Source organism: Bufo gargarizans, chromosome 6 (assembly GCF_014858855.1).
Source record: "Bufo gargarizans isolate SCDJY-AF-19 chromosome 6, ASM1485885v1, whole genome shotgun sequence".
Lineage (NCBI taxonomy): Eukaryota > Metazoa > Chordata > Amphibia > Anura > Bufonidae > Bufo > Bufo gargarizans.
In genome coordinates this window covers 374348804-374474722 of record NC_058085.1, presented here as the reverse complement: position 1 = coordinate 374474722, position 125919 = coordinate 374348804, and the positions used below count along the sequence as shown (strand labels likewise).

The 125919-nt window shown below is 46.6% G+C and overlaps 2 protein-coding genes across 4 annotated transcripts; one reads left to right on the top strand and one right to left on the bottom strand.

Annotated features, from left to right (window-relative positions):
• Positions 1–48816: 48816 nt before the first annotated feature.
• Positions 48817–61779, bottom strand: BBIP1 (BBSome interacting protein 1). 2 transcript variants are annotated; one of them, XM_044297854.1, is made up of 3 exons: positions 61637–61779; positions 51826–51913; positions 48817–50138 (listed from the first exon to the last, which is right to left on the bottom strand). In XM_044297854.1, exons 2-3 carry the CDS (start codon positions 51869–51871, stop codon positions 49972–49974), a joined length of 213 nt encoding a protein of 70 aa, XP_044153789.1. In that variant the 5' UTR covers positions 51872–51913; positions 61637–61779; the 3' UTR covers positions 48817–49971. The 2 variants fall into 2 exon arrangements, with proteins under 2 accessions (XP_044153789.1, XP_044153790.1); XM_044297855.1 differs by having other exon boundaries at positions 51826–51910; positions 61637–61689.
• A 296-nt stretch (positions 61780–62075) lies between these two features.
• Positions 62076–107443, top strand: SHOC2 (SHOC2 leucine rich repeat scaffold protein). Of its 2 annotated transcripts, XM_044297849.1 has the most exons (10): positions 62076–62152; positions 70733–70735; positions 80141–81063; positions 92416–92553; positions 96647–96777; positions 99866–100054; positions 101788–101910; positions 105575–105712; positions 105895–106012; positions 106524–107443. In XM_044297849.1, the coding sequence occupies exons 3-10, from the start codon at positions 80358–80360 to the stop codon at positions 106730–106732; spliced, it is 1752 nt and encodes a 583-aa protein (XP_044153784.1). In that variant the 5' UTR covers positions 62076–62152; positions 70733–70735; positions 80141–80357; the 3' UTR covers positions 106733–107443. The 2 variants fall into 2 exon arrangements, with proteins under 2 accessions (XP_044153784.1, XP_044153785.1); XM_044297850.1 differs by lacking the exon at positions 70733–70735 and having other exon boundaries at positions 62086–62152.
• Positions 107444–125919: the final 18476 nt, after the last annotated feature.

The following is a 125919-nucleotide window of genomic DNA, read 5'->3' as shown; positions in this document are numbered from 1 at the left end:
GAAAATCACTGCTCATGTGCACAGCCCCATAGAAATGAATGGGTCTGGATTTAGTGCAGGTGCAATGCGTTCACGTCGCCCGTGTGAAAGGGGCCGAAGAGTTACAGAAAGGCAGAGAAGTGGAAGTCCTTTGGCCACATCCCACACTGATGACCGCTTCATTGTGAACTTAAAGTGGCCCTGGAAAAAAAATCTTACAGTGGCCCCATGTTGTAGGTAGGTTCAAACTGACAGAAGACGGGTTAAAACAAGTAGGCGGGGACAACTGAAGTAGGCAGGGCCTGCAGTACTGTAGTGGAGTGCAGAATTACTGCCCCAGCAGAACCAAATACCACAAGACCGCACAAAATACTTCCACTCTCACCACAGTGTTCAACTGTATCACCATCATGTCATGAGACAGTAATACAGTTGAGTTCAGGAGGGCACCTGGGGCCGTTGGGCATCAGATCATTATGTACCTGGCCTGCGGCCATCAAGAGGGCTTGAGTGTCCACCTGGGCATAGTCCCACCGGGAAATTTCCCTGTACAGTCGTGGCCAAAAGTTTTAAGAATTACATAAATATTGAGAATTGGAAAAGTTGCTGCTTAAGTTTTTATAATAGCAATTTGCATATACTCCAGAATGTTATGAAGAGTGATCATATAAATTGCATAGTCCTTCTTGTCATGAAAATTAACTTAATGTATGCGGACGATATTTTACTTTTTTTGCACAACACTGGGGATCAATTTAATAGAGTGATAGAAATAATTGATAAGTTTTTTTTTTTTTTCGGGTCTAAATATTAATTGGGGGAAATCACATATGCTATTATTAGGAGATGAACAATTACAGGGAGATCCACGGGTACACGTCCTCAAAAAACACGAAAACTTTAAATATCTCGGTATACAAATCTCTGGAAATACAGAAGAATATGAAAAATTAAATGTCCTCCCCTTAATAAAAGAACTGAGATCCAAAATACATATATGGAAAAGATTACCAATGTCAATACAAGGTTGGGTAAATTTATTAAAATTGGTCTTTCTCCCAAAGATACTCTATGTTTTGCAAAATGCTCCAGTGAGAATATCACAGAATATTTTTAAGCTATTTGATAGCTTAATGGGGGATTTCATTTGGAAGGGAGCTATTCCTCGGATAAAGAAGGAAGTCCTTCAGCTTCCAGTTCGGGAGGGAGGACTAGCAGTCCCTAATTTGTTTTTTTATTACTTAATAACACAATATGGGAACATAAAGGGTAGTTTAGATAGCTTGGTGGGTAGGCAAGAGATAAATAGATGGGGATGGAAAGAGGAGTGGGGTCACTTAGAGGTGTTGGAGTCAGGTTTTTTGGGGAAAAAAAAATACTGGTAACAGGACACTAAACTTAGCAGAATATGTATGGGGGGAAATTAAGAAGATATTGGAGATTAAAGGGTTTTTGCAATATACACCGATTTGGAAAAATCTTAATTTAAAGGAACTGGAAACGATTAGGGCGTATATAGACTGGGAAAAAAAAGGAATGAAATACTTAGATCAGATTTTCGAGGAAGATAAGCTGAAGGACTTCAATAAAATGGTAATGGAATTTGGGATCCCCCATAGAGATAGGTATAAATACTTTCAGCTCAGAAATGCGTTACGGACAGTGGAGCAAGATGACAGGTATAGAAGGGTAAAATCAGATATGCTGGACAAATTTATTAGAGGAGGGGAAGGAGGAGGAAGAACCGCAAGGAGATATGGGATCTTGATGGAGGGAAAGAGAAAAAGGATTACAATGCTTGCTGTGAAAAAATGGGAGAAAGATCTAGAATCTTTTACGGAAGAGAAATGGAGAGATGCCCTTAGAAACTATGCGACGATTTTGGATAGGGGTTCACACAAGATCTCACAATTCTTTATAGTGCATAGATTACATCGTTCTCCTTGGATGTTGAAAAGAATGGGTGTGAGGGAGTCAGATAAGTGTCCAAAATGTTGGGAGGAGAAAGCAGATTTGATACACTGTTTCTGGAGATGCCCCAAACTCTTTAGATATTTGACAGAAATAGTAGAAACCGTGTTTTTGCTTCTGAATGTTCAGTTGCCCAATGATCCAATAATTTGTATTTTAGGGGCAACTGAACACTTGAAGTTAAATAAAAAAATACGACTGGTTTTGAATAAAGTACTATTCCAGGCCAGACTTCTTATACTTAGGAAATGGATAAAGGCAGATTCACCGACAGTGGGACAGTGGAGAAAAGTAATAGACAACTTAATTAAAGAAGAACGTGTGATGGAGAATCATACTAAAAAATGACAAAATCTTGACCAGGTATGGAAAAATTGGTTACTCTAGGGCTGGATGGGTTTTTTTTTTCTTTTTCACGTCCCCCCTTCCACATGGGTGGTGGGAGGGTATAAGATAAAGATAAATTGTAATTATTAATTCTTAATGGTGACTTTTATCTATGGTTAGATTAATGTGCTTTCTGTTGGATGTTTTTTTATGAAACTGAAATAAAGACTAATTAAAAAAAAATATATATTATTCCCCCAAAAAACTTTCCACTGCATTTCATTGCTGTCATTAAAGGACCTGCTTAGATAATTTCAGTAATCGTCTTGTTAACTCAGGTGAGAATGTTGACGAGCACAAGGCTGGAGATCATTATGTCAGGCTAATTGGGTTAAAATGGCAGACTTGACCTGTTAAAAGGAGGGTGATGCTTGAAATCATTGTTCTTCCATTGTTAACCATGGTGACCTGCAAAGAAACGCGTGCAGCCATCATTGCATGGCATAAAAATGGCTTCACAGGCAAGGATATTGTGGCTACTAAGATTGCACCTCAATCAACAATTTATAGGATCATCAAGAACTTCAAGGAAAGAGGTTCAATTCTTGTTACGAAGGCTTCAGGGCGTCCAAGAAAGTCCAGCAAGCGCCAGGATCGTCTCCTAAAGAGGATTCAGCTGCGGGATCAGAGTGCCACCAGTGCAGAGCTTGCTCAGGAATGGCAGCAGGCAGGTGTGAGCGCATCTGCACGCACAGTGAGGCGAAGACTTTTGGAATATGGCCTGGTGTCAAGAAGGGCAAAAAAGAAGCCACTTCTCTCCCAAAAATCAGGGACAGATTGATCTTCTGCAGAAAATATGGTGAATGGACGGCTGAGGACTGGGGCAAAGTCCTATTCTCCGATGAAGCCTCTTTCCGATTGTTTGGGGCATCAGGAAAAAGGCTTGTCCGGAGAAGAAAAGGTGAGCGCTACCATCAGTCCTGTGTCATGCCAACAGTAAAGCATCCTGAGACCATTCATTTTGCCCAAAAACACAGCCATGAATAAAGAATGGCACCAAAACACCCTCCAACAGCAACTTCTTCCAACAATCCAACAACAGTTTGGTGAAGAACAAGGCATTTTCCAGCACGATGGAGCACCGTGCTATAAGGCAAAAGTGATAACTAAGTGGCTCGGGGACCAAAACGTTGACATTTTGGGTCCATGGCCTGGAAACTCCCCAGATCTTAAGCCCATTGAGAACTCAAGAGGCGGGTGGACAAACAAAAACCCACTAATTCTGACAAACTCCAAGAAGTGATTATGAAAGAATGGGTTGCTATCCTTTTTAGGACAACTTAATTTGCCTAAACTGACTGAATCGCAAATATCTGCCCTTTCAAACCTCTTTACCACCCAAGAGGTGCTGTTAGCTATTAATTCTCTCAAAGCCAATCAGTCCCCCGGCCCAGACAGGCTCTATAACAAGTATTATAAACCTCACAAACTTGCTCTTGCCCCTTTATATTTCTAGGTTGTTTAACCATATAGCTTCTACAGGTTCCTTTCTTCCATTAAAAGCTAATGTTATTGCCCAGCCAAAACCGGGTAAGACCCCAGATGAACCTGCAAACTTCCATCCTATTTCATTATTAAATACAGATGTGAAACTTTATGCAAAAATTGTTGCTGATGTACTACCTCATTTACGGTAATTCATCCCGACCAAGCAGGATTTATTAAGGGGTGGCAAACGGGCCGAGAAGGTTTATAAATATCATTGCAGCTGCTGGACAACAGCAAATGCCTTCACTGCTCCTAGCACTGGATGCGGAGAAGGCATTCGGCCGGGTCCACTGGGTTTACATGAGGATGGTGTTGGAGACCTTTGGTTTCACCCCACACTACACATTCTAGCCCTACTGCCCAAGTCTACAACTCTGGTGCCCTTTGTGCTCCATTCAGGATTACCAATGGTACCAGACAAGGTTGCCCCCATCCCCTCTTATTTTCGTCCTCATTAAGAGGACTTTCCCCTGATGTTAGGGGTTTACATAATGGTTCTACAGAGCACCGTATAGGCCTTTTTGCTGATGATGTTATCTTATGCCTTTATTCTCCAGTAGATTCCCTACAGGCTATTACAAAGATTATTGATGATTTTGGTGCTATCAGTTACTATATAATTAATGCTTCTAAGTCCATGATCCTAAACATGGGGAGTGGAGGCGTGTGGAGGCGAGAATAGCTCCAGCAAAGGGTTAGCAGCGCTTGCGAAATTGATATTTATACTACCCTCGGCGCTTCTACACTTAGACTTAATTTTTCCCTACCCCCACACTGCGCAGGCGCAGAGATCATATGGATTTTCAGGAGTTATCCGCGCTTGCGCAATGGGTCGTAATATTTCCCTACTTCGACTCTCCTGCGCATGCGCAGTGTCCCGGTGTGCTGCGGAACTCCCCAGTGAGATTTTCCCAAAACTTGTCCTTTTGCGCATGCGCAGATCGTCAAAATTAAGGAACGCCTCCCCGCGTCATTTCTGGTGCGACAGGAAGTTAGGAGGTAGGGAAATCTCACGAAGTAGGGTAATGTAACGTTACACCGGCTCCAGTCATTTCTGGTGAGCCTGCCAGACATTCCATCACAGAGACAGCTATGCCTTTTTTCTGTCTGAGTTGCAGACTTCTTTACAAAAGTACTTCCATCAAGCCCTTCTCAGTTTCAGATAGAGAGAGCCTCCCAAGGAACAAGAACCTCTCATATTGAAAACAAGATGGCGGAGGTCACCTCAGCGTACAGCACTCTTGTTGATGCGAACAACTCTATGGAGGAAGAAGTGGAGACCCTGAAATTGAAGGTGGCTAACATAGAAGATCACGCTGCAATAATTTGAGTCAATCATGCCTGAAGTCCTTCAAGGATTTCTGATTGATTTTCTTGCTTGCCTGTTACCAGATGCTACTCAGGTGGATCTCACTATTAACCGTGTACACCGTCTCCCAAAGACATTCTTTTATTTGCGGACCTCTCTGGCACATAGAATTCTAGTTCCTGCTCAGTCCGACATATCTCCCTCTTCTTTTTTTCTACCTTGCCTTTTTCCTTCATTTAGTTTTCTTTTTCCTACTTTATCTCTCTGCCTCTTTGCTACCCTCCTTTTTCTTTTTTATGCCTGTCCTACCGTTTTAGTTTTCAACTTCCTTTTATCTATGAAGACATCTCCATCACATGGACTTAAAGGGATTCTGTCACCTCCCCTAAGCCAAAAAACGATTTTAAAGCAGCCATGAAGCACAGCTTACCTGGATTAGGCTGTGCTCTTTTATCTTGAAATCCGTCCAGTAGTTACTGCAAAAAACGACTTTGATTGATATGTAAATGTGTCCTGAAGGTGCCCAGAGGGGCGTTTTTTTCTTCTTAGAGAGCCCAGTACCGCCCCTCTTTCAGTGCCCAGCCCGCCTTCCTTGTACTGTCTAACCGCCGCCTCCAGCCTGCCACAGCCTCTCCTGCCTCTCCTCCCCCCCCCTCACGCCGAACGAAGTCTCGCACAGGCGCAGTACCCACTGAGGGCTGCGCCTGTGCGATCATCAGGAGACTGAGGGCGGCAGCTTCATCTTCGTCACTGGGCATGCGCCGAGCCCAGTGACGTCCGATGTTCGCTCTTTCCCTCAGTCAGCCTGGTAGGAAGCGCAGAGGATTGCCGATCGGCTAAATACAATACAGCTTTACTTAATATAATAATACCTAATTTGCCCCAACAAATACTTATTTCTTTCCTGAAGGGAGGGTGGGGAAAGAAATCGCTGGCCGTCTTCACTGTGGCAGGCAGACTGGAGAAAGCGCAGGGTGCAGCAGCCGATCGGCAATCCTCTGCGCTTCCTACCAGGCTGACTGAGGGAAAGAGCGAACATCGGACGTCACTGGGCTCGGCGCATGCCCAGTGACGAAGATGAAGCTGCCGCCCTCAGTCTCCTGATGATCGCACAGGCGCAGCCCTCAGTGGGTACTGCGCCTGTGCGAGACTTCGTTCGGCGTGAGGGGGGGGGAGGAGAGGCAGGAGAGGCTGTGGCAGGCTGGAGGCGGCGGTTAGACAGTACAAGGAAGGCGGGCTGGGCACTGAAAGAGGGGCGGTACTGGGCTCTCTAAGAAGAAAAAAACGCCCCTCTGGGCACCTTCAGGACACATTTACATATCAATCAAAGTCGTTTTTTGCAGTAACTACTGGACGGATTTCAAGATAAAAGAGCACAGCCTAATCCAGGTAAGCTGTGCTTCATGGCTGCTTTAAAATCGTTTTTTGGCTTAGGGGAGGTGACAGAATCCCTTTAACTCTGTTACACATAATAAAAAAAAATCTGGCTTTTATATATTTTCATGTTGTGTTCTACTTTTCTGGGCTAATGTTGGTACTATATGGTTGCCATATGGCATTCTGGGAGATCAACTGGTGTGGACCCCACACCTTTATTTGAAAGACCTATTTTATTTAATAGCGGCATAAAGCATATTATCTTTCCTTGCTAATGGTTATTAACATAGCGTCTCTTAATGTTAAGGGTTTAAATTCCCCATTTAAAAGGTCTCCTCTCTGGAAAGAAGCCCGTAATTTACAGGCGAATATTTTTTGTTTATAAGAGACGCATTTGTTTCACCAAGATATTCATCAGCTGACCAAGGGATATCCTCATATTTTTTCAGCAGTAGCTATTAACAAAAAGGTTGGGTGTCCATTCTATTGAAATTTGCATTTACGTTACAGGGCCAGATATCAGATACAGATGGCCGTTATGTCATTCTAGTGTGTACGTAAAATAATGTGCAAATAACTTTGGTGTCGGTATATGCCCCCAATTCTCAACAGTATTCTTTTCTTAAGAAATTGATTGATCAAGTCAAAGTAGGTTATTTTAAAGGGTTATGCTGGTTCATATCCCCGTTTTCACCCAGGCAGCCTCCCTGATATGAGTATCAGATCATTTAAAAGGCTTTTTCTGGAGATTTGGTGAATGGGTAAATCTAGGCAGAGGCTTTCGGCACTAGTGGGCGGGCTTTAGCGATGCCCTAGCCTGTAAAATGGCTAGGTCAGCACTAAAGCCCGCCCTTCAGTGCCAGTGACATCACCGGCAACGCTGCTGGGGGGAAGCCTCTGCCTAGCAGAGTAGAAATGTAAACAAAAAAGACCTTGTCCTGCGCGATATAGCGCAGGGCAATGGAGAGCGTCGGAGCACTCATTCTCTAACATTTAATTTATGGCGCCTGAATAACTTAATTCTCCACCATCCTAAATATGCATCTTCTATTATTTTCTTTTTAATGATACGTCGGATGCCGTTTTATGGTGTGCACATATAGCTACTCTTAAGGGACACTTTCTCAAACAATCCTCTTTTGAGAAAAAAACTAGATTGCAAAATCTCAAGACATTCAATCTCAGTTTGTCACTTTACACCATCTAAATAAGACCAATTACTTGCCCTCCAGAGCAGCAGAGATATTTAATCTCCATCAACAGTTCCATGACTTGAACGTTTATCAGTACGCTCTAGCACACTAAAACGTAATTATTATTGGCATGGAGGTAAACCCCATAAGCTACTTGCCAAACAACTCAGAGTAGCCTTGCACCCTCTATGTGTATGACAAATCTCGAGTTAAAATATTTGATCCCATAGGCATATCCAACACGCTGGCATCCTGCAACGCATCCCTTTATAATTTAGCCACCGATGACACAATACCTCAACGGTGTCCCTCTACAATAGCATCCTTTTTAGGACAACCTAATTTTCCTAAACTGACTGAATCGCAAATATCTGCCATTTCAAACCTCTTTACCACCCAAGAGGTGCTGTTAGCTATTAATTCTCTCAAGGCCAATCAGTCCCCCGGCCCAGACAGGCTCCATAACAAGTATTATAAACCTCACAAACTTGCTCTTGCCCCTTTATATTTCTAGGTTGTTTAACCATATAGCATCTACAGGTTCCTTTCTTCCATTAAAAGCTAGTGTTATTGCCCAGCCAAAACCGGGTAAGACCCCAGATGAACCTGCAAACTTCCATCCTATTTCATTATTAAATACCAATGTGAAACTTTATGCAAAGATTGTTGCTGATGTACTACCTCATTTAATTCATCCCGACCAAGCAGGATTTATTAAGGGGCGGCAAACGGGCCGAGAAGGTTTATAAATATCATTGCAGCTGCTGGACAACAGCAAATCCCTTCACTGCTCCTAGCACTGGATGCGGAGAAGGCATTCGGCCGGGTCCACTGGGGTTACATGAGGAAGGTGTTGGAGACCTTTGGTTTCACACCACACCACACATTCTAGCCCTACGGCCCAAGTCTACAACTCTGGTGCCCTTTGTGCTCCATTCAGGATTACCAATGGTACCAGACAAGGTTGCCCCCATCCCCTCCTATTTTCACCCTCATTAAGAGGACTTTCCCCTGATGTTAGGGGTTTACATAATGGTTCTACAGAGCACCGTATAGGCCTTTTTGCTGATGATGTTATCCTATGCCTTTATTCTCCAGTAGATTCCCTACAGGCTATTACAAAGATTATTGATGATTTTGGTGCTATCAGTTACTATATAATTAATGCTTCTAAGTCCATGATCCTAAACATGGGGATTGGCCCTGAGGTCCAATCGCGCCTTCAGTCTATCCCTTTAAATGGTCAGATGGCTCGATTCCCTTTTTAATTACCGGACTCATTTCCAGTCAATAACCTAATAGCATTCAATTACCCTGTCCTTAAAACCTTCACTGCCGATATTGCCCGCTACTCTAACTTCCTATCTCTTGGTTCGATAGTATTTCAGCTGTGAAGATGATGTTACTACCAATAATATTTTAGAAATTTTTTGAAATCATCCCATCCTTGTTACTAAACATCTTTTACATCGCCTACAACACATCCTTGTGCAGTTTTTTATGGAAGCATCAAAGAGCCATAGTTTCTATGCATACCTTATTGTTACCTGTTGCTTAGGGAGGGCTGGGGTGTCCGTGTATAACCTATTATTATGCAGCCATTATGGATCAGTTGTAAGCATGGTGGTCGAATGACCTCACTAAACAATGGGTACACGTTGAATCTTGTCTGTCTAATTCTACCAATTTGTCTGAGCTCTTGTGGGTCACCAGAATGTCTGGACATCCTTTATCCTCTTACTCTCCCAATATTAATGCAGGCATTAGAGTTTGGACTTAATTGATTACGAAATGGCATATTATTCCCTTTCGTCTTTCCTCTATTCTACTTTCAGCCTTAAGCATCCTCTTACCTAATGCCAACTTCGCCCATTGTGGTGCTCTTGGTATTGGAGTACAAGGTGATCTTATGCTAACCTCCGTCCTCTATTCTTTCGACCACATAGTGGCCGACAATTATATTCCTGGTTGTGATTTTTCATTCTCAAAAATGAACAAACTATCGATTAAACTATTGTCTCTGCATTGTGAATACACTTGTTAAAGCGCTCTCCCTTAGGGCTCATGCACACGAACGTTTTTTGTGTTCCGTATACGGACCGTATTTTGATTCCGTATACGGAACCATTCATTTCAATGGGTCCACAAAAGATGCGGACAGCACTCTGTGTGCTGTCCGCATCCGTTGCTCCGTTCCGTGACCCCGCAAAAATTATGAGACATGTCCTATTCTTGTCCGTTTTGCGGATAAAAATAGGCATCTCTATAATGGGCTTCCTGTTCCGTTCCGCAAATTGCGGAAGGCACACGGGCGGCATCCGTTTTTTGCAGATCCACAATTTGCGGACCGCAAAAATCGTCAGGGTCGTGTGCATGAGCCCTTACACAGAAAATAACACTGCAAGGAATGGAACACTTGCTCGTAGTAGGATAAGTGCAAGTGCACATCCCACGAGCGGTACCACGGGTAGATAATATGACACATAATAAAAAGTTGAATAATGTATGAAGTGGAAATAAACTGTTTAATAACAGAAATGTGGCACCTAGACAAGAAAGTCAGTAAAAAGAATGGGAACATAGAAAGCAGATTAATAAAAATAGAAGCGGTCTTACATTTAGAACTGGCAATGGATGCGCCGAAGTTATGGAGATGCCAGCGTCTAGGGTTGAGCGAACCCGAACTGTAAAGTTCGGGTTCGTACCAAACTTTAGGATTTTTGGACCCCGGACCTGTAAAAGCTCGGGTTCGGTGTTCAGCGATTTCTTAGCGCTTTTTGAAAGGCTGAGCAGCCAATCAACAAGCGTTTAACTGTGTGCCCTTTGAAGCCATCACAGCCATGCCTACTAATGGCATGGCTGTGATTGGTCAGTGCAGCATGTGACCCACCCTCTATATAAGCTGGAGACACGTAGCACTGCACGTCACTCTGCTGTTACTAGTGTAGGGAGAGGATGCTGCTGCTGTGAGGGAGAGAATAGGACAGAATCTTTAATCAGAACTCCTATTGAACTCAGCGATCTACATAGATATAGTTGAGTGGGTGCAGTGCACAATCTTTTACCCTGCCCTGAGCCCAGTGACAGAAAAATAACTTTTATCCGTCTGTTAGTTAGGTGGGCGGCGGTCATTTTATGCAAGCTCAGTGCACCAGCACAGCATATGTGCTTTTGTGACAGTCATATCCAAGCCTGAAATACTGCAATAATAATCAGGTTTAAAAAAACACCCTTTTTTGGCAATATCCCACATCTGGTGCCTTTGCAGCATCTGTCAGTGTGCAATTTAAGCTAGAAATACAGCTATAATTTTCTGGGTTTTTAAAAACACGCTTTTTGGGCAAAATACACTATTTTACAGCACTTGCTGCATCTGCACGTGTGAAATTCAAGCGTTATATACAGCTGTCATATTCTGTTAGTTAAAAAAAACACCCTTTTGGGCAAAATACTTAATATTGCAGCCTTTGCTGCATATGTCATTGTGAGGTACACCCTTTAGATACTGTGGTTCTATTCTGCTAATAATAAAACACCCATTTTGGGCAAAAATCTTTAATTGCGGCCTAGTCTGCATCTGTACATGTGAGATACACCCTTTAGATACTGTGGTTCTAATCTGCTATTAGAAAACACCCATTTTGGGCAAAAAACATAATTTTGCAGCCTTTGCTGCATATGTCATTGTGAGATACACCCTTTAGATACTGTGGTTCTATTCTGCTATTAATAAAACACCCATTTTAGGCAAAAATCTTTAATTGCGGCCTAGTCTGCATCTGTACGTGTGAGATACACCGTTTACATACTGTCGTTATATTCTACTATTAATTAAACACCCATTTAGGGCAAGATCCGAAATATGAGAAGAGCATCAAATAAGGGACGTGGCCTCGGTCGTGGTGCTGCTGGTGGAGCTCCTGTTGCAGGGAGAGGACATGGTCAATCTGTGCCAGATACATGCACAAGTGAAACCCCATCCTCAGGTGCGAGTAGGCGACAGAACCTGCAGCGGTATTTGGTCGGGCCTAATGCGGCTCTGCGAATGGTGAGGCCTGAACAAGTACAGGCGATAGTAGATTGGGTTGCTGACAGTGGATCCAGTTCCTTCACATTGTCTCCCACCCAGTATCCTGCTGAAAGACCACAGTTGGCACCTGCAGCCGATGTCCATCAGTCTTTCACCTCACCCCCTTGCAAATCAGCCAAGCAGTCTGAGCCCCAAGTCATGCAGCAGTCTCTTCTGCTTTTTGATGACTCTGTTAGCAGGGTTTCCCAGGGCCATCCACCTAGCCCTGCCCCAGAAGTGGAAGAGATTGAGTGCACCGATGCCCAACCACTTATGTCTCAAGATGAGTACATGGGAGGACCATTGCAGCACGTCTCGGATGATGACGAAACACAGGTGCCAACTGCTGGGGCTTTCAAAAGTGTGCAGACCGACAAGGAGGGCAGGGGTGAAGACTGGGTAGAGGACGATGAGGTCCTCGACCCCACATGGAATCAAGGTCATGCGAGTGACCTGTGTAGTTTGGAGGAAGAGGCGGTGGTCGCACAGAGACACCAGCACAGCAGAATAGGGAGCAGGGTACAAAAGCGGAGCGGCCGTCCCCTAGACAGTACGCCTGCTACTGCCCACCGCAGCAAGGGACCGAGCACACCAAAGCCAGCTCTAAGGAGTTCCCTGGCGTGGCAGTTCTTCAGACAATGTGCTGATGACAAGACACGAGTGGTTTGCACGCTGTGCAATCAGAGCCTGAAGCGAGGCATAAACGTTCTCAACCTAAACACAACCTGCATGACCAGGCATCTAAGTGCAAAGCACGAGCTGCAGTGGAGTACACACCTCAAAAACCAAGAAAGGTCTCTGGCTCCTCCTGCTTCCTCTTCTGCTGCAGTCGCGGCCTCTTCATCCACCTCTGGAGTGACAGTGCCACCTGCCACCCCGCAAACAGAGGATCCGCCACCAACACCTGGGTCACCAAGCATCTCCACAATGTCCCATGGAAGCGTTCAGCTCTCCATCTCCCAAACACTGGAGCGGAAGAGAAAGTACCCCCCTACCCACCCGCAATCCCTAGCCCTGAATGCCGGCATTTCTATTACTGGCCTTTGAAATACTGTCATTCCGTCTGGTGGAGACGGATAGTTTTAAAAGCCTTATGGCGGTGGCTGTTCCACAGTACGTCGTGCCCAACTGCCACTATTTTTCCGGGCGTGCCATCCCTTCCCTGCACAACCAAGTGGGGGACAAAATTAAGGATTTTCCTAAGTCATGACGTAAAGTCATGATTTTATTAAAGACACGGAGGCGAGTATTTGCTTAACTCTTTCTTTACTGAAAAATAGCAGCAAAGACAATTGAAGAAAAAAAAAAACATAAGAATATCCATGGTGACAGCTCCACCCCTTCTACCCCTATATAAGGGACATCACTGGCTGGACACTTCCTCTTTATTTGCAGTCTTCAACGGCGAAAACTGGACTCTGGAACGGACAATAACAACCGGAACAGCAGCCGTAGAACAATCAAACGGAACCTCTGGAAGGTGAACATCAGACGATGGATGACCAAAGTGCATCAACCTGGAGGGAAGAGAAAAACAAACATCATGGCAGCAACTCACCCAACTGCATTGTTCCCGAACAAGCACAGCAGCTCAAGTACTTTACATTCCGTAACAGACAGATAAATAATAACGAACAGTACAAAGACTCTAAAACCCAGCAGGGAGGGTGAAACTGCAATGGGCGGGAAATACTCGCCTCCGTGTCTTTAATAAAATCATGACTTTACGTCATGACTTAGGAAAATCCTAATTTTATTACAAGACACGGAGGCTCATATTTGCAAGTTTAAAGCTGGGCAATAACTGAAGCAAAAACGTGAGGATCTGGCCTGAAATAGAATTCCCGAAAGGTAGAGACTCGGGACCAATCCGCCAACTGCATGACATCCTCCAAACGGGCACCAGCCACCGACAAAGAGGTAGCCGCCTGCTCCCCGAACCGAATGCGCGGTGAAGATGGAAGTATCAATACCAGAGAGGGAAAGGATCCACTTAACCCAACGGGAAAGCGTAACACTGGTAACCGGGGAAAAAGGGCGACGAAAAGAGATGAACAACTGCGGGGAATCCCGAGAGCGAAAAGCTACGGTGCGAGACTCGTACTCCCGTAAACACGCCACGGGGCACAGCTGCAGAGAAGAAGGAAAAGACGGGTAAGTAACCGACTTGATACCCGTCTTAGTGCGACGGGATATATTGAACAGCACCCCTTGAGGCGTAAAATAACGCGCGTCAATATCTAAAGCCCGTACGTCCGAGACACGCTTACAAGATACTAAACAAAGAAGGGTCACCAACTTGGCGGACAACTGCCGAAGAGACAGCAACGAATTGAGGGGCCAACCCTCCAGAAACCGGAGAACCGTCGCAACGTCCCAAGTGGTAGAGAAACGCGGCCTAGGAGGACGCGACAACCGAGACCCACGCAACAGACGACAGATCAACGGGTGTTGACCAGCGGGGCAACCATCAAATCCAGAATGTCTAGCAGAAATCGCCGAGCGGTAGACGTTCAGGGTACGGTAAGCTTTACCCGCCTCAAAGAGAGAAGTGAGAAACTGAAGAACCGCGACTACAGGGGCTTGAACGGGATCCAAGTCCCGTGGATTGCACCAACGAACCCAGACGTCCCAAGCCGCCTGGTAGGCTCGTCTAGTGCCTGGAGCCCAAGCCGACTCCAACAGCTGTCTGGTTGCTGTGGAAAACTCAGAGGAATCCCAGGGCCCCCTGAAACCCGGCAAGCTAGAAGCTGCAGAGAGCCGTCTAGCAGAAGAGTATGAAGGCGACCAAAAGGGTCGAGCAAAAGCTGTGGAAACGACGGCAGGAGTCGAGGCTCCTCCGCGAGAAGATGCAGCAACTGAGGAAACCACGATTGTGTTTGCCAGAAGGGAACCACAAGGACCAACTGAGCCATCTGGCGACGGACCTGGGCGAGTACCCGAGGGATGAGAGCGAACGGAGGAAAGGCATAATGGAGGGGACCCCCCCAGTTCTGGAGGAAAGCATCCACGGCCTCTGCCTGAGGATCCGGACGCCAACTGAAGTACCTTTGGCAGTTGCGTGTTCAGGCGAGACGCGAACAGATCGATGCAACATGGGCCCCAAAGAGACACAATATCTCGGAAGACCCCCGGATCCAACCTCCAGTCGCTGGAGTCTGAAATGCAACGAGAACTCCAGTCGGCCAATGTGTTGTGGAGTCCTGGAATGTACTCCGCTACCACCGAAATTCCCCTGGAAAGACAAAACTCCCAAAAATCCTTGGCCAGATAGGCCAAAACCCTGGACCGCGTTCCCCCCAGGCAATTCACGTAACGGACCGCAGAGACATTGTCCATACGAAGGCGAATACACGCCCGTACGGACCCCTGAGCAAAGCTGCGGATCGCGAAAGAGCCCGCTAAGAGTTCGAGAGCATTGATGTGAAGATGAGCCTCCTCCGGAGACCATGCTCCACCCGTGGATACTCCCTGACAGTGTGCTCCCCACCCCCTCAGACTGGCATCTGACTCGATGACCAGATCCGGAAGAGGACCGAATATCGCTCGACCATTCCATACCGACAAGTTGTGTATCCACCACATCAACTCGTCCCTGGTCTCTGTGTCCAGGACAAGAGTGTCTGAATACGAGGCCCCTGCTCGAAGGTGAGCAATCTTCAGCCTCTGTAGAGCCCGATAATGAAGAGGGGCAGGGAATATCGCCTGAATGGAGGAAGTGAGGAGACCGATCAGGCGAGCAAGGTGACGGAGAGATAACTGAGGAAGCAAGAGAGCATGCCGAATTTCCTTGCGTATTGATTTGACCTTGGCTAAGGGCAGACTGAGGGACTGATCCAAAGAGTTCACGGAGAAACCGAGAAACTCTACCGAGGTGTCCGGGACCAGACATGATTTTTCTAGGTTGAGAACAAAACCCAGCCCCTGAAGCAGGGACTTGGCCATCTCTAAATGATACAACAGAAGGGAAGGATTCTGGGCCATGATCAGGATGTCGTCCAAATAAATAATTAGACGCACCCCTCTCGCCCTGAGCCAAGCCACTACCGGCTTCATGATCTTCGTAAAGCACCACGGGGCGGATGACAGGCCAAACGGGAGGCACGTAAACCGCCAAGTCTGGCCGTTCCATAAGAACTGAAGGAGATCTCGAGATGGAGGAGCTACTGGGACCGTTAAATATGCATCCTTCAGATCCAGTTTGACGAACCAGTCTCCCGGCAGAAGCATATCCCGGAGCAGATGGATGCCCTCCATCTTGAAATGCCTGTAGCGAACGAAGACATTTAGATGTTTGAGATTTATGACATGGCCGAAACTGGCCACCTTTCTTTTGTACCAGGAAGATACTGCTCAAAACCCCTGTGAAGGGATGGGGAGACAATTCTATGGCCCCTTTGAATAGAAGGGATAACAGTTCTGAATTTAGGAGCGACCAGTCCGAGGTCGGACCCCCCCAAACAGCGGGAAGGCCCTGCGGGGTGGATACTAGCTCGATGGTAAACCCCGGACCGTAGACAGGACCCACTGGTCTGAGGTGATCCCTGACCACACATGGAAAAAGTGACGGAGTCTTCCCCCAACCTGCTGGGAACTCAGGGGCGGCACACAAGGAGGACTTACCATATGGGCGCCTTGAGCCCGGAGTGCCACGGAAACCTCTGGAACGGGAAGGACCTCCGCGGGACGGAAAGAAGGTGGGTTGGTACCTGGAGTCCTGCAGCGACTGTCGATAAGTAAAGGAGCCACGGCCCGTGCCTTTGGGCTGAAAGTTGGAGCGGCCGGACAATCGGCCCCTAGGATTGCCGGCCCTGGAGGAAAAACGCGCCTGAAAGACGCGGCGCATAGAGCTCTGCGCTTTATCAAGGGCCGTAAAGGCGCCAACATACTTCCCCAACTCTTTTATGAAGGGGTCCCCAAACAATAGGCCTTGCGCCTCTTTCCCGGATTCCGTCAGGGATAAATTTGCCAATTTAGGCTCAATTTTCATTAAAATGGCCTTTCTTCTTTCAATGGCTATAGAAGTATTAACATTGCCTGCTAGGCAAATCGCTCTTTGGGCCCAACCGCTAAGATCCTCAGGATCTACCTGGGTGCCCGCTGCCTTAGCAGATTCGGCTAGGTCAAAAATTTTGGCCAGCGGACCTGTCATATCCAGTAATTTATCCTGACAGGCTTTTAATGCAGAGTCCAAGCCTTTACGCGGGTTGAACCCCGTTTTAGCTAGAAATTGCACCACTTTTGGGTCCACACTAGGTGTCTCACAAATCCTGTGGGGGATCAGGGGTCGTGGGCACTCTGCCCGAAGCTTACTGCGAGCTTCTTTGGAGAGGGGAGTACGAATCCTTGCTTCCAAATATTGCGCCACATGAGTGGCGGGAAGCCATTCTGAGGACCTAGGATGGTGTAACTGGTCCGGATTAAATAGGGGGTCACCCATGGGATCCAGAATAGTGTCCTTGCCGGACTCTAGAGGGACTATATCGGTCCCCGCTGATTTAGACGGGTCCTCCTCAATAGCAAGATCCACTGCCACATCATTTAAATTATCTTCCCCAGAATAAAGGGGGTAATCATCATACGCCTCCTCAACGGACTCTGCGTCCGAATCAGAAACCTGCTCCGGTAAGGACCGGGCGGTCTTCCATGCACGTGCCCTTTCTGCCGGGCGTGAATTAGCTCTTTTGCGCGATTTGACTGCGCATTCATTGGATGGGCCAGAACCCACATTCACATTTGTTCTGGAGGCAGGAGGGGGCATAACTGGGTTAGTTTGAGCCCTTAGGGCCTGGGATATAGTGTGTGATAAGGACTCTGAAACTGTCCCCATAGCAGCAACTATTGCATCTGAAATAGACTGCTGGAGATTAGCAGCCTGCAACTCCTGAACAGGGGCATCATTAACCCTATGAGGGGGGGAAGGTGAGACCTGACTGGATCTTCTCACCGGTACCGAACTGGCAGGGGACACAGGGACCAAAGACATTTTTGAGATATGTACCTGAGGAGTAGGTCACCCCAACAGATAGAAGAAAAAACGCTGGCAAGAGAGCAGGAACCCGACGAGCGATGCGGACAGCACTGTGGAGCAATGAGCCGACGAGGAGCGCAGGAGCAAGAGCCTTCCCCTTCCAGAGAGAGACCAATCGGAAGAGAGGGAGGAGAAAGATGGCGTCCGAGAATCTCGCCAAGAAACGCGAGATCTCGGCGTCTGAGGGGAGAAAACAAAGATGGCGCCTGAGAATCCCGTCCGACGAGATGTGAGACGCCGAAGCCCGGGAAAACAGCGCGGGAAGGCACAGGTAAGGAGAAGGAGCAACAGTAGTCAAAATGGCCGAAATAACTAAGGGGCTATCGAAAACGGCACCGAACAGCCGGAGACCGACCCGGTGTCACAGGGGTGAAACGGGAGGGACCGCAAGCGGCACCATTAACCCCTGCAAGCCGGGACAAATCAACAGGGTACACAATAAGGAAGTGACCCTGAAAGATAACACTAAGAACCCCTGTTCCAGAAGGAACTGGGGTAAAGGATATAAACCAAACACAATCTCCAAAAGGTACCCCTCAGAAACTAAAAAGGAGAAATTAATAAGACAATTAAAATGAAAGAAAATTAGACCACTTATATGAGCTGGAGCAGCAAAGAAAGAGGAAGTGTCCAGCCAGTGATGTCCCTTATATAGGGGTAGAAGGGGTGGAGCTGTCACCATGGATATTCTTATGGTTTTTTTCTTCAATTGTCTTTGCTGCTATTTTTCAGTAAAGAAAGAGTTAAGCAAATAGGAGCCTCCGTGTCTTGTAATAAAATCAGGTGTGCACTGCGCAACGGATACGTGGACCAGTAAGCACGGTCAGGGACGTTATATCTCCATAACAGCACACTGGGTAAATGCAGTGGATAGCAGTTTGCCGCATGTCCTTCCACCACCGAGGATTGCAGGGCGCTTCAGTTTGCCTCCTGTTGCTTCCTCCTCCTACTCTGCTTCCTCATCCTCTTCAATCTCCTCATCCGGTCAGCGTAACACCTTCACCACCAACTTCAGCACATCCAGGGGTAAACGACAGCAGGCAGTTTTAAAACGTATCTGTTTGGGGGACAAACCCCACACCGCGCAGGAGCTGTGGACGGGCCTTGAACAACAGACCAACGAGTGGTTGCTGCCGGTGAGCCTCAAGCCCGGCCTGGTGGTGTGTGATATTGGGCGAAATCTCGTGGCAGCTCTGGGACTAGCTGGTTTGACGCACATCCCTTGCCTGGCGCTTGTGCTGAATTTGGTGGTGCAGAGGTTCCCTAAAAATTACCCCGATATGTCATAGCTGCTGCATAAAGTGCCGGCCGTCTGTGCGCGCTTTCGGCGTTCTTACCCTGCTGCTGCTCGCCTGTCAGCGCTGCAGCGTAACTTCGGCCTTCCCGCTCACCGCCTCATATGCAACGTGCCCACAAGGTGGAACTCCACCTTGCACATGCAGGTCAGACTGTGCGAGCAGCAGCAGGCCATAGTGGAGTTTCAGCTGCAGCACACATAAGCGATTACATGCTGCAGTGTCTCCGCAACGACCGCCGAGTTGCCCACATTCTAACTTGTGCTGATTACTGGGTGGCCACGCTACTGGATCCCCGTTACAAGGACAACGTACCGTCCTTAATTCCCTCACTGGAGCGTGATCGTAAGATGCGCAAGTACAAGCGCACGCTGGTAGACGCGCTGCTGGTGGCATTCCCATCTGACAGCGGGGGCACAGTGGAAGCACCAGGAGAAGGAAGAGGTCGCCAACGCAGCTGGGGCACCACCAGCACCTCAGAAGGCAGGGTTAGCATGGCCGAAATGTGGAAAAGCTTTGTCAGCACGCCACAACAACCAGCACCACCAGCTGATATGGAACGTCTTAGCAGGAGGCAGCATTTCACCAACATGGTGGAGCAGTATGTGTGCACACGCCTACACGTACTGAATGACGGGTCTGCCCCCTTCAACTTCTGGGTCTCCAAATTGGGCACATGGCCTGAGCTTGCCCTTTACGCCTTGGAGGTGCTGGCCTGCCCTGCAGCCGATGTATTATCTGAACGTTTTTTTAGCACGGCAGGAGGCGTCATCACAGATAAGTGCAGCCGCCTGTCCACAGCCAATGTGGACAAGCTCACGTTTATTAAAATGAACCAGGCATGGATCCCACAGGACCTGTCCATACCTTGTGCAGAATAGACATTTATACCGACACTAAGCAGCCATTGTTATACTGCAGCGCAATTGCTCATTCTTGTACTTTGGATATTTCACACTCTTTTGGAGTGTACCCTAATAAAAAAAAAATATTAAACCAAAGAACTGTGTTGGCTACCTCGTCCTCCTCCACCGCCGCTTCCACCTACACCGCTACGTCCACCGCCTCCTCAAACTCCTACTCCATATGGACCTCGTCCTCATAAATCAATTTTTTTTTTTTTTGTACATATTTTATTTTATTTTATGTCATTTCACTAATTTGTCTGTTACATTTTCGGGTGAAATTCATAAATTTTTAAGTGTGATATACCACTGCTCTACCTAGTAGACAGGTAAATAAAATTCACTAATTTGTCTGTTACATTTTCGAGTGAAATTCACCAATTTTTCAGTGTGTTATACCATTGCTATACCTAGTAGACAGGTAAAAAAAAATCACTAATTTGTCTTACATTTTAGGGTGAAATTCACAAATTTTTGGGTGTGATATACCACTGCTATACCTAGTAGCCAGGTAAAACAATTTCACTAATTTGTCTGTTACATTCTTGGGTGACATTTGACCATTTTTGCCTTGATTAAACCCCTGCTCTGCATAGGTGATAGGGACCTAAATTTCCAAAAATCGTCTATTACAAGGTGACATTTTACCAATTTTGCCGTATACAAAACCCCTGCTGTGCATAGGTGACAGGGAATAAAATTTCAAAAATTCTTCTTTAATTGATGCGCGCCCCCTCCTTTCATTCAATGCTTAAACTTTAATAACTTGTCCCACATTTGCGCTTCAATATATTGTCGCACTTTTCCGCTCGATCATATTTAATAAAAAAAAATTAACCTCCCTTGGATGTGGTCTCTCTTTTTCACGTTCCCTCTCCAGCGTGGAACCCTGATTCGCCGATAACCGTGATCAACATGGTAGGCTCCACAACCTCCTACTCCATATAGACCTCTTCCTCCTAGATCAAGATTATTATTTTTTATTTTTACGTATTTTATGTTATTTTAAGTCATTTCCCTATCCACATTTGTTTGCAGAGCACTTGCCATGCTCTTAGGCCCCTTTCACACGGGCGAGTATTCCGCGCGGATGCGATGCGTGAGTTGAACGCATTGCACCCGCACTGAATCCCGACCCATTCATTTCTATGGGGCTGTTCACATGAGCGGTGATTTTCACGCATCACTTATGCGTTGCGTAAAAATCGCAGTATGCTCTATTTTGTGCGTTTTTCACGTAACGCAGGCCCCATAGAAATGAATGGGGTTGCGTGAAAATCGCAAGCATCCGCAAGCAAGTGCGGAAGCGGTGCGATTTTCACGCACGGTTGCTAGGAGACGATTGGGATGGAGACCCGATCATTATTATTTTCCCTTATAACATGGTTATAAGGGAAAATAATAGCATTCTGAATACAGAATGCATAGTAAAATAGCGCTGGAGGGGTTAAAAAAATAATAATAATAATTTAACTCACCTTAATTCAATTGATCGCGAAGCCGGCATCTCTTCTGTCTGTCTTCTGTGCTGTGTGCAGGAACAGGACCTGTGGTGACGTCACTCCGGTCATCACATGATCCATCACATGATCTTTTACCATGGTGATGGATCATGTGATGACCGGAGTGACGTCACCACAGGTCCTGTTCCTCCACACAGCTAAGATGAAGACAGAAGGAGATGCCGGCTTCGCGATCAAGTGGACTAAGGTGAGTTAAATTTTTGTAATTTTTTTTTAACCCCTCTAGCGCTATTTTACTATGCATTCTGTATTCAGAATGCTATTATTTTCCCTTATAGCCATGTTATAAAGGAAAATAATACAATCTACATAACACCGATCCCAAGCCCGAACTTCTGTGAAGAAGTTCAGGTTTGGGTAGCAAACATGCGCGATTTTTCTCACGCGAGTGCAAAACGCATTACTATGTTTTGCACTCGCGCGGAAAAATCGCTAGTGTTCCCGCAACGCACCCGCACATTTTCCCGCAACGCCCGTGTGAAAGAGGCCTAAACCACATTTTGATGCCATTTGCAGCCCTCTAGCCCTTTCCATGACATTTTTACAGCCATTTTAGTGCTCAAAAGTTCGGGTCCCTATTGACTTCAATGGGGTTCAGGTTCGGAGTCAAGTTCGGGTCTCGAATTCGAACTTTTTTGTGAAGTCCGACCTAAGGGCTCATTCAGACGGCCGTATGCTATCCGCAAAAATGCAGATCCGTTTTTTTGCGGATTAGATGCTGACCTATTCACTTCTATGGGGCCCTTTTCTATTCCAAGGTTCCGCAAAATAAATGAAACATGTCCTATACTTGTCCGTGAAAATCAGGACATGGCCCTATTGAAGTCTATGGGTCAGCAAAAATACTGAATGCTATCCGTTTTTTTGCGGATCAGTTTTTTTGCGGATCCGCAAAAAAACGGATAGCATTCAGTATTTTTGCGGACAGCATACGGCCGTCTGAATGAGCCCTAACCCGTCGAACCCGAACATCCAGGTGTCCGCTCAACTCTACCAGCGTCTCTTCATAACTTCGGCGGATCCACCGCCAGTTTAGGGTTTTATTAAGACTGGCTTCTAAAATGCTGGTCTTAGGGCTCTTTCACACGAGCAGATGCCGTGCGGGTAATCCGCTGCGTGAAAGAGTGCCAAGCCGCGTCTGGACACGGAGCATTAAAGGATAACTGTCCTAACTTTTTTTTTGCTAAAGTGTAGGGCAAGTGATAGGTAACAATTTTAACTCCTAAGACTCCTGTGCCCAGCATTTGTCTCCCAGGGAAGCACGGGAGGCAGAAGCACAGCGTCTGCACAGCCCGTCTCCCCTTTTGTAATAGGAGATGGATGGCCCTTAGCAACGCTCATTTTAAGATTTTGCATTGCCACTTCACAAGACCCAGAACTTTTTTTTTCTTTTTCTATGGAGTTGTGTGAGGGCTTGATTTTTGAGGGACAACTTGTATTTTTCATTGGTATCATTTTGGAGTAAATGGCGCTTTTTGATCGCTTCTTATTACGTTTTTTTCGTTGGAAACTAAGAAGAAATTAGAAATTCAGTCTTTTTTTATTTTTATTTTTTTACGGCGTTCACCATAGGGGATAATTTATGTAATATTTATGTAGTCCGGGTCGTTACGGACGCGGCAATACCAAACATATGGGGGATATTTTCTTTTTGCAATTTTTTTCATTGAAAAGCGTATTTTCAATGGAAAAAAAAGCATATTGTTTTATTTTATGGCATTTTTTTATTTAATAAATGTGTATTTTTTTTCTATTTTTTTTACTACTTAAAAGTCCCACAAGGGGACTATAATATACAGTATTTTGATTGCTTTTAAAATGTAATGCATTATCTTTATAAAGCATTACATTTCAATAGCAATGCTATTCAAACATTGACCAGCAGGCTGCGCCAGAGAGGCACAGCCTGCTGGAGATAACGGAAGACAGGCTCGTGGCCCTGAACGGAAGCAAGGTAAGCTTCCGAACACATCAGCACCCCGCAATCGCATTTTCGGGGTGCTGATGGGAGACAGAGGGAGTCCGCTCCCTCTGTCACCACTTTACATGCAGCGGGCGCCACTGCGCCCGGCATGTAAAGGGTTAAACAGCCCGGATCGGCATTCCTGCCGGTCCGGGCTGTTAGAGCAGGGCCCTGGCTCTCATGTGAGAGCCGGGTCCGCGCTCCCCGCTGCACGGGGGGGCCGTGCAGCGCTTAGACCTGGCCGTAAAAACGCGGCGGCCCAGCCTAAAGCCCCTTAGTGACCGCCGTAAAAACACGTATGGGTGGTCACTCGTTAAGCATGTTAATGCTCCGTGTCTCTGCTGTCCAGACGCAGCTTGGCACTCTTTCACGCAGCTGATTACCCGCACGGCATCCGCTCGTCTGAAAGAGCCCTTAATAAATATGCCCCTATGTTCCATTTACCAGGGTCAATGTATACTTTTATTTAGATTTTTCTTGGTTACTTTATGTTTTCTCCCACTACCTAGATTTAATTATGCAGGCATCTCAGTCTGGGTGTTCCTCACTTACGCTCTTTCCACCGATTACTTCATTGGTTGTGTTTTATTTTAAATACCTCACCTCATTAGGGCTTGATGAAGTGCAATATGCGTGAAACGAGTCACCGAGAATGCCATTTTAACTAGTTTATTAGTTATGTTTTATGCAACTTCGGCTCTGGATCACACCAGATTTCTTTTTTGGAGTTTATTTGCCACCCCAGATCCGGGGGATTATCTGTGCAGCCTGACAACTACCATCCAGGAGAGGCTGAATACAAGCAGGATTTGGGTGGGCGGTGCAAATGTGTTTTTGCTTTTTCCTAAAAATAAATTTGTAGTTTGTGACTAAAAATAACTTTATTTTGAGTACAAGCTGCTGTCTTCAAAGATGGTCACTAAGTGTTCCCAAAAGCCAGTTTAGACATTTAAGGACAAGCTGCACACAATCTGAACAGTTCAAAAAGGAGGCACCATTTGGAAAAATGGTACCAGGACATTTATTTTTTACAGGAATCACTTAATAAAGTAAGAGGCAAGGATATAGACTCCCTTTTCTAATAGATCTGCCCCTCGATCCTTTGGAGATGATGCATTGAAATTAGTGTTATTGTTTGATACAAGTTTTCTATATTATTTCCAAGCATTGGCATTAGAGATGAGCCAACCAGTTCGTAACGAACTTCCCCAAATTTTGTCCGTCAGATGAACCTGAAGCTTCTCAGGTTCGGTTCGGACGAATCCAGTAAAACAGTGTTCATCGCCTTTTTACTTCACATGTCAGCGGGACAAAGCACTTAGGAAGAAGAAGAAAGATGCTTCCATGATGAGAGCAAGTGGAGGGGAGGGTTTGCTCTGGTTGGCTTGATGAGCCAGTCGGTGCTGCAGCAGGCAGGGAGGTGTCCTAGCAGAACATCATTCTGTGCTGGGCTATGAATGAGGGTGGATGGGTGTTACAGTGTCAATATACGTGTTTCTTACAATACAGAAGGTAGCGGTTTAAATCTGAGTGATAACTAGAATTTCTAGGCATGTCGGTGTGCAACGTATGCCCCAGGGAGCCCCAGTATATTCGTGTTGATGTCTGAAAGTGGTATAATATGGACTAGCGTCATGTCCTTGTGTCACTGTGGTCCTGCTTCATGCCGTTGCTCTCTTAAGCTCCGCTGCAGAGATTGAGTTGGAAAATAAAGAGAAGTCCAGACTCAGGAAACAATTTAAGGGGTTGGCCACTTTCTGTCCGCACAGAAGACCTGTCCATAAGATGGTGAGTCTGATGAAGAGTCATGTGACCAGGCAAAATAAATTCGAGTGACATCACTCAGCATTCTCCACTCAAATACACCATATCTGCTTTCTACACATGCAATGTAGAGATTTTAGACTCAGCGATATCTGGTCACATGGCCCTACATCAGTGATCATCTTATGGACAGGACCTCTGTGTGGACAGCACAAAAGACTTGACCAACAATGGAGAATACCTTATGAAATATAGAAAATGGTGCATTTCAGCAAAAGCTATGTTAATAAGTTCCATATAGTCATCGTACAAACACATTGGTCAAAAGTAGCCAGAAATTGGCCATCCCCTTTAACCCCTTCCCGAACAGCGTCGTAATAGTACGGCGCAGTGGGACGTGACTTGCCGCCAAGCTCCGTACTATTACGGTGGGCTGATCGGGTGGGTGCAGGAGCTGCGCCCGCCTGATCAGCGGCAGGGGTCCAGCAGTCACTGATAGCCAGACCCCTGCTGTATAAGCCAGTATCGGTGAAAACACTGATGCCGGCGCATTAACCCTTGATGTGCCGCGGTCAGCACTGACCGCGGCACGTGCGATGTGTGGAGGGAGGGCGAGAGTTTCCATCGGGTCCCTTCGCTGCTGACGGGGATCCGATGGCAGGGAAGGCAGCCCGATGTCTTCCTGTAAGCCTGTGAGATCCAGCCCCCTGTTTTACACTGGTAATACACTTACAGCCAATGCATCACAATACAGAATTATTGTGATGCATTGTAAAGGGGATCAGACCCCCAAAAGTTGAAGTCCCAGAGTAGGACAAAAAAAAAAGTGTTAAAAAAAAAAGTGTAAAAAAAAAAGAGTTTTAAGTCTCACGTAAAAAACAAAGCGTCCTTTTCCCAAAAAGAAAAGTAGACATTAGGTAACTCCGCGTCCGTATTGACCGGCTCTATAAAAATATCACATGACCTAACCCCTCAGGTGAACACCATTAAAAAAATAAAATAAAAACTGTGCTAAAAATAACTTTTTTTGGTCACCTTACATCACTAAAAGTGCAACACCAAACGATCAAAAAGCCAAGCCATATGCCCCCCAAAATAGTACCAATCTATCCGTCACCTCATCTCGCAAAAAATGAGCCCCTACTTAATACAATCGCCCAAAAAATAAAAAAAACTATGACTCTCAGATTGTGGAGACACTAAAACATGATTTTTTTGGGTGTTTCAAAATTGCTTTTATTGTGTTAAATGTAAAATAAATAAAAAAGTATACATATTAGGTATCGTCGCTTCCGTAACAACCTGCTCTATAACAATATCACACGACCTAACCACTCAGATGAACACCGTAGAAAATATAAAATAAAAACGGTGTCAAAAAAGCAATTTTTCACAAAAAAGTTATACGCACCCCATAATATTACCAATCAAACCGTCATCTCATCCCGCAAAAATGAGACTCTACTTAAGATAATCGCCCAAAAAATAAAAAAAAATATGGCTCTCAGAATATGGAGACACTAAAACATGATTTTTTTTTGTTTCAAAATGCTGTTATTGTGTAAAACTTAAATAAATAAAAAAAGTATACATATTAGGTATCGCCACTTCCATAAGAACCTGCTGTATAAAAATATCACATGACCTAACCCCATAAGTAAAAATTGTGTCAAAAAAGCTATTTTTTGTCACCTTACATTACAAAAAGTGTAATACCAAGCGATTCAAAAAATCGTATGCACCCTAAAATAGTACCAACCAAACCGTCATCTCATACAAAAAAAAAAGAGCCCCTACATAAGACAGTTGCCCAAAATGTAAAGAAACTATGGCTTTCAGAATATGGTGACACTAAAAAATATATTTAAAAAAAAAATGCTTTATTATGTAAAACTGAAACAAACAACCAAAAAAAAATAGTCATTGGTATTGTCTCAACCGTTACAACCTGCTCTATAAAAATACCACGTGATCTAACCTGTTAGATTAACATTGTAGATAACAAAAAATAAAAACAGTGCCAAAACAGCAATTTTTTGTTACCTTGCCTCACAAAAAGTGTAATATAGAGCAACAAAAAAACCATATGTACCCTAAAATAGTACCAATAAAACTGCCACCTTATCCCGTAGTTGCCAAAATGGGGTAAATTTTTTGGAGTTTCTACTCTAGGGGTGCATCAGGGGGTCTTCAAATGTGATATGGCAGCTTAAAATTATCCCAGTGAAATCTGCCTTCCAAAAACCATATGGCATTCCTTTCCTTATGCGCCCTGCCATGTGCCCGTACAGCAGTTTACGACCACATGTGGGGTGTTTCTGTAAACTACAGAATCAGGGCAATAAATATTGAGTTTTGTTTGGCTGTTAACCCTTGCTTTGTTAGCGGAAAAAATGGATTAAAATGGAAAATCGGCCAAAAAAGTGCAATTCTGAAATTTCATCTCAATTTTCCATTAACTGTTGTGGAACACCTAAAGGGTTAACAAAGTTTGTAAAATCAGTTTGTAAAATCAGTTTTGAATACCCTGAGGGGTGTAGTTTCTAAAATGGGGTCATTTTTGGGTGGTTTCTATTATGTAAGCCTAACAAAGTGACTTCAGACCTGAACTGGTCCTTATAAAGTGGGTATTGCTTCTAAACTTATAAGCCTTGTAACATCCCCCCCCAAAAAAAATGCCATTTACAAAATGATCCAAACATGAAGTAGACATATGGGGAATGTAAAGTAATAACTATTTTTGGAGGTATTACTATCTATTATAAAAGTAGAGAAATAGAAATTTGAAAATTTTGACATTTTTCCCAATTTTTTGTAAATTTGGTATGTGATTTTTTTTTACTTAATTTTACCACTGTCATGAAGTACAATATGTGACGAAAAAACTATCTCAGAATGGCCTGGATAAGTAAAAGTGTTTTAAAGTTATTACCACATAAAGTGACACTGGTCAGCTTTGCAAAAAATGGCCTGGGCAGGAAGGTGAAAACTGGCCCGAGGTTAAAATGGGTTAACTTGACTTTACTTGAATAAACTTGATAATACAAGAACATTGCTTTACTTGACTGGATTTAACTTCTCTTGGTCCCAGTAAGGTGCAAAGTGGTGGCAGTTGGCCAAAATGCTTCTCTTAGTTAATATCTGGCTTCAGTCTGATTAGTGTCCCAAAAGAGTGGGGTGTCCTTAGGCTTTTATCCCTCACATAAAGTAATGTCTCTTTCTCTCGGCAACAGGAGCAGGTTGCTCTATGAGCTACTTCCCTGGGCACCAGCTCCACTCACTGCGCCATGCTGGCTGTTGCTCTGTCCAGCTCCAACTAAATACAGCTTCCTGAAAAACCCTCCCTTGGTGGGAAGTGGGGCAGCCAACGTCTCCCCAAATGAAGAAAAAGAATGGAGTGGTTAGCCCCATTCTATCTAAGGCTCTGCCAGAACCATGCCACCTGCTGGACACCAGGCACATTGCATATAACAGAATAAATTAACAATTGCATAACAAAATAGTGACTGGATGAGAGGACCTGGAAATAAATATGCAGATCGAATACATCGCTAGACATCAGAAACAATAGTCAGGTGACAAAATGGTAGTGCGCCATTCCTGGGTACTACAGGTGTATCTCCAGATAGTTGTGTGTGTGGGGGAAGGAAATAATCTCATGGTAGGTTGACAACTTGTGTTTTACATTACAGAAAGTTTTTTTTTCTTAAACTCTATATGGAAGGGTTCCTAACGAAAGACCCAGAGACAGAATGTGGGTAGTAGCAGCACCAGCTATCTGGACAGAAGTAGTAGTAGTAGGCTGCAGTTGTCCATGGCATTGGAAAGGGCAACATTATTGTTGAGGTGAGAGAGGATGAGATTGGCCCATTATTATGACCAGTTCTTACTTTCGATGTAGGCAGCATGTAGCTCATGAAGGAGGTCACGTGTGTTGAGCTGACTCGGTGGGTATATAACGCGTGTGATAGGCTGTCTGCACACATATCCCTCAGTGGTATATAAGGTGTGTGATAGGCTGTCTTCACACATATCCCTCAGTGGGTATATAATGTGTGATAGTCTGTCTGCACATATATCCCTCAGTGGTATATAAGGTGTGTGATAGGCTGTCTGCACACATATCCCTCGGTGGGTATATAAGGTGTGATAGGCTGTCTGTACACATATCCCTCGGTGGGTATATAATGTGTGATAGTCTGTCTGCACATATATCCCTCAGTGGTATATAAGGTGTGTGATAGGCTGTCTGCACACATATCCCTCGGTGGGTATATAAGGTGTGATAGGCTGTCTGCACACATATCCCTCAGTGGTATATAAGGTGTGTGATAGGCTGTCTGCACACATATCCCTCGGTGGGTATATAAGGTGTGTGATAGGCTGTCTGCACAGATATCCCTCAGTGGTATATAAGGTGTGTGATAGGCTGTCTGCACACATATGCCTCGGTGGGTATATAAGGTGTGTGATAGGCTGTCTGCACACATATCCCTCGGTGGGTATATAAGGTGTGATAGGCTGTCTGCACACATATCATATCCCTCGGTGGGTATATAAGGTCTGATAGGCTGTCTGCACACATATCCCTCAGTGGTATATAAGGTGTGTGATAGGCTGTCTGCACACATATGCCTCGGTGGGTATATAAGGTGTGTGATAGGCTGTCTGCACATATATCCCTCAGTGGTATATAAGGTGTGTGATAGGCTGTCTGCACAGATATCCCTCAGTGGTATATAAGGTGTTTGATAGGCTGTCTGCACACATATGCCTCGGTGGGTATATAAGGTGTGTGATAGGCTGTCTGCACACATATCCCTTGGTGGTTATATAAGGTGTGATAGGCTGTCTGCACACATATCCCTCAGTGGTATATAAGGTGTGTGATAGGCTGTCTGCACACATATGCCTCGGTGGGTATATAAGGTGTGTGATAGGCTGTCTGCACACATATCCCTCGGTGGGTATATAAGGTGTGTGATAGGCTGTCTGCACACATATCCCTCAGTGGTATATAAGGTGTGTGATAGGCTGTCTGCACACATATCCCTAGGTGGTTATATAAGGTGTGTGATAGGCTGTCTGCACACATATCCCTCAGTGGTATATAAGGTGTGTGATAGGCTGTCTGCACAGATATCCCTCGTGGGTATATAAGGTGTGTGATAGGCTGTCTGCACAGATATCCCTCGGTGGGTATATAAGGTGTGTGATAGGCTGTCTGCACACATATCCCTCGGTGGGTATATAAGGTGTGTGATAGGCTGTCTGCACACATATCCCTCAGTGGTATATAAGGTGTGTGATAGGCTGTCTGCACAGATATCCCTCGGTGGGTATATAAGGTGTGTGATAGGCTGTCTGCACAGATATCCCTCGGTGGGTATATAAGGTGTATGATAGGCTGTCTGCACACATATCCCTCGGTGGGTATATAAGGTGTGTGATAGGCTGTCTGCACACATATCCCTCGGTGGTATATAAGGTGTGTGATAGGCTGTCTGCACACATATCCCTAGGTGGTTATATAAGGTGTGTGATAGGCTGTCTGCACACATATCCCTCGGTGGGTATATAAGGTGTGTGATAGGCTGTCTGCAAAGATATCCCTCGGTGGGTATATAAGGTGTGTGATAGGCTGTCTGCACACATATTCCTTGGTGGGTAAATAAGCTGTGTGATAAGCTGTCTTCACACATATCCCTCGGTTGATATATATGGGGTGTGATAGGCTGTCTGCACACATATCCCTCGGTGGTTATATAAGATGTGTGATAGGCTGTCTGCACAGATATCCCTCGTGGGTATATAAGCTGTGTGATAAGCTGTCTGCACACATATCCCTCGGTTGATATATATGGGGTGTGATAGGCTGTCTGCACACATATCTCTCGGTGGTTATATAAGGTGTGTGATAGGCTGTCTGCACACATATCCCTTGGTGGTTATATAAGCTGTGTGATAAGCTGTCTGCACACATATCCCTCGGTGGGTATATAAGGGGTGTTATCCCTCATTATTGATAAAATGTGCGATTTATCAGAGTTGGTGGTGGTAATCCCATGATATGAACACTGTAATGTGATGGAAAAAGGAATCAAGGAGGCAATATGGACAATCACAATACATTAGTAAATGCCTTGTATTACGTTCTATAGTAGTCTTATACCAACATAGATACTGTATTGAATCGGCATAGGAAATCAAATGTGCTCCTCTTAAATCTGTAAATCTAATTTCAGCAATTGGAGTTTATCATGTAGACAACGTTAAAGAGGATTCCCTTATAACAAGTTATCTCCTATTCACTGTGGAAAGGGCATAACTTGTTATAACCCCTTTAACTTTGTCTCTATGATAAGGCCCCTTTCACACGAGCGAGTATTCCGCGCGGGTGCAATGCGTGATGTGAACGCATTCCGCCCGCACGGAATCCGGACCCATTCATTTCAATGGGGCTGTGTACATAAGCAATGTTTTTCACACATCACTTTTGCGTTGCGTGAAAATCACAGCATGTTCTATATTCTGTGATTTCCACGCAAGGCTGGCCCCATAGAAGTGAATGGGGCTGCGTGAAAATCGCATTGCATCCGCAAGCTAGTGCGGATGCGATTTTCACAGATGGTTGCTAAGAGATGTTGTTTGTAAACATTCTGTTTTTATCACGCGCGTGCAAAACGCAATAAATTGCATTGCACCGACGCGATAAAAACTGAACGCGATCGCAAACAAAACTGAATGGACTTGTTTGCGAAATCACGCACTTTTCACTGAACGCATCCAGACCTAATCCGGACATGCTCGTCTGAAAGGGGCCTAAATGCCATTTGCTGATGTGAGACAACACCTTTAAGCGGCTAAATGATACCTCTTTGCATATGTAGGATAAGAGGAGCACATCTGATTTCCTATGCCGGTTTAATACAGTATCTATGTCACTATAAGGATCCTATAGAGCGATAAAGGGGTTGTGCCAAACGTACAAAGGGAAAATTACTCACCTGCTTGCAGCGCCATCGCCCATTACTTCTTCTCCCAGTCTGCGATGCTGTGCTGGGCTCCAGCGATGTCAACATCCAGTATGACATCATTGCAGCCAATCACAGGCTGTGGCGGTGTTTGGCAACCCTTATGACCATGTGACCATTTGTCATGACACTAGGGGAGCTGGACACTGCTGCAGCCTGTGATTGGCTGCAGCGATGTCAAACTGGATGTTGACCTCGCTGAAGCTCAGCAGAGCATCACAGGCCTGCAGGAGAAGGAGTGGGGAGGCTAGGCTCGGAAGCAGGTAAGTCATCTACCATTCTTGCACAACCCCTTTAACCCCTTAGGGACGCATGACGTACCGGTACGGCATGTTTCCCGATTCCTTAAGGACCCATGACGTACCGGTACGTCATGAGTTTAAAATGAGATTGCGGCGCTGCGGGGGTTAATCCGAACAGGATGCCGGCTGAAATCATTCAGCCGGCATCCTGTCACAACGCCGGGGGGGTGGGGGGGTCATGTGACCCCCCCATATCAGCGATCGCAGCAAACCGCAGGTCAATTCAGACCTGCGGTTTGCTGCGCTTTCTGCCGATTCTGATCCGTGCGGTCCCTGACCGCGGGGATCAAACTTTAAAATGCCCCAAATAAAGTTTATTTCACCCCCCCTGCACCCCTGAATGATTTTATGGCGGCGGGAGGTGCAGGGGGGGCGGGTTGCGGGCGGTGCGGGAGGCGGGATCGCGATCCCTCGCCCGCCTCCTCTTGAATATTCATTGGCGTCCAGTGGTATACTAGAGTGTCAGCACATTGCGGACACTCTCGTATAAACGGCTGACATCTGTGCCGCGATGTCAGCCATTTAACCCTTTCCATACCACGGTCCGTACGGACCGCTGTATGGAAAAAGTTAACAGTAAGAGGGGGCTCCCTCTCCCATCGGGGGGCTGCTATGCCTTTGCAGCCCCCCGACAGGATGGGGTGACAGAGGGAGGGAGCCCCCCTCCTTACCCTTCCCCGCCTGCGAAGTTGTGGCCACAACTGAGCAGACGGGGAAGGTTCCCATGGCAACAGGACGCCTTCTCAGGCATCCTGCTGTCCATGGAGCTGAAAAGATCTGTGCTAAAGGCATAGATCTGTTCAGACAAAGTGTAAGTAAAATACAGTACAATACCCTATATAGTGTACTGTACTGTATTATACAGACATCAGACCCACTGGATCTTCAAGAACCAAGTGGGTCTGGGTAAAAAAAAATGTAAAAAAAGTGAAAAAAGTTAAGATAAAAAAAACACATTTATCACTGAATAAAAAATAAAATAAAAATACACTACACATGTTTGGTATCGCCGCGTCCGTAACGACCTCGTCTATAAACGTTTTTCCCTGCAAGGTGAACGCCATAAAAAAAAAAACTAAAAAACTGAAATTGAGATTTTGCCCACCTTACTTCCCAAAAATGTAATAAAAGTGATCAAAAAAGTCGCATGTACGCCAAAATAGTACCAATCAAACCATCATCTCATCCCGCAAAAATCATACCCTACCCAAGATAATGGCCCAAAAACTGAAAAAACTATGGCTCTTAGACTATGGAAACAGTAAAACATAATTTTTTTTGTTTCAAAAATGAAATCATTGTGTAAAACTGACATAAATAAAAAAAAAGTATACATATTAGGTATCTCCGCGTCCGTATCGACCGGCTCTATAAAAATATCACATGACCTAACCCCTCAGGTGAACACCGTAAAAAAATAAAAATAAAAACGGTGTAAAAAAAGCCATTTTTTGTCATCTTACGCCACAAAAAGTGTCATAGCAAGCGATCAAAAAGTCATATGCACCCCAAAATAGTGCAAATCAAACTGTCATCTCATCCCACAAAAAATGAGACCCTACCTAAGATAATCGCCCAAAAACTGAAAAAACTATGGCTTTAAGACTATGGAGACACTAAAACATGATTTTTTTTGTTTGAAAAATGAAATCATTGTGTAAAACTTACACATTGTGTAAAACATTGTAAACATATTAGGTATCAAATAACTATAGGACCAGACTAGGGCAAGGTTAATTATACACTTTATTTACAGATGCCTAAGCAGGCAAAGAAACCTATCTTGGCCCAAGTCAAATTAATATATCACTTTTATTCGATATACATTAAAACCTGAATACGCGCATAGAACGCAATGGTACTGACCATTGAAACAGAAAAGTATATAGGATATTAAAAACACAGCCACCAACCCACTGCTGTTGACATTGGCTTAATGACATAGGAGAAAAAAAGAGAAAAAAGGGGGGGGGGGGAAGAAACGAGGGAAAAGGGGGGGGGGGGGGGGGGAAACACTATCCCTGCCCCTAAATGTGAGAAGGAAAATTGATTACCCTACCACGTCTGCACTTAATGGCTACAGTGACAACTAATTGCCTTGCTTTCACATCTACTGCATGTGTACTGGTGTACGATTGGTATCATCAGAACACCCAGGAAAATATAAGTGCTACCTATCTCCTGCCTATTAATCCAGACGTGGATAACACTTTAGATTCTCCTATGATTGCCAGCTACTGTCAGTGATAAAGCTGTAATCCATCCGGACTACTCATGAAACAAACACACAGTAGGAAGGTGACCGCACATTAAAACCTAACACTGCCCCCCGACATGTTTCGCCAGTACTCTGGCTTCCTCAGGGGTAATGGGCAGCAATGAATGACATCAAAAACCGGAAACTAAAATAGTCAAAATTCTGATTGACAGGTCTTAACTGCCTATCCATCATAGGGGGGGGGGGGTTTGTAGAATACACAGCCAATCCACATCAGACACAGAGGATACTCGCCGTGTCATAGTGAGGCCGCGTCATTGTTAGTGCACTGGCCCTGCAGCGCAAACACCTATGATGGATAGGCAGTTAAGACCTGTCAATCAGAATTTTGACTATTTTAGTTTCCGGTTTTTGATGTCATTCATTGCTGCCCATTACCCCTGAGGAAGCCAGAGTACTGGCGAAACATGTCGGGGGGCAGTGTTAGGTTTTAATGTGCGGTCACCTTCCTACTGTGTGTTTGTTTCATGAGTAGTCCGGATGGATTACAGCTTTATCACTGACAGTAGCTGGCAATCATAGGAGAATCTAAAGTGTTATCCACGTCTGGATTAATAGGCAGGAGATAGGTAGCACTTATATTTTCCTGGGTGTTCTGATGATACCAATCGTACACCAGTACACATGCAGTAGATGTGAAAGCAAGGCAATTAGTTGTCACTGTAGCCATTAAGTGCAGACATGGTAGGGTAATCAATTTTCCTTCTCACATTTAGGGGCAGGGATAGTGTCCCCCCCCCCCCTTTTCCCTTGTTTCTTCCCCCCCCCCTTTTTTCTCTTTTTTTCTCCTATGTCATTAAGCCAATGTCAACAGCAGTGGGTTGGTGGCTGTGTTTTTAATATCCTATATACTTTTCTGTTTCAATGGTCAGTACCATTGCGTTCTATGCGCGTATTCAGGTTTTAATGTATATCGAATAAAAGTGATATATTAATTTGACTTGGGCCAAGATAGGTTTCTTTGCCTGCTTAGGCATCTGTAAATAAAGCATATTAGGTATCGCCGCGTCCGTGACAACCTGCTCTATAAAAATACCACATAATCTAACCTGTCAGATGAATGTTGTAAATAACAAAACAAAAAAACGGTGCCAAAAAAAACAATTTCTTCTTACCTTGCCTCACAAAAAGTGTAATATAGAGCAACCAAAAATCATATGTACCCTAAACTAGTACCAACAAAACTTCCACCCTATCCCATAGTTTCTAAAATGGGGTCACTTTTTTGGAGTTTCTACTCTAGGGGTGCATCAGGGGGGCTTCAAATGGGACATGGTGTCAAAAAAAACTGTTCAAAATCTGCCTTCCAAAAACCGTATGGCATTCCTTTCCTTCTTTGCCCTGCCGTGTGCCCATACAGCAGTTTACGACCACATATGGGGTGTTTCTGTAAACTACAGAATCAAGGCCATAAATAATGAGTTTTGTTTGGCTGTTAACCCTTGCTTTGTAACTGGAAAAAAATATTAAAATGGAAAATCTGCCAAAAAAGTGAAACTTTTAAATTGTATCTCTATTTTCCATTAAATCTTGTGCAACACCTAAAGGGTTAACAAAGTTTGTAAAATCAGTTTTGAATACCTTGAGGGGTGTAGTTTCTTAGATGAGGTCACTTTTATGGAGTTTCTACTCTAGGGGTGCATCAAGGGGGCTTCAAATGGGACATGGTGTAAATAAACCAGTCCAGCAAAATCTGCCTTCCAAAAACCAAACTGCACACCTTTCACTCTACGCCCTACTGTGTGGCCGTACAGTAGTTTACGGCCACATATGGGGTGTTTCTGTAAACGGCAGTCAGGGCAATAAAGATACAGTCTTGTTTGGCTGTTAACCCTTGCTTTGTTAGTGGAAAAAATGGGTTAAAATGGAAAATTAGGCAAAAAAATTAAATTCTCAAATTTCATCCCCATTTGCCAATAACTCTTGTGCAACACCTAAAGGGTTAACGAAGTTTGTAAAATCAGTTTTGAATACCTTGAGGGGTGTAGTTTATAGAATGGGGTCATTCTTGGGTGGTTTCTATTATGTAAGCCTCGCAAAGTGACTTCAGACCTGTAGTGGTCCCTAAAAATTGGGTTTTTGTAAATTTCGGAAAAATTTCAAGATTTGCTTCTAAACTTCTAAGCCTTGTAACATCCCCCCCAAAAAAATATCATTCCCAAAATAATTCAAACATGAAGTAAACATATGGGGAGTGTAAAGTCATCACAATTTTGGAGGGTATTACTATGCATTACAGAAGTAGAGAAACTGAAACTTTGAAATTTGCTATTTTTTCCAAATTTTTGGTAAATTAGGTATTTTTTTATGCAAAAAAATAATTTTTTTGACTTCATTTTACCAGTGTCATGAAGTACAATATGTGACGAAAAAACTATCTCAGAATGGCCTGGATAAGTCAAAGTGTTTTAAAGTTATCAGCACTTAAAGTGACACTGGTCAGATTTGCAAAAAATGGCCAAGTCCTTAAGGTGAAATAGGGCTGAGTCCTTAAGGGGTTAAAGGGAACTTGTCACCTCAAAAATGTATATAAAACCGCCAGCATTACCTTAGTAGCCCCCAGTCTGTTAATAATCATATGTTTGATCCAGTAGTCTGATGCTCCATAGATTCAAAAAACTATGTTTTAAGCACCATCAGCACTATCTTGCTGGTTAGTTTAAAGTCCGGAATTAGACCCCATTATCGCCAAATACCTAAATAAAACGGATAGAAATCCCAAAAGAGGCCTGGACAGGTCATTCAAATTATGTCAAGACAAACTCCTAGACCTATTAGGACCTCTAACAAAAATACTAGACCTTTCCGAACAAGCTGCCGCTACAGGCCAACCAGTAGATACTGCAGTACTCCGCGGCTGGGCCCAAAGAGCCATATGCTTCTTCGGCAATATTAATTCTGCCATCAGCACAGAGAGAAGACGAAATGTCTTAATGAAGCTGGACCCACAGCTTTCTCACCTGGCTAACTCAGAACCAGATTCCTCAGCAGAGGGTCTTCTCTTCGGAGACACCCTCATTAAAGAAATTGGAAAATTTGTCGGAGTATTTACCTCTCTAGACAAAGCAAAACTATCCCTTAGAAAAGTAGGGCAACCAAAATTTTTTGGCAGGGCTGGGAAAGGCAGGGGTTGCATTCCCAGCCAAACCTCATACTTCAGACAGTCTCAACAGGCCCCCTACCACACAGAAAACAGACGTACCACCTCCACATCTTCTGTCATACCTACACCATTCTTCCCTACCAGAGGACGCCCATGGAGAGCCCGAGGCCATCGAGGCTTCCCTAGATCAAGACCATCATCAGGTAAGCTTTTCTACCCTAAACTATTCCCACATACCCTAAGGGGGATGTCACCACCAGACATCTGAGAAGCTCTGACAGACATCCTTCAGAACCTCCTCCTTGAGGTTCCTTTTGTTTTGCTTTCATTTTCTCATCTCGTTAGCCTCTCTCAGCTGTCATGTAGTTGCACTGATTGCATCCCTTTAAATCCCTTCCCATACTGCATCATTTTGCGGTTTATATTACTTCCTGGAGTGTGTGCATGCTGATCCTACTACTGAGTCTTCTACAGATAAGTTTTGTTCGTTTTGTGTTTTCCTGTTTGCTGGATCCCAGGTGACCCTGACTCCCTCCGTATCAAGTGTAGGGAGCCGGTGGTCGTGTCCCCTCACTATTATAGGGTGTTCAGGTGTTATGCAGTCGAGGTACGAGGATATGCGATCATCTACCATTGGGATTTTCGCATAGGCTGAGCAGTTAGGGAGAGAGCCAGGTCTGATGCAGGGCTCTCCCTTTTGTTCCTTAGTTTTGGATCCAGTCAGTCGGATCTTCATTTTGTGTCTTCTAGTTTTCTGTACACCTTCCGTGACAGGGGAAGACTGAAACATTTTTTCCAGACTTGGGCTTCGCTAACATTAGACTCATGGATCCTGAATACTATCTCAGGTTATCAAATAGATTTCCTATCCCTTCCATCCCAAAACCACATACCTTAACCAATACTCTTCTCTACCACTGACAAAAACCTCATAGAATCAGAGATAAAAGATCTCTTCTACAAAGAAGCCATCATCCAAGTTCCCCTCCTATCACCGGGTTTCATCAGCAACATCTTTCTAGTAAAAAAGAAAGATGGGGGTCACAGACCGGTCATAAATTTAAGAACCCTCAACAACTTTGTAACTTACCATCACTTCAAGATGGAGGGAATCCATCTTCTCAGGGACCTGTTACTCCCTCAGGATTGGCTCATAAAGATAGACCTAAAAGACGCCTATCTTACTGTTCCTATACACCCTCACCATCAATCTTACCTACAATTCTTCTGGAACGACCAAAAATAGCAATTTACTTCGGCCTATCATCGGCTCCTTGGTGCTTCACCAAGCTAATGAAACCAGTGATCCCATCATTAAGATCCCGGGGTGTACGTCTAATCATTTATTTGGACGACATCCTAATTATGGCACATTCCCTTCCTCTAATTCGACTTCATGCACAGTGGACATTATCCCTTCTCACCAATCTGGGGTTCCTAATCAATTCCAAGAAATCCATTCTTTCCCCAGCCAAGGAAATTGAATTTCTAGGCTTCAATATAAATACTGTTTCAGCTCTCCTGAGTCTCCCTACCAGGAAACTCTCCCTGATTCGGAAGGAAATCCGATCAGTATTAAACAAACATTTGGTATCCCTACTCACTATTGCACGGATAGTTGGGCTGTTATGGTCCTCCATACAAGCCATCTTTTCCGCCCCTCTTACACTACAGGGCCCTTCAACGACTCAAGGCACAACATCTACGGGAAGGCCTACAATATTCCAACAAAATTCCCCTATCTCCAGAAGCCAAAGAAGAACTTCTATGGTGGCTCCAACACATCCAGATCTGGAATGGGAAAATGATATTCAATTCCTTACCAGATCTGGTCCTAGAATCAGACGCCAGTCAATCAGGCTGGGGCACTCGTTGCGGCCCTTATTCCACAGGAGGGAAATGGACAGAAACAGAATCTCTCCTACACATCAACTGCTTGGAGCTCCTGGCAGCTTCTTTCGCTCTGAAGATCTTTGCGAAAGACAAGTCACACTGCTGCATCCTACTTCGTATGGACAATATTGCCGCAGTACAGTACATCAATCGTTTAGGGGGCACCACTTCCAAAATGTTGAGCGACATTGCTAAGGATTTTGGGCATTTCTGCTTGGACAAAGACATTACCCTGAAAGCAGAATACATTTCGGGTTTGATCAATTCGGTTGCCGATTGTAACTCCGGATACCTATCGGATTCCAGCGACTGGCAACTGAATCCTCTCCTTTTCCAACAAATCAACAACTTATGGGGTCCCCTCCACATGGATCTATTTGCGTCACGACTAAACACCCAACTACCCATCTTTTTCAGCTGGCGCCCAGATCCGGATGCTCTGGCCATGGATGCCCTTCGCCAAATCTGGCCACAGAGACGCCTTTACGCTTTTCCCCCCTTCGCTTTAATCCCCAGAGTTCTGCTTCAGACGATATCCCAGAGATCCACATTAGTAATCATCACTCCTTGGTGGCCGTCTCAAGCATGGTTCCCCACTCTACTCAGCCTGGCCATAGATATTCCAAGAATTCTCCCACTTTCCCAGGATCTCCTCCAAGATCCTTCAGGACATCCTCATATCTTGTCGGGACACCTATCATTAGTAGCCTGGTTGATCTCAGGCCATCAAGATTCGATCACGGCCTTTTACAATCTACTCTCGATATCCTCTCTGACGCATGGGCACCAGGTACCAGAAAGGCTTATAGATCAGCCTAGAAAATTTGGCTTCATTGGTGCTCTCAACGGAACTTGGATCCCGTTCATGCATCTATTACCCACAACTTAAATTTTTTATCTGCATCCTTCGAATCAGGAAAAGCCTATAGAACCATAAACCTTTACCGCTCTGCCATATCATCGGAACATACCCCCGTTAACTCCATCCCTGTTGGTAAACACCCGATGATCTGCAGACTTATGAAGGGCATACGTTTTAGGAAACCCCCTGAGCCTAGATATCATTCTACTTGGGATGTTACCCTCTTTTTAAACCTCTTCTCATCTTGGGAAGACAACGAACACTTATCCCTAAAACTACTTTCCTTTAAACTCACGGTTCTTTTATGTCTCAGACGTCAAAGCGTTGGACATCTCTAACAGATCTTTTACCCCTAACGGAGTAACCTTCCATATTGTTAGACGAACCAAAACCAATCTACACATGGTCTTCTACCCATCTTTCCCCTCCCATAATAAATTATGTGTTGTCCGTTGTCTAAAGACATATGAACTTATGACCCAAACTCTACGCACCCCTCAAGCGTGCCAACTTCTTATCTCTTTTCATAAACCACATCTTCCGGTATCCTCTCCTACGCTATCCAGATGGGTTAAGCTCACCATGCAGATGGCTGGGATTAACACATCAATCTTTGGTGCCCATTTAGTACGAGGCGCAGTATCCACTAAAGTATTCCAAAAAGGAGGCTCCCTCTCTGATATTCTGAAGGTTCGCAGACTGGTCTTCAGAATCCACTTTTAAAACGTTTTATTTCAAACCTGACTCTCATGTCTCTATATCTATGTTATGAATCTTTATTATTAACACATCTTTACGTATTACTTACTTTAAACTTGCACAATGAGAGCCTCCTGTTGCAATAAAATTAAAGATTTTCCTAGCTATTATAACGGAAAATATAGATTTTATTGAAGACAGGAGGCGAACATTGTCCCTCCCTATTAACCCAACCCTAACTGCATATATTTTATCTCCATAGCATACTAGAACATCCTGGATAATTCACAGTTTCATACATCCTCAAAAGTTCCTGTTACTCCAGTTTCCTATCGTCTAAACCTACGACTATTCCATGATTGCATTATTCGGATTACGTCTGTAACGGATCACCTGCACCCCGACCGGGTACCTCCGTCGATAGATGCTCCTAGTGCTTTCCGAGGACTCCAAGCACTCCACTTGACACCGTACGCACTGCAGACCCCACGAACCGCCGAAGCTTGGTTCAGGTCTCACCGTCTCCTACCCACCCTGGACCTACGACAAGGCTCCAGTGGGTGAACCTCTCATAAATCCTGAGAGCAGGGACAGCTCTTACAAGAGCTAGTAATTATGCCAGGGGAGTATAGCAAATCTTCAGCGTATAGCAATCCCCCAGTTTTGATCAGTTATTCAAACACCAGTCTCAACATGATGAAGGATAAAACAGGAACTCTTTATTGAGGGCTACTCGCCCGTATTTATGCAGGTCCCCATCTGGTGGCCACGCCCTTAGGGGACCAGAAGGGAGACTGTGACACAGGACAGATATGCAGCAATTCAGGATACACAGACACAACACATCCCCACAATGCATCATGGTTTCCTCCTCTCTGCCCTGGCGACACCCGAGGAGCAATCCAATTATGTCTCAGGACAAAGGGAAATCGCCAATACACATGTGGAGACAACAGGCCAGGAATCACCACCCAAACACACAATGTCACACCCCCACATCAAACACAGACATTTAACATATCCCCAGATAGCTCAAGTCTGAGTGCATATCATTAGGTGAATGGCACTCGGGATACACGAATACAATACTATTAGCTATCTGGGTACCCTCACATAACATACAATTTAACCGAACGCATAATAGCATAAAATACAATTCCAAAGACAGATTTAAGCTGTGCGGCCGGTCTGTCTTCTCTTTTAAAGTTAGTATGGGCCATAATCCTGAGGCAAGAGGCTGGCAAACAGCCCCCTCCAAAACACCATGGCGAGGTTGGTTTCGCCACACATCTCCCCCTCCCAGGGAAGACTAACCAGATACTCGACGTCACGGTCAGTACCTGAGTTAGTCTGGCAGTCCAACCACAACCCAATACTGGACCTGTTGGGGCCTGGCTCTGTTCTGTATGTCCCCAGCTGTTGAGTGGGCATCTGCGACTCCTTGCTTCCTTGTTGCTCTCTAGCTTGGAGCTGTAGGTACTTGGTGGGCAGAGGCCGACTGCGCTCTGCCCTGATGCCAGCTCTTCCGCTGGGGTAGCCTGTAGGAAGTCCGGCTCTGGAGAAGAGGATAGGGGAGGGCAGAGGCCGACTGCGCTCTGCCCAGATGCCAGCACCTCCGCTGGGGTAGCCTGTGGAAAGTCAGCCTCTGGAGAAGAGGATAGAGGAGGGCAGAGGCCGACTGCGCTCTGCCCTGATGCCAGCTCTTCTGCTGGGGTGAGGGGGGTACAAGCCAGTCCTGTAACAAGGGGGTCGGTGGAGCAGAGGCTAGCGGCTCTCTGCCCTGATGCCAGCTCTTCCGCTGGGAAGGGATCAGTGGGTAGCGCAGGCTCGTCCCCTGCCCCCAGAACTCTGTTGGGAAGTAGCTTGGAAGGGGAGGGCTCGCTTACCTCCTCCTCCTGGTATGCTGGGGATCCCTGGGGATCTGGACCGACTGTCCAGCATCCCTGTAGGACTGGCACCGAGCCCGCGGTCTCATCTGCGCCCATGCAGAGGGGCTTGTGTTCCCCTTTTCCCGGTATCTCCGGCTGCTGGTGGAAGGTGAGGCTGGTTGCCTCTCCTCCCCAGGACTCTGGTTGCTGTAGGGCAGAGGGACCCTGCATCTCCTCCCCCTGGAACTCAAGTTGCCGCTGGGGAGAGAGACCGGTTGTCTCCTCTCCCTGTGATATGCACTGCCGCTGGAGATCTGGGCAGGCGGCCCAGCATCCTTGTAGGGCCGGTAGAGAGACCTCGGTCCCATCTCCACCTGCCATCTGTGGGTCCTCCCAGGACCAGTCTGTGAGGTCCCTCAACATTTGCGAGTAAGGACCACCTGCGTCCACACCTGGCAACTCCGGCTGCTGCTGAGGGTCTGGGCCAGCTGCCCAGCATCCCGGTGGAGAGCCCTCGGTCCCGTCTCCACCTGCCTGTTGTGGTTCCTCACAGGACCAGTCTATGAGGACCCCTACCTCTGTAGCTGGTACTGAAGCAGGGGATACTTCAGTCGGGTCTTCCCAGCTGTAGGGTTGTAGGTCTGGGACTGCCACCCAGCTCTCTGGCAGTGTATATTGGGACCGAATTGAGCTGAAGAAGTATTGGTAGTCCTGCTCCAGCTCCCACTCCTTTGTCACTAGAGATGCCAGGTCTTGTCTCACCTCTCTCACTGTAGCCCAATCATGCATAGCCTCTCTGTGGTCATAGATATCCCAGAACCGGGACCCTCCAGCATCTCCGAACTCCGGTTCTGCGAAGGCCTCAAACAACAGGCCAGGGCCATCATAATCCTCATCCTCGGGTCTGTCGTGCTCAGCCATCCCAGGGGAGTGCCGAATCACATACCACCAGAGTGCCTGGTAGGCGTCATCTAGCCAAAGCTCCTTCCATACCAGGCTCTCCAGTTCTGTCACCCACTCATTCAGGGGCTTCTCTCCCAGAAGGGGCATTCGCAGGGCCACTCGCATCCGCAACTGCTGCTCCTCACTGAGGAGACACTCGCCCCGCCGACACTGTACATCTTCCAGGGCCTCATGCCAGACTCCTTTCCGGACTGCATCCCTCCAGTCCGGGTCATCATCCTCCTCGTAGTAGAACGCTGTTCGAAGACTAGCCGATTCCATCCTGCTGTAGCCAGGGGCGCTGTACGGGTACTAGCTTTGCCCTCAATATACTCCACGAACGGTGTCTCCGAGCTGCTTCTCCTCACACTAGGACGCCATCCCACTGCTTGCCACCAATGTAACGGATCACCTGCACCCCGACCGGGTACCTCCGTCGATAGATGCTCCTAGTGCTTTCCGAGGACTCCAAGCACTCCACTTGACACCGTACGCACTGCAGACCCCACGAACCGCCGAAGCTTGGTTGAGGTCTCACCGTCTCCTACCCACCCTGGACCTACGACAAGGCTCCAGGCTCCAGTGGGTGAACCTCTCCTAAATCCCGAGAGCAGGGACAGCTCTTACAAGAGCTAGTAGTTATGCCAGGGGAGTATAGCAAATCTTCAGCGTATAGCAATCCCCCAGTTTTGATCAGTTATCCAAACACCAGTCTCAACATGATGAAGGATAAAACAGGAACTCTTTATTGAGGGCTACTCGCCCGTATTTATGCAGGTCCCCATCTAGTGGCCACGCCCCCTTAGGGGACCAGAAGGGAGACTGTGACACAGGACAGATATGCAGCAATTCAGGATACACAGACACAACACATCCCCACAATGCATCATGGTTTCCTCCTCTCTGCCCTGGCGACACCCGAGGAGCAATCCAATTATGTCTCAGGACAAAGGGAAATCGCCAATACACATGTGGAGACAACAGGCCAGGAATCACCACCCAAACACACAATGTCACACCCCCACAGCAAACACAGACATTTAACATATCCCCAGATAGCTCAAGTCTGAGTGCATATCATTAGGTGAATGGCACTCAGAATACACGAATACAATACTATTAGCTATCTGGGTGCCCTCACATAACATACAATTTAACCGAACGCATAATAACATAAAATACAATTCCAAAGACAGATTTAAGCTGTGCGGCCGGTCTGTCTTCTCCTTTAAAGTTAGTATGGGCCATAATCCTGAGGCAAGAGGCTGGCAAACAGCCCCCTCCAAAACCCAGTGGCGAGGTTGGTTTCGCCACAACGTCAAACCGGATCCACTCCTTCTCTGGTCGTCATCAAGAAAGAGGAGGGGTCTATGCTCTCTTCACCTTATATAAACTGGGATGCTTATTGATTGGCTACCTGTGATTCCTCATTTACATACCGATTACCTGTTTTGAAAAAACTTTCATTCACCTGTTGTAATAGTTCTAAAGAAAGTAGTAACAGAAAGTTAAGGGTATTTTGCAGACTGTACGCTCGTGGCAAGGTTACTGTCCAATTTATGGTGAGTGTTTCCTATATTTGTTGCACTAGTTATAACATAACCCGTGTATGCCCGATATATTTCCAGGAAAACTTATGCCAGGGTTAGGCTACAACTGGAAACCATTCATGGAGCTCAATTTACATGATGTGACTGCTAAGTGCAGGAGTCTCCCCGCTTCTCCCTGCGCGAGATCTCCAAAAGAGGTGACTTAAAAAAAAATATTAATCTAAATTGTGTAGCTGTGCTCTTGAAGTGTAGATGCATTTTTGTCCTTTTTTAGGTCCAAATTCTGTGCTGGTAAATGACAAAGTTTTGTATATTTATAAGAGGGCAAAATTCCTAATACCTCTCCTAGTCAGCACTATTGGGAGCTTACTACACAAAGATTTATGAAACCCTATGGCCAGAGGTGGGCAGGGATTATATAGGGTGGATTCAGGAGCTGAGCCCACTCCATACACACCTGACAAGCTGCCTGCAGTGTCCAGGACCAGAGATAACTTCGATCCCAGCCGATTAACCACCTTACATGCTGCTGTCATTAGTGACTGCGGCATCTAAGCAGTTGGACAGAGATCTTTCCCTTGAATGATTGTCATGTCCCCCAGGCCTGCTATTGTAGCACTTCCCCTGCCAGATGCAAGGCTTAACCATGTAACAACCGCTCTCTGTCTTTTGACGGCAGACAGCGCAGATCCACAATCTGCAGCGATGTCTTTGGGCGTTGCTGCAGATGAGGGGGTTCCAGGTCTAAGAACTGGCTGTTACTAACAGCCTGTGTTCCACTGCTGGCTCCTGCTTAACAGCGGGGTTCGAACGAAACTCCAATCCCAGCTGTTATTCCTTTGATTATGCAGTGATCCATACTGCGGCATGATCAAAGAGGACTCCCCCTATGTACGGGACATTGGGTTTACCAGAACTGTCACTTTTTGGTCACGTTGCCTCACACAAAAGAAAAAAAAAGAAAAAATGATAGAAAAGTTGTACAGTATGCACCACCAATGATTTTAAAACTGGGTGGGGGGGAGGGCGCACTGTGCCACCAATGATAATTAACGTCTAATACAGATACAGGAGGCGGGTGCGGCGGCAGAATCACATAGCCTGCACCCGACCGCTATGACAGGGTGTTGGGATCCGCGGCAGTTAACTCCTCAGGTGCCGCACCCAGCTCCCTGTCACAGAGGTCAGGTGCAGGCTATGTGATTCTGCCACTGCACCCGCATCCTGTATCTGTATTAGACGTTAATTTTAATTGGTGGCGTAGTGCGCCCGCCCCTCTCTCATTGGCTGCGGCGGCACAGGGGGAGGGAGAGTGACTCCTTCTCCCCTGTGCTGCTGAGGGAACATGGCGCGCACTGACAGCAGCGCGCTCCATGTTCTCAGCCTAGTATCGATAAAAGGCAAATCCTGGTACCGAACCAATACCGCGACAAAAGTATCCATTGGGTATTGATGTTTCGATACCCGAAACAACCCTACAGCAAACGCTGCAAAAATCAGACCCAAAAACAACGGCGGACTTGCTTTTATTTCCTATTTCACCCCACAAATGATTTTATTAACAGTTTAACAATACATTATACGGAACATTAAAAGGGGTATTCCGGTTACCATAAATATAACTTATGTTTTAGACTAATTAATCACCAATAATTACCTAATATAATGTACATTTCTCATATTTACCATTCAGTAATTATAAAAGTAGTTTTCTTCGTCTGCTACCCACTGTGTTTCCTGCTACCATGGCATCGACCTGTAGTTTTGAGCCTTTGTTAGGTTGAGCATGCTCAGTGTGTTGCTATCAATTCTCTAGTGAAACAAAGGGAGTGTCAATGTGTTGGTGATTACTGAGTAGAGGGGGCGTGACCAGACGCCCAGGCAGCCAATCAGCAAACATCAACACTTAGGCCCCTTTCACACGGGCGAGATTTCCGCGCGGGTGCATTGCGTGAGGTGAACGCATTGCACCCGCACTGAATCCGGACCCATTCATTTCTATGGGGCTATGCACATGAGCGGTGATTTTCACGCATCACTTGTGCGTTGCGTGAAAACCACAGCATGCTCTATATTGTGCGTTTTTCACGTAACGCAGGTCCCATAGAAGTGAATGGGGCTGCGTGAAAATCGCAAGCATCCGCAAGCAAGTGCGGAAGCGGTGCGATTTTCACGCACGGTTGCTAGGAGACGATCGGGATGGGGACCCGATCATTATTGTTTTCCCTTATAACATGGTTATAAGGGAAAATAATAGCATTCTTAATACAGAATACATAGTAAAATAGGGCTGGAGGGGTTAAAAAAATAATTGAACTCACCTTAATCCAGTTGATCGCGCAGCCCGGCATCTCCTTCTGTCTTCTTCTTTGCTGTTCACAGGAATAGGACCTGTGATGACATCACTGCGCTCATCACATGATCCATCACCATGGTAAAAGATCATGTGATGGACCATGTGATGAGCGCAGTGACGTCATCACAGGTCCTTTTCCTGTGAACAGCAAAGATGAAGACAGAAGAGAAGCCGGGCTTCGCGATCAAGTGGATTAAGGTGAGTTAAATTATTATTTTTAACCCCTCCAGCCCTATTGTACTATGCATTCTGTATTAAGAATGCTATTATTTTCCCTTATAACCATGTTATAAGGGAAAATAATACAGTCTACAGAACACCGATCCCAAGCCTGAACTTCTGTGAAAAAGTTCGGGTTTGGGTACCAAACATGCCGATTTTTCTCACGCGCGTGCAAAACGCATTACAATGTTTTGCACTTGCGCAGAAAAATCACGCATTTTCCCGCAACGCACTAGCATCTTATCCGGGCCTTACAGCAGGAAAGCTAGGGATTGTGGGAATTGTATTTTTGAGAGGGAAGATCAGGCGCGGTGATACTCTCAGTGTGCTGCAGGCTCACACAGGAGCTGGACAAATGGATTGCAAGGTAAATTGAAGCTCTGGTTATATGTATAGATATGGGTTCTTGTTGGGTCACAGCTTGCAGCCTTAATGCAGTTTTTCAAAAATTAAGTCACTTTACCGGAATACCCCTTTAAATGGTGTTAGTACAAAATACAAATCCTCCAGAAAAATAATGATGGTTCTTGGAAAGTGAGGATGAGAAAATGCTACAGTGGCTGCCACAAGTAGCTTTAATTCTAGGATATGCCCCCATTGTGTGATAGGTGCGAGCCCCAGTGGTGGGACCCACATCTATATCAAGAACAGAGCCCTGAAAGTGGTGGAGGGCGCGCAGCGCTGGCTTGGCTATTTCCGTCTGGCTCATAGAAGTGAATTGGAGCAATGGCTGGTTATGCGCGGTGCACTCCTATTCACTTCTGTGGGGAAAGCGCTTGGTGTTGTCCGGACCAGAGTCTTCCAGCCACCACTTTGCGGGGCTCCGTTTAGGAGATAGGTGCGGGTCCCTAATAGGGGCTTATCCTACCAATATGCCCTCATGGTCCGAGATGAGACAACCCCTTTAAGGGGACAAACACAATATTAATAAATCTGTCGTCAGTAGGTTCCCCCTAGTGGAGGCGCCAGTCAGCTACCGGTTTATGTGAAGGGAAGCAGAAGATTTGGAGCTCTGTATCAGACTTGTCATTAAATCTTCCAGCTGCCAGAACGATATTGGGGCAGATTTACTAAACCTGTAGATGGCTTAAACGGCAGGATAGACATGTACCAAATGTATTGCAGTGGCTCAGGCTGAATGATAAATGTAGTTCAGATCTCACATGTCACATCTTGGGGCACACTCCCTTGGCAAGTGGAATTTCCTAAAACAGAAATGCAATTTACGACCTCGGTGCACTCACTGAAATGAAAGCCATTGACTAGGAAAGCTTGTTCCATGCGGACAACCAAAGCATGCTGGTTCATGACTATGGCCCAGATCAGCGCTCTTCAACCCGTGGATCTCCAGCTGTTTGAAAACTACAACTCCTAGCATACAATTTTACAACAGCTGGCGTGGAGATTACTGGCATAGACACTAGAGGAAACACTAGTGATTATACATCTACCTGCTTTCTGTTACATATGAAATGGACATGTGTCTTTAATATAAATGTAAAACCTAAAAAATCGTACAGAACAATGCAAAGTTCTAAAACTTCAGCTGTAAAATGTGCAGGGGCGGGGGACGTGTAGGAGACTGCAGTGGTCTTGGTGCTGCATTAGTCAGGGTTGGGGTTCAGCCGGGTTGCTCCGAGCCATTTCCTGCTGTCTGATTGTCTCCTGGGCATCTCGCTGCATCTTCTCCAGCTTTGTGAGGGTGACTGATTTCAGGGGTAACAGCTTCGGTTTGCACATCACCATGGTTGGGACATCTTCAACACACAGCTGCCCTACAAAAGAAGATCAGAAATGTACAAAACATTTTTTATATGGCAGCAGACTATGGGGTTTGCCGTGGTTTTAAAGAGGACCTCTCCCCGCTCCTGACATGCCTGTTTAATAGCTTCATGCATTCCCCATGTAATAACAATTCTGGAGCATCTATTCTTATGTCTCTATGTTGTGTCGTTCCTCTATTATTTCAACTAGAAGTTATGAATGAATTGCTAGCTGTCTGCAGTAAGGGTACAGAGGGGAGGTGTCCCTGCACAGTCTGACAATGGCAGCACTGATTGGATAGAGTGTGTCTGTGCAGGTACACCCCCCCCAACTGGTTACCTCCCCTCTGTACCCTTACTGCAGACTGCTAGCAATTCATTCATAACTTCTAGTAAAAATAATAGAGGAACGGCACAACATAGAGACATAAGAATAGATGCTCCAGAATTGTTATTACATGGGGAATGCATGAAGCTCAAACCACAGCAAGAAAAAACAATAATAGCGATATTCGTTCTGTATGTATGCAACACGTCTCAGCCTAATACAGTGATAGGCAAACTGCGGCTCTCCAGCTGTTGCAGAACTACAACTCCCAGCATGCAAAGACTGCCTACAGCTTTCAGCCTACATCAGGGCATGGTGGGAGTCGTAGTTTTGCAACAGCTGTAGAGCCGCAGTTTGCCTATCACTGCCCTAATAGAGCGTTAAAAATGAAAACAATAAAGTTTTAATAGAACCAAACGGAAAAAGGTTATAGAACTGTAGTAGGTATAAAAACCAGGCAAACAGGAGGTCTAGGATGTGGAGAGGGATTGGATTGATTAACATCCACATTCAAGACCACCTGACTAAGAGCCTATTGTTTGCTAACATGGAATGTAGTGACACACCTGTGTATTAGGCCTGCACAATATATCGCCAAAGCAATTGTATCGCGATAATCGCCGATTGCGATATAGCGATTTGGCCGACCCAAAAATGCTGCGATTATTTTTCGCTTTATAAGACACGTGCGTCTTATAAAGCGATGGTTGACTTTTTACGTGGCCGACACTGATGTATCGCCGGCCGCTATGCTGCACAGCGCGGCCAGCGATACATCAGTTACAGTAAAACTGCAGACACCAGGTGGCTATGCACCCGCTCTGCTCCGAAGCAGGAGCCATCTTTAAAGACTCAACCAGCGTTGTACATGTACTGTGTTGGTGGGGAAGGGGTTCGATCAGTGCTGCCAGTTTTAGAATATACAGGGACACACCTCACTGGTAAAACCTAGATGGACTATATGGTAGACTATTGGCAATTCATTCATACACTTCTAGTAGGAATAATAAAGGAATTGTTATTAAAACACAAGTGTCAGAGCTCCTCTTTGATTCTGCATTTAGTAAACAAATGAAAAATACCAAAAAAAAAAATCAGTGCAAAGGTTTTTAAGGCAAATGCCAAAGTTACTTCATTTTTTATTTTACATACACAGGAGCAGAGAAATTGGCTGCAAAAGTATCCATACCCCTTAAGTAATATATAGCATGCTTTGACCCTTTTAGGCCTGTACCAGTTTTTGCCAACATCTAAATGAATGAATCCTAACAAGTGGAAGTGTTAATCCCGTCCCTTTAATGTTTCCCTGCTGTGATCCATTTTATGATGGGAGAGTCGCTGTACAGATCCTAGTAAAACGTGCCCACTCACCTTGTTTAGGGAGCACCTCCCGGAACATAGACTTCACCTCTGGCATTGTGGATGAACGCAGGTCTCCTCAGCTGATGTCCAAGACCTTCTGTGAGGTAAGTGACAGAGAGAGGTGAAAACAATGCGACTGGTTTGGATCAGTTCATATCCTCAGATTCTTTACAGACTCTTACTAAGTTTAAGGCCACGTCCACAGTCGTGTCATGGTTGTGAGGCGGTCGTGCTATGTTCGAGTACCGCACGGCTTCTAATAAAACTATTGAAGACCGCACTGTTCACTGGGTCTGTACTGTTAATGGCACCTTCGATACCAAGTGGCCACTAACAGTACAGACCCAGTCTTCATCAGTTTTCAATAGAGCCTGCTGCAAGCACTTTGAGTCCCCTTATGGGACTAGTAAATGATTAAAAAATAGGTTAAATTAAAGGCTATTCACACCTATGGGGGTAATTTTTTTTTATTATTGCATTGTACTCATTTTGAGCTAAAATCATTTTTTCAATTGGTCTTTATTAAAAATGTTGAACCCCTGTCTTTGTGCAGCTTTCATTTTCTCTAGTAGCAGGATCTGAATTTTCACTCTGTTTTGTTAGGCAGGGAGCTGACAGCTCCTGAGTTTATGTACCCCAAATATCCAGTCATGGCCACTTTTTTTTAGTCTCCCTAAGGTCCACAAGGGCCTTAAGCCACTCAAAGGGAGACCAATCGTGGCCGGTATAGAGAGTATTGGACAAAACATAGGGGTGTATATTGACCAGATATTGATGCCATTTGTCGTTGCACTCCCGTCCTTTACTCGTGACACCTGTTGTGCTTTTTCATAAGTTTAAACAGTTATACTTACTTATTTTAGTTATAATGGGTATTCATTGCCTTTAAGAGCAATGTTGGTTTATATTCACTGTTTTGTATGAAGTTGCATGTAGGCCAAAGTAAGTCCATGAGAAGATTACTGTGCCGTTCAAAAGCTAGTGTTATTGTAACAATATATTATGCATTTAGACAGTGAGAAGATACACCGCACCTGCGGATTCTGAGGCTTCATTGTTTTTCCTATCTGAACATGAATTCCACAGTGTGAGAATGGTCTAGATGTTCCTCAAAGTATATATTCATGTATCAAAGTTTGTCCCTCAGCCCTGAGACAAGGCCCCAGATGTCAAAGGTGTGAAGTAGTGAAAATATTAGGCATGTATGAGTTAACCCTTAATGGTATGATGCTTATTGCTTATACAACAGTGCCACCTAGATATAAGCGGTTAATACTATCAGTAGCAAAATTGCATTCTGGGTAGTATTATGACGCCATGCTCCTTATCCATGCACACACCCCTCCAACAATGATTGGAAAGTTCCAAACTCGGAGGGCGTGTCCATCTGATAAGTTTTGGGTTAAGAAACCAGTTACCAGAAAGAAAAAACAAAGAGGGAGAAAAAGAAAAAAAAAAGAGAAACAAACATTTGGATTATAGATCTCTGGAAAATCATTTGGATTATCGGGAAAAACTCTTGAGAGCTGGCTGCCCCAAGACTCTGCACATCACTTGACCCTTGGGTAATGTATATTTTGTTTTATGTAGTATTGATCTAAATTAATTGGCTTGATACTTAGCCAGATACCCGCTCACTTGCGGACGTGTAACGTTAGTTGCTACATCAGTATTTTCTCTGATTTCAGTTACGATGCAAATAACTGAAAAAAGGGGATAATATTGGAGAAACTCTTTGTTGGGAATCTTTGAATTCCCTAGTTTGATATCAAGCCAATAATTTATACGTTTTGATGCAATACTACCATTATCTGAAGATTGGTCATCATTTTTGGGCGGAGCAAGGGCTCGTATCTGTCATCTTCTTGATTGAGTTTTCCGCATAATCCATTGATTGTATATCTCTCACAGATTTAAAGCTGTATTGCATAATATTCTTGTGTTGGTTGAGTAGTGTTTTGGTGGTATCATATAGTGGTGAATTCTGGGTACTGCATATCATTGTATATTACTGAAATTTATGTTGATTAATTTTTGATTGTATTTTAACTATTGTATAATAAACCATTTATATTTTTGCATAGACGCTTGTACCCTGTTTTACTGATTGCACAAAATAATCAGGTTCTCGATTGAACTCTTTATATTTAAATAAAGCCTTTGCTTTATATACCCGACACACCATGGATCTTCTAAAGCGGGTAGAAGGGATCTGTATTGATGATGACTCTCTCCTAGTCAGTGTGGATGTTGAGGCTCTTTATTCTTCCATACCACACGAGGCTGGATTGAAGGTAGTGGGATATTATCTGAGCATGCGGGGCAACAGTTCACGGCACACAATGAATTTGTCCTACAGCTGCTCAGATTCTTGCTCACACATAATTTTTTTTACGTTTGACGGTCGCCTCTACCACCAGCTCAGGGGTTGTTCCTGTGCGCCGTCCTATGCTAACCTGCTCCTGGGCTGGTGGGAGGCTACCACCATCTTTGGCGAGGGTGAGTCGATGTCCGGGCCCATAACACTATGGGCCCGGTACATCGACGATATTCTCATAATTTGGAATGCCAATGCACTGGAATTTAAACAGTTTGTTGACTCTCTCAATGACAATGATATTGGCCTCCATTTTACCTATGAGGTTAATAATAAATCCCTTCCCTTTTTGGATGTATGTATTTCCAAGAATATTGGTGGGGATCTTTCCACAACCATCTTTCGGAAAATAACAGCTACTAATTCAGTGTTACATTGGCAGAGTAGTCACCCATTACCATTGAAGAGAGGAATTCCTTATGGGCAGTATCTGCGCTTACGAAGGAATTGCTCAGATGAACAAGAGTTTAAACATCAGGCAGCAGATCTCCGACAGAGATTTCGGGCTAGGGGCTATCCAGACAAAGTCCTGAGAGGGGCCTTTCAGAAAGCGGCCAACACCCCCAGACATACACTCCTGATCCCCCCCAAAAAGCAAGAGGGAGACAGGAAGATACGGTTTATCACCACTTTTGATGGCTCCGCCAAGGAATCTAGAGAGATCCTGGCACGGCATTGGCCAATCCTCTTGATGGACCCAGATGTCCGTGTGTACCCACAGGTGACGTTCAGGAGAGGCCAAAGTCTTAAGGATCTATTAGTGCATAGTCACTTTGCCCCACCAGTCACATCAAACACCTGGTTGAGTCGTCGCCCTGTAGGCAGTTTTAGATGCAGTGGCTGCGTGGCCTGTGATAATATCCACACTGGCAAAACCTTTTATAGCACTAATCTTAACGCAGCTTCAGCATCAAAGACTTTATTTCATGCAGGACTGTGGGTGTCATATACAAAATAACATGTATTTGCCAAAAAGAATATATAGGAAAAACAAAACGGGAGCTACGCAGGCGTGTAGGAGAGCATCTTTTGGACATAGAAAAGCGGCGCGATACTGCTGTGGCTCGTCATGTGTGTGAATTTCATCAAGGGGATTCTAGGGTCATTAAGGTCATGGGCACTGAAGCTGTCAGCCCCCCTAAACGTGGGGGAGATTGGGATAAGATCCTATTACAGCGCGAGACGCGGTGGATATTCCTCCTACGGACAGTCACCCCGACAGGTCTCAACGAACAGCTGAATTACAGTTGTTTCCTGTAAACGAGTGGCTGTCCCTAGCGGTGACCCCAAGCCATTTTACTGACCATATTTAGTCCCGTAATGCCCTTTCCTTTTAGTCGGGATTATATGTCCCCAGCCCCTTATCTCTGTCGCTGACTTCTGACAATTTCACTATTGAACTATTTTGCATTCACCACCGATGATATTTTTCTCTGATAAAGGCCACTATTGTACCTATTTGTTAGTGGCACAATCTGTCTCTGTTTTTATGCCACTGCTGATAAGTCGACTTTATCCCCCATAGGATAAATGGCTACGAATATCTTTAATCGGGTCCGATTGTGGTCCAGAATATTCGGGTGGACATTCGATAGTCCGATTGTTTTTACCACCATCGAATATAAAGATATAATCTGTATTACAATTGTTTCGGATGATCTTCGCCGCTTTGGACGGCTTACGCGATCTCGCGAGACCTAGCAAGAGATCGCGCATGCGCAGGAGTGCCATGCCTATCTGGGCACTCTTCCTGCGCCTCACACCTCGTTCCCATACTGTAGTGGGCGCATGCACCGCGCTGACGTGCGGGCGGGTGCGCTCATTGGCCATGAACATCGCAGGTGGCAAAAGCGAGAACTAGGTAACTATTTAAATGAGGAGGGAGCGCAAGTTTAATTGGCGTCCCACGTGCACGCATACGCATCTATACTCTGCACCATTCCTTTACCTCTTATCTATGAGGTAGCCCATTGAGGATCCGACTATCTTGGCATACCACTAGACCAGCTGATTTATCAAGTCATTTTTGGGTTTGTGAGATCGATCATTCATCTATGGATGGATCCACTACTTCTTTCCATCTCCCCTGATGAACTGATTCATGTCCGGACAGTGAAACATGCGTGTAGGGATCTTCATGCATTTCTAGGGACATATAGAATTTTAGATTGAGGGACAGGTTCCGGAAGGGGTCGTCCTTGTAAGGACGAGTGCCCTGTGGTCAGGCTGCTACCATACCGTTTAGTATCAGGGCTGACTGGCTAGATAGGTATAGTGACCAGACTAGGGACCCTGCACACATGTGTATTATTGCCAGCCTTCTTTCCGGATATCTACAGTGGATGAGCAATTATCAACACAACGTGTGGTGAAGCATCTGGCGACCGTCCCTGGGTACCGGTAGGACCTGCTGGTTACCAAGTGCCGCCGCGCACTCATATTTATGTATATTTTTCATTTGGGATAATTATTGCAAATGGAAAGCTTGAGAAAATACTTAGAGAAGGCTCACCTCCTAGGCAAAAAATGGAGTGGGTGCACCTGCAGGAAGATTACACCCAATCTTCAAAGGAATTTAGTGAATAGAAAGTATAGTAGGGCACAGGAAAGCTTGTTGACCTACTTATCCCAATGTTTGTCTTTGCACACTATATTTAGGATCTTACCATTTTTATCTGCATTTTCTAAATAAATGTTATGTTTTAGGATTATCTTTCCTGATATATACAGTACAGACCAAAAGTTTGGACACACCTTCTCATTCAAAGAGTTTTCTTTATTTCCATGACTGAAGGCATCAAAACTATGAATTAACACATGTGGAATTATATACATAACAAAAAAGTGTGAAACAACTGAAAATATGTAATATTCTAGGTTCTTCAAAGTAGCCACCTTTTGCTTTGATTGCTGCTTTGCACACTCTTGGCATTCTCTTGATGAGCTTCAAGAGGTAGTCACCTGAAATGGTCTTCCAACAGTCTTGAAGGAGTTCCCAGAGATGCTTAGCACTTGTTGGCCCTTTTGCCTTCACTCTGCGGTCCAGCTCACCCCAAACCATCTCGATTGGGTTCAGGTCCGGTGACTGTGGAGGCCAGGTCATCTGGCGCAGCACCCCATCACTCTCCATGGTCAAATAGCCCTTACACAGCCTGGAGGTGTGTTTGGGGTCATTGTCCTGTTGAAAAATAAATGATGGTCCAACTAAACGCAAACCGGATGGAAGAGCATGCCGCTGCAAGATGCTGTGGTAGCCATGCTGGTTCAGTATGCCTTCAATTTTGAATAAATCCCCAACAGTGTCACCAGCAAAGCCCCCCCGCACCATCACACCTCCTCCATGCTTCACGGTGGGAACCAGGCATGTAGAGTCCATCCGTTCACCTTTTCTGCGTCGCACAAAGACACGGTGGTTGGAACCAAAGATCTCAAATTTGGACTCATCAGACCAAAGCACAGATTTCCACTGGTCTAATGTCCATTCCTTGTGTTCTTTAGCCCAAACAAGTCTCTTCTGCTTGTTGCCTGTCCTTAGCAGTGGTTTCCTAGCAGATTTTCTACCATGAAGGCCTGATTCACACAGTCTCCTCCTAAAAGTTGTTCTAGAGATGTGTCTGCTGCTAGAACTCTGGGTGGCATTGACCTGGTCTCTAATCTGAGCTGCTGGTAACCTGCGATTTCTGAAGCTGGTGACTCGGATGAACTTATCCTCCGCAGCAGAGGTGACTCTTGGTCTTCCTTTCCTGGGGCGGTCCGCATGTGAGCCAGTTTCTTTGTAGCGCTTGATGGTTTTTGTGACTGCACTTGGGGACACTTTCAAAGTTTTCCCAATTTTTCGGCCTGACTGACCTTCATTTCTTAAAGTAATGATGGCCACTCGTTTTTCTTTACTTAGCTGCTTTTTTCTTGCCATGATACAAATTCTAACAGTCTATTCAGTAGGACTATCAGCTGTGTATCCACCTGACTTCTCCACAACGCAACTGATGGTCCCAACCCCATTTATAAGGCAAGAAATCCCACTTATTAAACCTGACAGGGCACACCTGTGAAGTGAAGACCATTTCAGGTGACTACCTCTTGAAGCTCATCAAGAGAATGCCAAGAGTGTGCAAAGCAGTAATCAAAGCAAAAGGTGGCTACTTTGAAGAACCTAGAATATGACAGATTTTCAGTTGTTTCACACTTTTTTGTTATGTATATAATTCCACATGTGTTAATTCATAGTTTTGATGCCTTCAGTGCGAATCTACAATTTTCATAGTCATGAAAATAAAGAAAACTCTTTGAATGAGAAGGTGTGTCCAAACTTTTGCTCTGTACTGTATATGGTGCATGTGGTGCAGTATATGGTGTATGCGGTGCAGTATATGGTGTATGCGGTGCAGTATATGGTGCAGTGTGTGATGTATGTGGTGCAGTGTGTGATGTATGTGGTGCAGTGTGTGATGTATGTGGTGCAGTGTGTGATGTATGTGGTGCAGTGTATGTAATGTAGTGTGTGATGGTCACACACTGCTGTCACCTTGATGTCCAGGGCTGTTGTTTTTCACCATTGAGGAGTCTTGTTCAGCTCCTCCGCCGTCATGTTTGCTGAGATCCTCGTGCAGCGCGCCTGCTCTCCTGACTATAGAGGCCCCTGAGAGCCAGCCCCTCCTCCTTCCAGCTCCCGCCAGCTTCCCCTGCTGCAGGGCACTGTATCGCTCTGGCACCCACCTAAACAAACCAGTAGCAAAGCTCCTTGCTGCCTGGAGCTTTGCTATTGGTTATTGCTGGCACACCGCTGCGCTGCCTGCGCCGTTCACAGCGCCGACGTATATAAGGGAAAAGTCTAAGGCGTATTGGTACGCCTCAGACTTTTTCCAGGGAGTAAAATAGCCTGAACAAGCGTCATAGACGCTTGTACAGGCCTTATTGCAACCTCTGCCTCAAACACTGCATATTTCTGCCCCAAGTGCCTGTTTTTCATTTCAGCGCCTTCCTTCCCCTGTTCTCAGCATTACTGCCTCCTACCTTTAGCACATATGTGATCCAAGACTTAGCCTTTAAATATTTGCACTTGGTAAGATACATTTAAAGGGAACCTGTCACCGGGATTTTGGGTATAGAGCTGAGGACATGGGCTGCTAGATGGCTGCTAGCACATCCGCAATATCCAGTCCCCATAGCTCTGTGTGCTTTTATTGTGTATAAAAACTGATTTGATACATATGCAAATTAACCTGAGATGAGTCAGAACTTGAAAATATGACTCTTCTCTGGTCACACAAGTAAGATATGACACTTTTATGTTAATTTGCGTATGCATCAAATGTTTTTTTTTTACACAATAAAAGCACACAGAGCTATGGGGACTGGGTATTGTGGATGTGCTAGTGGCCATCTAGCAACCCATGTCCTCAGCTCTATACACAAAATCCCGGTGACAGGTTCCCTTTAAAAGGAGTGGGTAATGGGGGTAAACAATGCATCAGGATACATGTAGATACCAAAGTTACAAGCTATGGGGGCGAACAGCAAGTGTATAGAACTGTGACACACTGATACTTGGGGTACAGGATAATGACGCTGACACTCGGGGTACAGGATAATGACACTGACACTTGGGGTACAGGATAATGACACTGACACTCGGGGTACAGGGTGATGACACTGACACTCGGGATACACGATAATGACACTGACACTTGGGGTACAGGATGATGACACTGACACTCGGGGTACAGGATGATGACACTGACACTCGGAGTACAGGATAATGACACTGACACTCGGAGTACAGGATAATGACACTGACACTCGGGGTACGGGATAATGACACTGACACTCGGGGTACAGGATAATGACGCTGACACTCGGGGTACAGGATAATGACGCTGACACTCGGGGTACAGGATAATGACGCTGACACTCGGGGTACAGGATAATGACGCTGACACTCGGGGTACAGGATAATGACGCTGACACTCGGGGTACAGGATAATGACGCTGACACACGGGGTACAGGATAATGACGCTGACACTTGGGGTACAGGATAATGACGCTGACACTCGGGGTACAGGATAATGACGCTGACACTCGGGGTACAGGATGATGACACTGATACTCGGGGTACAGGATAATAACACTGACACTCGGGGTACAGGATTATGACGCTGACACTCGGGGTACAGGATGATGACACTGACACTCGGGGTACAGGATAATAACACTGACACTCGGGGTACAGGATAATAACGCTGACACTCGGGGTACAGGATAATGACGCTGACACTCGGGGTACAGGATAATGACGCTGACACTCGGGGTACAGGAGAATGACGCTGACACTCGGGGTACAGGAGAATGACGCTGACACTCGGGGTACAGGAGAATGACGCTGACACTCGGGGTACAGGAGAATGACGCTGACACCTGGGGTACAGGATAATGACGCTGACACTCGGGGTACAGGATGATGACACTGACACTCGGGGTACAGGATAATGACACTGACACTCGGGGTACAGGATAATGTCACTGACACTCGGGGTACAGGATAATGACACTGACACTCGGGGTACAGAATAATGACACTGACACTCGGGGTACAGGATGATGACACTGATACTCGGGGTACAGGATAATGACACTGACACTCGGGGTACAGGATAATGACGCTGACACTCGGGGTACAGGATAATGACACTGACACTCGGGGTACAGGATGATGACACTGATACTCGGGGTACAGGATAATGACACTGACACTCGGGGTACAGAATAATGACGCTGACACTCGGGGTACAGGATAATGACGCTGACACTCGGGGTACAGGATAATGACACTGACACTCGGGGTACAGGATAATGACACTGACACTCGGGGTACAGGATAATGACGCTGACACTCGGGGTACAGGATGATGACACTGATACTCGGGGTACAGGATAATGACACTGACACTCGGGGTACAGGATGATGACACTGACACTTGGGGTACAGGATAATGACACTGACACTCGGGGTACAGAATAATGACGCTGACACTCGGGGTACAGGATAATGACACTGACACTCGGGGTACAGGATGATGACACTGATACTCGGGGTACAGGATAATGACACTGACACTCGGGGTACAGAATAATGACGCTGACACTCGGGGTACAGGATAATGACGCTGACACTCGGGGTACAGGATAATGACACTGACACTCGGGGTACAGGATAATGACACTGACACTCGGGGTACAGGATAATGACGCTGACACTCGGGGTACAGGATAATGACACTGATACTCGGGGTACAGGATGATGACACTGATACTCGGGGTACAGGATAATGACACTGACACTCGGGGTACAGGATGATGACACTGACACTTGGGGTACAGGATAATGACGCTGACACTCGGGGTGTCTGTTACCCCCTCCCCCATCTTCTCTGCAGAGTGTTTACCTCGGTAGTGCAGCAGTTGATGATCCAGATCTTACAACCTTCAGTTACTTGGTAACCGGTGACGTCATGACGTACGTACCCTGTGCGCAGTGCACGCTGGGATATGTAGTAATACCTCCTTGGAGGCGCAGTACGGGTTGCTAGCTCTTGTATAGTGACATATTTGCTTTCATCTTGCAGTAAACTGTCTTTACCTAAGGAAACCGTCGCCGTTTTGCTACGACAAATGTCATTTCAAGCAGTATAAGATTGTATCGATTGTCAATAAAGCTTGTTGAAAACAAATGTAGCAATATCGCGAGAAATAACGCGGCTCTTTTGAGAAGGCGGGCTGACAGTTGGCATGTGACGTGTGGTGGGTGTGGCCATGGAGGGGCAGCCGTTCACGTGAGTCTGAGGGCGGAGAGCGCGGTGACGTCATGCGTCGCAGAGCGGAGGAGGAGGTGGAGAGGAGGAGGAGGATGGCGGCGGATAGCAGAGCAGGGAGACGGGCGGAGGAATAACAACATCATGATGGTGCGTGTAATCCCCGGGCTTTGTTTGTGTCACCGTGTCCGGGTTTGTGCAGGGGGTGTCCTGTGCCGCGGGCGTGGCCTGTCTGCAGCGGTGTCCAGGAGACATGAGGCCCCGAAGATTGGGCCCGACCCGTGAACCCCTCGTACCCACAGTGAGAGCAGCGCCCCCTTCTCCTTATGTGACAAAAGCTCCCCATGTGACATCAGTGACCACACCTTCTGCCCTGTGTGAGATTGGTGCCCCCCCCCCCTCCGCTGCCCTGTGTGAGATTGGTGCCCCCCCCTCCGCTGCCCTGTGTGAGATTGGTGCCCCCCCCTCCGCTGCCCTGTGTGAGATTGGTGCCCTCCCTCCGCTGCCCTGTGTGAGATCGGTGCCCTCCCTCCGCTGCCCTGTGTGAGATCGGTGCCCCCCCCTCCGCTGCCCTGTGTGAGATCGGTGCCCCCCCCTCCGCTGCCCTGTGTGAGATCGGTGCCCTCCCTCCGCTGCCCTGTGTGAGATCGGTGCCCTCCCTCCGCTGCCCTGTGTGAGATCGGTGCCCTCCCTCCGCTGCCCTGTGTGAGATCGGTGCCCTCCCTCCGCTGCCCTGTGTGAGATCGGTGCCCTCCCTCCGCTGCCCTGTGTGAGATCGGTGCCCTCCCTCCGCTGCCCTGTGTGAGATCGGTGCCCCCCCCCTCCGCTGCCCTGTGTGAGATTGGTGCCCCCCCCTCCGCTGCCCTGTGTGAGATTGGTGCCCCCCCCCCCCCCTTCCGCTGCCCTGTGTGAGATTGGTGCCCCCCCCTCCGCTGCCCTGTGTGAGATTGGTGCCCCCCCCCTCCGCTGCCCTGTGTGAGATTGGTGCCCCCCCCCTCCGCTGCCCTGTGTGAGATTGGTGCCCCCCCCCTCCGCTGCCCTGTGTGAGATTGGTGCCCCCCCCCTCCGCTGCCCTGTGTGAGATTGGTGCCCCCCCCCTCCGCCCTGTGTGAGATTGGTGCCCCCCCCCTCCGCTGCCCTGTGTGAGATTGGTGCCCCCCCCTCCGCTGCCATGTGTGAGATTGGTGCCCCCCCCCTCCGCTGCCATGTGTGAGATTGGTGCCCCCCCCCTCCGCCCTGTGTGAGATTGGTGCCCCCCCCCTCCGCTGCCCTGTGTGAGATTGGTGCCCCCCCCCTCCGCTGCCCTGTGTGAGATTGGTGCCCCCCCCCCTCCGCCCTGTGTGAGATTGGTGCCCCCCCCCTCCGCTGCCCTGTGTGAGATTGGTGCCCCCCCCCTCCGCTGCCATGTGTGAGATTGGTGCCCCCCCCCTCCGCTGCCATGTGTGAGATTGGTGCCCCCCCCCCTCCGCTGCCCTGTGTGAGATTGGTGCCCCCCCCTCCGCTGCCCTGTGTGAGATTGGTGCCCCCCCCTCCGCTGCCCTGTGTGAGATTGGTGCCCCCCCCCCTCCGCTGCCCTGTGTGAGATTGGTGCCCCCCCCCCCTCCGCTGCCCTGTGTGAGATTGGTGCCCCCCCCCCTCCGCTGCCCTGTGTGAGATTGGTGCCCCCCCCCCTCCGCTGCCCTGTGTGAGATTGGTGCCCCCCCCTCCGCTGCCCTGTGTGAGATTGGTGCGTCCCCCCCCCCCTCCGCCGTGTCTGAGATTGGTGCCCCCCCCCCCGTGTTCTGCCTCATCTCAAGCTTTTGATAACTTGTGGGATAATCCACCTTTGTGGCATAAATGGGGGGGATCTGGATACTTGAACATCCCTGACTAATATACAAACCCCGAGGAGACGGAGACGACCCTTGTGGCTGCTATTACTGTGGCCATCTTGGTTGTCACCCAGCTTTCCCAGACACTAACCTAAATAAGTGGCTTAAATGAAGGATGACTCAGAGTCCAGAGGGGGTTAATCCAGGAGACCTCAAACTGAAATCTACTACTACTCCCAGCAGGGGTAGCATGATGTGTGGTAGGTGGCGCCCATGACTCTTTTGGGTGAGGGGGTTGGTCACAGCGCCCTCCATTATCATCTATGGGGGGTCGTGTGTTAGCTGTGGATGTACCTTATGGCTGTCACTGGGAACCCCCTTCAAGGAGTTGTCAGTCAGGTTGTAGCAAAGCCGTCATTTGATTGGTTGTTACAGCGATCCCGCCATATTGTGGGGCGCCGTGTCCCGTATATAGTCCTCCAGGGGGGCCGGCGCGGCGTAGTGTCAGGCAGAGGCGGTGAATGGGAGATACAGAAATGGGGGGGGCCTCAGGTCCGATCATAGCGTGTTTATGGCGATAAGCGATGGCTTCCCGTGCATTCATTGCAGCTGCGGGACATCCTCCCATCTGGGGCTGTGATGTCTGTATGTGGGTAGCAGTCTATTGCCTGCTGATATCAGCCGGGGGGCGGCCGACTGAGGGCAAGCGGACGTCTCCTGCTACTGATAATCGGCTTCAACTGAAACCAACCCAAAAAGTACCTAGGTGCCAGCAGCGACGCTCTGGGCTCCGGGGCCATTAGGCTGTACAGGGGGCAGTCATATCGCCAGTCGTGGTCAGGCAGGTGGCAGAACAGAGGGGTTTTTAGAGCTTTATCCCCCCATTGCTGGGAGTACAAGTGCCCGGGAGGCGGTCTGAGCGCTTCCTGCCTCTCCCCTCTTAGTGGCTGTTCTGTCTCCTGATTGGATGCTAAAGCCGTCATTTGGGGGGGGGGGGGGGGGGGTACAGGGGTCTGCCAGCAGTTTATTCCTCTCTTCCTACTAAAAGGGTTTTCCCAGACTTGCAGTAGATATTGATATCTTATCCTCAGGATAGATAATCAATATCAGATCGATTGGGGGGTCTGACACCAGCCACCCCCACCTATCAGCAGTTTGGGGCAGCAGTTGTCACTGGAAGCCATGCCTTGGGACAGGAGCAGAAGGACTGTGTAGTCCCCATGCCTTGTCACACTGAAGTGACTGGGAGCTGAGCTGCAGTCTGCCAGCATTGGGCACAGCACAGTGGACGGAGCCTTCATCCCTAAACAGCTGATTGATGCTGGGAGTCGGAGTGCCCCCCACCCCCCATGATCTGATATTGACGACCTCTCCTGAGAATTGCCATCAATTTCTAAGTTCCAGAAAATCCCTTTAAAGACGGTAGACCTCATGCATGCTTGTCTGAGCCTAGCGTTCATATGTATTTTCTTTGTGTCCGTTTTTTTTTGCGGACCGTAAGCGCAACCATTAGTTTCAATGAGTCTGCAAAAAAAACAAACCGGGGGTGGGTCTTTGGGTGTTGGGATGTCCTATTATTTGCCGCATTAGGGACAAGGACATGTTCTATTAGGGGCCGGCTCTTCCATTCCGCAAAATACGCAATAGACACGGACGTCATCTGTATTTTTTTGTGGACCGCAAAATACATACGGTCGTGTGCATGAGCCCTTTGACCAACAATTGGATGATGTCTGATGGCCCCACACGGACCACGAATGGGGCGTTTGTACATCTTTTTGTTAATCACAAGGTTTGGAGTCTAAGCTCTCTTTCCCACGAGCGGATGCCGTGCGTGGAATCCACTGCGTGAAAGAGCCAAGCCGCGCTCCGGACAGCAGAGACAACGTTATCGCACCGTGATTTTATAGTAAAAATATCACCGAGAGGCACGGAGCGTAATCAATCATGTGGCTGCTCCGTGTCTCTGCTGTCCGGAGCGAGGCTTGGCGGTCTTTCACGCAGCAGCTTACCTGCACGGCATCCGCTCGTGTGAAAGAGCCTAGAGTGTGGGGTAGGTGGCCTGCTACACGTTATCTGCTCTGATACATTGTAACAAACTCTCAGGGCAGGAGATGTCGCTGCTCATGTATTCAGTTCACAGATTGGATACGACTGTGATATTATATTATGTGTGGAGTAATCAGGCCAGTGACCCGGTCAGCAGCCCCCCACCTACTCCCCCCCCCCCGCTAGCTCCTTAATCTGTACTGACTTGGAGGGCACTAGAGAAGATGCCAGGCAGGACTAATGCTGTTTCTGCCCAGGGATCCTGACTTCCTTGTGGCCCTGTTTGGGGCAGGTACCAGAGACGACCTGCCCGGCCGCGGAGAAGTTATTTGATCTTCCTAATTACCGAGTTCTGCTTGTAAATCCTCCAGCGATGTAATTGTTGCGGCACTTCCCACGGCGGCTACAATGTAACAATTAGTGTCCCCGGGAGCCGCTGCCATTGGCTGCAAACTTGTTGCAAAATCCAGGTTGTGGCGTTTCCTCTGTTGTCTTGATCCTTTGATGTCTTCACACTGTCACCTTGTGGGTGCGGTGGCCTCAGGCCTGGCCGTGGTGCAGCCAGATTTCTACTTTTTCCACAATATCTGCTGACATTTTCTGAGATTTCAGCGCACGGTGATAACGCAGCCTCAGTATCGCTTGTCATGGAGTCTGTCAGCAGTTCTGAGCAGCCGTCAGCACGAGGTAGGGGCCGGGCAGAGAAGTGCATACATGCCTCTTGTGGGGCTTTTATCCTTACGATTAGTGTAAATATAAAGTTTTAGGGCTCATGTGCATTTCATTTCAATGGGTCCACAAATAATGGAAGTTACTCCGTGTGCATTCCGTTTCCATATTTCCGTTCTTTTAGGGGCCAGCTGTTCCGTTCTGCAAAATACGGAATGCACGCGGACGTAAACTGTATTTTTTGAGATCTGTTTTTTGCAGTCGTGTGCATGAGGCCTTACTCTGTATGTTCTGCTCCTGTAAGTGCCCAGGAGGCGGAGCTTCGTGAAGTTGTGCTCTCTGCAATGAGCTTCACAGCCCCGCCCCTCTGCTCTGAAGGACAGTTGTAGGCATCTCCTGGTTGGATGCCTCCGCTGTCACTTAGAGCAGGGGGGGGCTGTGTAGATCAATGCAGAGAACACTTCCATGAAGCCCCGCCTCCTGGGCACTTACAGGAACAGAACCCGACTGAATAAAACTTCATATTCACAGTTCTCCCTGCAAAGAAATCCACAGCAGTGTCTGTGCCTTCCTTTTTGGATGAATGGAAAAGGTCATAAGAATCTATAACCGATGCAGGACTGCTGAGGAGTGGAGCCGCCGCTTGCAGAAATGCCCATGGGGCAGATTTTAAAGCAACTTTTATTTTTATTAGGATCTGTCAACAGCCAGTGTGTGCTTGGGGCAGACGCGCAATGCTTTTGTCTGTCTGTCCGTCCTGGATGTTTACCTTTTCAATCCTTTTTTGGGTGACTGGCAACCACTGATCTGATCTTTGACCATGCTAAAATGCTGACTGCACCAGATTGGGTCTGGGGAGAGCAGTGCAAATCTAGCTTTCCAGATCATCACCATGACTGCCACAAGGAGATTGACCCCTGACCAGAGAAGGGGAGTATGCGTGCTGCGGCACTTATCTTAGCCGCTGGAGCTTGCGGTACTCCCCTGCTCGCCGGCGGTCTTTGTACTGGTGCTGGGCAGGGGAGAGACGGGAGGGCTCGCTCTGGTAGATCCGGAGCCTGCTCCTGAGCTAGCGTCCTCCTCCTGGCCCCTTGTTGGCTTAAGCTGGAGCGAGCGCCCGGCGCAATTGTGCTTTGGATGACGTCACTTCCGGTGCATCCAGGAAGTGACATAGGAGGCGGGCGACGCGCGGCAGTGTTCAGCATTCAAATGCTGGCTGGTAAAGCTAGGAGCCACGTGTAGGCACTGATACAGTAGGTCTGGTGTACAAAGATGTCAGGCCCGGAACCGCAATCGCCCAGTAAGCTTGATGCTCCTTCTCAGCCTCCGTAAGGGATTGCCTTTTTTATGGTCAGACACATGTTTTCACCTTGTTGCAGTTTATAGTTCCTCCCCGTGTAATTTTGGTCTGTTCTTGCCTCACAGGTATCTAAGGAGGCTCAGAAGAAACCTAAAAAAAACAGCAAAATGTATTTCATGTTTCAAAAGTTACCCCAAAAAGCTTTGCAAAGAGTGCATTGCTAATATAGTACAGGAGAAACGTGCCTCACTGAGGGACGAGGTTTGTTCCATGATTCAGGAGGAGGTTATGGTATCTCGGATGTCGGAGGCTGACCAGGGACCCTTACCCCCGAAAAGGCAAAAGTTAATCCCACCCTCCTCTTCTCATTTGGAATGCATTGGTGACATCGCCTCTTCTTCCAGACACTGGGATGAGGAGGGGACCCCCTTTCTGAGGGAGAAATTCCAGAAGGCAGTAAAAAAACTTCTACTTTGCCACAGATGAGATGTCTGACCTTCTTAAAGCCATAAGAGCCACTATGGGGGTAGAGGATGTTCAAAAAAACTCACTCCATTCAGGAGGAGATGTTTGGGGGACTGAGGTCAAAAAGAACCAGGGTGTTCTCGATTAACGAAAACATTTGGGATATGATCTTGGAGGAATGGTCAGACCCTGAGAAGAGGCTAGGGGGTATCTAGAGAATACAAGAACCGCCTGTTATTTGATCCGGCAGAGTCAAGACTATTTGACGAGATCCCAAAATAGACGTACAGGTGGCCAAGGTTAATAAAAAAAACTCTTTACCCTTTGAAGACTCATCCCAATTGAGGGACTCCAAGGAGAGCAAAGCAGACAGCTTATTACGAAAATCCTGGGAGGCATCCATGTTTAATCTTAAGTCTAACAGTGCTGCAACCTCGGTCGCGAGGTCTATGTATCTTTGGCTAAATTAGTTAGAATCCCATTTGAGGGATAAGACCACCAGGGAGGAAATAATAATGTCCATCCCTCTTCTAAAATCGGCAGCGACCTTTTTAGCGGATGCGTCTGCTGAGTCCATTCAATTCTTAGCAAAGGATGCAGGTCTTTCTAATGCAGCACGTCGTGCCCTTTGGATGAAATCGTGGTCAGGGGACAAGAATGAAGTTATGTTATATCCCCTTTTCAGGTAAATGTGTCTTTGGTCCAGTGTTAGACAAGATCCTGGAAAAGGCGTCAGATAAAAAGAAGGGGTTTCCGGAGGATGGACTTTTTTTTTTTTTTTTTATAGGAGGAAAATTCCCTTTAGTTTCTTTCAGGGCCAAGAGAGATCCTACAGAGGGAACGGGATGTCAGGCCTCTGGAGTTACCCCAAAGGGGGTAAGGGTAAAGGGTTTCTCCTCAATCCCCAGAGTAAACAATGACGCCAGAGTGGGCGGAAGGCTAAAGAAATTCCTATCTTCCTGGGAGAAGGTAACATCAAATCCCTGGGCCCAGGAGGTAGTCGGAGCGGGCTATAAAATAGAATTTTCTTCAGTCCCCCCCAAGGAGATTTTTGACATGAAATCTGGGGTCAGTGAAGGCTCAGTGCATCATTTGGCAGGGGATCAAAGATCTCAAAGACTTAAAGGGGTTGTCCAGGTTCAGAGCTGAACCTGGACATACCTCCATTTTCACCCCGGCAGCCCCCCTGACATGAGCATCGGAGCAGTTCATGCTCCGATGCTCTCCTTTGCCCTGCGCTAAATCGCGCAGGGCAAAGGCATTTTTCTGAGTTCCGGTGACGTACCGGGGCTCTCTATGGGGCTGACAGGCAGCCCGGTGACGTCACCGGCACTGATGGGCGGGATTTGGCTCTGCCCTAGCCAGTAAAACGGCTAGGGCAGAGCTAAAGCCCGCCCCTCAGAGCCGGTGACGTCACCGAACACACTGCTGGGCGGAAGTTACCGCCCGGCAGTGTGTTATTGTAAACACCAAGAGCCTGTGCCCTGTGCGATCTAGCGCAGGGCACGGGAGCGCATCGGAGCATGAGATGCTCCGATGCCAGGCTCAGGAGGGCTGCCGGGGTGAAAATAAGGGTATGTCCGGGTTTAGCTCTGAACCCGGACAACCCCTTTAAAGAGGACCTTTCACTAGTATACAAACTAAAAACTAACTCTATCTGTGGGCAGAGCGGCGCCCAGGGGTCCCCCTGCACTTACTAGTATGCCTGGGCGCCGCTCCGTTCGCCCGGTATAGGCTCCGGTGTCTCAGCTCCGTCTGTTGTACTGGACTGATTTTTTTGTAGGAGGCGTGTCCCTTGCTGCAGTGCTGGCCAATCGCAGCGCACAGCTCATAGCCAGGCTATGAGCGGTGCGCTGCGATTGGCATGCACTGCAGCAAGGGACACGCCTCCTACAAAAAAAAAAATAAATCAGTCCAGTACAACAGACTGAGCTGAGACACTGGGGCCTATACCGGGCGAACGGAGCGGCGCCCAGGCATACTAGTAAGTGCAGGGGGACCCCTGGGCGCCGCTCTGCCCACAGATAGAGTTAGTTTTTAGTTTGTATACTAGTAAAAGGTCCTCTTTAAGGGTTGTAATTCGGGTCCCAGTTTCAGAACAGGGCCAGGGATTCTATTCTAGCCTCTTTCTGGTAAAAAAGAAGGAAGGGTCATTCCATATGATTATAAATCTGAAATTCCTCAACAAGTACATTTCCTACAGGAAGTTCAGGATGGAATCCCTGGGATCCCTAATTCTCCTAATAAAAAAGAATGCAGTGATGTCTACAGTGGACTTAAAAGATGCGTATTATCACATCCCGATCCACCACAACTCAAAAGTTCTTGAGATTCACCGTAAAAGACCAGCAAGGCAACACTCGCCATTTTCAGTTTACAGATCTTCCGTTTGGGATTTCCTCGGCTCCCAGAATATTCACCAATCTGGTGGTGGAGATGGTAGCATTCCTGAGACAAAAAGAACTAAACTTGATCCCTTACCTAGACGACTTCCTTCTAGTTGGAGATACAGTAGACCAATTACTAACAGATCGGGACTGGATTGTCAAGTCGACAGAAATCCTGTCTACAGCCATCGACCAGAGTACGGTTTTTGGGAGTCATCCTGGACTCACACTCGGACCACTTTCCTGCCCACAGACAAGATTCAGTCTCTAAAGGAGAAAGTCAAAACCTTCCAGAGGAAAACGATCTGCTCTATAAGAGAAGCTATGCATTTGCTGGGAACTCTGACAGCCTACATTTCTTCAGTAATGTGGCGTCAACTACATCCCGTCCCATTGCAGTCCTGGATTCTGAACATCTGGGACAAGCAACAGAGGTCACTAGACTGCAAGGTTCATATTCCAGCCTATGTAAAAGCCTCCTTAAGATGGTGGAAGGTGGACAACAATCTCTCGCAGTGAGTGGCCTGGAGGAGAGTCTCCGTATGTTCAGATCAAGACGGCTGCGGGTCAGTCGGGCTGGGGAGCAAAAATTGGGGACTCCTATTACCAAGGTTCTTGGGTGCCTTCGGTAAGCAGCCAATCCTTAAACTTCAGAGCGCCGTATGGGAAGCCTTAGACGGCAGAAAAGGCTCTTCTGGGTGACCACCTCAGTATCCTGTCAGACAGGGAGGAACAAAATCAAAGAAGCTTCTAGACCTTTCAAACAAAATATTTTACTGGGCCGAAAGGAACGTGAGGTCTATCTATCGGCAACCTATCTGAAAGGGACCCTCAATCAGGTGGCGGACTATCTAAGCCGACACACAATAGACCAAACAGAATGGTCCCTAAATCCATAAGTCTTCGGAATGATAGTCGACAGATGGGGGACATCAGACATATTTATTCCCAGAATTTTTGTACAGTCACTCAGAATTGAGAAAGCTTGTTGGAAGAACGAGTGAAACGTTTTCAAGAAATCTACAGTACGTCCAGTTGCCTTGATTTATTCTTTACAGAGACATCAGACACAGATTGTTTTTGCGTCAAAAGGCAACAAAAAAGTGAACGGATTCTGTTCCCTGGATCCCAGGGGCAATGATTTACAAAAGGTATGGCTGTACTGCCCTCCCCAGCTCCTTCCTAGTGCTGTCAGCAGATTCATTTGGTCAGAACTGCTGACAGACTCCCTATAAATGCTGTGCCTGCTCTGAACAGACCTCTGTATGGGACTGTAGCGGCCAGCCTCGGCTACCTTTGTGTAGGCGCCTTCACCCTTGTACCTGGCAGGACTGGGAGCGTGATGAGTGTCGCTGCTGGGACTTCTGCCGCCTCTTCTAGGTCAATCTGCTTATTTCAGCATTCGGTTCATTTGGGGATTATTTACAGGATTATGGCAAAGCACTGTCTGCCAGGAATAATAAAAAAAAAAAGGAAATATTTTCAGAAAATCTCTTGTAATATCCCTGGCGGTGGCTCAGGATATGCTAGGAGTTGTAGTTTCACGCCACAGTCCCCCCAAAAAACTATCCAAGATAAAATTTTGCACCTAAATGCAACAGTGTCAATAGAGAATGTGAGCCGGGGTCAAAGGTTCCCCAGTGATCTGTCGTCCTCCCCTCACGTGTTAACCCTCTGACTGCTGGATACGTAACAAATGTTCTAAAAAAAAAAGTCTCACGTGTTTGGTCTAATGCCTGGGACTCAGGATTGTGACTCCACCAGCAGAATTGTGAGTGCAGCTCTGGAGTATAATACAGGGTGTAACTCAGGATCAGTACAGGATAAGTAATGTATGTACACAGTGATGCACCAGCAGAATAGTGAGTGCAGCTCTGGAGTATAATACAGGATGTAACTCAGGATCAGTACAGGATAAGTAATGTATGTACACAGTGACTGCACCAGCAGAATAGTGAGTGCAGCTCTGGGGTATAATACAGGATGTAACTCAGGATCAGTACAGGATAAGTAATGTATGTACACAGTGACTGCACCAGCAGAATAGTGAGTGCAGCTCTGGAGTATAATACAGGATGTAACTCAGGATCAGTACAGGATAAGTAATGTATGTACACAGTGACTCCACCAGCAGAATAGTGAGTGCAGCTCTGGAGTATAATACAGGATGTAACTCAGGATCAGTACAGGATAAGTAATGTATGTACACAGTGACTGCACCAGCAGAATAGTGAGTGCAGCTCTGGAGTATAATACAGGATGTAACTCAGGATCAGTACAGGATAAGTAATGTATGTACACAGTGACTGCACCAGCAGAATAGTGAGTGCAGCTCTGGAGTATAATACAGGATGTAACTCAGGATCAGTACAGGATAAGTAATGTATGTACATAGTGACTGCACCAGCAGAATAGTGAGTGCAGCTCTGGAGTATAATACAGGATGTATATGGACTTTCTATTCTGCTGCTGCAGTCTCTCTATGTCCATTAGTTATCTTATGTCGGTGTCTTCAGGTCCAGATCAGACATTCACCAGATTTGAAGAGACCAAACATTTCTGTGATCCAGATGCTGGGTGAAGTCAGCAGATGTCGTCAGTCATTTAAAGTCATGGAGAGGGGGGTTGGGGGGGTTTATCAAACATGGTGTAAAGAAGAACTGGTTTAGTTGCCCATAGCAACCAATTAGATTACACCTTTCATTTTTCACCCCTCCTTTAGAAGATGGAAGGTGGAATCGCTTTGGTTGCTTTACACCAGCATCGCCTCCGGCAGTGACGTTTTTGCTGCCTTTTCACTGTCTGTAGTGCCGTGTCTGATGGGGGTGATCTGTGGATTCGCCTCTGGGGTGGGTTTGGCGCTATGTGACAGGTTGATTGTTGAGGTCTTGTGAGCAGCAGGGCGTCTGAGCGGGGGACGCAGGTACAATGGAATCTGCAGCCTCGTTAAATAAGGGGAGCATTGTGTCAGCGCTCCTTCCCGCTTCTTAAACTGTCAGTGCCAGGAAGGGTTAACCGTCGCCTCCTGGCATCCACGCCACACTCCCTGCTCGTTATGTTTATGTAGCTCAGAAGAGTCTTTAGAAAATGCGCGGTTTTCGTTTTATAAGCTTTGCCATTGTTGTATTCATTTCCTACAGCTCCAGTAGGTAAACACGGGGTAACTTCCTGCTTCCTAGAGGGCGGCGAGCAAGTGACGGGCGAGCGCCCTCCACCAGCGGGCCGGGGGCTTCTGGTGACACACTTTGTAGGAATATAGTGCAATCTGTGCGTTCTGCAACATTGTATCGGTCTTTCTATATTTCTGCCTGTTCTTGCTGTCAGTGAATGGGAGCGTTTTTGTGCCGACCTTCTCAAAGCTTCACACGGGGCCTGTTAGTCTATACATGAAAGGGGGTCTACAGGTGTTTTATTCCGGGGGTGCCCGGAATCGGTATACAACTCTGGAAAACAGCACACATTTCTCTCAGCTCCTGATGGTTTGTTACAGTGTGTCAGTCTAGAGTACAGTATTGTATGGGCCGTGCATGCGCAGTGCGCTCTCCTTCACTTCTATGGGAGAGGCAGGGATTAGCGTTTGGTGGTGGACTGACCCCAGGATTGGTGGACCCGCACCTATCAGACAATGGGGGCTTATCCTAGCGATATGCCCCCATTGTCTAAGATGGGAATACCCCTTTAAAAGCCCGATTTCACTCATGTATCTGCTCCAAATATTTCTAAAAAAAAAGTGGTGCAATTTGGCGCCTCTAGGGTTTCTACGTTTTACATGATGTACTTGATGAAGGGGCAGGGCTTAGCGGAAAGCGGGCGTGGCCTGATGTGCACAATTTTGTACCAGAATTTTTGCACAACTCTGGCGTAAAAAATATATCTCTAAGCCAACCAAAAAGTCAGACGAGTGTCTATCCCTGCGCCAGACTTCTCCTCCAGCCGGAGCCCCGATGAGAATTCTGGTGCCGGTCTACACCGACGGGTCAAGGTTACACCATCTATAGGATTAGTAAATCCGGGCCTCTGTGTATTAGGAAGTTGTCTAAATTCCAATGTTCTTCTGTTATGATCTCCGTACCGTTCCCCTGATGTCACATGACTGCGATGGTCGGGCCGCTGGGGCGAGCGTGCTGTGCATTGGGGAAGGGGAGCTAGCAGTCCTTTGGCTGAGGGGGAAGGAGAAGATGGAATTTTTCTAAGTTGAAACTATTTTAATGGCAATTGCCCCTTTTTGTAATTTTTGGAATATCCTCTAGCAGTAACTCGCGCTTCCAGGTCTCTTCTGCTGTGATCACATCTGCACCGCGCTGCAAACATGGAAGAGTGACAGGGAAGTGCGGGGGAGGGGGGACGCCTTAGTGTTCGTCTTATTTCAGTCCTGTTCATTGTGATCTTTTTCATTGTCTTGTGTCCCTGATCTTATTAGTACTTCCCTATTACCTGGATAGTAGGAGTTCAGGTAGGGGACTCCTTTATTGGAAAGTGACCGTCTGTTCTTGATCCTTAGGGAGGATCTGTGATTGACTGCCATTTGCAGGCGATTACATTTCACTTTTCAGGTTTTACCAGTTCTGTGAACTTTTCTTTTCCGGTTTACAGCTTCGCTGGTGGAGGCCGTTATGCCCGTTTCAGACGAGTGTGTCCTGTGCGGAAATCGCGCTCCATTTCTGAGCGAGATTCCCTGTTATGGGCGTTGCTCGTTTCTCAGCAGCGCAGAGCATTATACTGATTTATAATGCTGTGTGTCTCTGCATGACCTGTATCTACTGAATTATACTGACGGCATTATGTCAGTGTAATTTTGTAGAAGGTCATGCAGAGAGAGATCAGTATAATGCCCTGCGCTCCTGAGAAACGAGAAGTCTCCATAAAGGGAGTTGTGCTCATACACGGAGTGTGATTTCCACACAGGACGCACTTGTCTAAGGCCTCTTGCGCACGAACGTGTGCACCCCGTGGCCTTGCTGTGGCCCGCAATACATGAACACCCATCGTGCTTCCGTTCCGCACCATTCCGATTCTCCGGATTTGCTGACCCATTGAAGTGAATGGGTCCGCATCCGTGATGCGGAATGCACACGGAACGGTGCCCGTGTATTGCGGATCCGCAAATATGGTCCGCCATACGGCCACGGAGCTCACATGTTCGTGTGCAGTAAGCCTAAAACTAGCCTTCAGCTCCTTGTTTGTACTTTTGCGTCCAGCATTCAGCTTTGATAGCATAACTGATGTAATAACTGCAACAGAATATATTATAATGTGTATGGACGAGGTCATGTACTTACTGCAGCCTCTGCAAAGGACAGTTTCCAGTAGGGGCTGGGGGCATACACAAGAAGTTACAGGTGCAGCATTGCTTGCTTCCTTCTCCTGTCTTGTCCCATTTAGGCTACTTTCACACTTGCGCTTGATCGGATCCGTTCTGAACGGATCCGATCATATTAATGCAGACGGAGGCTCTGTTCAGTACGGATCCGTCTGCATTAATAACTTAGAAAATTTTCTAAGTGTGAAAGCAGCCTGAGCGGATCCGTTCAGACTTTCAATGTAAAGTCAATGGGGGACGGATCCGCTTGAAGATTGAGCCATATGGTGACATCTTCAAGCGGATCCGTTCCCATTGACTTACATTGTAAGTCTGAACGGGTCCGTGCGGAGGCGAGCGGAGGCTGAACGCCGCCAGACTGATGCAGTCTGAGCGGATCCGCTCCATTCAGACTGCATCAGGGCTGGACGGAGGCGTTCGGGTCCGCTCGTGAGCTCCTTCGAACGGAGCTCATGAACGGACCTATGAACGCTAGTGTGAAAGTAGCCTTACTGCGCCATCCAGCTATCTGTGAGGGAATGTTCATGGGACAGAATAATAATAAATCAAACTTTCACTTTTTAATACTTGGTTGCAAATCCTTTGCAGTCAATTACAGCCTGAAGTCTGGAACGCATAGACCTCACCAGACGCTGGGTCTCATCCCTGGTGATGCTCTGCCCGGCCTCTACTGCAACTGTCTTCAGTTCCTGCTTGTTCTTGGGGCATTTTCCCTTCAGTTTTGTCTTCAGCAAGTGAAATGCTCAATCGGGTTCAGGTCCGGGGATTGACTCGGCCATTGCAGAACATTCCACTTATTTCCCTTAATAAACTCTTTGGTTGCTTTTGCAGTATGCTTTGGGTCATTGTCCATCTGCACTGTGAAGCGCCGTCCAGTGAGTTCTGAAGCATTTGGCTGAATATGAGCAGATAATATTGCCCGAAACACTTCAGAATTCATCCTGCTGCTTTTGTCAGCAGTCACATCATCAATAAATACAAGAGAACCAGTTGCATTGGCAGCCATACATGCCCACGCCATGACACTGCCACCACCATGCTTCACTGATGAGGTGGTATGCTTAGGACCATGAGCAGTTCCTCTCCTTCTCCATACTCTTCTCTTCCCATCACTCTGGTACAAGTTGCTCTTGGTCTCATCTGTCCATAGGATGTTGTTCCAGAACTGTGGAGGCTTTTTTAGATGTCGTTTGGCAAACTCTAATCTGGCCTTCCTGTTTTTGAGGCTCACCAATGGTTTCCATCTTGTGGTGAACCCTCTGTATTCACCCTGGTGAAGTCTTCTCCTGATTGTTGGCTTTGACACACATACACCTACCTCCTGGAGAGTGTTCTTGATCCGGCCAACTGTTGTGAAGGGCGTTTTATTCACCAGGGATAGAATTCTTCGGTCATCCACCACAGTTGTTTTCTGTGGTCTTCCGGGTCTTTTGGTGTTGCTGAGCTCACCGGTGCGTTCCTTCTTTTTAAGAATGTTCCAAACAGTTGTTTTGGCCGCGCCTAATGTTTTTGCTATCATTCTGATGGGTTTGTTGTGTTTTTCAGCCTAATGATGGCTTCACTGATAGTGACCGCTCTTTGCATCTCATCTTGAGAGTTGACAGCAACAGATTCCAAATGCAGATCGCAGACTGGAAATGAACTCTGCACCTTTTATCTGCTCATTGTAATTGGGATAATGAGGGAATAACACACACCGGCCATGGAACAGCCGAGAAGCCAATTGTCCCATTACTTCTGGTCCCTTAACAAGTGGGAGGCACAGATGCAAACTGCTGTAATTCCTGCACCGTTCACCTGATCTGAATGTAAATCCCCTCAGATTACAGCTGACAGTCTGCGGGTAAAGCTGACAGTCTGCGGGTAAAGCTGACAGTCTGCGGGTAAAGCTGACAGTCTGCGGGTAAAGCTGACAGTCTGCGGGTAAAGCTGACAGTCTGCGGGTAAAGCTGACAGTCTGCGGGTAAAGCTGACAGTCTGCGGGTAAAGCTGACAGTCTGCGGGTAAAGCTGACAGTCTGCGGGTAAAGCTGACAGTCTGCGGGTAAAGCTGACAGTCTGCGGGTAAAGCTGACAGTCTGCGGGTAAAGCTGACAGTCTGCGGGTAAAGCTGACAGTCTGCGGGTAAAGCTGACAGTCTGCGGGTAAAGCACATCTTGTTAGTTTCATTTCACATCCATTGTGGTGGTGTATAGAGCCAAAAATGTTAGAACTGTGTCCATGTCCCAATATTTATGGACCTGACTATGTCGCTGTAATCAGAACACGCACCCCTCCCCCATCCACTAGACAAATCCAAGATGTAGAAGACTCTTCACTTTCTCAACCATTTTTATTTATGCTCCAATGTCTCCACAGTGTTCAAAAAGTTGCAGATGAATTTTTTATTGATTTTAAAAACCTCCTGTTTTGTGTATACAGCTTGTCTGCAGAGTTGTGAGTCACCCGCATGGTCTGATCCTACTGCCTGTGTCCCTCCTCTTAGGGCTCATTCACACGATCGTAAGACGCAACGCATGTGGACCCAGTCATTTAAAAAAAAGATAGAGAATAAAGATGAATGGAGGGCGGGAACGCATGCGCAGTACGTTCACTTTGGGAGCACCTCTGGGACCGGCACCTATCTGACATTGGTGGGATATCCTAGCGATATGCCCCTAAACCTTTAAATATTTTGGGAGCCATTTATAAGTGTCTAATTAATTTGTGTGTTTTGGTCTAAGTTGATTTAGGGGTATAGTCTGGGGGCTGAATTTGGGGTCTCGGTTACTTTAGTGGTCTGGTGATTGTGCTGTATCTTGCATTTACTTGTTTTTAGCCCTTATTTTTTTCATTCATTGCTCGGGGTGCCCCGACATGGGATTTTTTTTCACCCCCAGGTTAATAAAGTAACAGAAAATTGTCGCTAAAGTCCTTGTGGCTGTTTTTTGCCCGGAGAGCCGCCGTATTCCTGCGGTGTCTGTGCCTTCACGGGTCGTACTTCGGATGTTTACACAGGTGGGGCCCTGAAATCTGTGACGCTTCTTCGTTTTTGAAGGTTTTGTGTTAATCGTGATTCTTGTCTGGAAACTAAAAAAATCACACACGGCCATACAAGTCCTGTAATAACAGACGGGTGGCTTGTGTGTTTAGTGACATAGCTGTTTGTCTGGAGGAGCGCGCGCCGTCAGTGTAAATACTGCCGATTATTTCCAGGTTCTTGATGGTCGGCCCTCAGCATCAGATTGGTGGGGTCCTACTCTCGGCACCCCCTCAGGTCAGCTGCAGCCACAGCGGTGGGAGCAACGCTGCGATACTTGCCCCGCCGTGTGTGTAAGTGGTGGAGAGACCGCAGCCCGTACACCACCTGTGAACATCATCTAGAGGTACTGCCATGGACAGTAGGGCTATGTTCACATGTGGATGATATGCTGCGCATCTTCCATCACAGAAATGCATACAGAAAACCTGCTGCACATCAATTTCTGCCCGAATTTTACCTTTTGCAATGTGCAGAGTGAAATCCACAGCATTTTTCTCTTTATCCTAATCATTCCTTCATTAAACCTCAGTTGCCTCCAGAGCTGCCTTCAGTATTCAGCTGGCCTTAATCAATACATTTTGGAAGCTCCCATATAGTCAGACTTCACATTAAAGGGGTGTTCCAGCAGCAGGTAAGTTATCCTCTATCCATAGCATAGGGAATAACTATCAGATCGGTGGGGGTCCTACCGCTGGGAATGGGGGCCCTGTACCCCCTGCATGTGCTGTGCTCTCTCTCCGGACCTCCCATAGAAATGAATGGAGCGCCTGCCTGCATGTGCAACGAGCAGCTCCGGTCATTTCAGGGGATCTGCAGGGGGTACGGGGGTCCCGTTCTCATGATCACAGTGGTAGGACCCCCACTGATCTGATAGTTGTCCTCTATTATGTGGGTTGGGGATAACTTTTACCTACCAGAGTACCCCTTTAAATTCACACACCTTCTCCTGCCAATGGGCAGCCAGCACAATGCGTGCTGCAGCTCTGGATGTGACTAGAGTGGGATATGTCAATAGCATTTGTATGTGTGACCTCCTTTGCTGCAGCCCCAGTTTTTTCTAGTACTTAACATCAGATTTGTAATGAATTAAAGTTTTTCATTTTTATTTTCCCGCAGATCTAACCCAGAACCGGTCTTTTTCGCATTCGACATCTGATCTGGAATAAAACATGTAGCTCGGGGGATATAGATATATTCGGGAGCTACTCAGATTTTATAGTGTTTTTTTTTTTTTTGTTTTTTTTTTGTTTAGTTTTTTCTCCTCCCCACGTAAAGGATTATCCTGGACTCTGTTCATGTTGAGTTCATGAGGTGTTTGGCTTAATCCGTCACTATGAGCAGCAGCATAGGAAAAGATAAGGACCCCAAGGATAAAGACCCTAAGGGCCCCACTATGGTCAAGGACCGTGAAAAGGAAGCCAAGGCCTCTGGGGGTCCTGTGAAGGAGAACAAAGACAAGGACCTTAAGACCAAAGTCAAAGATGCCAAAGAAGGGAAGAAAGACGCAGGTGGGGCGCAGCCTGGCGTGGCTTTTTCTGTGGACAACACGATAAAACGCCCCTCGGGCGTGTCTGGCATGCGTAAAAAGGCCAGCAATGCCGAGGTGATAAAGGAACTGAACAAATGCCGGGAAGAGAACTCAACTCGTTTGGACTTGGCCAAGAAGTCCATTCACCAGCTCCCGGCCTCCATCAAGGAGCTGACGCAACTGTCGGAACTTTATTTATACGGTAACAAGCTGCCCTCGCTGCCAGCGGAGGTGGGCAGCCTCGTGAACTTGGTGACGCTGGCGCTTAGTGAGAACTCTTTAACCAGCCTGCCAGACTCTCTGGAGAACCTGAAGAAGCTGCGGATGCTGGACTTGCGGCATAACAAGCTGCGGGAGATCCCGGCCGTGGTGTACAAGCTGAGCTCCCTCACCACGCTCTTCTTGCGCTTCAATCGTCTCACTACTGTGGAGAAAGACATCAAAGCCCTGAGCAAGCTGACCATGCTGAGCATCCGGGAGAACAAGATCAAGCAGCTGCCGGCAGAGATCGGTAAGGGGGGGGTCTCTGTATCTAAAGGGGATTGACCAACCTCAAGTGTCTGATCACGGGGTTATGAATCCCGCCACTGCGTCTTCATAGTATGCCAAGCACAGCGCCATACGTTGTATAGTGGTCGTGCTTGGTATTGCAGCTCGGTCCCATTAAGTTTAATATGACTGAGCTGTACAGCGGCCATGTAACTGACGCCAAAGAGAAGGCCGCAGCGCTCGCCTAAGCGCGCCGCAGCACCTTCCTAAAGCTGGTTCGTGGGGGTGCCAGGAGTGGGGCTCCTACTGATCAGATAGTGAGGATAGCTCATCATTATTTCAGTCCTTGACGACCCCTTTCATATGGCCCGGGCAATGGCTGCTTGAGGGATCTTCTGCGTGGTGCCTTCTAGGACGCTAAGAAAGGGTTTGAATGCAAGTTAAAGGGGTTGTCTAACTTTATCATGTAGACAAAGTTAAAGGCCCCTTTCACATGGGCGAGTATTCCGCGCGGATGGGATGCGTGAGTTGAACGCATTGCACCCGCACTGAATACCGACCTATTCATTTCTATGGGGCTGTTCACATGAGCGGTGATTTTCACGCATCACTTGTGCGTTGCGTGAAAATCGCAGCATGCTCTATTTTGTGCGATTTTTCACGCACGGTTGCTAAGAGACTATCGGGATGGAGACCCGATCATTATTATTTTCCCTTATAACATGGTTATAAGGGAAAATAATAGCATTCTGAATACAGAATGCATAGTACAATAGACCTGGAGGGGTTAAAAATAAAATAACAAATAATTTAACTCGCCTTAGTCCACTTGATCGCGCTGCCCGGCATCTCGTCTGTCTCCTTTGCTGAACAGGACCTGGGGTGACGTCACTCTGGTCATCACATGTTCCATCACATGATCTTTTACCCTGGTGATGGATCATGTGATGACCGGAGTGATGTCACCACAGGTCCTGTTCCTGCAATGAATGCTCACCACAGGTCCTGTTCAGCAAAGGAGATAGAAGGAGATTCCGGCTGCGCCATCAAGTGGACTAAGGTGAGTTAAATTATTTATTTTTTAACCCCTCCAGCGCTATTGTACTATGTATTCTGTATTCAGAATGCTATTATTTCCCCTTATAACCATGTTATAAGAGAAAATAATACAATCTACAGAACACCGTTCCCAAGCCCGAACTTCTGTGAAGAAGTTTGGGTACCAAACATGCCCGATTTTTCTCACACGAGTGCAAAACGCGTTACAATGTTTTGCACTCGCACGGAAATATCGCAGGTGTTCCCGCAACGCACCCGCACATTTTTCCGCAACGGCCGTGTGAAAGAGGCCAAAGGGGTATTCCATTTAATTTTTTTGGGTCCTACTGCTGGGACCTCCACAGAGAACGGGGGGCCCCCATATACCCTGCATCCCCCCTGAAATGAACGACCAGCTCCATTCATTCATTTCTGTGGGAATTCCGGAGATAATGGAGCTGTGTATCCGGCTATTTCCGGAACTCCCATAGAAATGAATGGAGCAGCAGCACACATGCCGAACCGGCCATTTCGTTCATTTCAGGGGGGATACTGGACTCCCGTTCTCGTGATCGGTGGTGGTCCAAGCAGTAGGACCCCCAGCCAACTAATAGTTAGGGAATGGATAGAGGATAACTTAATCTAACCGGAATACCCCTTTAAGGATACTTTCACACTAGCGTCGCTGGATTCCGGTAGGCAGTTTCATTGCCGGCAATCTGTTTGCAAACGGATACCATTTGTAGACTGATGCGGATCCGTATCCGTCTCACAAATGTATTGCCATACCGGATCTGTCTCTTTGGTTGTCATCCGGAAAAACGGATTTGGTGTTTATCTTTTTCACATTTTGAAAGGTCTGCGCAGACCGCAAAACCGGGTCCGTTTTGCCGGAACACTTGGGGCCGGATCCGGCATTAATGCATTTCAATGTAAAATAATGCCGGTATTCCGGAATTTTGAACGGAGAAAATACCGCAGCATGCTGCAGTATTTTCTCCTTCCAAAAACCGTACAGTGACTGAACTGAAGACATCCTGATGTATACTGAACGGATTGCTCTCCATCCAGAATGCATTAGGATAAAACTGATCAGATCTTTTCCGGTGTAGAGCCACGAGGACGGAACTCAATACCGGAAAAGAATAACGCTAGTATGAAAGTAGCCTGACGCTACGCGATAAATACCGCTTGCTGACGTGAGACAACCCCTTTAATGTGTCATGGGAGCATCAGAAACTTCCAGGTAATCTGGTGCTAAAGTCGTACACTTTGCTCTTCCTTCCTAATCGTTAACATGTCTTGTACTCCAGTCCCATCCAGAGCTGCATTTACAATTTGACTGTTCGCCAGTTGGAATTTCCTAATCTACTACTTTCTAGTGCATTTATTGATAAAATGTGTGGCCCGAGGGGAGGCCTGTTTCTTCCACCGGGCACCTCAATGGAGCTAGCTGACTGGTAGAGGCTTCGTGTGCAGTTCTGGGTGTGACTAGAGTATAGGATGTGATCCTAAGGGTGAAGTTTTGCCAAATTTCTTCAGCTTTCAATCCCAGGACGATTGTGTATTTGCGCTGAGATTGCAGATGGATATTGGGGGATCAGCGAGGCGCCGGCAGCCGCTGCAGGACGTCTGAACTAGCAGTGAATTTTGGGTGAATGTTCTGCGTCCTCTCGCCCCCATCGACAAATCAAGAATAGGAACTTCCTGCCTCTTAATAGAACAGGAAAAGTATCTCGGATTACAAAGCGCGGCACGCCGGTCGGGACTGTGGGGTAGGAGGCCGTTCTCAGGCGTAAAGTTACAAATGTCGCCTGTAATGACGGAGCAGGATCAGGGGCAGTTTTCACGTATCCGGTATACAGGTCGCCGTTCAGGACGCGTTAGTGGGATTTTCTGCTTCATCTTTGTGTAAAAAGAAACATTCTGCAATAGACTGTTTTGGTTCCTTACGGTTTTCAAGATCTCTGCTTGCTGTCATTTCTTATAGCCATACGTTTAAAATCTGTGCAAATGGTAATAACTTGTCACAGCTGAGGGTTGGATACAGTTTTATAGGGACTGAGCTTTAGGCTGATACATTTATCTGCACTGATACATTGTAACAAACTGGAGAGCGAGATTTGCACTGGTGATGTGTTTATCTGGTGCACAGTTGTCTAGACTGGATACAATTGTAGCAAACCCTCAGCTGTGAGAAGTGATGGGTCAGAATACGTTTTCAACTTCTTAATAGACTGTGTTTTGGTTCTGTGCCATTTCCATCTCTGCTTGCCGTCAATGAATGGGAACATTCTTGTTTACATCCAGAGGCTGAAAACCTGTGCATTCCTTCTCAAAACTTTACAGAGGGTTTGTTACAGTGTATCAGTCCTCTGAGTGAACCTGAGCAGCACAGGTTTCTCTGTAGCCCTGTTTGTTACAGTGTATCAGTCTGGAGTCCAGGCTATTTTATCACTTTCTGCTTTGAGAAGTATTAGATCTTTTATAGGAGTTCAGCCTCTTTATGTTCCCATTCACTGATAGCAAGCAGTGGTCTTGAAACCATGAGGAATTGTATGGTCTGTTAAAAAGCAGCAGAACTTTTCATTATACCCGGATTACCCTTTATTTACAGCACGTTTCTCTCTGCTCGCTATCTTTTTCTGTTTGACCTTTGGGACCCCCACAGTCCTGAGAATGAAGGGGCTGCAGCGCTGATTTAGTGGCCTTAGCCTTTCCTTGCCCAATCCTTTAGCTGTCAGCACTGCGGACCCCCACCGACGATCATAGAGCGATGGAATTATCCTAGCCATAAGCGGTCACTTTATAAGATGGAAATATTCCTTTAACTGGCCCTTAAAGGGTTTTTTCAGGAATGCACATTGATGCTGTCCCTGTAGTATCCATGTCCGAGCCCCTGGATCCCCAGTGGTCCTCAGTATAAAGGGGCTGCACTGCTCCAGCAAGCGTCATTGGTCATGCAGTGTCTTTGCAGGTGGTGCGGTGCCTCCGTGCCCGTTGCTGGTCCAGCGGTGCCCCCCCCCGTGTCGGCGCGTGGTCCAGCGGTGCCCCCCCCGTGTCGGCGCGTGGTCCAGCGGTGGCCCCCCCCCCGTGTCGGCGCGTGGTCCAGCGGTGGCCCCCCCCCCCGTGTCGGCGCGTGGTCCAGCGGTGCCGCCCCCCCCCCCCCCGTGTCGGCGCGTGGTCCAGCGGTGCCCCCCCCCCCCGTGTCGGCGCGTGGTCCAGCGGTGCCCCCCCCCCCCCTGTGTCGGCGCGTGGTCCAGCGGTGCCCCCCCCCCCCCCTGTGTCGGCGCGTGGTCCAGCGGTGCCCCCCTGTGTCGGCGCGTGGTCCAGCGGTGCCCCCCTGTGTCGGCGCGTGGTCCAGCGGTGCCCCCCCGTGTCGGCGCGTGGTCCAGCGGTGCCCCCCCGTGTCGGCGCGTGGTCCAGCGGTGCCCCCCCCCCCCCCGTGTCGGCGCGTGGTCCAGCGGTGCCTCTGTAATCCATGGCGTTATCATTTCGGCCTCTTGTATAATGTGTCGGCCTGATCTACCAGATTTATTCATTGCCTCCTTACATTTCCATAACGCTCATCACTGCTCATCCTGATGCTTGAATCTAATGCCAAAACTACAGTGTAGACTGACACAAACGAGAGGAGAGAGGGGGGGGGGGTGTATATATTTTGTATATATTTATATCATCATAGGAATAGATGTGACATTCGGGGTCTGTGTAACGCTGAGTTTTTCCTCTGGGTATAGTGAATAGAACTAGATCTAACCGCCTCATGCACGCCACTATGTATTTTGGGGTCCACGAAATACAGATATTGTCTGTGTCGCATCCGCATTTTCTGTGGACCCATTGACTTCAATGGGTCCATGGTCTGCATTTTGCAACCAAGTGTAGGACGCACGGATCATCTGCGTCCGTATGTCCGTTCCGCAAAAAGATAAAATAACTGCAGAATGCAGACCACTGCCATTGAAGCATCGGGCTTGAATATTGGGGTCAGCCGCTCTTGGTCTCCGCCGGCATCTGTCAGGAGCTCCCCGCACACGTATATGGGGGGCCTTCACCTCTGGTCATTGTATAGAGCAGGCATCTTACTCCAGCTGTGGTAAAACTACAACTCCCAGCATGCTTGAGTGTTCTCAGAACTACCTTAGGAGTGAATGGGGCATGTTGGGAGTTGTAGTTTCACCACAGCTGGAGGCTGCTGACCCCCGGTGTAGAATGTCACCGTATTGGCTGTGGGCCTGATGTCGTGGTTTAGAAGTGAAGGTGGCTGATCACGTCACGTCCAGAGTCCGCCATTAACGACCTCACTGTAAACAAGGAAGCCGCTCGCGATACATTCGAGGAGGAAGTTTTTCCGCCGTCTCTGCATTCCTTCCTAGATGAATGTTGTATGACAGACCGCTACTTCCCCTTTAAGGGTCCATTCACGCGTCCGTAGTCTATTGCGGATCCGTAATACACCCGGCCGGCACCCCATAGAACTGCCTCTTGTCCGCAATTAGAGCATGTTCTATTTTTTTTTGGGAGCTGTGTGCTGTCCGCATCTCTTCCGGCCCCATAGAGAATGAATGGATCCGGATTCGTTCCGCAACTTTGTTGCTTTCTATGGGCTTAGAGACTGACACATGTATCCTATCCTCTAAGGGTGGCAGCTCCGTTCTTAAAGGGCCAAGTGCTAAATTAGAGCTGAATTAGACCGATGTTCACACCACGGACAATGTCAGAGTCTGCCACACATCCAGCTGCAGAGACCGTCAGGACGCCTTGGTTTCTGCCGCGGTCCCGCTCTTGGTTTACCTCCATTAAATGGCACTTAACCACAAGCAGACTCCTGCCGTGGCGTCCATGTTTTAACCCCGTGAAGAATGGACATGCCTGTTTTTGGTGCGGTCAGGAAAACGGTGAATGGCATTTTTTTTCCCCTCACAATCCAAAAGATTTATATGATCCCCTTCATTATAAGGACATCTGCGGCCGGGCAGCGGAGGGTTAATGCTGTAATCTCGCCGAGCGCTGACCCCCCTCTGGAGTCTCCGCTTTGGTGCAGGATAAAAATTCTTTTCCACTGACGTAAAGTAGATTCCCAGCGTCAGGATCTTGAGATTGCTTCATCATACGCTCCAGAAGCAATCGGTCTCTGTGAGGAGCGGGACATTACCGGACAAAGTGCGGACGGTGACATGAACAGCGTCGCATCCCCCCACCAACGCTATAGTAGACATCCAAGATGGTAGACCCCCCCCCCAAAACATGGGGCGGCTTTAGTCTAGACATATAGAGGTGAGATGACACACAGTGACGAAAACGGAGTGGGCGCTCTGATACTTAAAGGGGCATTCCCATCTCAGACAATGGGGACATATCGCTAGTATATGCCTCTATTTTCTGATGTGTGAAGGTCCTCTGGGGACCCATAGGAAATAGAGGGCGGCTGCGCATGCGCAGTGCACCCTCCTTCACTTGCAGGGCTCTGTTCTCAATATAGGTGCAGACCCGCACCTAGAAGACAATGGGGGGCATATCCTAGCGATATGCCCCCATTGTCCATGAGGAGACCACCCCTTTAAGCCTTGTATAGAGGAGTGCCGCCTGCTGTAAATGGAGCACGTATGGCGAGGACGGCGCCTCCAGGATGACTCTCCGTTAAGCACTAAATATGTGCAGGAAGCCGGTCTGCTAAATACTTAGTCAACGTTTTCCGTGTGCCGTATAATTCTATAACCCCGCTTTATGGTATATTATCTGCCCCCTCCCCGCGGTGTAGATTGGGTACAGCACCGATCACACTGCGCCACTACAAAGCCGATCATATGCCAGATCCATGCCGTGTGCCGCAGCCGCCACAGAGAGCCCCCAAACAAAAGCACAATGCCTGGGATGTGCTTCCTGCCATCAAACTGCGGTTTCATGGTGGGAACTGCTGTGACCTCCTGATACGCAGCTGCCTGACCCCGGCCGCCACTTTCCATCAGATGTGCAGCCCAGAAAATCCCCCCCACTCCGCATCCTGCGCGCTCCTGCTGCAGCTCCCACTATGACAGATCTCCCCGTGAAGGTAGCTGCAGTACGCGCTCCACGCCATGTTCTCACCAGCACCCGTTCCAGTCCCTTAGTAGGCGCCCTCCTTACCTGATTCAGGGGCAGATTTTTTGGGTGGTCAGTTTCTATTGCTTTTTGGGAGTCATCAGAAAATTGGTTCCTAAGTTACTGATGCAGGCCTGAAATGCGTTAGTGCTGCACGTTTCCAATCATTACTTAGCAGCTAGCACTTGGAGTTCTTCAGACTTCTGCTATTTATACAGCCAGCCTCAGCTGTTTGAGAAGCTCCGTCCATTGTGTAGAGGACAGAGCTGGTGACCGCAGCGCTGCCCCCGGTGACATGAACGGTGCTGGGGTAACCAGCTCCACCCAGTACTCAGTGATGGTGTCCGAAGTCAGACCCCTGCTGCTCAGATAGTGGTGGTCCGTCCTGAGGATAGGTCATCACTTGTAAATTACTGGACAACCCCTTTAAGTGCTGAAACGCGTTGATCACTCGTGTTGGCCTTTTTATACCACGTCTTGTAACTCCTGCTTCACGTTAGACTATTATATGCCGCTAGCTCCTGACTTACATCCGTTTTCCACCACTTCAGTATTGTTCAGGCCTGAAACGTGTTAGTTGTCCTTGTCTTACATTATTGTTTGCTTCTTTGTTTTGCACTCTTTGCTTGTCGTGTCAGTTTTTCTACTTTTTTAGTCATTTTGGCGCATTGTTCTGACCTGAATCGCGCTGTTTATAATTGCAGCACACTTTTCAATTCCATTTTGATCTTTAGTCCCGATTCTCAGCCACCGTTTTGCATCGGACTCCTTGTGTTCTATCACTGCAGTGAGAGGCTCCGTCGGGAAGCTTTGTCAATAGCTACTACAGACAAAAAATGAGAAGTGGGCTACCCTCCCTGGCGAGCCCGCCATGCCGCCACCCCTCCCCCCCTCCCCCCCTCCCCCTGTCCTGCCTCCAAACTGGTGTAGAAATCCTAAGAGTGCCGCAAGGAGCAACAGAAAAGAGGTTTCTTGGGTCCTACAGTATAAGGCCTAGTTCACACTAACGTGTTTTTTGCGAGTGTACGGGCCCTTTTTTGTGTTCCGTATACGGTCCGTCGGAACTATTCATTTCAATGGTTCCGCAAAAAAACCTGAATGTCCTCCGTATGCATTCCGTTTCCGTTTTTTCCGTTGAAAGTTGGAACATGTCCTATTATTGCCCGCAAATCACGTTCCGTGGCTCCATTCAAGTCAATGGTTCCGCAATAAACGGAATGGAAAAACGGATGAGAAACGGAAACAAAGAACGGAACAACGGACCGCAAAACACTGAAAAAGCCATACGGTCGTGTGAACTAGGCCTAAGGGGGATTAATTCTTACTGTGATTTAAGTTTTTATTGCGGTTTAGCTCCAAATCACCTGCATAGTTGTAGAGGTCAAAATGTATCTGCCTGCAGCCACCACTAGAGGGAGCGCACTGCATAGTGTTTATATATTCAATAATGACACAGTATACAGTAAGCTCCTGAGCTCCCCCTAGTGGTGATTGGAGACCTCGGTAATAACACAGTATGCAATAATATCCTGAGCTCCCCCTAGTGGTGGCTGCAGGCCTCAATAATAACACAGTATGCAGTAAGCTCCTGAGCTCCCCCTAGTGGTGGCTGCAGACCTCAATAATAACACAGTATGCAGTAAGCTCCTGAGCTCCTCCTAGTGGTGGCTGCAGACCTCAATAACACAGTATGCAGTAAGCTCCCTCTAGTGGTTTGCAGGCCTCAATAATAATACAGTATGCAGAAAGCTCCTAAGCTCCCTCTAGTGGTGGCTGCAGGCCTCAATAACACAGTATGCAGTAAGCTCCTGAGCTCCCCCTAGTGGTGGCTGCAGGCCTAGGTAATAACACAGTATGCAGTAAGCTCCTGAGCTCCCCCTAGTGGTGGCTGCAGGCCTAGGTAATAACACAGTATGCAGTAAGCTCCTGAGCTCCCCCTAGTGGTGGCTGCAGGCCTAGGTAATAACACAGTATGCAGTAAGCTCCTGAGCTCCCCCTAGTGGTGGCTGCAGGCCTAGGTAATAACACAGTATGCAGTAAGCTCCTAAGCTCCCCCTAGTGGTGGCTATAGGCAGCTTGGAATTTGTCATTATAATTGTGACTGATGCACAGATTTGAAAGCAATGCATAAATTCTGTAAAATTTTACCGCTCTGACACTGGCCTAGAGACAACTTTTCAGACACTCCTTGCAGTACTCTGTCTTCCCCTGTACGGCGGCAGGGCGGGCTCACCAGTTTTGTCATTGCATTACCCCCCAGCCTGGCACTTCTTGAAGACGTCTTGCTGGAGACGCAGCAGACTGAGCCGATATGACTATAGTCTGGTCTGTTGCAGTGTGGTTACTACTAGATCATTGTATGCAGTTTCTCTAGATGCCGATGGTTACTTCATGTTGTAGAATGCAGTGTGATGGCGGGAGGCCGAATTCATACACTACACCTCTGCCTTTTCTAGGAGGCGCCGCCATATTGTGTATTCATGTCGCCTTAGTTCACAAGTAGAAAGCCAGAACTACAGTGCAGACTGACACTTAGAGGTCAGTTTATTGTAACAGCTGCACTGTCAACATGGACGCTGATGGAGGATCCCGTCCATCAGTCGCCACCATTTACTTATACTGGAGACGGAGAGGGGAACTAGCGCATGCACAGTCCCTCCCCAGTATAAGTGAATGGGGGGCCCCTCCCAGCGCAGCCTCCACCTGCATGTCGGTGCCGATAGTTTGATAACTATCTTTACTTGCTGCATGCGCTGTTACCAGACATGTAAACTGACCGACCCCTATAAAGAGTTGTTTAAAAATATACAGCAAATGTAATAAAATACAAGATGCACAAAACCTCTAATCTCTGCCCCCCCCCCCCCCCTTCAGTGCAGTGCAGTGCACCACACACCTCTGTTTTATATCCTGGGAGCCGTCAATTCATGTAGTTATTGGCATCGGGAAATGCTAATATTTTCCTGTGATTTACAGACGAGATGACGGTCGTAGAGCAATAATTTACATAGAAAGTTCTATCACTAAATTACTTTTGTTCAGCAGAATAGTGAGTGCAGCTCTGGAGTATAATACAGGATGTAACTCAGGATTAGTACAGGATAAGTAATGTATGTACACAGTGACTGCACCAGCAGAATAGTGAGTGCAGCTCTGGAGTATAATACAGGATGTAACTCAGGATCAGTACACGATAAGTAATGTATGTACACAGGGACTGCACCAGCAGAATAGTGAGTGCAGCTCTGGGGTATAATACAGGATGTAACTCAGGATCAGTACAGGATAAGTAATGTATGTACACAGTGACTGCACCAGCAGAATAGTGAGTGCAGCTCTGGGGTATAATACAGGATGTAACTCAGGATCAGTACAGGATAAGTAATGTATGTACACAGTGACTGCACCAGCAGAATAGTGAGTGCAGCTCTGGGGTATAATACAGGATGTAACTCAGGATCATTACAGGATAAGTAATGTATGTACACAGTGACTGCACCAGCAGAATAGTGAGTGCAGCTCTGGAGTATAATACAGGATGTAACTCAGGATCAGTACAGGATAAGTAATGTATGTACACAGTGACTGTACCAGCAGAATAGTGAGTGCAGCTCTGGAGTATAATACAGGATGTAACCCAGGATCAGTACAGGATAAGTAATGTATGTACACAGTGACTGCACCAGTAGAATAGTGAGTGCAGCTCTGGAGTATAATACAGGATGTAACTCAGGATCAGTACAGGATAAGTAATGTATGTACACAGTGACTGCACCAGCAGAATAGTGAGTGCAGCTCTGGAGTATAATGCAGGATGTAACTGAGGATCAGTACAGGATAAGTAATGTATGTACACAGTGACTGCACCAGCAGAATAGTGAGTGCAGCTCTGGAGAGATGTCCTACATCGGTATTGAACTCCTGGAAAGCTCCTTTTTATCCTGTATTTAATCTGGTATTTGGAGGTTGCCTTTCCCTTTTAATATTTGCCCTGTGATTTCTCTTGTTCTGTATTCTGGGATTTTGGCCGCTGTGGCGCATTTATTTACCAAATGATTAGATTAAAATGGCAGCCTGTGTGTAATCTGCTCTTATCTGGGATTAACATTGTAATTTTCGTCCAAACAACACTAATGAAAATCCAGCGCGTGGCTGAAAACTGAGCATTAGGAGACGGCGTGCCGCGGCCGCGCTCTGCACCCGGTGATTGCGGCTTCTCCTCGTCCTCAGTTTGCTTTCTGTGTCTCCGCAGGGGAGCTGTGTAATCTCATCACGCTGGACGTAGCCCACAATCAGCTGGAACACCTTCCGAAAGAGATCGGCAACTGCACCCAGATCACCAACCTGGACCTGCAGCACAACGAGCTCCTGGACCTGCCAGAGACAATAGGTGAGGAGACCTCTGGGGGGCGCTGTATGACATGCATCTGCTGCTGGCTTTACTGGCCCTTTAAAATAAAGGAACTTACAATGCTGGAAAATCCATGCATCTGTTGGGGCTGCGTCCGCAATATGAGACATTAGGCCATCCCGTGTTGGGGAATTAAAGGTTCTGCAACGTTCCCTGTTTGCTGTCAGTGAATTTGGACACACGTCTTTACATTCTCAGGTTACCATAGCCAATCAGTCTAATATTTCTCATAGCTGTGGGGTTGTTACATTTGTATCTAATCTAGAGTTCTCTGTTAGATGAGCATCCTGGATTGATACATTTTTTTTCTGCACTGACACATTGTAACAAGAATCTGGACAGGAAGGAGATCTGTGCAGCTGATGATTATCTCACAAAGGATACAATTGTAACAAGCCCTCAGCTGTGAGAAGTAGAAGGCCGGGTTCCATTCTGATGATACAACCGTCTGCATCTGTCATGAACGGATCCAGGTGTATTATCTTTAAAATAGCCAAGACGGAATGGGAGACGGATCCGTTTTCTATTATGTCAGAGAAAACGGATCCGCCCCATTGACTTACATTGTGAGTCATGACCGATCTGTCTTGCTCCGCACCACATGGCGGACAGAAAAACGCTGCTGAACGCAACCAAACGGAATGGAATGCATTCTGGTGACTCCGTTTCGTTCAGTTCAGTTTTGACAATGAACGGGGACAAAACGGAATCGTTTTTCCTCGCTATTGAGATCCAATGATCCAAAGGATCTCAATAGCGGAAAGGGAAAGCGCAGGTGTGAAAGTAGCCTTACGTAAATTGTGAAATCTGCAACAACAAAACGGATTTTTAACAAATTTTCAGAAGTTCTAGACATTTTCTGTCTTTGTGGTTGTAAGCAGGATTGTTGCCATTCACTGACTGGAAGCAGAGATGGTACATTGGCTCAAATCTTTCTTTCTGATAGGCTTCACGTTAGGGTACTTTCACACTAGCGTTTTTCTTTTCCGGCACTGAGTTCCGTCGCAGGGGCTCAATACCGGAAAAGAGCTGATCAGGCATATCCCCATGCATTCTGAATGGAGAGCGATCCGCTCAGGAGGCATCGGGGCGTCTTCAGTTCAGTCGTTTTGGGTTGGGTTTTTATTCCCTTTGCCCAATGACTGACTGCTCATCTGGCAGTAATGGCCGCCCCGGGGTCCGTGCCAGAACCGCACGGGTAATGCATGTGCCCGGTCCCATGACACGTGCCCAGTGTGCGGCCTCTGCAGATTGCTGGTCCGAGGATGCCGTTTCCTTGGCATTGACTCCATCGTCCACATGATGCTGATGGGCGGCATACTCCGGCAGTGTTGGCGCCATGTCTAGCCCTGCTCTGGTGCTCGCACTGTCGTTTCTCACCTGCTTCCTCCTCTGGAGACCCACAGGGAGGGAGTGACAACATTATTGTGGTTTCCACACTGTCCCCGGCAATGTCACAACCCTGTATTTTGGTAAATGACAAACCTGCGGTGAAGTCCTGATATGAGCGCAACGTTACAGGTTGTCAGCAGCTTCGTGAGGTTTGTCGCCTTAAAGGGACAGTCCAAGCCGGCAATAGGGCTCAAAAGTGTCACCTCTTTCATATAATCTATATTCCTCGCCTTTTTCTAGAACTCTGCTTGCTGTCAGTAAGCAAGGACAGTAATTTTGTGCATCCCAGGGCTTTAAATCCATTCTAGTCTTGTTCTGCTGAAGGTTTGTTACAATGTATTATATATATATATATATATATATATATATATATATATATATATATATAATGAGCTGTCAGTCTGACATTCAGAGCAGATGAGATTTGCACTGTTGGTAGGTATAGCTGACAGAATTGACCACACTGATACAGTGTAACAAACCTGCCAGCAGTGATGGTTTTGTATAGGTTTTCATCCTCCAAATGCAAAGCAGGAAAAGATTTCAGCCTCTGGATGTAATGGATGCTCACTTTCTTTGACTGTAAGCAGAGGTCTTGCAAATAACGGTGAATAAAAACACAATTTAAGCTCTGTCATATCAGACTATGGCTCCCCCGGTGGTCGCTGTGGGTAGGGGACAATCCATAGTCATGAGTCCCCATTGCTACCGGCCGCCAGAACCCCCGACACGCAGGTATAAGTGGTGTCGGCGGCGTGCTGGTAGGCATGGTCACTTCCTCTCCATTTGAATATCTCTGCTTTCTGTGAATGAGAACATGGTATACATTCAGAGACAGTAAACCTGTATATCTCTAGTCCTGCCGAGAAGTGGATCCAATTGTATCCAGAATAGGAAGTGCTCTGTGAGCGTCCAGACTGATACATTGTAACAGATTTGTGCAGCAGCTGTTGATGTTTTCAGCTTTGTCTGCACTGAATACAATGTCGTCCGCGGAGAGCAGGACGTTCTGTGTGCAGCTTTGCTGCCACTGAATGGAAGCAAGAGTGTTCTCATTCACTTACAGGAAGCAGAGATCTTAAAAATGAAGAGGATTTGAAATGTGAAGGCTGTAGAGTGGTTAAAGGGGTTGTCCACTTTCTGGCTCCCGTTGACCAATGTGTATGTAAGATGATTGTTTGACACTAATGTAGGATTTCAGGAGGTTCTGCCCCATTTCCTATATTTGGTATGTCCCCCTCCCCCTGTCCACAGAGGGTCCTGATGGAGGGTCTTTTGCCTGGTCACATGACCCTCCATCAGCAGCCATTTTGTGGACGGGGGGGGCATACCTCATGAAATATAGGAAATGGGGCAGAATTTCAGCAAACACTAGTTTAGGAAGTGCCGTGTAATCATCTCACAAACACATCAATCAGCAATAAGCAGAAAGTGTCCAACCCCTTTAAGCTTTATTAAAGGGGTTTTCTTGAGGACAGGCCGTCAACATTATGTCTCTGGGATCCTGAATTGGGACCCCCCTGCAGGGTCCACATAATACAACAAAGCTGCCATACCTAGGCGCGGCATGTCGGACCCCCAGCCGTCTTGGTGCCCTATACAGGTAATTTACCTTAGAAACTCCCGTATTTTATGCAAATTGGTTCTCAAGTGTCCGTTGGGCGAATCGGACCTGTGCAGGTGTCCTGGCGTATCGGCGCTGATCCAACCCCTCTTCCTATGGCTGACGCAGATGACGCCTTTGTCGTACGTACGCCCCTGTATACAGCAGAGCGCTGGCACGTGCGCAGTTCTGGGCAGAGAGGATTCACGTTTTCATTTCCTGTGCATGCGCCACAATGTAACTTCATGCCGTCATGTGCCCTCTGTTTGGCATCGTCGCTGCTGCGTTGGCCAAGTAACTGTAGAACGTGATGACGGGGGCCATTACACCAGGATCGGTGCCTGTGCAGCAATAATTGGGACCCCGCTCCAGAACAGGGAAGTGCTGTGGGGGAGGCGGAGGGCGTCACCTGGGTCAGTGAACTGGCGCTGATGGACCCGGACACGCCCAGCGGGCACTTGAGAACTCATCTGCATATGGCGCCAGGCGTGCAGCTCTACTGGTCAGTAATGGTGGGAAGAGTTTCAATTGAAGGCCTGGAGAGCGGGCCCCTTTTGAGGGATCTCTTCCATGCCTCATTAACCTTGTTAGAGTATTATAGGCTCCACCCCTTTATGACATCACCCCCTCCCCCCAGACACTGATAATCCCACTACCAGGGGAGGCGAACATGGCTGAAAGGCTTAGCGGCCGTCGTGTCGCCTCTTGCCTCGCTTCGTGTCGGGGCAGACGGCCCCTCTGAACAGCTCTTCACACGTAATCCGTTATTTCCCGGGTCTCTGTGTCTCGACTGCAGACCTCGCCCGCGGAGCGCAGACATTAACACTTTGTGTACCATGGACCGATGGGTCACTGCTCCATGCCCCATTGAAGCAGAACCGCACCCATTCTTGCATTCTTGCCCAGGCTTGCATGCTTGTGAATGGAGGGGGAGGGGTTTTATATATGCTAATGAGCAGACATTGCTGCCCCCCCTCTGCGAGTCATTGAGCGTCACCGTTTCGGGTCGTTGGTCATTGGAATCGACCGCCATCTTTCCCATCGTCCTGATCTCACGCCTGTGTTCTGTCTCCTTAGGAAATCTCTCCAGCCTGAACCGCCTCGGACTGCGATACAACCGGCTATCGGCGATTCCGCGCTCGTTAGCGAAATGCAGCGAACTGGACGAGCTGAACCTGGAGAATAACAATATATCCACTTTACCCGAGGTGAGAATAGACGGGAGGGGCCCGGGCTACGGAAATACAGAGCAGCCAGTGTATACCGAGACAGTCTGCAACTTACTGCGACTGACAGAATAGTGAGTGCAGCTCTGGAGTATAATACAGGATGTAACTGAGGATCAGTACAGGATAAGTAATGTATGTACACAGTGACTGCACCAGCAGAATAGTGAGTGCAGCTCTGGAGTATAATACAGGATGTAACTCAGGATCAGTACAGGATAAGTAATGTATGTACACAATGACTGCACCAGCAGAATAGTGAGTGCAGCTCTGGAGTATAATACAGGATGTGACTCAGGATCAGTACAGGATAAGTAATGTATGTACACAGTGACTGCACCAGCAGAATAGTGAGTGCAGCTCTGGAGTATAATACAGGATGTGACTCAGGATCAGTACAGGATTAGTAATGTATGTACACAGTGACTGCACCAGCAGAATAGTGAGTGCAGCTCTGGAGCATAATACAGGATGTAACTCAGGATCAGTACAGGATAAGTAATGTATGTACACAGTGACTGCACCAGCAGAATAGTGAGTGCAGCTCTGGAGTATAATACAGGATGTAAAGGATCAGTACAGGATGAGTAATGTATGTACACAGTGACTGCACCAGCAGAATAGTGAGTGCAGCTCTGGAGTATAATACAGGATGTAAAGGATCAGTACAGGATGAGTAATGTATGTACACAGTGACTGCACCAGCAGAATAGTGAGTGCAGCTCTGGAGTATAGGACAGGATGTAACTCAGGATCAGTACAGGATAAGTAATGTGTGTACACAGTGACTGCACCAGCAGAATAGTGAGTGCAGCTCTGGAGTATAATACAGGATTAAACTCAGGATCAGTACAGGATAAGTAATGTATGTACACAGTGACTGCACCAGCAGAATAGTGAGTGCAGCTCTGGAGTATAATACAGGATGTAACTCAGGATAAGTAATGTATGTACACAGTGACTGCACCAGCAGAATAGTGAGTGCAGCTCTGGAGTATAATACAGGATGTAACTCAGGATCAGTACAGGATAAGTAATGTATGTACACAGTGACTGCACCAGCAGAATAGTGAGTGCAGCTCTGGAGTATAATACAGGATGTAACTCAGGATCAGTACAGGATAAGTAATGTATGTACACAGTGACTGTAGCAGCAGAATAGTGAGTGCAGCTCTGGAGTATAATACAAGATGTAACTCAGGATCAGTACAGGATAAGTAATGTATGTACACAGTGACTGCACCAGCAGAATAGTGAGTGCAGCTCTGGGGTATAATACGGGATGTAACTCAGGATCAGTACAGGATAAGTAATGTATGTACACAGTGACTGCACCAGCAGAATAGTGAGTGCAGCTCTGGAGTATAATACAGGATGTAACTCAGGATCAGTACAGGATAAATAAGGTATCCCCTTTTTTGTGGTTACTTCTATATGTGATATAAATGAGGGTTGGATGAGTTTATCCTATGTTATTTTTGCTCACGCTTTTACTGCCCCCCGACCTTCCCCGTATTTCAGGCGTATAACATTTACTGTCAACACGGGAAGTAGAATTTTCTGCAAATGGCTTCATAAATTAGTCATGATTGCAGCAATTGCCAATAATTCTTCCCTCCCGTGCACACGCCCTAACGCTAGATCTGCTGCTACAGACGGCAGCGCTCTCGTTCCCTCTCGGCCTCCCCCTCTCGTGCATGTTTTCTTGCTAAAAGATTTCTGCAGGTTTAACCCCAGATCTGCCGGTAGACGTGAAGAGAAATGGCATGTAGTCTTCTGCTATATGGCACCATGCAGCAGTTACGGGGTTAAATGCTTGCTTTTCCACATTCCTTTACAGGAGAGGCTTAGAGAGATGTGAATACTTTTTAAGACTAAAGGGTTAGGCTACTTTCACACCTGCGTTAGGTGCGGATCCGTCTGGTATCTGCACAGACGGATCCGCACCTATAATGCAAAAACGCTTGTATCCGTTCAGAACGGATCCGTTTGCATTACCGTTTGCATTTTTTTGTTCATGATAGTGCAAACGGATCCGTTTTGACTTTACATCCGTTCGGGGCCGCTTGTGAGAGCCTTCAAACGGAACTCACAAGCGGAGCCCCGAACGCTAGTGTGAAAGTAGCCTTAACTGGCCTTTGTATATTAACCTTGAATTTGGCTTTAAAGTGACAGTACGACACCCCTGACTGCAGATTGGGTGGTGTGTGGAGGGGTCTTCTCGGCTTTCGCTTTCCACTTCACTCCATTGTGAGTCACTTCCATTTGAGCAGTGTTTTGTTTTTTTCCTCCTTAAAGGGCATTCTGTTGAAACCCTTTATTGTAGGAAATTTTCTACGTAGACACACCTAGGGCACGCATTCACATCCTCGTCATCAGATTGTCAGCTTTGGGGGGCCAGACCGCAGAAAGATCTGGTGGAGTTCCTCCTTCCCTCCGCCAGGGATGATTGTCAAAAGTGGATGTAATTGTAACAAACTTTCAGCAGTGAGAAGTACCAGGTCTATAAGGGTTTCCAGCCTCTAATAGTAAATGGTGATGCTTCTGTTCACTGCCAGCAAGCAGAGGCCCTAAAAAGTGAGAAGCTTACGCATAAAGCATATTAGAGAGCAGCAGACTAAAACCATGCGCTGCGTTAGTTCATCACCATTTATAAGATCTTTGCTCCTCGTCAGAATTTATAGTTTCCGAACGTGAGGTGACGAATCCATCCTGACCTACCACGGGGGTTCACAGCTGAGGGTTTGTTGCAGTGTCCTTCCGTAGACAATCCCATCATGAGGAGGTTCCTCTCACTTTCTAGACCTGGATTTAAAGGGTTTCCCCATTTCTGTCCCCTGATTCCTGCCTGGATGCAGGCGTAGCACAGGATAGATATGGGTCTTTTTTTAATGGCACGAGAATACCCCTTTAAATCTGTAATTGTACATAATGGTAGCGTTCACTGATAGCAAGCGGGGTTTTTTAAACCGCTGAGGAATTGGATTTACTTTGTGTCATTTCAGAACTTTTCATTACACTCTGTGATTGAGCGGCGGTTTAACCCTTCACACGCTCTTGTACCCCGCAGGGCCTCCTCTCCAGCCTGGTGAAGGTGACTAGCCTGACCCTGGCCCGGAACTGTTTCCAGTCTTACCCCGTGGGCGGCCCGTCCCAGTTTTCCACTATTTACTCCCTCAATATGGAGCATAATCGCATTAATAAAATCCCGTTTGGAATCTTCTCCAGAGCGAAAGTATTAAGCAAGCTGAACATGAAGGTGAGTGCGCCTCTGTCGTCTGTGCTCGTAACCCCCCCCGGCCACCATTACTGCAGTGGGGTGCCGGTGGTGGGATTATCTGCCTGTCCTGTGCAGCACTTGGATCACAAACTGCACCCACGGGAGACGGCACGTGGCTGCCAATCAGTCACGGGTGCCCTTATGGCGGAGATGAAAGAAACCTCTGTGGACTTAACCCCTCCCATGCTGCAGTCAACTGAGCAGGTGCTGCCCCTGTCCCACTATTGCCCAGTGACGCAATTGCTGGGTGCCAATCAGTTGTCAGGGCACCAGGGGCCTAGTAAAGCTATCAACCTATTCCAAAGTTATTTTTTTTAGAAAAAATGTATTAAACTCAAATATAAAAAAAAAAAAATAGGAAAATCCCCCTTTTTCTCATTTAGGCTGGGTTCACACCTGAGCGTATTCGATAAGCGCTTTTTACAGGCGTTTTTATCGGGCATATTTTGGGGGCGTTTTTTATTCTGGAAACGCGCGTAGTACGCGCGTCTGTGTGATTGAATACAGAGGCATCCAATGAATCTATGGGCGGGAGCGCGCGACAAGACGCCCCAAAGAAGCTCCTGTACTTCTTGGGGCGTAGGGCGTTTTACAGTGCGTTCGTACGCGCTGTAAAACACTCAGGTGAGAACCATGCCCATAGGGAAACATTGTTTTTTGCCTGCTGAGCGTTTTACAGCGCGTAGGAACGCGCTGTAAAACGCTCAGGTGTGAACCTAGCCTTAATATTTAGACAGTGTAAACAATAAAAGGAATACCCTTTATCGTGGGGTCTAAAAATGTCCAAAATATAGAAGAAATGGATTCCCAACCTCAGAATTACTGCTTTTGGTCGCACCATGAAATATAATCAGTCACATGCACCCCAAAATGGTCCCAAGAAATACTGCATCGCCAACAAAGTTAAGGGTTTCAGAATTAGAGTAAAGAAAGAAAATGTAATATTTTTTTCATAAAAAAATATAAATATATATGGACATGGGTTGCTAGATGGCTGCTAGCACATCCGCAATACCCAGTCCCCATAGCTCTGTGTGCTTTTATTTTATAAAAAAAAAAACAACGATTTGATAGATATGCAAACCCACCTGAGAGGAGTCCAGCGTGAAGGAGCCCAGCGCCGCCTGCATCCTCCGAATCTCCTCCTTACTCCCCAACATCACAAAGCTAGAGCACTGTAATCTCGCGATGTGCGAGCTAGCGCATGCGCGGTGTCGGCATAGTGTTCCTTCCCTGTGCTGGCATCAGCCTCGGGGAACAAACTGCACATCGCAAGATTACAGCGCTCTAGCTTTCTGACGTCGGGGAGCAAGGAGGAGATTCGGAGGATGCCGGGCGGTGCTGGACTCCTTCACGCTGGACTTGTCTCAGGTGAATTTGCATATCTATCAAATCGGTTTTTTGAGACAATAAAAGCACACAGAGCTATGGGGACTGGGTATTGCGGATGTGCTAGCGGCCATCTAGCAACCCATGTCCTCAGCTCTATACACAAAATCCCGGTGACAGGTTTTCTTTCAAGTTAAATGCAACCGTCTAACAAAAAACAAAGCCTGCCGCAGCCACGTAGAAATAGCTGGTGGACGTGATGGCCAGAATGGATGGCGCTTGGTCTGGTGTCGTCTGGGAGCAGGCTGAAATCCACACTAGATGTATTGATGCGTATTACACCAATATCCGTCACCTTCATAGTTGCGGTTTCCGACCCACAGGACAATCAGCTGACTTCTCTACCCCTGGACTTTGGGACGTGGACAAGCATGGTGGAGCTGAACCTGGCTACTAACCAGCTGACCAAGATCCCAGAGGATGTGTCCGGCTTGGTCTCCATTGAGGTAGGTACAGGGCTTTCCCACCCAGGGGCAGATTAAGTGGCCCAAAGGCCTAGGGCTGTTCACCAAGCTTGGGCCCCATGCCAATATACTACACGGTATCCCCCCCCTCCCCCAGCCATAGTGCGCTAGACGTATTTAGAGGAACATTAAATTCTGCACATACAGGACAATACAGCACTACTTACCTATTACATCCAGTGGCGTGTCCTCTGATCTCCTCCACTGGAAGCAGACCACAATGTTATTTCAGACTCGTCTCTTCTCTGCGGTGTTTCTCTGTAAGACCTTTTACTTTTCTCAGTTTTTTATCATCCACCCCCTAAAGCACTCTCAGCAGTTTTAAAGCCCCCTGTAGCACCTCCAGTGGTTACACTGCCCCCTGTAGCACCTCCAGTGGTTACACTGCCCCCTGTAGCACCTCCAGTGATTACACTGCCCCCTGTAGCACCTCCAGTGGTTACACTGCCCCCTGTAGCCCCTCCAGTGGTTACACTGCCCCCTGTAGCCCCTCCAGTGGTTACACTGCCCCCTGTAGCCCCTCCAGTGGTTACACTGCCCCCTGTAGCCCCTCCAGTGGTTACACTGCCCCCTGTAGCCCCTCCAGTGGTTACACTGCCCCCTGTAGCCCCTCCAGTGGTTACACTGCCCCCTGTAGCCCCTCCAGTGGTTACACTGCCCCTGTAGCCCCTCCAGTGGTTACACTGCCCGGCCCCCTGTAGCCCCTCCAGTGGTTACACTGCCCCTGTAGCCCCTCCAGTGGTTACACTGCCCCCTGTAGCCCCTCCAGTGGTTACACTGCCCCCTGTAGCCCCTCCAGTGGTTACCTTGCCCCCTGTAGCCCCTCCAGTGGTTACCTTGCCCCCTGTAGCCCCTCCAGTGGTTACCTTGCCCCCTGTAGCCCCTCCAGTGGTTACCTTGCCCCCTGTAGCCCCTCCAGTGGTTACACTTGCCCCCTGTAGCCCCTCCAGTGGTTACACTGCCCCCTGTAGCCCCTCCAGTGGTTACACTGCCCCCTGTAGCCCCTCCAGTGGTTACACTGCCCCCTGTAGCCCCTCCAGTGGTTACACTGCCCCCTGTAGCCCCTCCAGTGGTTACACTGCCCCCTGTAGCCCCTCCAGTGGTTACACTGCCCCCTGTAGCCCCTCCAGTGGTTACACTGCCCCCTGTAGCCCCTCCAGTGGTTACACTGCCCCCTGTAGCCCCTCCAGTGGTTACACTGCCCCCTGTAGCCCCTCCAGTGGTTACACTGCCCCCTGTAGCCCCTCCAGTGGTTACACTGCCCCCTGTAGCCCCTCCAGTGGTTACACTGCCCCCTGTAGCCCCTCCAGTGGTTACACTGCCCCCTGTAGCCCCTCCAGTGGTTACACTGCCCCTGTAGCCCCTCCAGTGGTTACACTGCCCCCTGTAGCCCCTCCAGTGGTTACACTGCCCCCTGTAGCCCCTCCAGTGGTTACCTTGCCCCCTGTAGCCCCTCCAGTGGTTACCTTGCCCCCTGTAGCCCCTCCAGTGGTTACCTTGCCCCCTGTAGCCCCTCCAGTGGTTACCCTGCCCCCTGTAGCCCCTCCAGTGGTTACCCTGCCCCCTGTAGCCCCTCCAGTGGTTACACTGCCCCCTGTAGCCCCTCCAGTGGTTACACTGCCCCCTGTAGCCCCTCCAGTGGTTACACTGCCCCCTGTAGCCCCTCCAGTGGTTACACTGCCCCCTGTAGCCCCTCCAGTGGTTACACTGCCCCCTGTAGCCCCTCCAGTGGTTACACTGCCCCCTGTAGCCCCTCCAGTGGTTACACTGCCCCCTGTAGCCCCTCCAGTGGTTACACTGCCCCCTGTAGCTGTTGTTGCCTGTTCACATAGCCATATGAGGACTTGTTTGTTGCTGGACAAGTTGCACTTTTTAATAGCACCATTTAATATCTCATATGATGTAGGGGAAAACTGGAAAAATTCTAAATGGGATGAAAATGGAAAAAAAAAAAACAATTGCGACATAGTTGTATGGGATTTGTTTTTACAACGTTCCCTATGCGGTAAAACTGACCTGTTACCATCATTCTCCAGGTCAGTCAGATTTTTTAACAACACATCATTTGTATGTAATTTTTATTTTTTGGGTGTTTTAATACCGTAAAAAATTTAATATTTGGAAAAAGATAACTTTTTTCTTTGCATCACCACATTTTGACCCCCAGAGTTGTGTGAGGGCCCAGTTTTTGTGGGGGCGATCTGTAGCCTTTATTGGTGTCTGTGTGACATTTTGAACACTTTTTTAATTTTTTAATTTTTTTTTGCGGTCACATGAAGAGATGAATAAACAGGGTGTGTGCCTTTTTTAAAATCTACTTCTGACGTTTATAGTCATATGGCGGTAGGGAAGTGGTTAATCGTCCTTTTTAAGGGTTACTATTGGGAGGATGATTAAACGAGGTATAGAATATTTAACACACAGGGTTTTTTATTTTCACTTACGATTACAGCAGTGCCGTTATCATTTGGAGGCAATTACATAAACAGTGAATTTCGTGATAGTTTTGCATTGCCACTTACCGTATTTTTCGCCCTATAAGACGCACCGGCCCGTAAGACGCACCTAGATTTTAGAGGAGGACCATAAGAAAAAAATATTTTTCATTAGACCTCAGCTAACGGCCCCATTCAGACCCCCAATGTTAATAAGACCCCAACAAGACTTCAGCTCAGACTCCAATGTGAATGACCCCCATTCAGACCTCATATCAGCCCTCACTGCCTCTCATATTAGCCCCCAGCAGCCTTCATTGCCTTATACCAGCCCTGTGTAGCCCCCATTGCCTATCATGATAGCCCCATTGTCTCAGATCAGCCTCATGTTTAATAAATGTAATAAATCACTCGCCTCTCCTGCTCCTGGACGCGGCGCTCCTCACTGCCTGCGCGCTGTCTTCCTCCTGCTATCGGCTGTGCTGTGAAGCGGCGTGCACAGTGTGGGGTCACAGAGCGCTTCCTGGTCCTCCGGTACTAATGAGCATTAGCATTCGCCCCATAAGACGCAGGGGCAATTCCCCCCTACTTTTGGGGCGAAACGTACGGTATCTGCCTCCTGAGAAGCCCCCATGGGCAGCAGGAGAGAAGACCTGAAGAGCCGTTCCTCACTTTGGCCATGCTGATTTTTGAAAGGTCACTAAATTCAGTGGTCAAGTAACTGCACACACCGGCAGATTGGCACTCCCCGCCCCACTTTGCCCCTTACATAACTCGCCCTTCAGCCTGCAGGCGGCACTGATGACGAGCAGGCCTGAAGCAGCACTGTCACGGCAGCGCCTGACTGCTGAACCTTTCCAGCGCAGTGCTCCGCGTTCCGTGTGGTGCTCAGTGCACCATGCTGTCGTCCGCCGCCTCCGTCTTCTCTTCATGCCGACTGCTCTGGATCATTGGCGGTGCTGGCGTTAAATCCCGCATATCACGCTGCGCCTCGCTGTACGTTATTAGCTCCGCACTGCGTCTCGCTGCAACACTGCGCTTTTACTCTATGAATGTGACTGAAAACCAACAATGGAAGTTTGGGGCGGAGATGGGCCCCACAGAGTTGTCAGGCCAGGGACTGCCGACCCAAAGCCCCCTAATATGATACTCCATTGTTGGGACCGCATTTGTCACGCCCTTCTGACCCCGTCACCTCTTTATTCCTACAGGTCTTAATCCTATCAAACAATCTATTAAAAAAACTTCCACATGGGATCGGGAATCTGCGCAAACTGAGGGAGCTGGACCTGGAGGAAAACAAACTGGAGTCGCTGCCCAATGAGATTGCCTATCTGAAAGACCTGCAGGTAACACAGTGCAGCGTGGCCCCTGAGATGTTGTACAGTGTGGCCCCTCATGGAAGGCTTGCGGTAGTGGATGGATCTGGTTGTGGTCCTACTCTAATGAGCACCACTGTACTGCACATACCCCACCGCCACCAATCTTCTGGGCTTGCACCCACTGATTATCAATTCTATATTTTTACCAGAAACTGGTGCTGACAAACAACCAGCTGACAACTCTGCCGAGAGGCATTGGCCACCTGACCAACCTGACGCACCTCGGTCTCGGGGAAAACCTCCTGACGCATCTTCCAGAGGAGATAGGTTAGTGACTACCTGTGTCACCCTGGACACTCAATGAAATGGGTCACCTGCAGTCCTATGTAACACTGCAGATAACACAGTGATAACTCTGTGTGTACAGATAATGTAGTAGATGTCACCTGCAGTCCTATGTAACACAGTGATAACTCTGTGTGTACAGATAACGTAGTAGATGTCGCCTGCAGTCCTATGTAACACCACAGATAACACAGGGATACCTCTCTGTGTACAGATAATGTAGTAGATGTCACCTGCAGTCCTATGTAATAACACAGTGATACCTCTCTGTGTACAGATAATGTAGTAGATGTCACCTGCAGTCCTATGTAATACCACAGATAACAGTGATAATTCGCTGAGTACAGATAATGTAGTAGATGTCGCCTGCAGTCCTATGTAACACCACAGATAACACAGTGATACCTCTCTGTGTACAGATAATGTAGTAGATGTCACCTGCAGTCCTATGTAACACCACAGATAACGGGTGATAACTGTTGTCTTCTTCCAGGTACATTGGAGAACCTAGAGGAGCTGTATCTGAACGACAACCCCAATTTGCACGGCCTGCCCTTCGAGCTCGCCCTGTGCAGCAAGTTATCAATCATGAGCATCGAGAACTGTCCCCTCAGCCACCTCCCGCCGCAGATCGTGGCCGGGGGCCCGTCCTTCATCATCCAGTTCCTGAAAATGCAAGGTCCTTATCGTGCCATGGTCTAAACATACCAGTCCCATACACTGTACAAAGCGCATCCATGTCGTGTCGATGTACATACGTCTATATCCCAGGACGAGGCCGGACGATATAGATGTGTATGTTTATAGATATATATATATATGAAATATGTATATGTAATGAAAAAGGCAAATTTAATAAGACTGCATTCTGTGTTTTTGCTAATAGAGGAATCATAGCCATTTAGATTTTTTTTTTATTATTATTATTATGTAAGAAAATATCAATTGCTTGTCTGAATTTTTTTCCTTTGCTGAATTTGGTGTATTTTTTGTACATATATATAAATATAGATATATTATTTTTTTTTAAGGTCATTGTTATCTGAATTTCCAGCACGGTTTTTAAGGGTCGCAGGTATTATTTTGCAGTGATCGTCAGGATTCTGTGTTACTATTGGAGCTCAGTTTGTCATGTGTTCAAAAACATATTTTTTTTCCAGAAATTGCAACGGCCAATGAATTTTGAGTAAATCTCTTCTTCCCTGTTGGGTCATCGGCTTATGAGCCTAGATCTGCTGTATGAGTTGTATCTGCTCTAACTTATTATATAAATGTATGTTTTTTTTCGTTACATTGTTTATAGTCTGGGTGAATCACTGTATTGTTTGACCACGATTTGAGCTTTTTTGAAATTGCTTCCTGTGGAGTCGGCTCAGTCTGTGATTTACTTTTTTTTTTTCCTGTTTTAGTCTGGACTTGAAGCAGAGGCCCCTCCCCCGCCATATCGCCTCCTCCCCCGCCATATCGCCTCCTCCCCCGCCATATCGCCTCCTCCCCCGCCATATCGCCTCCTCCCCCGCCATATCGCCTCCTCCCCCGCCATATCGCCTCCTCCCCCGCCATATCGCCTCCTCCCCCGCCATATCGCCTCCTCCCCCGCCATATCGCCTCCTCCCCCGCCATATCGCCTCCTCCCCCGCCATATCGCCTCCTCCCCCGCCATATCGCCTCCTCCCCCGCCATATCGCCTCCTCCCCCGCCATATCGCCTCCTCCCCCGCCATATCGCCGCCTCCTCCCCCGCCATATCGCCGCCTCCTCCCCCGCCATATCGCCGCCTCCTCCCCCGCCATATCGCCGCCTCCTCCCCCCGCCATATCGCCGCCTCCTCCCCCGCCATATCGCCGCCTCCTCCCCCGCCATATCGCCGCCTCCTCCCCCGCCATATCGCCGCCTCCTCCCCCGCCATATCGCCGCCTCCTCCCCCGCCATATCGCCTCCTCCCCCCCCCGCCATATCGCCTCCTCCCCCCCCGCCATATCGCCTCCTCCCCCCCCCCGCCATATCGCCTCCTCCCCCGCCATATCGCCCCCTCCTTTCTTTTCTCAGTTTATGGAAGCGTGCCACATTTCTGCAAAATTTTGCCTAACATATCAAATGCATACACATCGTTATAGTTTTTCCCAATATGAAGACTTTAAGGCCGTATTTTTTTTGCCTGCTTAATCCAAACAGAAAAATTAAGCAACTTTGCAGTAAGTGTTTTTGAAAAAAAAAAAATACTTTTGTTTTTTCTCTACAGCTCCTATGCAGATTGTCTCCATGGTTACAGACTACAAACAGATTTTGTGTAGTCTTGCAACCTCATACTTTTGTTACCCCTACTTTGTACTGAGGGAAGATAGACAGAAATATGACTATAGGAACAGACTCTACAGGGATTGTTTGTAGTCTGTTACCATGGAGACACAGATCCTTTTTTTTTTTTTTTTTTTTTTTTTTTTTCTCCAACTTTGCAATCTATTTTCTTTTTGTCTATAAATCTAAACTTAAAAGTGAAGCAAATTTGCAGTAGGTGTTTTTGTAAAAAATAAATAAAAAATCTGTCTCTACAGCTCATTTGCAGGTTTTGTCTCTATGGTAACAGACTACGAACAGACCCTCTGTAGTGTCGGACTTGCAGTCTCGTACTTTTTTCCATATACCCCTACTTTGTGCTAGCATGCCTTTGGTAGGATAGCCACACGTAGAGAAGAGATGGAAGGAAATAGGACTATAGGATCAGACTATAGATTGTTTTAGTCTGTTACCATGGAGACATACAGTCTGCATAGAAGCTGTAGAAAATTTTGAATTAAGGCCTTTTTTTTGCACAGTTGCGTTTTTTTTTTTTTTTTTTTTAATACATTGGGAAATGGTTATATATTTAATTTTTAGGGTGAAGGTAGACCTCAGATGTAGAAAGGTTAGGGTAGCTGCTGTTCTTAGTGCCCCTATAAATAATATGCAGAATGGCGCCAGTTTGCACGTCGAGTAGTTCAGACCAGAGAATGTCATTTTTCTCGCTGATTTAAACGTCATGATTGTAAGCGGTGCTCAGAAACACTTTTTTTTTTTTTTCTTCTGATTTGGGCCAAGATAATTTGCAGCGCCTGGCCCTTTAAATGCATCATCCCAACGGTGAAATAAATGGGTTCCTGACTTGTGGCCCCTGTATACTACACTACGCGTTATATATACTTATTTTCAGATTCTGCTTCTTTTTGTTGGACACCGTGAAAGTCTCATCATGCCTAGAACTGTTCCCATTCACTTCAGCGCCATTTGTGACTTTGACCTCAGGCGCATCTTGTCACCACATTGGCTCCAGCTCGCTGTTGATCCTACTGATTGGAGCTGACGTGTTTCGGCATACACAAGCCCCCCCCCCCCCCCCCCAGTGTTACAATTATTTATTTTTTTAAAGTACTTTTTGACTTTCATGTCTGCTACTCGCCGTCATGTGTGGCCCGTTATCGATGGGAAGAAATGTGTTTGTCAGATGGTTGGAAATGTAAATTCTGTACAGAACGTGATTCCATCCTTCCCTCCACGCATTTTGCACCCACAAATTATTTCTAGTCTATAGGTAATGGGATTTTCCTTTTAAAGGGGTTGTGTCTGATCGATGGGAGCCAACCACTGGGGAGCCCTCATGTAAGTGGGGGGGGTCTTGTGTCTCTATGGATGGTGGGTGGGTTTGTACGCTGACGCTCCATTCCTCTCTTTGGGACCGCCGGCGGTGGCAGAGCGCTATACTTGGCTTCTCCTCCGCAGTTCCATGGAGAAGCAGCCCACATGATCGCCCGCCAGATACATTGTCTTGTAATACCGCACGTTTTTGTAGACCTAATCCATACAATGTGAACAGGGCCCATTAATGGTTTTATGGCGATTTTTCCAGTAACCGCACCACGCCTGGCCATAGGTTGTTTTGTGGCATTACAGCTCGGTCAGCCCATTCCTTTTCAGAGAGGCTGAGCGGACATCACCCATGGACAGCCACGGCGCTGTTTTTGGAAATAACAAAAGGCAGCCATGTTTTTAGTATTTTTTTCCCTCTAATGCTATACAAGGAGAACCCCAGTTCCTGGAAGTAAAGGCGTCATTTCCGCTCTATTCTTGGTTACGGTCTGGTTTCCATATTGTAGCATTTTATGGCCGATCTCTCTGACAACCATCTTCCCTTGAAAGGTGTCGGCTTCTACTTTTCCTACTCTCTCTAGTCCAGGCATCCTCAAACTGCGGCCCTCCAGCTGTTGTCAAACTACAACTCCCACAATGCCCTGCTGTAGGCCGATACCTGTAGGCTGTTCGGGCATGCTGGGAGTTGTAGTTTTGCCACAGCTGGAGGGCCGCAGTTTGAGGATGCCTGCTCTAGTCTTTCAAGCCCAGTAATCATTGCCCTGCAGAATAACGTACGATGAGGAGATGTTTGGAGATTTTTCGGATGTCTGTGACGGACGCCAGGATTGGCTGATAAATATCATGTAATTTTAATGAAGGGGCAGAGGGTAATGTAAGTGATAATTGCATCATGGGCATTAGTGCCTCGGGAGGAGGGGAAGCAAATTACTCTCCGGATATCTTTTATTTTTTCCTAGTTTTTGCAGTAATATCCCATTTCTTGGGGCCATTAAGCAGTGAAAGCTCCTGGAAGTGTGACGCTAAGTGCCCATTAGGTGCGGTAAAGTGCTGCACAGGAGGTGGGTCACATGGCCACTCACGGGGCGGGGTGGCGTCTACGTCCTGGGTCCCATTAATTATGTTTTTGTAAGTGATGTTTTCAGTTTTAGGAAAGAGAAGCAGATGGATTTTTTTTTTTTATATAGAGTAACGTGTACACATTGTATACTGCACTATACTTGACGTCCTTCGTGTATTTTCAGAGCCTTGGAGCGTGCAGGGACGGTTATATTACAGCAAACGTGTCAAAATCATTCATGCAGTATTTTTTGTGCAGCTCCTGGCTGCAAACTTACATTTTTGTGTTTGTTTCTTAAAAAGCCGAGTGTCCACATTTACATTGGGTGGGAAAGGAGGGTCTCTGGGAAAGCTCGGTGGGACCCACTGTGGGTGCTGTAGTCATGAGCAGACATACATAGCATTTCATTACTTTATTATTTTTTTCTTTAGTGCATGCTTGGATGTACTGGCCCCTAAAGAGTTTGTCTAGGCTTAAAAAAATGATCTCCCATAAACAGCACCAACTCAGCCCAGTTCACTTTAATGGAGCGCACCTGCAGTACCAGACGCAACGCAGGGACAGGTGTGGTACCGTTTGGTTCTCTAATCCTGGACAACACATTTATTGCCAAAATAAGCCTGCAAGGAGATGCAGTCAGCAGAGTTCTGCTCTGAAGGTCCTGCTCACTGTTGCACTCTTTCTTTCTCTGTGCCATTTCTACCCTCTGCCAAATTCTGTCTGTGGTGTCCACCTCTGCTGTCAGCTTGAGGTCTTTCCACCCCATGCCAAACCCTTGAGTAGTAGTCTTCTACCTGTTGAACTTCTGCTAGGAGTTGTGGTTGCACTGCAGCTGGAGAGCCACAGGTTTGTGGCCCCCCCTCCCTCGACCTTCAGTCCTCTATGCCTTCAAGGTATGGGAATAGCCAATATGTCAGCAGCTGCCCTAGACATTATAGAGCTGCCCCCCCCCCCCTCCGCTCCCTCACTAGCCAGCCAAATTCTTGGATATTGTTTCAGTGAAGTTTGGTGATAAGTGGCTGCCGGATTCATCTTTCACCACTTATCATTCTGGAAGCAAAAGAATGGGTTGGTAATGAGCAAACTAGACAGATCCTTCTCTTTTTTTTTTTTTTTTTTTTTAAAGGGGGGGGGGGGGCGGCAAAGGTGGGATTCATCAACAGCAGCCTAATATCTATGGCTAGCTGGATCGTCATTAGATGAATTGTTTGTGTGGCTTTTTGTAAAGGAGCCAACTTCTCGTTGTGTCACAAATGATCCTGATTTCTCCATCTTGCCAAATGAGACCATCCACCATCAATCTGTCAGTCTTGGCCATAGGATTACTTGATATTGTGAAAACGAATCTGCCTGCTCTCTGCAACCTGATGCTTTCCCCGGAGTTTGGAAACTACAACTTGTGCGCTGGTTCAGGCATTCTGGGAGTAGTAGTTTCTAAAGTTCTTGGAACAGATGGCAGATCATTGGGCAGCACCGTGCCAGTCTATGGGCAGTAGCAATGTGGGGAGTCTTCTTGTTTACAGCCCTAAACCCAACACCAGCGTGCTAGCTTTAGCGAGAGAAAACCCTTTGGTTGCCATTCCATCTGAACTGATTCTGGTCCTCCAGCTTAATTCTAAAGGGGTTTCCTAAAGGTGCCTTCCCATCCCAGAGGATGAGGTGATCGAAGCTGTTGCCTCCTTCTGTCTCCAAGGGTCAATTGGTCAAACCAGCTCCTGTTCCTGCCTGTGAAATTCAGGTGGTTGAACGCATTCCCTCTTCCTGCCCTCGAGGATCAGGTGGTTGAATGTGTTGCCTCTTTCTGTCCTCAAGGGTCAAGTGGTCAAACCAGCTCCTGTTCCAGCCCCTGAAATTCAGGTGATCAAACATGTTTCCTCCTCTTGCCCCTGAGGGTCAGGTGGTTGAACCATGCACCCTGAAATTCAGGTGCTTGAATGCATTATCCTGCCCCCTGAGGATCAGATGCCTAAATGTTTCCTTCTTCCTGCCCCTGATGACCATGTGGTTGAATGTACGCCCACCCCCTATAGTCATGTGGAGGTTGAATGTACGCCCACCCCCTATAGTCATGTGGAGGTTGAATGTACGCCCAACCCCTATAGTCATGTGGAGGTTGAATGTACGCCCACCCCCTATAGTCATGTGGAGGTTGAATGTACGCCCACCCCGTATAGTCATGTGGAGGTTGAATGTACGCCCACCCCCTATAGTCATGTGGAGGTTGAATGTACGTCCACCCCGTATAGTCATGTAGAGGTTGAATGTACGCCCACCCCGTATAGTCATGTGGAGGTTGAATGTACGTCCACCCCGTATAGTCATGTGGAGGTTGAATGTACTCTCTTTCCCATTGAATTGAGGTGGCTTGATACTAAGCTGCTTGCTTTGTGTGGATCAAGATGTTGATGAAGGGAAGGCGGCAGAACCGTATTTGAGAAGACTTTCATTCTCTTTGACTCCGTTAAGCAGTTAACATTTCACACATGACTGACTTCACTGCTACATGTGGGAAACCTTTACAGACAATCCGCTTCTGGGCTAGGGAAAGGTTTGCTTTCTCTTACTGAACAATCTTAATACAACCTACATATAGTATTACATGGCTGCCATTGTTTTATGCCATCTTGTACTCCTGTCACACCCAGAGCTGTTTCCAGTTCAAACCTCACTGTTGCCTCCTGCTTGTTCAGTGTCTGTACAGCTCATACTCCGCTGTCATGCACTGGGGCATATGCAGTGTTTCCACCAGGTACTGCACTAGTGGTCTGATGTAGAAGGGAACTCTCAAACTTGTATGATCTGTGGTTATTGCTGACGGCCTCCAAGCAGCAACTAGCAGAATTGGAAATGCAGCTCTGGGTGTGACATGCAAGACTCCAAAGAGGGATAATGTAGAAAACCTATGTGTGGGACTTTTTGTCTTTTTAACCCAGTTATGTGCCAGGCATATTACTACAGATGTCCATCCACATGTGAACATAATTGAACTGTATATATAGAATGAATAGACTTTTTTTTATTTTTTACTCTCATTACTCCTCTACTGAGTCTGAATTAAATCCTGTATTATGCACCAGAGCTTCACTCAGAATTCTGCTGGTGGAGTCACTGTGTACATACATTACCTATTCTGAATTAAATCCTGTATTATACTTCAAAGCTGAACTCCTTTTTCTGCTGGTAGTCACCATTAAATTGCTTATCCTGTACTGATCCTGAGTTACATTTGATATTGTGCTCCAGAGCTGCATTCACTATTCTGCTGTTGGAGTCACTGTACATTGTATTATATAAGGTAGTAAAACAGGAATAATGTAATGTATGTACATAGTGACTTCAGCAGAACAATGAGTGCAGCTCTGAAGTATAATACAGGATAAGTAATGCCATGTAGTTACAGATTTTATGTACATAAATTCTGTATATGTACTACCGCCTGCCATTTGTCATTGTGACAGCTGTTGGCCGCTGTAGCTGGAGTACTTCCTGGAGCTTTGGGGGGGAGGTGCAGTGTGTAGCTGTGTCGGTAAGTTGTCTGGATGGCCCATTCTGAAGACACTTTGTGGCAGTACGTTCTACCACTGGTTAGTTCTTGTTTTCTGTCACTCGCATGTTTTGGTTCTTTTGGTTGATGGACTCCAGGCGTCCCCACCAGTAATGTATTTTAGGGAGGGTGTGTGTCATCACTCCTATCACCCTGCTGCTACTCTTTCCATCATCTGTGCTCACGCTCCAGGGACACCAGACCCCCCCCAGAGTGACACAACATTTACTTTCTTTTCATACGGCAGACATTTGCACTTTTTTACGTTTGCCTCCCTCTTAATCATTGTAAATATGAATGTCAACGAGTATCACATTAAACATGTTCAAACTGTGCATCGTGTCGTCTTTTATTAGGGGAGGGGGGGGGGGGTTGTATTGTGTCTGAGTGTGTTCCTTATCTCACAGTATTTCTAATTTCAAAAATTGGGGGCCCAGATCATCTATAAAGCTACATATAGTTGCAAGTAGAGCTGCAGCGATTCATCGATGCAAAAAAAAAATCCTTAATGCAGTTTCCCCTCACCCAGGATTCGTTTAAATCACGTGACCACAGAGCGTAAGTGAAGAGAAGCCTCTCGCTCACCGCTCCGTGGTCTCCAGTATGCAAAGTGCTGCCAGGGCCTTGCGTGCACACCGTGCACTTCCAGGAAAGATGAGTATAAGTTAGCAGGGGCATCTGTGATTTGAGGGGGCTTATAGCGCTGGGGGGATATGGATGGAAATGGTATGGAGGAGCTGATGGCGCTGGGGGACATGGCATGGAGGGGCTGATCTGATGTCACTGGGGGAGGGGGACATGGCATGGAGGCACTGAGGGAGGAGGACATTGCAATGGAGGGGCAGATGGAACTGGGGGAGCGGGGCACATGGCATGGAGAGGCTGATCTGATGGCACTGAGGGACATCACATGGAGTGGGGGGACATGGCAGTGGATGGGCTGATGGCACTGGGGGAGTGGAGCTGAAGGCATAATGCTTCTCTCTGTAGGAGAAGCTTTTTCTGTCTCCGCCGTGAGACGGTAATTTAACTATCTCTAGACCTGCAATCTGTAGGAGGTCCTCGCGGTTTTGGTGCGATTCTTTCATATGTTGGATTAATCTAGTGGCTCCAATTTCTGTTTTAAGGCTATACTTGTGCTCTCTGAAACGAACGAAAAGGGGTCTGAAAGTTTTTCCAATATAAAATTGGCCGCAAGGGCAGAAAAGGGCATAAACTACAAAGGTGGATCTACAATTAATGAAGTCCCTCACTCTGTGTTTTATAGCTCCAATTTTTAAATGTGCCCCTCTCCGCATCTGTTCACACATGGAGCAGTGTCCACACCTGAAATTGCCCTCAGGGACGCAGCGTTCAAGCCAATTCTTGTTCGCATTACATTTAAACTGGCTCTGTGTGATCATGCTCCCTATGGTTCTGCTTCGTCTGAAGCCCACCACAGGTCTACTAGCCACTTTTTCTTGAAAGGTGGGAGCCCTTTGTAAAATGTGCCAGTTTTTTAATATGACATTTTTTATTTGCTGCGCCATGGGTGAAAAATCAAATGTGAACACTGATCTACTAGGAACCGTGTCGGGGACGGGATTTTTTACTTTTTGTGGCTCTATATTGCTGCGCCTGCGAATAGACTTCAGATCAAAGTCACCTGCAGATCTTTTATCTGCAGATTTACGAAAGGCTTGATCAATGCTAGATTCTGAGTAGCCCCTTTCTAGAAACCTCGTTTTCATTATTTTAGATTGCTTTAAAAACTCTATCGCTAGATATGATCCTATTTAAACGGGAAAATTGACTGTAGGGGAGGGCAGAAGTCACATGTGGGGGGTGGAAGCTATTGAAGTGCAATAATGCATTGGTGGAGGTGGGTTTCCTGAATATGGTGGTTTCCAGGGAACCTTCTACCACCTTCACCAAGACATCCAAAAAATCCAATTCTGAGGAATTGATTTTGCTGGTAAACAGCATATTCATATAGTTTTTGCGGTTTAGGTAATCCACAAAGGCTGCGAAGCTTTCCTCATTGCCTGCCCAAACGATGAACACGTCATCGATATATCTACAAAATGCCTTGATATATCTGACAAAGGGATTTTTGACTGAATACACAAATTTAGATTCGAAATGTGCTAAAAATAAATTTGCAAAGGTACATGCAATGGGGGTCCCCATTGCTGTACCAGACTGTTGATGGTACCACAAATCATTGAATAAGAAAGCGTTGTGTGTAAGTATGAAGGAAAGGGAGTCTGTGATAAAATCCACAAGAATATCACTTTTGCCCATGCACCTCAAATGTTCTCCAATCACTTCTACTCCAAGTTTCTGAGGAATTCTGGTGTACAAACTTTCAACATCAATAGATGCTAAAAGGAATTCCTCATGCCATTCTCTCTCTTTTATTGCTGTCAAAAAGTCACTGGTATCCCTCAAAAACGAGGGTATCCCTTTCAACAAGGGGCGCAATAACCAATCGAGATATTGGGATAATGGCTCGGTGACCGAGCCAATCCCTGCTGCGATTGGGCGCCCGGGGGGTTTTACCAGTGACTTATGAATTTTGGGTAGATGATACCAAACAGGTTTGATTGGGAATTGAGGATATAGTTTTTCGGCAATTTTATTAGTAAGGGCTCCCTGTGCTACATACCTCCACAATAAGGATCTTAACTGTTGTTGGTATTTAAAAGTAGGATTAGTTTTCAGTCGAACATATATATTTGGATCATTGAGTTGCCTATAGGCTTCTTCTACATATAGGGATTTATACATGATGACGATCTTTCCACCCTTGTCGGCCGGTTTGGTTATTAATTCTTTGTTACTAATAAGACAATTCATCGCGCGGTGTTCACCGCTATTTAGATTGCTTTTATTTTTAGGATGGTAAATCGCTTTAATATCCTGAATAACCTGTCTCTGGAACAAATCCAGAGTACTGCCGGCCGGCAAGAGTGGAGTGAAAGTCGAGCCTATACCTCCCTTAAAGGTCTCAGGATAGGGTATTTCTTCAGGGGTGTAATCTAGACTGCAACCCTGCAATTCTAAGAGTGTATCTACCACCTGTTTGTCTGTATAATCTAATTGTGGCCCCACCTGAAAACCTAAAGGGCCAATGATAGGGGATTCTAGCTCTTTAACCTCTGGTGTGGATACATTTTTTTCACGAAACCATCTGAATAAATTCAATTTTCTAATAGATCTAAATAAATCAACCTCAAAATTGGCTGGGTCAAAATCATTTACCAAACTGTAATTCAAACCTTTTGACAAAAAAGATAGGCAATCAGCATCAAGGGTTACATTGGTTAAATTCACAACATTATAACCAATAGGTATGTCCTGTACGGGACCCACATCTAAGATGAATTCCTCCACCCCACTTGTTTCCTCTTGAAACCCCCCCAGTATGCACCCCCTATTTTTCTTTCTCTTTGATCTTCCTCTTCTGGTATGTTTTGAATATGTCTCATGGCAGCCAGAGCACGCCAGAACCTATTATCACCGACCTCAATGTGGATGCCAAAATGGACTTGGACACTGACACATGCGTCTCAGCTATCAATCAGGGTCGTATAGACGCAGGTCTGTTTTTTGCACAATGTAATAACTAAGACATTTTAGAAGTCATGTCTCTTAAATCGCTTGAATCCAGAGTTATCAAACTGTCTGAAAAAGAAGTCCGCTTATTCTGGACTATTAACTCTTTGCAATCTTATGTCACCCATGGGAGGGTGCCTAGAGGATTACGTGTTTATAAAGAACCCTCTCGATTTCATGATGATGATGCATTCCTGGCCTCCTGGAATGCTATACAATTGGAAAACTCATTCAGGCTCATGGAACTAGTGCTCTCCCAGAACGAAAAAGCTTATAAAGAGCTAACTATGGAGATCACTAAAGCAAAAGCAGAATTGAAATCTAGAAGGACTGAGTCCCAAATGAAAATCTTTTTGAATAAGCTGGAAAAACGCTTGATTCCCATTCAGATACAAAAGAAAGATAAGTTTTTACGTGATAAAGCAGATTATGAACAAAATAAAATCTTCTCTTGGGGCACACAGAAACGCATACAAAAACGCAAATACAAAATAAACCGGCGATCCAAAGACTACTGGACCACAGATTCGGATTCAAGTGCTTCAGAGGATCAAACCACAAAAATGCCGCAGAATGCAGATCACGAATCCCCAAACGGACAATCGCGACCGCTCCCCACGGTAGTAAACATACCAGAAGAGGAAGATCAAAGAGAAAGAAAAAGAGGGGGTGCATACAGGGGGGGTTTCAAGAGGAAACAAGTGGGGTGGAGGAATTAATCTTAGATGTGGGTCCCGTACAGGACATACCTATTGGTTATAATGTTGTGAATTTAACCAATGTAACCCTTGATGCTGATTGCCTATCTTTTTTGTCAAAAGGTTTGAATTACAGTTTGGTAAATGATTTTGACCCAGCCAATTTTAAGGTTGATTTATTTAGATCTATTAGAAAATTGAATTTATTCAGATGGTTTCGTGAAAAAAATGTATCCACACCAGAGGTTAAAGAGCTAGAATCCCCTATCATTGGCCCTTTAGGTATTTAGGTGGGGCCACAATTAGATTATACAGACAAACAGGTGGTAGATACACTCTTAGAATTGCAGGGTTGCAGTCTAGATTACACCCCTGAAGAAATACCCTATTCTGAGACCTTTATAGGCTCGACTTTCACTCCACCCTTGCCAGCCGGCAGTACTCTGGATCTGTTCCAGAGACAGGTTATTCAGGATATTAAAGCGATTTACTATCCTAAAAATAAAAGCAATCTAAATAGCGGTGAACTGGCTTATTAGTAACAAAGAATTAATAACCAAACCGGCCGACAAGGGTGGAAAGATCGTCATCATGTATAAATCCCTATATGTAGAAGAAGCCTATAGGCAACTCAATGATCCAAATATATATGTTCGACTGAAAACTAATCCTACTTTTAAATACCAACAACAGTTAAGATCCTTATTGTGGAGGTATGTAGCACAGGGAGCCCTTACTAATAAAATTGCCGAAAAACTATATTCTCAATTCCCAATCAAACCTGTTTGGTATCATCTACCCAAAATTCATAAGTCACTGGTAAAAACCCCCCGGGCGCCCAATCGTAGCAGGGATTGGCTCGGTCACCGAGCCATTATCCCAATATCTCGATTGGTTATTGCGCCCCTTGTTGAAAGGGATACCCTCGTTTTTGAGGGATACCAGTGACTTTTTGACAGCAATAAAAGAGAGAGAATGGCATGAGGAATTCCTTTTAGCATCTATTGATGTTGAAAGTTTGTACACCAGAATTCCTCAGAAACTTGGAGTAGAAGTGATTGGAGAACATTTGAGGTGCATGGGCAAAAGTGATATTCTTGTGGATTTTATCACAGACTCCCTTTCCTTCATACTTACACACAACGCTTTCTTATTCAATGATTTGTGGTACCATCAACAGTCTGGTACAGCAATGGGGACCCCCATTGCATGTACCTTTGCAAATTTATTTTTAGCACATTTCGAATCTAAATTTGTGTATTCAGTCAAAAATCCCTTTGTCAGATATATCAAGGCATTTTGTAGATATATCGATGACGTGTTCATCGTTTGGGCAGGCAATGAGGAAAGCTTCGCAGCCTTTGTGGATTACCTAAACCGCGAAAACTATATGAATATGCTGTTTACCAGCAAAATCAATTCCTCAGAATTGGATTTTTTGGATGTCTTGGTGAAGGTGGTAGAAGGTTTCCTGGAAACCACCATATTCAGGAAACCCACCTCCACCAATGCATTATTGCACTTCAATAGCTTCCACCCCCCACATGTGACTTCTGCCCTCCCCTACAGTCAATTTTCCCGTTTAAATAGGATCATATCTAGCGATATCGAGTTTTTTAAAGCAATCTAAAATAATGAAAACGAGGTTTCTAGAAAGGGGCTACTCAGAATCTAGCATTGATCAAGCCTTTCGTAAATCTGCAGATAAAAGATCTGCAGGTGACTTTGATCTGAAGTCTATTCGCAGGCGCAGAAATATAGAGCCACAAAAAGTAAAAAATCCCGTCCCCGACACGGTTCCTAGTAGATCAGTGTTCACATTTGATTTTTCACCCATGGCGCTGCAAATAAAAAATGCCATATTAAAAAACTGGCACATTTTACAAAGGGATCCCACCCTTCAAGAAAAAGTGGCTAGTAGACCTGTGGTGGGCTTCAGACGAAGCAGAACCATAGGCAGCATGATCACACAGAGCCAGTTTAAATGTAATGCGAACAAGAATTGGCTTGAACGCTGCGTCCCTGAGGGCAATTTCAGGTGTGGACACTGCTCCATGTGTGAACAGATGCGGAGAGGGGCACATTTAAAAATTGGAGCTATAAAACACAGAGTGAGGGACTTCATTAATTGTAGATCCACCTTTGTAGTTTATGCCCTTTTCTGCCCTTGCGGCCAATTTTATATTGGAAAAACTTTCAGACCCCTTTTCGTTCGTTTCAGAGAGCACAAGTATAGCCTTAAAACAGAAATTGGAGCCACTAGATTAATCCAACATATGAAAGAATCGCACCAAAACCGCGAGGACCTCCTACAGATTGCAGGTCTAGAGATAGTGAAATTACCGCCTCGCGGCGGAGACAGAAAAAAGCTTCTCCTACAGAGAGAAGCATTATGGATCATCAAGACAGAAGCGATGGGACCATTAGGTTTTAATGATAGGAATGATTTATTTGTTTTTGTTTGACAAACTGTAATTTTTTGGTCCTATAGAGTATTGAATGAGTTAACACTGTGTTCCTCTATGTGATGCGGTGGGGGGAGTGGCCTGACCTCACCTTTATAGGTCAGTCACTCACCTCCACAGCATGAAAGGCATGATGAAGCGCTCTTAGCGTGAAACAGCTGTAGCCGTACCTCCATTTGACTCATGTGCACAGACCTGCCTGTACCCTATTTTATAGAAGCCTAATAAACTGGACGTTTTATCTTGGAATTGGTGAGTGCCGCTGTCTCCTTCTCCTCTCTCTCCTGAATACACATGCACTGGGGCAGATCGCTCGGGGGAACGAAGGGTGTTGGGGACAGATGGCAGGGGCTCTGATGAGTTTTTATAAAGGAAAACAGTCTATTAATTCTTTTTTTTTTCTTATTAGAGTACTCTATTAATCGTAAAAATAATCGGTAGAATACTCGATTGCTAAAATAATCATTTACTGCAGCCCTAGTTGCAAGAAAAAGTGAACCTGGTGAAATCACCTTGATTTTCACTTTGATTGCTAGTAGAATGCTGACTGACTATCTAAATCACAATTATAGAGAAACACAATGTAACTAATACCAACACTTGTACCGTTAATTTCCTTTACTGACTGAGTACATCAAGTAAGCGTCAACCGTGCAGAGTGAACCTCATTGTCAATGACATCTGTAAGAGCGAAGTAGCAAAAGGCATTTCAGTGAAGACACAAATCTTGAGATTTGCCCATTAAAAAAAAAAGCACACAAAGCCTGGTTACTAACATCTGTTCTTCCGAGGAAAAACTGGTTTGTGCGAACTGTGCCTCGATGCAACCAACTTTTATTAGACCTCAGAAGGATTGTTGTAGAGACACGAAGTGTGACATGGCTCTAAGACCACGGCTAAAGACCTGGTTTTACGTTAATCCAAGGTTAGAAAAATTATCTACAAATGGAAAAAAAATCAGGACTGTTCCTACTCTCTGTAGGAGAAGGTATTCTTTTACAATCACTCCTAGAGTACAAGTGAAGCCAAGGTGAACAGCAAGAGACCCACAAAAATTTTTTAAACTGCAGAAATCTCTCTCCGTGTCCACCAAAATAAAATGCTGTACAAGAATGGTGTTCATGGAAGGACACCACAAAAGAAGTTTGCCCAAAACCACCTGGATGTTCCTTATTTCTTCTTGTAAAACTTTATGGACAGAACCAGAAGAGACAAGTATAGAGCTTTTTTCCTGAATAAATTCCCAACACTATTGGGGTCATTTATCAAACTGGTGTAAAGTAGAACTGGTTTAGTTGCCCATAGCAACCGATGAGATTCCACCTTAAATTTTTCACAGCTCCTTTGGAAAATGAAAGGTGGACTTTTTCATTCTCTGCAGTTTTGCCTGTGCATTACCTTCAACATGACAGGAAGATGCGCATTAAGGAATTCAATGTATGGCTTGTTGAATTGTGTCTGAACCAAGGGTTTGGCATTGTGTCTCATGTTGGCTCTCGGAATGGAAAAGAACTGTACAAGAAAGTTGGTTTGCATCTTTCTCTCAAGGGAACCAATGTCCTCAGTGAACAGTTCAAAGTATTTGCTAAGGAGAATTTAAACTAAGAAAGAGGGGCAAAAGAGTGATAATCCAGCAGTCCGAATGACCCCCTGGAACAATGCCAGAAGATGCCAGTAGCACATAGATTAAGAAATGACAAGCTCAGAGTCTTGTCTACAAATGCTCGCAGTTTAAGGAATAAGATCAATGAACTTGAGTCTATAATGGCATATGAGAATATAGATTTAGCGGCTGTTACTGAGACATGGTTCAATGGAAGTAATGACTGGTATATAACAATACCAGGGTTCTCTCTATATAGGAAAGATAGAGAAGGCAAGAAAGGGGGATGGGTTGCCCTGAATGTTAAAGATAGCATAAAATCTAATTTAATACAAGTTAGCGAGACCATTTTAGAGTCCGTTTTGGGTTACGTTGCAGCTTGATAATCATAAGGTAACTCGTGTAGGTGAGATATATAGATCTACAAGTTGAGGAAATAGCTAAAATGACATTGAAATGGGAAGTTATCATTATGGGAGACTTACATTTTCCTGATGTAAACTGGAAAACCAAAATAGCTAACACTGCCAGGAGTACAGATATTCTATATTCCCTACTGGGATTATCTCTACAGCAAGTAGTTGAGCCAAACCGGAAGGAGGCCATTTTAGATTTTGTATTCAAAAATGGGAATTTGGTATCTGATATTACTGTAGGGGAAAGCTTGGGATCTAGTGATCACCAGTCAGTGTGGTTTACTATAAGTACAGTGACTGAGTCACACCACACAAAAACAAAAGTTTTAGATTTTAGAAAAACTAACTTTTCTAAAATTAAATTAGTGGTATACGAGTCCCTATCAGATTGGAACAGTTTTTAATGGAGTCCAGGAGAAATGGGACTACTTAAAAGCGGCACTATTGAAGGCAACAGATAATTGCATTAGGCTTGTCAGTAAAAGCAAAGAAAGGAAGAGACCACTGTGGTACTCAGCAGAAGTGGCCAAAATCATTAAAAACAAAAAAATAGCATTTAGTAATTATAAAAAACAAAACGAGGGTGACAGGCAAATTTGATTATGCAGAGAGAGGCCAAGTAAGTTATAAGAGCTTCTAAAGCACAGGCAGAAGAGAAATTAGCTCAGTCAGTGAAAAAAGGCGATAAGACATTCTTCAGATACATAAATGAAAAAAGGAAACTAAAACAAGGAATTGCCAAATTAAAAACAAAAGAAGGAAGGTATATGGAAGAAGATAAAGAACTAGGTGACTGCCTCAATGAATACTTCTGTCCAGTTTTTACAAAGGAAAATGAAGGAAAAGGACCTCAGTTAAGAAGGAAGACTAATGAATCTCTTGATGCAAGTGTCTTTACAGAGGAAGAGGTTCTAAGTCAGCTGTCTAAAATTAATACAAATAAGTCACAGGGGCCTGATGGGATACACCCAAAGCTATTAAAAGAGCTCAGCGGTGAACTAGCAAAACCATTAACAGATTTATTTAACCAATCACTGGTAACAGGAGTCTCCCCAAAAGATTGGAAATTAGCAATTGTGCCCATTCACAAGAAAGGTAGTAGGGAGGAATCGGGCAACTATAGGCCAGTAAGCCTGACATAAATAGTGGGGGAAATAATGGAAACCATACTTAAGGAGAGGATTGTGGAACATCTAAAATCCCATGGATTGAAAGATGAAAATGGGTTTACTTCAGGGAGATCATGTCAAACTAATCTTATCGAATTTTTTGATTGGGTGACTAAAATAATAGATGGCGGAGGAGCAGTAGACATCGCTTACCTAGACTTTAGTAAGGCTTTTGATACTGTCCCACATAGAAGGCTTATCAATAAATTGCAGTCTTTGTGCTTGGACTCCCATATTGTTGAATGGATTAGGCAGTGGCTGAGGGACAGGCAACAGAGGGTTGTAGTCAATGGAGTATATTTAGACCATGGTCTTGTTACCAGTGGGGACCTCAGGGATCTGTTCTGGGACCCATATTGTTTAATATCTTTATCAGTGAAATTGCAGAAGGCCTCGATGGTAAGGTGTGTCTTTTTGCTGATGACACAAAGATTTGTAACAGGTTGATGTTCCTGGAGGGACACACTAAATGGAAAAGGACTTAGGAAAACTAGAGGAATGGTCAAAAATCTGGCAACTAAAATTTTATGTTGATAAGTGCAAGATAATCCACCTGGGGCGTAAAAACCTAAGAGCAGAATATAGAATCAGTGATACAGTCCTAACCTCAGTATCTGAGGAAAGGGATTTAGGGGTCATTATTTCAGAAGACTTAAAGGTAGGCAGACAATGTCATAGAGCAGCAGGAGATACTAGCAGAATGCTGGGGTGTATAGGGAGAGGCATTACCAGTAGAGAGGGAGGCGCTCATGCCGCTCTACAGAGCACTAGTGAGACCTCATCTGGAGTATTGTGCCCAGTACTGGAGACCATATCTCCAGAAGGATATTGATACTTTGGAGAGAGTTCAGAGAAGAGCTACTAAACTGGTACATGGATTGCAGGATAAAACTTACCAGGAAAGATTAAAGGACCTTAACATGTAGAGCTTGGAAGAAAGACGAGACAGAGGGGAGATGAGAGAAACTGCTAAATACATAAAGGGAATCAACAAGGTAAAGGAGGAGAGCATATTTAAACAAAGAAAAACTGCTACAAGAGGACATAGTGTTACATTAGAGGGGCAAAGGTTTAAAAGTAATATCAGGAAGTATTACTTTACTGAGAGAGTAGTGGATGCATGGAATAGCCTTCCTGCAGAAGTGGTAGCTGCAAATACAGTGAAGGAGTTTAAGCATGCATGGGATAGGCATAAGGCCATCCTTCATATAAGATAGGGCCAGGGGCTATCCATAGTATTTAGTATATTGGGCAGACTAGATGGGCCAAATGGTTCTTATCTGCCGACACATTCTATGTTTCTATGAATCTGATTGGTTGCTATGGGCAACTAAACCAGTTCTACTTTACAACAGTTTGATAAATGACCCCATATGTTTGAAAGAAGAAGAACGCCAAAACTTCACCCTAACTGTGAAGCATGGTGTAGGAAGCTTCATGGTTTGGGGCTGGTGATAGGAGCATTGTAGTTTTGGGTTGGTTAATCAGGAATCGTGGTTTGAGGCTGGTGGAGTGGCCATCAAGGTTTGGGTCTGTTAGAGGGAACATCATGATTTGGGGGCTGGTGATAGGTGTGTCATGGTTTAAGGCAGCTTTTCTGCCTTAGGGTGTGGATGCCTAGCGTTCAATGAGGGAACTGTGAATTCTAAGGTAAATGAAAACATTTTGCAGGAAAATGTAGGAGCATAGTCCATGATCTCCAGCTGAAGATATG

Coding starts and splice junctions, on each gene's coding strand:
- BBIP1 (XM_044297854.1), bottom strand. CDS start 51,871: ATGCCAGAGGTGAAGTCTATGTTCCGGGAGGTGCTCCCTAAACAAG. Junction 50,139..51,825: donor GGAGGTGCTCCCTAAACAAG/GTGAGTGGGCAC, acceptor CTTCTTTTGTAG/GGCAGCTGTGTGTTGAAGAT.
- SHOC2 (XM_044297849.1), top strand. CDS start 80,358: ATGAGCAGCAGCATAGGAAAAGATAAGGACCCCAAGGATAAAGACCCT. Junction 100,055..101,787: donor TAAGCAAGCTGAACATGAAG/GTGAGTGCGCCT, acceptor TCCGACCCACAG/GACAATCAGCTGACTTCTCT. Junction 105,713..105,894: donor CCTATCTGAAAGACCTGCAG/GTAACACAGTGC, acceptor TATTTTTACCAG/AAACTGGTGCTGACAAACAA.